Below are 144179 nucleotides of genomic sequence, written 5' to 3'. Positions count from 1 at the left end.
AAAAATGAGTGAGTATCCTTAGACCCTTAGGTCATGAGATCAAACCGCACCAAGACCAAAAAATCATTTATTAAATAACTAATTTTCTCCAATATTTGGTTTCAGTGTATTTGGTTTCTGTAGTGTGATACGTTGCGGAAGTTCTAAAACTCATTGATAATGGATTTCAAGGTCAGCGGAATTCGAACAAGTTTTCTGTGTTTAATCCTTTTTTCTTATTTTTGTAAATTGGAAGATCTACATTGGATAGATTGAGGATAAAAATGTCTTTTAAAGCCTACATAGCGTCGCAATGTATGCGAGGGAGCATTTTATTCGTGTAAATATAAAGGATCATGCAATATAAATCCTGTTTTGTTTCAGTTGTATGTTGTTAGTTTAAAAAGTCTGTTTTTCTTAAATGGTATGTGAGATGTGAAAAATTATGAATATATATGGGATTATTGGGTATCAAGGTGATACATGACAGTTCAGGAAACTGTTAGGCTAAAGATTAGGCAGAAGATGCGTAGCACATGTTCTGGCACGGAACAGCAGGCATCGCATATTATCTTAGATATACATAGTCAAACCTATCTTTGTTTCCCATGTTAGCACATACGTCACACCAATAATTTATCAAAGAACTGATGGATATGGAAAATGCAAAGATGTTGATGTCAAAAGATTGTGAGCATCAATTGTTGCAGGCGCATCGCGCATGCGATTTCACTAGGAGTATGAAATGAGCTTTCTCCACTTGGTGTTGACTTTGACCGTTGGCCGAGTATTGGTTTTGTCCGTAGACTGCTGCACAAGAACAACAAAATTACGGAACAAACTTAACGGCAGGCGCATAGCGCGTACGTGTTATACTAGTAAAGATGAAGTTATGAGTGATTTATTAAAGGAATATTTATAAGTGTTGATGTAACTGTTGCAGTTCGTTATTAGGAAACAAGCCACAAACTGTTTAAAACGTTTCACGGACTTGAGCGCAAATACGTGACTAGAGGCCTTTTCTTAGTCAAGTTTTTGATGTTTCCTTATCTAGGCAAGGTGGCTATTACTCAAAACATATTTGATTACCTTCCTAAGTTTTAGATTTCTTTCCTAAGTTAAATTGTGATTTATTCACATAAATACAACATATGCTAAGGTAAATACTTATTTAATTATTTATGCAAGAATATTGTAACTTAGGAAAGACTCCCAAAATTAGGAGAATCTTGAAAAAGGAAAATAGCTTACCCTTTCTTAGCTTTAGAGCTACCTTGTTCACTATAAATAAAGGGTTTGTGAACACCACATTTTTCATCCCTTAGAAAAATTGGTGTAAGGTTCATAAGGTTGTTTTCCATGTCTTCTGTTTTTCGTGAACACGAGTGGGATAAAAGTCCTTTCCTTGGGGATCGCAAAGCCGAGTTAGTAATAATCTTCGTGATTGTTATGAAACTTGTAATCTAGGTTTTTCACCTCTTGTTTATTCTAAGGTCTTCTCTTCTTATATAAGACCATTCAAGAGTTGTTGATCATAAACCCTAGGTTTTTATAGATTTCAATTTTCGATCGTATACCGATATTAGTTGGTCGAAATCGGAACTAGAAAGAAAACTTCGATCAAGGTATCTCGTAAAAATCCATAAGAAGGTTTAAACAATATATCTCTAGATTTATTATAGTTTTTCTTGTTGTAGAATTATTAGGGTTTTCTTAACTTGGGAATCGCCCAAGTTCACTTACGAAAATCAAGTTCATGGACTCCTTGTGTGTGCGTATACTGATTGTAAGTTGAAACCCAAATCTACAAGTTTTTTTTTATATCTCTAGTTTTATCTGGTAGTTGTTCGAAACAAACACAATATTTCCAAAACCTTGATTCACATCTAAAGGGAAATCAAACTGGTGTTTTTATGAAAGCAAAATATTAGAAAGTGTCAACCATGTTGTTGCATCTTCCAAAGAGAACTAACATTCTTATAGAAGATTTTTTATAGTGCTTCTGAAGAGAACCTTGTCCTTCCATAAGATTTTCGAGATTAAATTCTAAAGAGAACTTGTGTTATGTTAGAAGTTTTATGAGAAGAATTCATAAATAGAATTGGTGTTCTGCTAGGAGTTCTACAAGTGCTTCAATACATCTGAAGAAGGTATTACATCTAGTTTGAATAGGTAGTAGGAAATTGGTGTAACAACTTATAATCAGTGTGTGTTTATTCTGGACTAGGTCCCGGGGTTTTTATGCATTTTCGGTTTCCTCGTTAACAAAATTTCTGGTATTTGTGTTACTTTTTTTTCGCATTATATTGTTTATCTTTATAATTGAAATATCATAGGTGGTGTGTTAATCAATCATCGTTGATAAATCCGACCTTGTTTGTTGGATAAAACTTTGATTGATCGTGGATATTGGTTGTTGGTTCCTTCCAAGCTTCTCTTCAAATAATCAGACTTACGGATTCAATTTCTACATTTGTTTAAGTTTGTGATTATTAAAAGATAAAGAGATATACTGTTTAGTATTATTCTTTGATTGAGTTTTTACTCTCGGAATATTATTAAGGTTTAGCCCACACAGATTGTCGAACGAAAAAATTGGGTGTGGTGTAGTACCCCCGCGTTTTCAATCTCCAACCATGTAAGTGGGGATACAACCTTCGCACTTTATAACAACCTCCATTCTTGATTAAAAATAAAGAAATATACACAAACAATAATGATTTTTTAAACGTTAAGTAAATTAATGTTCGCTCGATCATTAATTTCTTTTTTTCTTCGAAAGTTTCCTCTCTTCTAAAATATTTTTTGTATAAAAAAATAACTTATTCCTTATTTTCATTGTTAAAACCCATTAAAGAAGAAATATTCGCTAAGAAAATACTCACATCATATATATGAAGAGCAAAAGATTAGGGATTTTTCAATACCATACAAACTATTTGGATTATTCAAGAACATAAAAATTATTTAGATTGTTTTAGATAACATAAATCCATAATTAAATGATGATATGGATGATTTACATACTCTAAGTGATCCTCTGAAATAAGAGGATGGGCTAGAGAATGTAGATATATCACATTCTCCCTTCAGGTTCCCATTGGAGATGATTTTTAAAAAAAAGTAGCTTAATCCGCTAAAATAGGGGCATCACAATATCTCATTGGAGATTCTCTTATACTACGAGGTTTATCAAACCATACTCTAGTGACTCCAAACTTTCTGCAGAATTTTGCTAATTCATCAACAGGTTTATTACAATAGGAATAAAATGACAAACACAATATGGGACAGTTTATAAGCAATCAATGGCATCTAACAAAATGGCTTTATTATCCCAAGTTATCACTGGTGCTGAACTGTTAACGTAATCTGCGATCCCTTGCAAATCAGTTTCCAAGACTACTTGAGTATGCTGCAATTTTTTACTCCAGTTGACATCATCGAGATAATCTAGACATTCTCTTTGTTCTGAGTTCTTAACTTCCGCATAGCATTTTGCAGGGCTTCCCCACCACTTTCCTGCAGAATCACGCAAAATAAGTAGAGCAACACCTGTTATGTAATGTCATATGAAGCATCACAATTTATCACAAAAAATGGAAATGCATGTGGTTTCTAATATATTCTTGGTGGTATAGTGTGTTGGACAACCAAACCCAGTGCTTGTTATTTTGAGTTCATGTTATTGATATAGTTAGCAAAGCTAGTTTCTTTCTGTCCACATCCTTTAGATCTGCCTTCTTATTTCGGAAATGAACTTCACACATTTCGTTCCAAATAGTCCATTAGACTATCATGTCTAAGTTTAACCGCCCTGGTTGAGTTGATTGATGTTTGTCTTGCTTTATCCAGTTTTCGAACATTGCAGCAACAACTCTATGAGCTCCAGAAATGGCAATAGATCCTCCATTAATTAACCTCCAGACCTCTCTTGAGAAAGGGCAAGAGAACAATGCATGCATTGTAGTTTCATCAAACTGACTTACATAACTGCACTTCCTAAAAAGCCTTTCTTCCGTAGGTTCCATATATGTCTGGAGGTTCATTGTCAGATAAACACTTCCACCAAACATGTTTAACCTAGGGCTGTCAATGGGTACCCATTACCCGGACCCGGAACCGGACCCGGTATATTTGGGTCCGGTTCCGGGTCCTAAAGTTGGATCCATTAGCTACTTAGGACCCGGCGGGTAATTACCCGATTGGACCCGAATTTAAACGGGTCCAAACGGGTAATACCCGTTGGGTACCCGCGGGTATCGGGTACCCGTTTATTCATTCTTTTATTCATGTTTTTAGCAAAATTACAAGTATTTTTTCTAGTTTTAGCTTTGATATTTTACTCATTTAAATTTTTTCTCTTACATTTAACCTTTATTTAGTACATTAATAAGAAATAATAATAAATTTTTATAAAAATTACTTAAATCCAAGCCAAAAAGAGAAATATATTAAGTTTTTGAGGTTTTTTAAATAGTTTTATTAAGACCCAATGGGTACCCGGAACCGACGGGTACCCGGGTATTTAAACGGGTCCGGTTCTGGGTACACAAGTTTAGGAAACGGACCCGGAACCGTTAGGAACCGGACCCGACCATTATAAGTAGGGTCCGGGTCCGGGTCTAGTGATACCCGGGAGGACCCGGACCCGTTGACACCCCTAGTTTAACCCTTGGCCAAGTCTGAATTCCCCAAAACTCTTTCCAACTTATTTATATATTCTGAATCAACAAAGACAACTGCATATTACCCAGACTGATTTCATGAAGATTATTGTAGTCAAATTTAAGTTTGAAGGCTCAATTCCTTGTTAGATTCCATATGTGTCATGTCGTTATCCGTGATGTTAGGATGTCCCTAGTTAAGGGCTACCCAGTTGGGGCACCCTTTATTTAGCAGAGTTAGCCGGGTCATGAGTACATCCTCTCTTCTTTGTCTTTGGAGTATGTCCTTTATATTCTTGAGTTCGTACCTGATTTCTTTATCCAAATTCAGTAATAAAATTATCCTTCTCTTTTATCATTCTTTCCTTGTAATTCTCTTATATATGGCTTATTTGTCTAATTCTTCTTTATTCTTATTCTAATTATTCAATAACCTCTATCAACCAGAGATTCAGTTTGCTTCCGAGCATCATTTGTAGTGTAGACCACTACAAATTGGTATTAGAGCAGTCGAATCTGAGACTGCTTCCCTTATAGTGAAGGATTTATCACGAAAATTGAATGAAATTGTTAAGATTTAAGATGATTCCATTAACGAAATGGATGAACTCAACGAATTACTAAAATTATCGTCAGAAGGGTACCTTAGAGGTATGAGAGAAATGTTCAATGAGGTGTTGGATAATTATTGTGGTAAAGGTCTAATGTCAGTTGTAGGTTCTTCCCCAACAACAAACTATTCTAACAGACCTGGAGAATCGGAGTCGAAGATGCTCGAGAATAAAATCGATGTCGATTTGAAATCAATTCCACTTGATTCAAGTGAATCTGGTTCGGTAGAAGATTTCTCTCAAAAGTCTTTCACTCTTCCAGCCACAGGTGAAGGTAAATTTCGATCTAAACTACAAATTGATCTCTATTATTGATGGAGCTGCAGATTCGATTCAAGATTATAAGGGACGTGACAATATGAGTTTATCATATGCAGTTGTGGGAATTCTCATATTTAAGATTAGAATTGTTATGTTAGGCTCAAATATATGCTGAACTGAAGGGACATCCCATTGTATGTCCTCTTAAATGAATAAGTCTTTGACCCAGATGCAATCTTCATTATCTTCAATCCCTTGTCTTGGAACTGGAGGTTCACTCAACCCTATCACGCAAATATCTAGCCAAATTTTGATTTTGTTACCCCTTCCTAATCTCCATCGTCTATTTGACTTAATAAATGAGATTTATTTCTGCACCCCATTCCACACCCATGAGCTTCTCGGTTTAGGACTAGCATGGAGCATACTGATATTAGGGAAGTAATCGGTTTGCATGGCTTTTACCCACTGATCATATGAGTTTATACACATTCTCCAGGCAGCTCTAACTAGTAGAGCTTGGTATAAAATCTTTAAGTTTCTGAAGCCTTGACCTCCCAGATTTTTATGCATCCCTAATATTTTCCAAGAAATGATATATGTGCCATTTATATTAGTACAAAGCCACCATAAATCACGTTGCAAAGATTCAATTTGTTTAATAGTGTCAGCTGGCAGTTGAAGATAACTCATTTGTGTATGATGGTATCGTATTGGTAATAGTGTTTATCATTAGAGATTTACAACACTGAGACATTGAATCTCCATCCCATGTTCCCTTAACTCTTTCCACCAGTTTTGAGAAACAATCAATCTTCTTTTTACCTATTAAGAGTGGAGTACCCAAATACCTTTCTTTGGAGTTCATCCTTGGACTTTCAGTCTTCTAGTAAAAATTCTGCAAAACCTCTACAAAATATTGGCGTTGTAATAAACACTTGACTTATTAAAGTTGACAATCTTCCCTGAAGAGGAACCAAAGCCTTCAATAATTTTAAGCAGGTTATTAACATTATAAACATCAGCATTCACGAACAAAATACATTCATCCACAAAAAATAAATGGGAGATTGAGGGTGTAGTTGGAGCAATTTTGTGTCACTCTGTGCCTTTTTTCGGGTTTAGTTCAAATCATTGGGGTTGAAAATTATAAAATTTTCATTTGGTAGTGCTTAAGAATTAGGATGCTTTCACAGGTATGAGTCTTCCCTAATCTAAAATTAGGACTCTTATAGGGGAAACTAGTTTTTTTTAACCAAAACTTGAGTGCCTAAATAGATCACCGTGCGTCTTGGCACGTGTCACGTTATCTTTATACATAGAAACTGAGAAACCGAGAGAAACGGGATTTCATCTATTTTTCCTTCTCTTGTTGGTCTCTCTCCGGGGGATGGTCTCCCTCTGCAATTGAATTGCAGTTTGGTGTTAATTCTTTTGAAAGGTTTTTGTGCGTGAAACTAGAAGAACTAACTCATGACTAGTGATTTTGAGTTCGAGTGATGGCTAGAAATTCTGGTTGTGATTGCCAGTTGAAGAACCTAATGCAGCCATGGATTGTGGGTATTTTCTTCTGGAGTTCAATGAGAAGATTTTGAAGTCTATAAGGAGTTGGATATCATCTTGAGTTTGCTGGTGATTTTGAGTGCTGATAAGCCAGGTTTTGAACAGAGTTTTGGTTTGGTGTTATTGTTGGTTTTAGGTACGCATGTTTTGAACTTTGATTGTTTAGCATCCTGAAATGATGTGGGAACTTGGGTTTGTTTTTAGAAAGTGAATTCGAAGGTATAGAAGCTCTAAGAAGTGCTTAATACAACAAGAAAGATGACACCTATCGACACCAACATAACTGCACATTAAGTGTTTGTGAGAAAGCCTGACAACAAGGTAAAAACTTCAATCCTCCTTGGGATTAATACATGATTAGATTTGTAGTTAACTGATGTCTTGGTATTGGAGGCTTACGTAGATCTCTCAATTAAGTGAGTTATGTACTTGAATGTACTATTACTAAATATTTATGTAACTAGTTGTGGCTATGGGATTGGCCAAATGTAGGTACGTTGATTTGATTTTTCTGACCACCATCTATTTGCATGAGTGGTTTGTGTATTTGAACCCATGGCATTAATTTGGTACATTCAGCGAATTTGAATACTTTATAAATTTGGTATAGTAGATTATAGTCTCACTCTGCATTTTTAGCTCTTGCTTATTAATATCGTCATACCATTGCTTCCATTTTTAGGATGTTATCTCAATATTTTGGATGTCCATCAATACCTGATTCCATTTCTTTTATGATTGTATGTCAAGGATTAAGAGCTTGTTTACTGGACTAGTACCGCAAGCTTGTTAAGTTCCACATCAATATACTGCAACATACATTTCTTTTGAAAAGACTAATGAGAATGGGATGTAATGCTATTTTAATATATCGTATGGTGACTGAAAACGGACAGATGAATACTGTCTTTAATTGAAACGACAATATCAAATATGGGTTCCACATAATACTTGTGGAACTAAAATTGTTTTTCTATTTAGTCTTGACCTCGTAGGACTATTTCCTCAGTAGTGCCAAATTCTAATATGGGTTAAGATACCGTGACGGGAATGTGCTAATTTCATTATGTGTTAGCATGCAGCTACTGTACACATTTGGGGTATACATAGAAAAGAACATTCTGGTCATATTTTGCATCATTAGCCACACTAACTGTAATCATGCGACAATAGAGTTTTTGTTATGACATTTGTGCTTGATGGGCTAATGAAAAATATGTCTCTTTTTGTGTTAGTTTACTGTTAGGACTATTACTAGTCCCATGGCCTATTTTGGTTTCTAAGTTTTAGAAAACATTTCGATACACGCAGGGTGTGGTCGGGGTAATGAGATGGCTTAGTTCCATACAATTCTATTCTATAGTCGGTATACAGTTATATACTCCCAATCGGCAACTCTATAGAGACGTAGTCTTATTGGACCTATTCCCACTCTGTAACTATATTGAGACTGGCATATATATGAATTTTTAGAAAGTAAAATAAAGATCATTTTACCCTATTTGTAGCAAATTTTAGCATTTTTGGTAGTTAATTATTTTGCACTTGCAGCTTAGACCATGTCGAATGGTAAAATCTGTTTGTTGGTTGTTTTTGGATATAACGTATAAAAATCTCCAATATAATGAACCAAGTAAGTGGTTTCAAATGTGCCCAGAAAGTTGTTGGCATGGTGCTGTGTGGTCTTGGGCTCGTCATTTTTAGTAGCCTTTAGATCTTGTGCTTGTGGTTTCTTACAGGCAACTTTAGTTTTGGTAATTTCCATTGATTCCATTGATATATGGGAGTATACATTAAATAAATAGATTCTTATGTACACCATCTAATCTAACTTAAAGTAACATGTTACGCCAAAAGGTTATAGCACTGATACCATTATATGATTTTGTGTGCTTGGGTCGTGCTGAATTATGTGGTTGCTTTTCGTTTTTAGTCTTAGTACCTCGGCTTATTTGGTAACAACTTTGGTTTATCATTTCCATGCGAATGTTGTTCAAGGATTTAGACTGCAACTGTTTAAAAGATGAAAGTATGAAACTTGTTTCCAATACGTTGCTTGTCAAACACCATTCACTTATTTTTAGTATTGGAACTGGTCAATCAATTTTGAAATAGATGGTATGTGGAGTTTTCACTTGAATTAGCATTGCTATTTAGCCTACTTGTCGGCTCAATGTGTTTTATAACAGTGTAGTATAGTTTCCAAATTTGTTTAAATTATCGGCTCATACCGAATTAGTGAATGTGATGTTCTTTTCCCTTGGTTTATACAACTACCTGGTAAGAGTGAGATCGGTCCTTACCAACTTGTTATGGTTAAGGCTACCGTTTAAATTCTTAGATAATTTTATAACTTCAAAATGATTGTTGCTTAAACCAAAAGTAAGAACTATTGTACACTTAAACTATTATGTACACTTGCTATGGATGAGTTTTGTTATTTTCTACAATTAAAGTGGCAGGTACATGCACAAGCACAGACATAAATGTTGACTTCTTGCCATTAATTGAGAGTTGGGGATAGTAGTTCGTAATATCCATTTTTAAGAGATGGTTACTATCTTCATATCATCTAGTAAGGGATAATTGCTACTATTAAAGGTAGTTCATATTATCTAAACAAAAAAAGATGAACTACGATCGTGCTTGATCCCTTCGAGCAACGGAGAGGGTACGTAGGCAGCCGCTATGCGGTTCAGCACAACTCTGTGAGGTTTTTCATATCGTCGGAAAAGAGTTGGTTGTTGCTTGGCAGTCCATACCATCTATTCAGAGATGATTGCAACCTTGACAGTTTATATATATATATATCGTTAGTAAGAAGTAGTTGCAGTACTGGCTGTTCATACTACCTAGCGAAGCGATGATTGTTGCCTCATTGACATAATTCATACCATCTGATAACTATACAGCCAGTGAGACAAGAGATGGTTATTACCGTTTGAGGTAATTCATATCATCTGTTTCGGCTCGTGCGTTAAGCAATGGTTATTATCGTACAAGGTAACTTATACCATCAAGTGAAGGATGGTTACTGCAGCGCATTTCATGCCATCTACTAGGCCATAATTGGCACCCATACTGTAGGTGGATGAACCTTCTGGGACGGTATGATTGTCAGGCCTAAGTGGAAACCCTTGTCAGGCCCACTGGGGCACCCCACCACCTCGGTGGCTACCCGGAAGACCATTGGCACTGGCCGTTGGTGGCTGGTATCCAGAACTACCCTGACATTGGCACTGGCCATCCCCCACCCTTCTGATACGGTGTACGTTGTCAGGCCCACTGGGGCACCCCACCACCTCGGTGGCTACCCGGAAGACCATTGACACTGGCCGTTGGTGGTTGGTATTCAGAACTATCCTGACAATTCTGACATTTAGATGACCCTTAAATGAGATTTTTGTTCAGTAGAATCTCAGTCTTTGAACCTCGGTGTTCGCCTAGAGATGATTGTCACCTGCCAAGGTGCTTCATATCATTTGGTTGGTTAGCAATGATATCTAAAACCGTATAACAGTTTGACGGGTTCAATGACCATTGGAAAGCAGAGTTGCCTGCTCATAAAGCAGTTTAGCATGAATCGGTGAACATTTGCTTGGTAAAATCGAATTGTTCCGAAAATTTTGACTATTCGTCTTTTTAGTGGCGTATCAGAAAGTCGGAGCTTGCCAAGCGGGTCGTAACCCGACCTTATGGAAGCAAAATCATTTTTGGTCCGTCACAAATCTTGATACCTTGTATAATGTTATTTTTCTCAGCATGAAGTAATTGCCTAGAGAAGGCTTCCATAACAATGATGAACATGTAAGATGATAATTAATGGGTCACCTTGCCTTACACCCTTAATTGGATGCATTACAAGGTGCACCATTTAAAAGTATGGAGATTTTTGTAGTATTGACGCACTGCATTATTAAGTTTCACCAATTTTGACTTAATCTCATTTGCAGCATAACATCCATTAGAAAATACCATTCAAACCTATCAAAGGCTTTTAACATGTCCATTTTTAAAGCCAAATGCTTGGACATCTCCTTTTTGTTATTTATTGTATGAATTTCTTGCACCAGATGTATATTATCTGAAATTTGCCTACCTGGTATATAAGCATTTTGAAGAGGAAATATAATTTTCCCCATTATCTTCTTCATTTTAGATGCTAATATCTTAGAGATAATCTTATAAGATGTATTGCAGAGAGCAGTTCGACGTAAATCCGTTAGGAACTGCTTATTCTTAGTTTTTGGAATAAGGGTAGCATTTATGACATTCAAGATTTTGAGGTGTAACCTGTGCGAAAAAATGCTTCACCGTTTCCACCACACCAGTACCGATAATCTCTTAATGAGATCTATAAAATCCAGGCGAGATACCATCTGGACCAGGTGCTTTCCATGGTTTCATATCCTTCAGAGCTTTGAGAATTTCTTTCACTCTCAGGTATTCGCGTTAACTCCAGATTATCTGAAGCAGTAATGACATTTGTTATGCATTGAAGAATAGCATCATTCTTTATGGGAGAAGAGGTGGTATGAAGAGCGCTATAATGTCCAACAAGAAGTTGTTCCAAATCTTCCCTTGTGGTACACCAATTACCATTATCATCTTTTGACGCAATAATATTATTTCTTAAACGTCTTCTATTGGCATTTGTATGATGGTACTTAGTATTCCTACTGCCTAGTTAGGAAATCTTTGTATGATATTAACTATGGTGGCACTTGGTATTAAACTCAAATTAGTATCGATGGTTTACGGTCACATTACCTCAACTTAAAGTGTTAAACCCTAAATGTTTTGGGGGAAATTTTCGTTTGGTCTTCTTTTTAGGTAGTCCCAAAACTGTTTGGTCCAGGGGAAAAAGGTGTTTCCTGTTTAGTCCATAATTATTTGAAAATATAAAATGGACAAAAATATCCATTCGTACTATTTTAGCATTAATTTCCATAACTTTTATATTTCCATAATTATTTGAGTTCAGTTTCTCTGATGAAACTCTAAACTTCCTACTTATTTTTTTTGTAGGTGTTCATTCTGTTTGATGAACTATCAGGTGTTTTGTATTACTTTTTGTAGATTCGAATTCATTCTTAAAAAAATAAACACACAACAAAAATTCATTATTATGAACAAAAATCAGAGTTTATTCTTTTAAATGAACATCCAATCAAAGTTCATTATTATGAAAAAAAATCAGAGTTCATTCGCCAAAACGAACACCTACCAAAAATAAACTAATTCAAACCCAGAACAGAGTTCATTCTTTAAAGTGAAAAAAAGAAAAAAAAAAAAAAAAAAAAAAAACAGAGCTCATTTTTTTTTTCCGATTGAACACCTAATTATTTAAGATCTAAAACAAAATTCATTCTTTAACATGACCACACACCAAAAAACAAAGGTCATTCTTTCGAATAAACACCTAATAACTTAAGATCTAAAACAAAATTCATTCTTTAACATGAGTACACAACAAAAATATATAAAAAAATCAAAGTTCATTCAAGACCTTCAACAGCAGGAGATCAGTTTTCTACAACAACATGAGTTCATCTTCATCATCTTCGTCTGCATCATCATCATCTTTGCTAGGGGTTCATCTTCGATTTCTTAAATCAAATCAAGATCCCCGTAATCAAAAATCAAAATCCATGTAATAGAAAACCATATCGATCTCTGTAACCAAATCACATAGATCTTTAAAAATAAATCTTCATCCTCAATCTTCAACAGTAGCAGAAAAGAAAAGAAAAAAAATAGAGAAAAAATAGATCTGAAAAAGTAGATGAGAGAATTTTTTTTTTAAAAATTATTTTGTTTTCTCTTAATAATTGCGAATATATATATGGTCCCAAAAGGATATTTCTCTCACTATCAAAACATAATTACATTATCCATGACATCATCCCGTGTGACTATTATCCACCCTAGGACCAAATAACAATTTTTAGGACCGAACAATAATATATATATATATATATATATATATATTTTAAAAGGACCAAATTAACAAACAGTTAATTAGGTCAACTCGACCAAACAAACTCTATTATATTATTTCTAGAATTATATAGTGGTTTCACCATTATTATTATTATTATTATTATTATTATTATTATTTTAGTTTTTCTTTTAAATTGTTTTTTAAGATAAAAAGTATTACATTAGCTAGTTGGAAGCCTAACAAGCTAAGCTCCAACAACGTACTACATGAATTGAACAGGATGCCGTGCTAGCCTACCAGCGAGCCTCATGGGTAATGTGGATACAAAAGACCACACACCAAGTAAACATGCGAAATAATGATCATCAAGACAGAGCGAAGACAACCGCGTAAAGCTTATCCAGAATGACGTATCAGATGATGTCAGCTTAATCATGAGTAAAGTGTGAAGAGTCGTGCGATAGTAAAGAAGTCGTGCGGCAATGATAAAATCTATGCGACATTGACGCACGTCAGTTCCGAAATTAGGGGATTTATTAGCTGTCATCCACTATGTAAACTCCTATATAAGGAGCCGAGCGACCTTGTGTAAGGGAGAGATCTTTTTGAGAGCTTAAACAAGATATTTATGAGAGAGAAAGATTATTTGGAGAGCAAGTTAAGGTTTCTTCATCTCTTTATATTCAATTTGAAGATCTTAATGAATGTTCTTGTGATTCTTATGCAGATTACTTAGATCGTTCTACATATTTTATCAAGGGTGTGGTTGTGAGATTTCTCACAACTACATTTTGGCGTTAGGAAACAACTTGGAATGATATACCTTGTTGGTGAATTTACTTGAAAAACAAGCTTCAAATTGTTCATAGTTTTCATTATTATAAGTTTAGATCTAAAAATTTCAATAAAAAGTTACAATCTTAGAAAAATTATCTCCATCGTTTGAGTTTTCAGTTATTCAGAGAACAATTCTTCCTTTATTGTTACAAGAAAGTAAAGATGGTGAGGCAAGAATCTACAACTAAACAGGCAATAACAATCAAAAGGAGCAGAAGGATCGCTGGAAGAAGAAGAAGCAAAATTGCTGAATCCTCAAGGATGGGAGAAAGAAACAATAGAGGAAATCAAGTCCAAACTCAGATCCAACAAGAACCGATGGAGAACAATACCATAGACTATGATAGAGTGAGCGTTCATACCGCAAATACAGATTTAACAGAAGAGGAAGATCAAAGAACTGGAGCTCCAAGATTAATAGAAGGGAATGAAGAGAACATGACAATCGAGGAACTTCGACAAAGATTGGTTGCAGAAAGAAGAAGAAAAGATGAAGAACATGCGAATTTGATGTGCCAGAACATTCGGAGATCTAGAAGCACCACACGTGCAAGCTCAAGGTCAAGGACAAGCAGGAGTTCGTCAAGACATAGACAATCTAGTCGAACAGATACCATACGGGAGCAACCTCTAGACAACATTGCTGAAAACTTTCAGATAGATGACAACTTACAGGGTCAACGCGATGAACAACGCATAGAGCAACAACCAGCTGATGACCGATACGTACAATAATGCGAACATTATCACATTCAAGAAGGTCAAAGAGGCAATAGATGTGAACAAGCAGGCGAACGTCACCGCACAAATCATGACTATGATAGTGAAGAGAATGAAGAACAAGGAAGAATTATATTGCAAGGTAGAGAAATGTTGAGAAATCAATATGACCGCGCAGAGGAAGCTGAAAGGAATAATGCCGCACAGAAGCATGCAAGGGATTATAGAGAAAGACGCAAGAGAAGAAGAGAGGAGGCTGAAGAAAGAGAGATACAAGAGGCTGTGTGTCAAAACAGACATGACAACATAGTAAGACAGGCAAGGTTGAAAAGACCAATGAAGCAAGATGCGGACCAAATCATGAGAGAAGAAATACTCAGTGAATTAGCAGAGATGAGAAAAATGTTGAGAATGCAGAGAGATGGAGGTAGGCGACAATTGGATGAAGCAATAGAAGAAGCGGGGAAAATGCCGTTCGCAAGACAGATACAACTCGCATCAATACCAGCGAAATGCACCTTACATGTATTTACTAACATTTTTGATGGAAGCACATGTGCGATACATCATATAAGAGCGTATATCCGGTCTCTATTACAGTGGGAAGAACACGACGCGGTGTTATGTAAATATTTCCCGGCGACTCTAACAGGAGAATCTTTGCAATGGTTTGAAGGACTACCAGTGGGAATCATTAGATAATTTCATCATTTACTAAACATTTTCCTAGGACAGTACATCATCAATAACATGTTACGCCCAGGGATTGAAAAGGTGTCCAGCTTACGCAGAAGGATCAATGAGAGCTTGCGCAGTTTAACCACGCGTTGGAGGAGCATGTGTAGCGAAATGACCAGACGAGTAGATGAGAGAAACCTTATACTAGCCTTCATCAATGCACTTTTTCCTACAGATTTATTGTATATGTAGATCTTCAGGACAAAAGATACAATAACTATGGCGGAATTACGCGAGTTCCAAGAAGAATACATAGCTTTCGAAGAAAAACAAAGAGAAATGGAGTCTTACCAAGTTGCGATAACAAACGCAAACGAGGGGAATGCAAGCCTACTTCCAAGGACAACAAATGTTGTTGCAAGTACATCCCAAGGGAGTCACGGAAAGAAAGTAATAGAAGAAGGGCAAAAGCTAGTAGCCATAGGTAGTAGAGATCAAGAAGAGTTTGAAAGAGAATACAAAGAAAAGCAGTTCAACAATCGTGGAGGAAATAATAAGATTCAAAGGCTTGATAACCAACCAGAAGGTTATGGAGGGAAAAAACAATATTACAACCAAGGCCCAGGAGGTAGCAAAGTGGTTTGGGAGCAGATAAAGATGCCGCATCTAAACACCGCGACAGACAAAATCTGGGAAGCTGTAATTTTAATGGAAGACATTCCTGAGCCACCAAATGTGGGAAATGAACCACCACCAGGGAGGAGAAGCAGGGAATTCTGTGTCTATCACCGTTTCCACGGTCACACAACAAACAACTGTAGAAATGTGAAGAAAATCATACTAAGAATGATTGATTAGGGAAAACTCAGTCATTTCCTAGTGCAACAACCACAGAATCTACCACCACCACCACCAGAAGGGCATGCACAAGGTATGGAGACAGGAAGGAATACATATTTGATCGAAGTAGGAGCGAAGGCAAAGAATTTATATTGTAATTCAATAATACACTCATTCAAAAGCATAGAAGATTTTCACGATAATGTCATAAGTCGAGTTTATGCAAGAGATAGTTATGAAACAGAGATACTCAACCTTGCGAAGATATCTCCATTGAAAGATTGGCAGAAGCAACCTATTTTATTTAACGCAGAAGAAGTACCGGGAGGAGGAGAACCGGACAAGAGCCCATTAGTGGTAAAGTTAGAAATCAATCCAAAAGCAAAAGCTGATGAAGACGAAGAGGATGATGCGAACACATGGGCTATAAATAGAATACTGATAGATCCTGGGCCCCTGGCAGTTCAGTTCAGTTGATATTCTGCTTTCTCACACATACAAGACTATGGGCGGTAAAGATGAGGAACTTATTCCCTCAACTTACAAAATTTATGGTTTCAACGAAACAACCAACAAGCCAAAGGGAGAGATAACGATGCGAATTCCTTTGAAGAGCATATCAACAGAAATAGTATTTTGCGTCGTTGACGTAGAATCACCCTATAATGCTCTGATAGGAAGACCCTGGTTACATGGTATTCTAGGAGTGGCCTCAAGCTTCCACCAGTACATCAAGTTCACTCTACCTCAAGGTGTTGGAGTAATAAGAGGAGATCCGAATGAAGGAAAAACCTGCCAGGAGATTGATGTTGACAAGTGTGAAGGACGCGCAAGCAAGCAAAGAAATTGGAAAAAGCAGATACAAGAAGGTCAGCGAGGTGCAAGATTAATGGTAGATGATATACACAAGGAGAGTCAAGTACAAAGAGCTTCTGTAAAAGCGGCAACAGATGCACAAGAGAATAAATACAACAAGTGTTCTAGCGAGAACAAATTTCACGAAGGAGAATTGGTGTTGTGGCAGAAACCGCACTATCAGAAAAATGGTAACGGAAGCATGTTTAGAACATATGGGATGGGCCATATCGGGTCAAGAAGGTCGTTGGAAATAGAATGTATGAGTTAGAAGATGAAAAAGAAGAAAAGTTGTCTAATGAACTCTGGAACCAAGTGTATATGAGGAAATATGCTCTGTGCGGCAGTCATAGCACATCAGAAGAAATAGAGTGTATGCGAGCACAAATATTGGAAAACATACGCGAACTCAGTGAAGCATAGAAGGCGAAAGAAATAAACAAGTTATCTCAGATAAAAAGTTCTTTAAGCTGTAGTTATTCTGTAGGAGAATAAATAAAGATAGAAGACATCAGAATTGTATTAATCAAAAGTATGAATGCAAATGAGAAAGTTCTTCTTCTTTATGAAAATCAATTATATCATATCAGAAAAAGGCGACAATAAGACCTTATAATAAGACCTTAATAGAAGGCAACAGAAGTAAAGAATCCAACTAGGGAGGCTAGGCATCCAATCGTGGCGTGCACCCTAGTTCGCATACAACAAGAGGCAATGATAAGACCTAACACATGTCATAATTAGGTAAAACCTGGTTAGCATGACTTGGGGGAAAGCTACACCGATCCTGAAACCTGAGTCATGGATATTTGGGGTGAAATAAAAGCCCATTCAGGAGAGGCACCTAAATCGAAAGATTAAGGTGACAAGGTCTCTCCTAAGGAGTGCAGAAACTAGATCATGGTGCCGGGGTACGCGGTTGAGTCAAGAGTGCCTGGGACGTCTGGAGCGCACCTGACCGCTCTGACAAGTCTTGACTATGATGCACTCGGTCCAAAGAAACCCCACTTAGGGTGTGGTCTTATAACCACAAGTCATACGGCGGAGGGATAAGAGGCCGCGAAAACAACTGATTGTTGCATATTGGATGGGAAGAGCCCACCCCAACCCGGTAGGAGTAAGCTTCCTTGAAGGGGCAGTCAGGGGGAATATAAGGACGACACCCTCCATTAGGGAGATGAATTGTGTCAAAAAGACGCAAATATCATGAGGCTTTTCACTCATGGGGATATTAAGACTTGTTGTTTTTGCGCGCCAATAAAACCTGCAGAGGCAATAATACAAGAAGATGATAAGGCGAGTTCAATGGGTCATTACACGAGAATGTAAAGACTGCCAGCGATTTCATCGCATAGAAAGAAAAATTATGTATTAGGAAAAATAAGACCTTTAATTAGGAAGGCTAAATAAGACCTCACGAGAAAGATAAGATTGAAACTAATATTGTTTTGCATGAAATAATATGATAGGTTCAACAGATAACGCATGAAAAGACAAAGAGTATTTCTCACAGGATATAACTGAGGTAGAATGTATAGACGCTAAATAACAAAGCATAAAATAAAAACACATTCATAGGGCGAGGTAAAAATAAAGGTAGTCCAGACGTAGTATTAAATTATTGAGTTATATAAACAAAATATGTGAATAGATAAGTGATATATTACCGCATGATGAAGTACCCTGTAATACATAGTACTACGTACACACACACGCATACATGATAATTTTGCATATATAATTTTACATACATGATAATTTTCCCATGGATAGGTGAAAATTCATACATAGTACTACAAGATATCTTCCTCATTCAATCATTTTATGACGACTAACAGAGACAAGAATTGGAATGGAAACATATAAAGGAGTGTTACTCGCCCCCATATGATAGATTCACGCACACATTATATACATTATTATTACTACAGAAATAATTCTAACTGTCGAAAAGAACAGTGCTTTGCTTTTCATTTTTTGATAAGTACAGGAGTAACAAGAGGAGAACTTACATTAAAGGAGTATCAAATGCTTAAGAATTCACATTGAAGAAAAAGTCTCAAGATAAGGAAATATTCGATATACAAAGAACTGGAAAAGAATTTACAAGTGCAAAAAGGGAGAAAAGGTCTTCAAAAGGAATAGCTAATTCCCACCCGTATCATATTCATTATCCTCCTTAGTCTCAGAACTTCCGCCCTCTTCATCAGTCTCCTCACCAGTCTCTTCATACTCCTTATATTCTCCCTAACTGTCATATATGTCAGAGTTTTCTTCGTTGGGAGAAACTTCAATGAAGTTGTAATTTGTCAAGGGGATGTCATTATCAATGTATACTTTCTTAATAGCCGCATCACGAACGCGAACAACATCTTTGCTCAAATTAGAAACAGTGACAATCAACTTTTTCTTGAGCCTGTGATATTTAAAGTCACGAGCGGATAAGCTTGCCTCCAAATTCTCAATTTTTTCAAGATACTTCTTCTCATCCTCTGCGAAAGAAAAGGTCAAGGGGGTTAAAGCCGCATAAGAATATCCGTCAAAGAATAACAAATGGACAAGAATAATAAACAACCTTCTTTGTTAGAAAAATTATCCTTAACCAATGCAGCATGATCAGATTCGGGGATAACATTCACAGCTAAATCATTTCTAGCATTGTCTAAGACCTTAGCAACCCACTCAAATTCAGCATCACTTTCTATAAGAAGTCAGGAGCGGATTAAATTCCCTCGATCAACAAGCACGTTCTTTTCGCTTATAGCTAGATCCCGCCTCACTTGAACTTGGAGGATAGTTTCTTGAAACTCCTTTAAAGCCTTCGCACCCCTAAGAATAACTTGGTCCTTCTCAGTAATAAGAGTGTTTACCCTTGCTTCTAAAGACTTAATCCTTTCTTTAGATTCACAAAAGAGGCGTTTAAGGCCATTACTATTAGATAGTGCAATTCTATGGTCACAATTAAGAAGTTGGTACTTCTCCTTTAGCTCCTCCAAGGAAAAAGTTCCTAGGATGTCTTCAAGAATATTATTTAAGGAAGCATTAAGATGCTCAAGAAGAGACTCATCATCAACAAGATGATCAAGAGAGCGAAAGAGAGAAGTTTCCTCGTCAGTTAAGTTGAAAATTTCTGCAAGAATATGCAATTAAAAGGGAGCGAAGAGGACGAACAAACCAAAAGGAAAAATAAATAAAGAATTACGCACCAACTAATTGATCATTCCTCTTGTGAAGATGGACGACATCATTCTTATAAGTTGAGACTTCCGACTTGAGTTTAACATTCTCTGACTCAAAAATGCAAAGTCTTCTTTGATAGTCTGAAGAAACAACATATGAAATGCGGGTCATCTGCGAAGACATAAGATGAATATTATAATTTAAAGTGCAAAGACATTATCAAAGAAAATGTGAAAACATAGAAATTACCAAAGAGCCAAACGAGAATTGAAAACTTGGACTCAATGCTGAGGCAAATCCGCGAAGGGAATCATGATTTAAATAAAGAGCGTCACATATCTTCCCAACCGTCCCACATGTGCGAGTTAACGCCTCGTCCCCAACATCAGACATGGGGTCAGAAAAGAGACTCGACAATTTCCCTATAGAGGATGTGAATGAGGAGTCATTCGAGGGAAGCACTTCATCATCACCAAAACGAGAACTTGAAGAAGAAGGAGAAGGTTCCTTTCGCTTCTTATAAGGATTCTGGGAAGAAGATTTGGAAGCGGTCTTCTTATAGCGAATTTTACCTTTACCCTTAGCACCTACAACTTCCACCTACGCGAATAATGAAAGATAAGAAACAGAGGCAACAATATTGTTAAAAGTAAACAAAGAGTATTTCTTACTTCCTTATCCTGCGAAGGTGATGCTTGAGACGCTTTCTTAGCCTTCTTCTTTAATTTCGCAACCTGAAAATAAAATAAAATAGTTGGTTTAGGATAAAACAGTAAAAAGATAGTAAATAGAAAGGCGTAACTAAAAGTAGCATACCACGTTAAGTTCCTCAGGCCACCTGAACACCCAAGGATCGTAAGCGGGAAAATCCGCAGGAAGCGGAAGAGTTAAACCATTTTCGTCTCTACCAGATATGTAGGGACCAACCAAGACAATAGGATACTCCACCCAGCGGGTATCATTTGAATTACGAGCGGTGTTATTCATAGTGTCATGAAAATCGACATCTCGCATGATTCTTTCATTCTCTGCAATACCATTCTTTCTTGTCAAGCGAATACCCCATTTATATGAATCGTTCTTCATAATGGAAACTTCATAGTTCTTGAAGAAAATCTCAACTGTATAATCGACGTGAATATTTTCTCTATGGGCATGTTCAGGTTTTGTTACTTCTATTGGGTAAATAGATTTCAACCCTGCTGCACGGCGAGCGAACTCCATGACTATCCTGATACAGTCACCACTCAATTGGAATATTCAGCGCGAGAATCTCGTATTAGAAAGAATCTTATAGAAGAGAGGGGTTTGAGGATTATAAAGGGGAACATGAAGACCATCAAGAAGTTGTTCCACTGAAATAATAATTTTTTGGTCATTCCACTCATCGAGTGCAAACCATTCAGGGCCAAGTGAATAAGAAGGTTTTGATCCAGGAGGATTGGATAAGGAGAAGCCTCTCTGACCGAACTCGGTCTTTAATCTTTTAAATTCTTTTTCGTTCTTCCAACCAGCTGGAGGAATTTTTTGGAATAAGAATGGGAATGAGATTAATCAAATATGATCAAATTGATCAGAAGTAAGATGATCAAGATACGAGAAGTAAGAGATAAAGTGCGAAAACAAAGAAAGAAAAGGGAAGAATGATGAAACAGGAAAATATGATAATTACTCGAGGGTTTAATCAAACCAGAAAAACAACGACAAAATAAAATAAGAATTGAAGAGAGAAGAAAGAAGAGTAAAAAGAAGAAAGCGATTGAGAGTAAATAAAAAATTTACTCCCGATTCCCAAGAGATTTACCCCATTAATGCGATGATTAAAAGTGAACGGATAGGAAGAGGCGGTTATATGAGACGTGTCAGACAATGAATGGTTGAAAGAACACCCGTAAGTTATCATGCCTAAATCAGGGGAATATGTCGGCAGAAAAGAATACGAAAAGGTGAACATGTGCGGCAGAATAAACTGAAAATTCTCATACCACTCTCTTATCAAAAGAACGGTATGAGAAGAGGCAAAATTTGGATACAAAAGACCAGACACCAAGTAAACATGCAAAATAATGATCATCAAGACAGAACGAAGACAACCACGTAAAGCTTATCCAGAATGATGTATCAGATGATGTCAGCTTAATCACGAGTAAAGTGTGAAGTTTCGTGCGATAGTAAAGAAGTCGTGCGTCAATGATAAAGTCTACGCGACATTGACACACGTCAGATCCGAAATTAGGGGCTTTATTAGTTGTCATCCACTATGTAAAGTGGAAATTGAATTATTGTCCTTGCTTTTGATGGGCCTCTACAAATATCCTTGAGGAGCTTTATAAATATCCCTGATGACATTATTGAAATTATTTTGGTAAACATATATTTCATTATTCCGTGTTTAGCCTTCCTGTCTCACCTTCTTCTTCTTCCCCTCTAATAACAGAAATAAAACTTATCGCTCCCACCACCACCATCTTCATCGTTCCCACCATCACCACGATTTTTGTCGCCACCACCACTAGCAACGTCATCTCTATCGTCTTATATGTGAAAATTAGATTATACATCAGTAAAGTTTCAGATCTGATTGGAAACCACCTCCACCACCAATACTTCCATCGATCCCAACTCCAATCCAACACCAACTCCAAATTCTGCATCACTTCTTAGTCACTAATCAATTTGCTCCAACACCGACGGTTCATTCAGATATGGAACATTTTGAAATCCAGAACGCTGGTTGAATTTTGATTTCATCCATCTCCATCTCTTTGTAATTTGTAAGTAATTTCATTTAATTAATATGTTCACCATCACGATCTGTTTTTTAACATTTCAATTTTTAGCAATTGAGTTGTTTCTTATAAGTCATTTTGTGAAAATTGTTGATTATAAGGTAGTTGTTTGGAGCATTAGTGTTAGTACTTGTTAGTGGGTGGAGGTGGAACATGTGGAATTGGTAAGTTGGTGGACTACCGTGTAGAGGGTGGAGTTTGGAGATGGAGCGATGATTTATTCTCTTAGGTTTCTTCAGGCGCACATGGTTATGAACCCCAATTGACGATGCAACTAGCAGAGCCTTGGTATACTCAAGCTTTATCAGGTTTCCTCGCTTTCCCTCTCTTACACGCACATGTTCATGAGGGCTGGGATCAATTTCCGTTGTTGATCCATTTATAGGATCAATTTTTGTTGTTGACCCATTTTTATTATGGGATCAACTATGGTTGTTGATCCATTTATGGGATCAATTCCTGTTATTGACCCAATTTTTTATGGGATCAACTACTGTTGTTGATCCTTTCAACTCCTATTGTTGACAATATTTTCTTGAATAAGTATAATCATGCTTGTAGTTTAAATTATGTGAATTTCTTCCAATGTTGAACTGGTGGTGTAATGGCAGCATGACTGACTTCATGTCAGATGATGCGTGTTCGATTCACGCCAAGTTCACTCCATTTACATGGATCAACTTTCATTGTTGATCAAATTTAGGGGATCAACTACCATTGTTGATCCCTTAAATTGGATAAACTTCTACTGTTGATTCTTTTTTTTTTGATCAACTACCATTGTTGATCCCCAAAATTGGATCAACTTCTACTATTGGTTATATTTTTATTTGGATCAACTACTGTTGTTGATAAAAAATATCTGAACCAGTGGTGGCGGCCGCGGCGGCGGAGGACTTGTGGTGGTAGCGGGTACGTACTAGTGATGGTGGAGGAATGGTGGTGGTGTAATGGTGGTGGTGAAGGAGTGATGGTGGCGGTTGGTAGGTGGTGGTTGTTGAACGGTGGTGGTGGAATGGTAGTTGAATGTTGGTGGTGGTGGTGCTATGTTTGTGGTGAAGTGGTAGATGAAGAAATTTGTTTTACTTTGAAATAAATAAAAATATTATATAGGTGAGAGTATCAAGGTAATCTAATATTAAATGGTTAAGATTATTAAAAAGTAGGGACATATTATTGTGGTATAAGGATATATTTATTGGGTTTCAAAAGTAAGGACATATAAATAATGTACTCCTATATAAGGAGCCGAGCGACCTTGTGTAACGGAGAGATCTTTTCCATAGCTTAGACAAGATATTTAGGAGAGAGAAAGATTATTTGGAAAACAAGTTAGGGTTTCTTCATCACTTTGTATTCAATTTGAAGATCTTAATGAATATTCTTGTGATTCTTATGCAGATTACTTAGATTGTTCTACATATTTTATCAAGGGTGTGGTTGTGAGATTTCTCACAACTACAGGTAACCTAGCCAAGGGAGCCGAAGCGGATGAGAGGCTGAGATTGTGTCACAAGGGTTTTTTTTTTTTTTTTTCTTCTTGGATTACCCTCCGGACTCTGTAAATCCTTAGTGGTTAACTGGTTATGTAGATCCGTGAATGACATATTGTTTTTTTAAAGTCTGGTTTTGTTTAGCAATGTTCATTGAATTTCTATATATATTGATTGCATTTTGTTCAAGGTAAACCGTGCTCTGTTTTTCCCATGCCTTCTTCCCGTGATGAAGAATGATGGCCTAAAAATATATCAATCTCTCTTTCCTGTTTTAGGTCAGCCGATGGGATATTGTACACTTTTGTTATAGACTGTACAAGAGTCTAATTAGCCCTCAAAGAACTGAGGAGTCCATTCACTATCTAAGCTCTAAAACAGATTATCACATTGTTGGTTGTTGAATCAAGCTTCTGTACATTTTACAGTTGCATATGAGGACAGTTCACAAAAACTTTGTTTCTCTCTAGAAACAAAAATAAACAAAAGAAGCCGTTCTGCTGAAAGCAGACACTGTACCTAACTAGCTAGTTAGCTTATCCCAAGATTCCCAACACACACTGATCAAAACAATCAAATACGCTTGAGCTCTGACCCTAGGCGGCAGCACAGGTTTGAGTGCTTCGTCTGTTCGTCATGCTTGTAAAAATGTTGTATCACATCTACCTGATCTGACATAACTGCTTATCTCCTAATATCTCACATATATATCAAAAGTTGGAGTGCTCTGACAGGAGTCACGCCTTCAGTTAATTAACAAACCAAAGAAATAACTGGCCATCATAAGCCCGGTCTCCCTCTCTCTTCTAGTGTTTGTTCTAATGCTTGGAGTGACGATTCAATCTGGCACAACACCTTTGTTTATCAATATATATATGATTATGTCTGTCACTTTTTAGTCAAGCTAGCAACTGGCTGCAACAACTTTTCGGCTTGAAATTTTACCACGCATGTCGATGCCAGGATCATTCATATTCCTAATATTACTGATGAAAGAATATTGCGAGTTCTGACTTTTCCGTGGATTGACTTGCTGTTGTTGTTGTTGCTGTTGATGTTGCTGGTGGGATTTTATTTTTTGAGACCACGTCGCCGTTGTAGGCCTGATAAGCTTGGTCTTGTTAGATGACAGATGATTATCAAATTGTACACAGAATAGAGCAGAAACAGGTCTGTGATCTGAGAATCTTGACTCCCCTCTCATATAAAACATCTGTTCCACTCCTTCACCTTTCCACAGTATCCTATCGCACCTGTTCCATTGGAAAAAATTATATTCAGGTAATTATTATTCAATTTTCTCGATTACAACTAATTTTATGAAAAAAAAGAAAAGAAGAAAGAACATGCGTGTAATTTATTACCTAATGATCTACAGCTAATTAACCTCTCCAATAATCTAACTAATTAAACAGTAGTAGCTGTTTATATGCTAAACTAAAGGCTTGAGCATGTGCTCACGACGAACCGAATAATAATCATCAGTGTTTGTGAGACTACTTTAATCAACTTGGACTGATCACGGATGATGTCCAACTAAAGGGGAACTGAAGGAACCTTCCTGGTTCTGTTAGAAAGTTATAAATTAACTAGTTTCCCGACATTAATCAGAGTAGTGCAGAGAGCGTGCGCACTAAAAGCTATACACTAATAATAAACTAATGATACCCAACTGTTTTTTCTTCTTATGGTAATAAAAAATTTCTTGTTCAGTGACATATCCATGTTCCATGTCTAATATTTTGCATCTAGTTGAGATGTCCTTCTGTTTTTTTTTATTATTTTTTTTATGATACTAATTAATAGAAAAATCAAGTTAAGCAAGGATCGAAATTGGCTAGCGATTATGTACCAGGCAGGAGTGCGTCGTTTATCTTTAGATTTGGAGGTAGTACTGTTTTGTGGTAGAACGTAGCGGTCCGAATTGTTTAAGTATTTGTAGGTTGGTGCGAAATGTATCCTTCCTTCTTCCCACCCTTGAAATATTCGTCCTGCTTTTTGCTCAATTCTTAGCTGAACCATAATAAATACCGAATTCAACGAAACTGTTAGCCGATTGATTAAATTTATTTTGGATTTTGTATTCATAAACATACTAATTTGTCTTGTTTCTAACCTGATCTTTTTCTAAAAGAGTTTGCCAGTCATTTTGCTCTAGTGATTCAAGAGTGTCAACGCAACCAGGTGACGAGAGTCGGTAGTTTAAATCCCCAAGCCAAATAATTTTACTGCAAATCCAATATAACGATCATCTCAATCAACACTTGGAATCATATTCGTAATCTCAAAGTTTAATACATAAAAGTAAATACAGTAAGTGCATAAACTAAAGAAAAACTTACTCATGACGCAAGATGTTATCGGGCGAAATTTCGTTTTCAAGTTTACGCGAACTAAGAAATCTCGTCTTCTTTAATATTTCCATAACATCAGAATTTCTTCTAACTTCATCACCTTCTTTTTCACCAGATGTCAAATGGGTGCAAACGAAACAAAACGAGGTCCGATACAGCGTCATACTTATTGAAATTGAACCCTGAATTAAGACGCAGAAAACAAGCAACCGTTCATGCAAAGCGATTGAGACAGTTAATAAAAAGTGTGGTCTTAGACCTAAACAGCGTGGTCTTTACCGTCAAGCAAATGAAATATGTGTGGAATGGTTGCTAAAATTACCTTATTACCGAGATAACCCATGATGCCTCTACCAACACAAGCAACCTTCAAATTACTAGCATGCTGATAAAGATCGGTACGAACCCATACACATAAAAATATCCCAACCATTTGCTTGCTTGCAGCCAAACAATAACGATCACCCATCGAACGATTACTCCCAAACCTAGTCGATAATCCAGCTGGTGGAGTAGGTGAACCTTCAAAACTTGTATTTGAACTTGAAGTAGAATTTGATGAAAAATCATAAGGTTCATAAAATAAGTCGTCAATTTCTAAGTCATGGTCCATGGATAATAAGTCAGAGAAACTGGTTCTGGGTTTAGTCCGCTGATTAGGAGAAGTAGAAGAAGACTGTAGTTGTTGCTTCAGAGTGATCAGTTCTGATGTTTCTTGTTGTTTAGAAGTATCATTATTATAACTTTCTAGAATTTCAGTGTCTTTTTCATCTGTATTGTTCAAAGCTTGACGTATAAGGGATAGCCACTTGGTTGCAGGACCGTTATCTTCTGCACCGAATACATTCCCTGCATTTAATGGGACAATTTCTTGAAACCTGTATGGACAAAGAAAGTAAAAGAATTAGTACTTATTCAGTCAAATTTACAAGGTTTCCTAAATCGATTTTGGGACCGGCTTGGCTACCTAAATCAACAACATTCAGGGTACAAGGTAGGTTTTGGAGATATAATGTATACGTACCCAAGAACATAAATATCAGCCGGAGAATTTGTACACAGCCAATCTTTAATGTTTAATCCTTTATGTGGTGATTTCCCTCCTACGTTCCATGTCCCTACAAACAACCTGTTCACCGAAAGAAAATAAAATAAAATCTGATTAATTTCTACTCCTTTTCTCACGAAAGCACAACTAAAAAGTTTATCAACTTTATGCCAATTAATAAAAATGAAACCTAAATTATCAACAACAAAAATAATTAAGATTGCCATCATTTGGAAAAAAGGTGAGATTTGATGTGTAAAGATGATTGTCATCCAGCTATTGTATTTTAGTTACCTTTGGTTAAGATCATCGGTGGCTGTGGATGTTTCTTGTTCAAATGGTCTTGGTCTTTTTAGACTTTCCGACGATTCGACTTCCCATCCTGACCATAATACAATATGAATACTATCAAACCTCAAAAATACATCAATAATCTAATGTTTGTTAATCAGGTCGAGTAAGCCATTGTGTATACCTTTAGAGATGTCTCTTGGAAACATAACATATTTATCCCCATCTGAACAACTCTTCCTTCTCATTTCGTTTGTACCCGCTGTTGTTCCTGCACAAAATACAATAAACAAAACTGTCAGAAATTTCAGATTGAAAAGATAACAGATTTTGTTAATTAGAGTAACAGAAAAAAAAAATTAACTAACAAGTAATTAGTAACCTTTTGTTGTATAATCAGAATGAAACTCATCGGATCTAGTCTTCATATTCAACCATTTTCTCACAATTGTTTTAGGCCATGAAGATGACTATATTGAAGAAAAGAAAAGAAACCAATACTTGTGTTAGTTCGTATCACTTGAAGATCTGCTACAGCCAAAGAATGAAAATGAAAAGTTACCCCAAAACATTCATATCTACATACCCTTTGATTTGTACCGAATTCTTGCCTCATCTCATCAACTTTGGGAAAGATCACTGAACACATAAAAAAAAAGAAGAGTAAAAGATTAATTCAAGAATCCTAAACAAAATCTTCGTCTCTCCAAATGTAAGCCGATTCTACAGACCTCTGTTAATCACAGAATCAATAATAAAAAAAAAGGACATTTCAATTCGTTTCCAATCAATACAATTATCAAAAAATCAAAATTAGTTCACACAAAGGAAACCCATGAATTAAAGAACAGAGAGACTTGCACAGAGAAAATCCATGAACTTCGGTACACTACCACCACCACCACCAGTTCTATCATTACTGAAAGTATTGTCATTAGCGTAGTTATTTATAGAAGGAAGATCATAAAAAGAAGAAGAGTTCATGAATTGATGATTTGTTGAATTTGAACTTGAACATGAGATATTTGGATATTCAACCAAAATAGTCATCGAATGTGGAGATTTTATTATACTATGATTATCGATTTGAAGATGATCAAAATAGTTTGAGAGATGTAAGATAATAAAAGAAACAGAGGATTTAATTAAGTTCTTGGGTTTTATTATATGAAAATATGTGTTGATTTTGATATGTGAATTGCATATAATGAAGGGTGAGAGCGCAGGTGGTGGTGCTGTAGTGGAGATGAAGTGACATTTACATCGCTAGCTAGGCTTGATCAATCATACCACGGAAATCAAGATTCTAACAACCAGACAAATCACAAAAATCCAACTCAAATATCATTCTTCCCATTCCTTCATGGCACATCTAGCTTAATAAGAATTCAAGTCACAAAAAGTTCACATTTTTTTTCCTGCAAAAAGATAGAAAAGACTTACAGCAGCAGAAGATTGATTTGAGTAGTCGTCTGTGTATAAAGAGAGAGAGATAGTGCTCAAATCGCACAAAAACAGAAATATGAAATTCTGATTCTTTCTTTCTTTTTCTTCTTCTTCTTCTTGTTCTCTCTAGCTAGCTAGCTAGTTATATATAGCTTGTCACTAATGCTGCTCTTGTATGTTGGATTAACGGTTTCATTTATTACCACGTGGCAGCACACTAAAAAGTTACCGGTTCCATGTTATTTACGCATTTTTCTTATTTTTCAATTTTGTTTTGTTTCCAAAATGGAAAATGATGGACGGTTGTGGGTTACTTTACTTTTGCGGATTTTACAAGTGTCAATGCAGGAGCCGTTTAAGTACATTTTGAACGGTATCATATGATTTCACATCTCAGATTGGCTGCGAATGATAGCCGTTAGTTAAAACGTCAGATATCACATCAGGTTCTTCTTTTGAAAATACAGGATTGACCCTATGTTAATTTTCTCTTTTATCCAGCTCGTTGTAATCACTCTTAATCTCAAGATCCTTCTGCCACTTGAAAGCAAACATTTTTCTAACCACTGTAGACGCTCTTAAGGTTGTAGTGGTTTTTTCTTTAATGCTACAGTATTGAGTGCAATCTATTAACATGTTAAATTTTTGTTTCCGGAAAAAAAATACCTTTATTTTTTCATTTTAATCTAAAAATAGGTCAAATTGAAAAATAAATAAAATGAAAGTAATACTTTTCCAGAAACGGAGTGAATATATTGCGTTCGTCATTATTAGACTTGTGGAATTTACAGTCATATATGGCTTAGTATCCTACTCCCTAATGCTAAAAATCTTGTACTAGATTATTATTGATGATAAATATCTTGTTCTGGTGACAAAAACTGCACCTTGACATCTAATGACTAGTCACGAACTTGTCCACAAAGACCGCAGGACAACCAAAACAATGTATGCAGTTATGAGCTACGGACCACCACCACTCATATTTCTCTCTTACAATGGCCCACGGTATATATGCATGAGATTATATAGGCTTGGAATTTTGACGGACGCAAAACCTAATTAAACCCAATCATTGACTTGTGTTGTGAGTCTCTGTGAGATCATCTTGTGTCCTAACTTTTTAAGTACATGTTTATTTTGTGATTATTTTCATGTCCTTTCAGTATCCAAACCGAAGACTCAATCAGATCCACTAAAATATAACTTGGAAAGTTTTGAACTAATATTCGGCACCTGTTATTGTTGTTGAATGGATGGTCCTCTTTCGTCCGTTTGTATGTCTGAAGATGTTGCTGCTTTTTCTTCTGTCCTTGCCTGGTTGTTGGTGGATATGATGCCAGTAGTAAATGAATACCGAATAGCGCCTCTCAATCTGGTATTTGTTAGTGGTTATAGCTAATTCGTGTTTTTTTTTTATTTTTTTTTGGTTTGAAAATGGTTAATTTGCGTTTCGTCTACGGAAGATTACAAGGGAACAAGAGGCACTGCCCACAGAACACATTGTTCATTCCTGTGATTAAGCTTCTCTAAGGCTAAGTTTTATATGGTTTTATGATGACTTTGCAAGTCTCTCTTCTTCTTTTTTTTTGCATAAATATGTAACTTCGCCAGTCTATTAGCCACAAGTGTACGACATTAGACTTTAAGTAAAATATAATAAAATGTGCCAGTTTTATTCTTTTGCAAAAAAGCTCCCTGCATGTGCAAGTCCCAACAGGACTTTGTCTTAAGTTCTACTCTAGCTACTCATGTGTCCGAACGAGCTTGCAAGGGTTTTGCAGGCTTGGCTGAAGCTTCAGAACTATTTCCGCCATTTAAAAAAGACATGCTTTTTTTTAAAGACAGGCTTGCAGTGTTTCAAGACTACTGCTTTGCAATATCGGGGACCACATTGGTTGTTTTTTTATTTTTAACTAAATTAATTATTTATTAATAATATGATTCCGGTGAATTTTCTTTGCCGTGGTTAAGAGGTGAATAAAGCTATCTTCCTAGAACTTCTGGCCCCATCTACAATGTATAGACCAATAGGAATCATTCGTTTTTTTCACACCACCAATCTTGCGTATTTTCGATCCCACTTCTCTTTCTTTATTCTGGATCTTAGGTTTTCCAAAGATTTTTGTTATAGGGAAAGCTGATTTGTTTAGAGGGAAAGCTAAAATTGTTTGACTTCGGTATATTTCTTTTGACTTTGGATCATTAAAGGGAGGAGTAAAAAATTGTCTTTCCCCCTAACAAAACACCAAATTTTACGGTTCTGTCCTCGACTTAATCTAATCCTGTATTTGTGTACAACCTTAAACCTAAACCATTTTCATGATTAAACCTGATCGTTCTTTCCCCCCACAAAGTTTTCACAACAACATGAACCACGAAGATGCCAATTGGAGCGAATATATATCAATCACATAAAAAGAAAATCGATTTTTGTTGCACAGACGACCTTTCAATACCGTCCATATCGAACCTTCTGTCCGATGTTGCTTATCTTCATCCATGGTAATGAGCCTTTTTTTAGATGCTCCTTTCGATCCTAAAATGAATAAGATAAGAGAAACATAGCAGCAGTCATAATTTAATAAGTATCCAAGCAGGAAATGTACAAACATATAACACTAAAAAACAAAAGTATGATTTAATAATAGCACTTCCATATCCATGTTCGCTTAACTTATCAGTAACACTCAGACAACAAACTGAATCAACGTAAAAAAAAAATAGCACTTCCATATCCATGTTCAACATGATAGAATGAAACAATCCATTGACCGAAACGAATAACCACATAGTTCTTTCCCTATGCAGCATCATAACAGTAGACATCCAACCATTTCAGGATCAGTACAATGCATTTGAGTAGTCAAATCCTTAGCGGATGTAGACCAGGTCTTTCCCCAATACGTTCATAGCTATGTATACTGAAATCTCAACAGTACCATGGAGTTTCCTCAGAACAGGTCTTGTCAAAGGGTGCAATTCCGCATAATGACAAGGCATTAGATGAATCAGAACAAACAACGAGCAACTGAAATGCAGTATTCTTAATTTCTTTTGATGGGAAATAACTGCACCCAACAACAACTAAGCAGCTATACTTATTTAAACAAAGAGGGAGAAATTAGATTCATCATTTATGAATCAAACAATCTTCTTCTCAAACTTTAAGGTGGAGGGCGGGTGACTGAATAATGACGGTGAAGACTCCTTTCGAAATGTTTTCCGTTGAGATGCTGCTGCGATGGTGCAGTGGGTGATTTGGCCATATAAAAAGTATCACTTTTTCTGAAACGAAGCGAAAGTATCATTTTTCCTGAAACGGGACTTGAAAGTATCACTTTTTCTGAAACGGAAAATTAGTAGATCCATAAACCAAAATATGGTTATATGATGTGTTATGCATCCTTTATGGTGGTTTGCATAATGGTTATGCATTCAATTTTCGAGAATTGTGCCTGAAATGAAAGTATCATTTTTCTTGAAACGGAGTGAGTACATCGTTTTATTAGTTGCAACGGAAAATTAGTTGATACATAAACCAAAATGTTGCTACATAAAGTATCATGTATCGTTTGTGGTGGTTTGCATAATGGATATACATTTAATTTTCAAAAATTGTGCCTAAAGTGATAAATACCTCCGAATTTTTCGTAAAAACTCTAAATTTGATATTGTTGTTTGTACTTGTTGCGTAGAGTTTTTAAATAACCTTTCGAACGAGATAAAATTTGTAAAATTCCAAAGCACGGATTTTTAAATATGTTATATTAAAGTTTAATTTCCAATTATATTCCTGAAAAGATAGGATGGATAAGGAGTTATACTAATTGGACTAAAAGGGAGGGATTGGTTTTTCGGTCTTAACCATTTCAAATCTTTTTGTGTCAATTAATCACTTAGATTTTACAAAAAAAACTGGTCATATAAATTAGGTCCTCCCTCGCTTCGCTCGGTCGGCCCAACAATACAAGCAAATCTTTTTGGTTAATTGTTTATGTATGGTTCAACTTATGTTTTTTCTCGATAAGAAGGAATTTTTAATGTATACTGGCGAAACCAAATTGTTATGTTATCCTGCAACAATACTAGCAAATATGATTGAATTTTTGCACTGGAAAAGTGTCAAAAATTTAACTGTTTAAGATTAATCTGATTATAAAAACATTTTTGGTAATAAATATGATTGAATTTCTGCATTGTAACAACATGTCTTTTCTGAGGAAAACAATCCTTTAAAATAATATAAGATTCTGATGAAAAAATGCTTCCAGAAAAAAGAAATGTACCCGGCGATTGAGACATGAAAATCATACCATCTGATTCGGATGAGAGTGGAAGTAAAAGAAATTCCTAATCCAAATTAAATTATTAATTATCAGATTCTGCTATTAATTAATTTATTTTAGTTTTGTTGACTACTTTGCTGCCTATTTTGAATCACAAGGTATTCACAAGAACCAGGAAATACTTTTCTCAGCAAAATATCTAGGCTCGTGCAACGCACGGGCGCAAAAACTAGTTTAATAAAAAAGAACTAGATACAATTAGTCAAGAAGATCCTTGTCAGACAAGAAACTTGTCGGAAGCCGAGCAACAAGCTGGGCTCCAACACCTTTTTGTACTACTACACAACCTATGAAATAAGAAATCATCTACTCGAACATTAGCAGTATGGCTGGCCATGTAGTTGCGTAGTCGTTTAATAAATATTATAGTATCGTCTCCAAGCTCGCCGGGAGTTGTAAAGGCCAAAGCGCCAAATCCGTACCCCTGTGATGTGCACTTTTCCAAATATTTGGAATTTTTGCGAGCAACAACATCCTTGATAGCATGACACGACTCCAATGAATGAATTCCACCTCAGTAAAAGGCGAAACAATCGTCATTTGTTTTGAAGGAAAAAGGGGCTCTGAAAAGACCCTAAATTTTATTTATTGACTACCTCATTCAAATTGAGGTTTGAAGGATTACATAGAAGAGATGTTTGATAGACACACCCTCCTGGTTGATCATGATCAATTACATCAAGAAACAGGACAACACAGATAATACATGATTTACATTTGAACCTTAAAGAAACAAGATATGAAAATCGAATTAAACTTCTGCAGCCCGTTGAAGGATTGGATATCCTTATAATAGTTTCAAACCATTTTGTTTCCTGATCATCATGGATATTAGATGCTTCCATAAAAGGGAAGTAATACGCCCAAGTTAATTTCTTCACAAACGATCTCCATATTTGATGAAGTAGATCGTTTTCATACTTGATGATAATGTAAATCCACCAGAAAAACCTAAAAAGACAATAAAAAGACAAATACTGATAGTATTGTGAAACCATCAGACCGATAAGATATCATAAAAATTATTTAAAAACAATTTCTTTTATTGGAAGATAAGTCTATACAAGTAAACAAACTCGATCTTCCCGGCCGATTTGAAAAATCAAAATAAAACCGGGTAGATAAAGGATCTAAAATCTGAAGAAAGTAGTTTTTCTTTTCCCTGGTTTTCTGAGAGAAAAGGGGAGAGAGAGAAAAGGAGAAACAATCGTCACATCCAAGCAAACATCCTGTCCATTATCCCAATTGAGTACAAGAATGTCAGCAGGTCTCAGAGAAGTACCATTGTCCGCAAGAAAACCCAAGTCCACCTCTTTCCTTGCCGGCACTCCAGTACGATAGCACATGTCTGGATAGTATCACGAACAAAGTCGTGGCGAAACTTTAAACCGACCTCATTCGCACAATGCAAGGCATGGTCACCAAACACGTCCATCTCCCTTTTGCAGAAGGGGCACAAACTATCCAACTTAAACATAGGAATTCCAAGTTTATAACATAGAACCGTAATGAACTACCTTGCATCAATTTGCTAATTTAAACCAACAATAGGAATAGCCAATAGGAAGTCTAGAGCATGCTTAATTTGGTTACTCTGCCATAGCACTGAATCACGTGCAGTCATCTCAAAATTGGAAGTCAAGTTCTCCTGTATTACATCAAAATAAACAGTTGCCAGAGATTTCATACAATGGGTGACAGTGCTATCGACGCATATAGGAGAAACGAGACTACACAGAGAGTTGAAAGAAGCTGCAGCTTGCTTGAGATGTGAGGTAAAATCATCAATGCCAGTGTGTCTCAAAAGAATAGACTAAAGTTCTAGGGTCCGCAAACACGATGCTAAATAGCAGTAATGCATAGTGTCCTACATCGAGTATACCCCTAAACCACCCAATCTGAAAGGCAAAGTGGAAATACGCTGTTGTAAGGGACCAAAATCGGGACCATCCCCTATGACCACATGCTGTAAAAACTGGAAAAGCCGAGAATCGAACATAACTTGAGCCTCAGATAGATAGGAAGGTAAGGTGGTGCGCTAGGCAAAGTATAATCGAGAAACTCCAAAAAAAATCCAAAACAAAAGAAGTTCAACTGTGGATCTTCAAGTTTCTCAACCGCGTCAATGAGCTCCACTGTTTTGTACACCATCTTTACTACCAATTCCGTGTTAAATTGGGCATCGAGACTAACAGGGGCGCTTAGCAACTTAAGTCCTTTTACTGGCCTGCCAATGTAATGGAAGCTCTAGGGTCTGGAGAGGGCCAAAACAATTCTGTTTTTTTGATGTTTAAAACCAGCCCCCTATCTACACCTTATTCTTGTATAATCTTAAGAGCCTTTGCAACCATCAAAGTATCACCAATTACTGTACCATCATCTAGGTACCACACCTGCATTTCCAAGTCACATCGTTATGCAATACTCATAACTTGGGGGAGAAGAGTAAGAGAAAATAATAATGGCCCCAAAGGGTCACCTTGCTGCACCCCTGAGATGAAGAAATAACATGCTCCATATAGTACAAACGAGCCGGAGAAGCGTAACAAAATTCAACCCAACGAGATATCGAAGGACATAAGCTACATACCTCAGAAATCATGGAAGTTCTATCTATGAGATTAAAAGCATTGGATAATTCCACCAGTAACATGGAAAGATTATCTTGGTTCTATTTTTCTTCCAAAACACGATTCACGGCATGTAGAATCAACTCTCCACCACACTTATCCCCCACACCAAACTGGAAATCACACAGATTGGAGTTCATCTATTTTCTAACATAAGAAGCATCACACTTGGAGACAAGTCTTCTCCAGATTGTGCCAACTGTAATTGGGTGCAAACCACACCAGGCTTAATAAGTGGGGTGAGAGGTGCACTGGCTACGAATTCTCCCAAGACAGAAGGACATGAGCCCGAAATCCACAAGTTAACCACATCTGTGATGGATGCAATTAGTTCATCTGAAATAACAGTCGCAGGTCAACTTAGAATATCAAGAAGGTGTTGTGCACGAAGTCCATCCCTCCCATAGGATGTCCCTTTGGGAAAACTCTTCAATCTACTAAGAACCAGCTCAGTTGAGGCTATCATAGCACCCTGCGAACGTGGAGTGGATGGGATCGTGGGAAAGGAAGCTGAGAGATGTTTGGGCTGCAGTTCATCCAGGGTGTCTTTATTATTAGGCGCAACTCCATTAGAGGTAAGAGTGTGAATTGCAGCCGCGTATAATCCACTCATGAGGTTGTCCCTACATAACCGTAGATTAGTAGCCTCCTGATCCACATGCTTAGACTTCTTCTTAACCTTCTCAAGTAGCTTCTTCCTCTCTTCATGTTCTTCTAGAACATCTTTAACCAGCATCGCGAAACCATTGGGTTCAAGCCATTGGCGTAGTGCCAGATTAATGGATTTAATCTGCAACTTCCTCTGGGAACTACCTATTTCCTCTTGACTACAAAGAGAAACATGAAGAGTACATACAGGAAAAAGTAGGAGCTGAATCCATGAGGCCAACTAGCTAGGCAAGGCTATCACCTTATGCAGCACAGACCGGAAAGTACGTGCAAAGTGCAGATTGCACTTTGCTGGGATACTTGAGATGGTAGGAATTTGAGGTAGAAACAACGTGTTCAATAGCTCTATCCCCAAAGTCGGCACAACTACATCGGTCTCAACAACAGGAACAATGGCAATATTGCTAACTGGAGTTGCAATGCCATATATTGAAACGGAAGATGGTGCAGGCACTCCCATTTCCTGGTGCGTGCATTTCTTCCCCCATCCATAAATGTGCATATAGACCGTTTCTCTCTCCATTTTTTTTTCATTTAAATATATCTTTTTTTTATCTTTTTTTTTTTATAATCAAAACTTGATTTTATGTATATATTATAACAAAAAGAAATTACAAGTCTGAAGGATTATCCACCGGTAAGAAATTAGTTGGAAGCCTACCAACAAGCTGAGCTCCAACATCTTTTTGGATAGCTACATCCAACCTATAAAAAAGAAATTCTCCAACCCGAACATTAGCATAAGTACTAATATTTCATTCAATAACCACAACCTATTTATAATAAGTGCTTGAACCGACGAATCAGACCTGTATAAGCATTCAAAATTACATGTACATAATCAGTATTGTATTCCAAAATAATAAGATAATCATTAAATCCCTTAGTAAACAACAAGAGTAAGATGTTAATTTTCCAATTCTTATAATTAAATTTATACAGTAATAGATATTTGACATAATTAATTTTTCAAGAATAATCAATAACCTCAATTAGTTTTAGCGTAATCATGATTGAGACATAAAAACATATCCAGGAGAGATGTTTTCATAGATTATGATTATGGATTTTTAAAAGAATGATCATAGGAAAAGAATCAAAACTTTAATTAGATACATCTCATTAGTATTATTGTGGAAATTTTTTAAAGAAATAATTAGAATTTGCATCCTGATCAATACTAATATAATCATGATTCATGATTAAGAAGAAAAAAAATCATCCGAGAAAAATAAAGAATTGTGGATTATTTAGTTTGGGAAAAAATAATAATTAAGGTTTATAATTGATAAATTTATGAGAATACGAAAAGACCAATTACAATATATTTGTACGATAAAAAAAAGTTAGGGTTTAGTTTGATTTTAAAGGCCTTGATAAAATAAGCTCTCACGTCGAACGGTGATGAAACCCTCGATTCTTATTGACCGATATAGGCTCTCTCTAATGTAGAAGCTATGGTGAGGACACTTTGGCATAACTCTAGTGGTCGGGATTAGGGCTGTCAATAGGTACCCGTTACCCGGAACCGGAACCGGAACCGGACCCGAGCGAATAGGGTCCGGTTCCGGGTCCCAAAATTGGACTCATTAACAAGTTAGGACTCGACGGGTAATTACCCGATTGGACCCGAATCTAAACGGGTCCGAACGGGTAATACCCGATGGGTACCCGCGGGTAACGGGTACCCGGTTATTCATTCTTTTATCCCTCTTTTTAGCAAAATTACAAGTATTTTGCTAGCTTGGTTTTGAATTTTTTTCTCATTTTTCATTTTTTCTTACATTTAATCTTTATTTAGTACATTAATAAAGAAATAATACCAAATTTTTATAGAAATAAGTTTGATTCAAGCAAAAAAAAGGTAAAGACATCAAAATTTTGAACTTTTATGTGTGTTTTCTTAATACCCAACGGGTACCCGGAACCGATGGGTACGCGGGATTTTAAACGAGTCCGGTTCTGGGTCCACTAATTTAGGAACCGGACCCGGAACCGCTAGTAACCGGACCCGGAACCGCTAGTAACCGGACCCGACTTTTATAAATAGGGTCCGGGTCCGGATCCATTGATACCCGGGAGAACCCGGACCCGTTGACAGTCCTAGTCGGGATATTAAAAATTTGGTTATACTTTGTTTACATCAAGTATTTAACCGTCCGTTAGTAACATTGTCAACAAAAAAGAAGGTGGACAACACTTCCATGAGAGTTTTAATCTAATTAATTTTCTTACACCGTCTTTACACAAAATATTTAACTATAAGTTAATAACACCGTCTAAGGTGGACAGTACTTCTGTCGAACCACAAAAAAGTTTTTCAATATAATTTTATTCAAAATTTTGTTCCAAATTTTCTTAATTTAATTTAATAGGAAAGGAAACCTTAATATACCGTGTTTGGAATTTTACGGAAGTCCAATCTTAATTTGGAAGTCGAGTCCCTAGTATATTCAGAATTTTTTTTCCAAATTAATATATAAAAGGGAAAAAAACACATATTTTCTGCCAAAATAAAAGGAAAAAAATAGATAAAATCTGTACATATTTCCTATATTTTTCTCCACCTATTTAATGCATCGAGACGGGAAAGGGTGACAACAAATAAAAAATGTATCGTCATGGGGCAAGGTGAAACCCCGCACACAAAAATTTGGTTAAAAGAAAGAAAAAGATGTTGAGCACGTAACACTGCACTAATCTGGTGGTTAGTAAATGTGTGGACTATTTTTAAGAGAAGCCATTATAAGATGACCACTTTTTTATTAACGATAAATCAGGGAAAAAAAACATGTAAAAATGCTCAAATGAGAGTCAATGGGAAGGCAGGTACCCATTACTTTGATTTTCTCCTTCGTTTTGAACTGTGTTTGGGGCATTCATGAAACTTTCTATAAATTGATTATCGTATCCTAGAAATGCTTATAAGGAGTTATCGAAAGCTAGATAAATAGCTTAATTACCCTTTTTCTTTATTATAAATTTCATTTCAATTCTTTTTAATTCATTGTTCTTCATATGTAAAGAATACCAAGGTGTTTGGTTGACAAGTTCTCAATACGTTTTTATTATTACTTACAACACACAAGGTTCGGCGTAGACATAAATATAAAAACAAACAGAACTGAGAAAATAAAAATAAAACTAGTCAAACTCTAATGTTGTTTTTTGTCTACAAACAATTCATGGATAGATTAGGTTTAAATTGAAAACAATTAAGATTTTACGACAGTTATAAAGGGACATTTAACTGATAATTGAGACGAGTTGTCAGACGAACTGCTCACTAATCTTCATTATGAAGGTGTTGATGAACGGTTCTAAAGTTAGAATACTAAACAAACTTGTCACCGAACCTAGGTTCCATTAAATGAAAGGATCTGCATTTGTGACGTTGGTTTAAATCCGCATAGTGCAGAGCAAATGGGAAGACAAAATGCCCCTTCAAGACAAAACATTTTCCCTTTTTGTGAGTACGTACAGTTCCATGCATGTCGTCCACTTGGGTTGCTGATTCTTTTGTTTATGTGTAAATGTTGGCTGATAAAATTTTGTGGCAAGAATTTAGTCTAGGTCTCAGCGGAAAGGAATTCTTTAAATTGACGCACTTCTTTTGAACTTTTATAGCACCTTTTTTTTTTTTTTGATCGAAAGAAAAATTTTATTAAGAGAAGAAGAATGTACATGTAAATCTACCAGAGGTAGAACAGAAAAGGACAAATAAGTAAATTACAAAAAAATAGAGTTCCAATTTTGAATTTGTGAAGACACAAAATCTTGTGTACCTGTTGCTGCTGCCCAAACTAAAATAGAGAATTTGACAGACAAAACCAGATCATCATCTGTTTTGTAAATATATTGTTCCTCAAAACGTCTGCAATTCCTTTCATTCCAAATTGTATTAACAACCGCTGCTGGTATTAGATCCCAAATATAATTCCCTGTACGGGAAAAATGATTATGGTGCCAACTTTCTGCCAAAAATTCTCATGGAACCCGGTAAAACCCAACTCCAACCTGTATTAAGCAGAATGCTCGACCAAATCTTATAAGCAATCTTACAATGTAAGAATAAATGATCCTGAGATTCTACACCAATTCCACACAGAACACAAGAATTATGGAGATCCATACCTTTGTGTTGCAAGATATCAATTGTATTCAGTTTACCGTGAATCAAACACCACATTAAGATATTAATCTTTGGTGGTATTGCCGTCTTCCAAATGAACGAATAAGGAAAGTGATTAACCCCATCTTCTGCCACTAATTTAGCATATGTGATTTCACAGTAAAAACTCCCGTGTGGTTAAGTTTCCATCTACGAGTATCCGTCAGATCATCTTGAGTAGGTGGATTGTCCCCTATAATGGTAAGTAGTGTAGCAAATTCCACCACCTCTGTATTTGAAAGAACACGCATAAAATCAAACTTCCAACCACCTTCCAAAGATATCATTGCAGCAACTGTTATATGTTTGTTCCGGAAAAGCTTATAAAGATTAGGATGTGCTTTTGCTAATGACAAATCTCCACACCAAATGTCATTCCAAAAAGAAATTAAACTACCTGAATGTAAGTATAAGGTAAAATTGGCATTCACAAGATTAGCAGTTTCCGCAATGGCTCGTCAACAAGAAATACCATATGTTGTAGCAATTTTACCGGGATTCCAATAAGAAAATTCTGAGTCATATTTCTCCTCTATTATCTTGTACCATATTATAGCACCTTAAAAGCAGGGAAACAAATGAAGCAAAGAAACTCATTTTAGGAGTTACACTTATCCCTACCTGGATCAACCTTATTCGTGGAGATTTTAATTATTGTTTATCCATACGTTTGATTAGATAGATCCACTTTTCATTATCCAAAATCGATCTATATTCACCTCCTAATCAATTAACCAAATACATCAAACATGCATCACCATAAACAGCTTAAAAGTTGTTTGTAGTTAGTCAAATAGCTTACGGGGGTATGTATACTCTCACAAAAAATTAGGTTTCATTCCATTAAGTTAGTTAGTCAAGTCTCGATATATCAACTCCTAAATTCCCATCTGCACACGAGGCTACCAATACCACCCTTGGATTACAAATTAAGAGACTAGCTTAACTAGGTTGTTAAAAATGAGACAAATTATACCCTATATTTTCCGATCCGTGTCTTAATTACTCCACCAAGTTTCGTGTTTCTGAAAGGAGGAAAAAAAGAAAAAAAAGCTTCTACTATGACCACTTGTATTATTTTTTTTATTTTTTTCGCTTGATTCTTTGTCGTTGTTTTTTTTGTTGGGTACCCGAAGACTATTGATCTCTTATTTTTTTAGTATTTCTTTAAAGAACTTGCATTATATGTTCGTTTCAAAGGAACTAGGATCTGTGACCGTACCTATTGACTAATTTAAGATTAAATCACTCAAGTTCAGATAATGAAAAATATACAGTATCACCAAATTAACTTGATCTCTCCTTAATCATTTCACTGAAGTTCACTTGGAAAACCGGTGGTTCAATCAGACTTCCAGACTTGATGGCGTATTTTGAGCCAAATAAATTTGTCTCTAAAGTGGGGCATATACTTGTTCACTGTTTGGCATACATCACTTCCCAAAAATGAAAGTTCTGTTCATTCTTATCCTGATCTGCTTGAGCATCCTTGTGAGGAAAGAAAAAGACTTCGATACCAGTTTTATTTGCTTGTTTCTAAATCCCAATTTCCGATTGACATAGATTTTGAAAGAACCAGCATTGGAATTTCAGATGTCCAAGGCAAAAATTCTTTCCCAAGTTGTTTATGTTTGGAATGGATTGGCATCCTTTGTTTGTGCGACACGAAACAAACAGTTGATAGCTTCGCGTCATGGCAGATACTGAGATGAGGTGCTTTTTAGTACACATCTCCCACCCCCACATTGTTGTTGAAGTTAACGTCTTAATTACTTTTAAGAAAACTAATTGCATTTTAGCGGGAGACTATGCATATAAAACTAAAATGAGCAAGAAAACAAAACATTAGGGTTCAGAATTATGTGAGACTTGGTGTATAATATGGATTAGCATTTAATCTCCTTTTTGTATGTTTGGGCAGGTGTCAGTACATCTTACTCCTAATCCAAACAAATTAGTCACACAACCATTAAACAATAATCAATCAATTTATCACTAATGTAATCCGGTATTTGACACATGGTCCTTCCTAAGTTTAACCACTAGATTTGCTTACATGTACACGTTAATGAGGTTGGATTAAGCGAAATAAGATTAGATTAGCGTAAAGTGCATTAGTCTTAGTTTGAATACGCCTAATATTTGATTAAATTATCCAAATCCGCAGAACTTTTGTGTTAATGAACCATAATTGGAACTAATTATGGACTGCGTGGAATGTGTGGATTGAACCAATAGATTCTTAAAGATCGTAAATATCTGTAGATATTTAACCTAACCCACATTACAGATAAAAATGATATCAATTAATCTATTAATCAGGATATTAAATCTTTGGATGGTTTCAAATCAGAAGATTTGCTGCCATAATAATATACCAATTTAAGTAAATTTGATAAGCAAAGATCATCAAGGTTTTAACTTTTCACTAAAAAATACTGCTTTTGAAATGATAAGCTCAAAATGGATTTAACACTTTCAGGTGGAATTGAACTGTTTAAATGGTTTGTCACGTATCAGTGTCATCATCAATCATCTAGAAGACTAAAACGACCAAAGAGTGATTGTTGGGAAACTGGTATGTCATTGACAGGTTTAACAAAAAGGCAGATTGGTGTTTAAGAACAGTAAAAGCACAGTCGAATGAAAGAAGTATAATGGGCACGGTCCAAAGTCTACTTCTCAAGTCTCAACTGGTAAAAAACTTACGATGAATCAGCCTCGATAAGTTTTTGATATAGGGTTTTTTTGACGGGGCATGAGAGATAAATGAGGTGTTGACACATTAATTCTAATGAATTTTGTTTTCAAAAATATAAAATATATGTATTTTTGGTTAAAATATTGCCTATTTTAATTGTTTAGATTGTTTGATATATATATATTTTTTTAATAGGAAAGAAATACATTAACAACTTAAATTAAACTAGATTTACATAAGAGGAATATTTTATGAGATCTCCAAACTCGTGAGTGGAGACTCGATCCGCTGACCTTCTATTTGAGAGTCAGGCTCCTGGTCAACTGGGCTAACCCCTGATGGTTGTTGTTTGATATATTTGAAAATAGGATCTGGGAAAACATTTATTATGAATCCTAGTTAGTAATTCGGGATTCGGCAAACATATGGGTATTATTCGGTTTCGTAAAAATCAAATTCGGTCAACGATTCATGATTCGACAGTAATTCGGAACGGCATACGTATGTGTATTTTTCGATTTACAAATGTAAATTCAGCACTGGTAGTTCGGTATATATATAAAATAAATAATTAGAATTTATAAGGTTAAAAGTATTAATATACACAAAAAAAAACGTAAACCTTTAGTACATTCATCTGACACAAGGTCTCGGCACACATTATATCACCGCCTAATGGAGGATTTAATGTTTTTCTGAATCAAACAAACATTTAAAGTTTGCCTTTGATCGGGCAGACATTATATCCACGCCCGATGGGGCATAGTTTATACGTTCGCCTCCCTTGAACGTAACTTATATATGCGCCTCACCGATTTGCGGATGTATAACTTCCGCCTAACCTCAAACGTCACTTATATCTACGCCTAGTATTTAACGAAATTTTTAACTCCGCCTGACCAAATATAGTTTTGTTCCGTATTTCAGACCAAATATAATCTGAGACAGTAAAAAAGATCGACTATACTTAGTTTTAGTCGTCCCACTGCGATTGGTTTCTGGTCCAAAATTATAGTTTTGGTCGTCCATTGTGGACGCTCTTAAGAACATTAAAAGCACAGTCGAATGAAAGAAGTATAATGGGCACGGTCCAAAGTCTACTTCACAAGTCTCAAATGGTTAAAAACTTACATGAATCAGCCTCGATAAGTTTTTGATAGAGGGGTTTTTTGATGGGGCATGGGAGACAAATGAAGTGTTGACACATGTATTTCCTATTAATTAGTTCTAACGAATTTTGTTTCCAAAAATATAAAATATATGTCTTTTTGGTTAACATATTGCCTATCTTAATTGTTTAGATTTTATGTTTGATATATTTGAAAATAGGATTTGGGAAAACATTTAATATGAATGACAGTTGTTAACATCTCATTTGTCCCCAATACCCCGATAAAAAAATGCCCCCATTAAAAATTTATCCCCAATGAACATGTGTTCCGCACTTAGAAATTGAAGGAGAAGTGAATTGCTTGTTTTTCCTCTTGGGCATGAGACATGACGAAAAAGACTTAGAATTGAAAGATATAATATGGACACTAGCATTTTGCATTGGCAGCCACCTCCACCTGGCCTTCCTAAGGTTAACACTGATGTTTCTTCCAAGGATTCTACTATTCTCGCAGGAATGGTAATGCTAAGAAGACAAGCAGATGGCCGCTTCTTGGCAGTTTAACCTATAATAACTAGTTTTATCTCCTCATTAAACTCAATCATGATCACTGTACAAATGGGCTTATCTCCCACCTCTTTGAACTCAGCAACAACAAATCAAGACAAATGGTCCCGCTGCATGAGTATCCATTGTGAAAATTCCCTAGAAGACAAAATGAATTTGGAATGTTGTCCAAATCTTTGAATGTGTCCCTTAACCACATATTTCTGTGTGAAATAGAGTCACTGCTCACAACCTTGCTTTTGGAGGGCAACGAGTGATAAAAGGCCTAATCAATGAAAATAGAGTGGCATGTAAATTGGAATGAAATGGAGAAGTGATTGGAGTCGTACCAATTTGATTAGTCCTAACAATAATCTGCAACCCTACGTTTCACCTTTGTGATCAAAGTCAATAAGTGATGTACCATCATAGGTGTTGATCGATCACCAATAATATGAAAATGCAACACAAATTTTTGAGGTTGCAACATAACCTCGCATGTTATGTTTTCAACCTTAAACAGATTTGAAAGAAACGATAGCAATTGAAACAAGTTAAGTCAGTATTACTTATCTCAAGTGGATAGATGATGTCTTCGTTGTAGTTGGTACGTCTTCACGTAATTCAGGTTTCTAGAGCAATACTTGTATGTCTCAAAATTTCTAGACTTTCTAGTCGAACCTAAACGAAGTTGACTCTATTATTTTTAATCAAGCGACTCTAATTGAGTTTTAATACTAAAATATGACAACCAACCTAGACATACCAACGCTTGGTGAGTTCAACCGAGGTATGCTCTAACAAATGGGAACACTTGCTTTATTATATTCATCAATGTGACATCATTGTCGGTCACTATAGACCAGGGAATTTCATCACCTCGGAAGATTTCCTTCACTTGTTGTTGCGCCAAATGTAACTTGGTTCTTGCACGCCCCTTAGAAAAATGTCATGGTAAACGATGACTTTGTCGACTATGCCCAACAATATTCAATAATGGCATATCGTACTTGTTAGTCTTGTAAGTGAAATCCATTATGTGAAGTGCATGAAAGCATTGAGCAAATTGAACACTTGCCGGATGCGCAAGGAAGAGTTGTGTTATCTCTTCATCTTCACCTACATCCTTTTGACCCGCGTATTTTTTTTCTTGGGCCAAAAGAAAAAATTGTTGCATCACTTTCCTATCGTTCCATTCTCTCTTTTTAATTTTCTCAATTGCATTGTCAGTGGTGGATTTTGCTAACTGGATTTAAGAAATCTTGAATGTTTTCAAGTTTCTTTTCGAAATTTTCAGTCAGAGTTTTTATGAGGCTAGTTTCAACTTCTGTTTTTAGCTCAGTTGTGACGGCAGTTTTAAGTTCAGCAAGATCTTCTTTCGTAGGCGGTATATCTGCCAATGAACTTTCTCAAAGAGAAAACTAAAGATTGTTAAGAAAAGAAATTTAGGGTTTGAGTTGGGGAAGTGGTTTAAGGATCAGATTTTAAATAGGAATCTAAAATCGTTGGCAGTGGTACCAACTAATGTAAAACGATAGGAGAAAATATGCAATACGAAGATTTCTAGGGATGCGAAAAGAAGAAAGAGATGCGAATAAGCGAAATTGAAGAGATAAAAGAAACGATAAAAGAGAATTCGTATGAAATGAATAGTAAGATTGATAATAATGTGATTGATAAAAGATTGTATATAGAGATAAACCTTATACCTGTTTATATAGGCTTCTACTAGATACCTAAATTACTATGATTCTAAATAAAGGAAATACTAAAATAGGAAATAATAATAACTTGTACATTAAGTAAGATGTCATACATAATTATCCTCCTTCACTATGAGGAGCATATTAGGTGGTCAAATACCCATTCCTAATTTTGTCTATCTTATCCATTTCTTGAGAAGTTAGATTTGCGGCCATGAAATTTCTTTTAAGATGTTCGGGACGAGGGTTATTATGACGACCTTCCGTAACCTTGTATAAAAACCATCCACACAATTTTTCTTCTTCTATTAAACACTAGCTTGAATGAGCGATTAGTTTTCTTTGAGAAAGTTTTTTTCTTCCTCCCGGTCTTTCCTTCATACACATATCCCTTCCTCTTGTGACTAGTTTCGACTTTACCATTTCTATCACAAACCATTTCAAAGCGAGTATCGTTTTCTTTTCCATTCATAACTAATATGCACATGTGTTTTTGTGCATGTTCGCTAGACCAACTCTTTACCTCAAGAAGACCTTTGAAGATCTATATTAAGGATATATATAAAGTTACAAAAATATAAACATACTAAGAAATAATTGATTTACTCATAAAATATGAAGTTAACCGACCAAGTCGTTCATATAGTGACAGGATGTATCTTCGTATAATATATCAACGAGAGAAGGTTGACCACTATTTTTAGTGTTCACATTGGACCTAAGAGAAATAACACAACGTCAATTGCAACCACAAACAAATAGTACTACACAATAAAGAATTTTCCTGCGAAAGCTAGAGAACAAGTTAGGAAATACACGAAAAATTAGTGGTTGCTGAATAAAAAGTTCGGCATTCTCCAAATCTAAGAAAATTTTGTAAACATGCCTAACTTGTAGTTTTCTAACTTCTTCAATGAACACCTTACCGAACTTTTTTGATGGGGTTAGATTACAAGTTTTTGAACTGAAAGTTCGGCAAGAAAGGTGGTAGAATCGATTTCACTGAACTTCTGTTTGTATAATATACCATAATAATTCGACTTCATCTTCTGGAAACAGATAGCGGAACTGAGAAAAACCTCCATTAAATGGTAGTTCGCCTACCTCCAACTGCTGAACAAGAGGTGAACTACACTTGCAGAACAATTCGATTACGTGTTCTTCAGAATTCGTAGCCGAACGACATTGGCCTGGCCGAAACTTATTTTTAGGAAATCAATTTTCCCATGCATTTAAGCGAGTTCAATAAAAATTAATTTAATTTAAAGCATTCCTGAGTACCAAGAATTCATCATCTGGTTGTGACCGGTAAAATCCATAATTTTGATCTTGAGATTAAGAGTGGGGAAGGATGTCTTCACCATTTAACAAATAACTCATTTCTGGATCGTTGTGAAGATTAACTAATACATAAGTAGACGAAGGAGATTCTGTCTCGGATAAGGAGGTATCACTAGCATAACTCATTTCATGTGAACCAAATTCAAAATATATACTGTAATTATTTTTGGGGGTTCAAAAACCTTCTTCTTCTATCTCACAATAATTCTTCTTCGACCAAAATCTCTTATTAATAAATTAATAATCACTCGTCACTTCATTAGCTCATCACTGATTATTACCGTCTCTAACATTTTGGAGGCTCGGGGTGAGCATTCAAAAAATGGCCTTTTCATACACATGGAGAAAAACATAAATGATAGATGAATAGATTGACGATCTATTGAACAATCCATTAATGCAATGTCAATGGGACACCAACAACCCAGCACAGGGAAAGCATTCACCATCATATATAAATTTTACTTGTTGTCCTTTAAATATTGAACACATAGCAGTAATATATTTACGAGGCCACGAGGGAATGACTATGTAATGTACGCTTTTATGCAACACTTGAGTCATATATCAGTGACCGAAAACCACGCCCAAATAGACCAAAAAACAAAAGATTTGTTCTTTAAAGTGGACCCATGTTTAGGTTTCAATAATACATAATTAGACATTTGAGACCGGACTCTCATCAGTTTTATCCGGACCATAAACTCTAATTAGGAAATCAAAAAGAGTCCAACAAAATTCAGTGAAAGTGATCATCCGAAATTCTGATCAACCAATATAAAATTTAAAGGGATTAAAATTTGATCTTAAAGGGATTATTTTTCTATCTTATTGAGAGGGGACAATTAAATGTAAAGAGAACAAACCTCAAGTTTGTGCCTACAGTAAAGGTCTAGAACCTATGGAGAATGGATGGGCTTTATTCCTGAGTTTCTCAATTCTACTATGTAATCCACTCTCTATCAATATTTCATTTTTTCTAGCAAAAAAAAAAAGTTTGTTCCCACAGTAAAGGGTTGTCGGTTGTGCTTCCGCTTTTGTTCTTCTAAGTTACATTTGTTATTAGGCTAAAAGATGGGCCTAGGACGATCGACCCTTAAGCCTTATGTCAAAGACGACGATCAATCATTACACTAACTTAATTAATTATCAATCATTACGCTAACTAATTTAATTAGAAAAGGTAAGTTTGATATTAACCGGAATTCTTAGATAAGGGGTGGCTTAGGTTTATTTTATAATAACTTTCTAAAATTGAAATGAATGTCCTTTCGAAAAAGGGCTGTTCCCCGAGAAAATCCTTCTTGAAATAGAAGGAGAAGCGAAATGCTTGTTTTTTCACTTGGGCTTGGGACATGACGAAAAAGACTTAGAATTACTCCACCTGGCTTTCTTAAGGTTAACATTGATGTTTCTTCTAAGGATTCTACTATTCTTGCTGGCATCGTAATGCTAATAATACAATCCGATGGCCGCTTCTTGGCAGTTAAACCTACAATAACTACTAGTTTTATCTCCTCGTTAAGCTCAATCATGATCACTGTACAGTTAGCTGCTAAATGGGCTTATCTCCCACCTCTTTGAACTCACAACCTGGCTTTTGGAGGGCAACAGGAGATAAAAGGCCTAATTGATGAAAATAGAGTGGCCTGTAAATGAAACCTATTTTGAGGCATACTTGATTTTTTTGAGGCATACTAGATAATGCTAAAATAGGGCCACTAAACAAAAAATAACATCACCCCTCATCCACCATTTTTGATAATGGCATAACTACCCTTATATAATTAGTGTAAATGATTATGATTAGAATTGATTAATTATGAATTTTAAGGATTGATTAAACATTAAATTATTAGTGGTGAATTAGTAGAAAAATCAAATTTATGTGAGAGAGTTGGGATTTTTGAGAGGAAGAAGAAGAAGTGAAGAAAAAAACTTGGGTTTTGACTTTTGAGATTTTAGTGATTAGAAGTGACTAAAATGTGTGATTCAAATCAGAGGTAAACTTCTATCGAGGTTTAATTTCCTTTTATAAGTTGAATCTGCCAAAAAATTGAATTTTTAAAACCCAGATCTGCTGACCAGATGAACAGTTCGGCTGATAACTTTTGAGCCGAACCTCTGTTTTTTTGAAATTATAGCTAGGTTCGGCTGATAACATGTCAGCCGAACCTAGGTATAATTTCAAAAAAACAGAGGTTCGGCTCAAAAGTTATCAGCCGAACTTCACTCAGAAACTGAATCATCCACTAGGTTCGGCTTGAAAAATTGAGGTTCGGCTGGAAAATTGAGGTTCGACTGGAAAATTGAGGTTCGGCTGAAAATATTGTAAAGTCGCATTAGCCGAACATAGTGTTTCTTTAAATCATACGCTAAGTTCGGCTCAAAATTGATACTGCAAGATCAGCCGAACTGATCTTCTGAAAACCCTAATTTCATCTTTGAAATCATATTCTACCGATCAAACAAAATAAAATCAATCAAAAACAAGATGGGTTTGTTACGCATACATTCTAAAATACATCTAAGAGCAATTGAGATTTGGATTTCGCATTCCAACATCGCTCACTTCGATTCGTGTTTTCTTTGATTGATTAATTTCTTTATTGAATTGGAGTCCTAGATTAAGTTTAAAGTTTATTTTGATTTTTTTTTTTAGGTTTTTGAGGATAAGGGAACTATGACAAATTGAAATTATTTAGGGATATATAGGTAATTACACTACCTTTAGACACCCTTTATAAACCCACCCTAGATAATATAATGGATGAGTATGCCTCAAAAGAAAATGAATATGCCTCAAAATAGATTTCCTGTAAATTGGAATGGAAATGTAAAAACGTTGGAGTCGTACCAATTTGATTAGTCCTAACAAAAATGTGGAACTCTACACTGTCACCTTTGTGATTAAAGTCAATAAGTGATATGCCATCAAAGATGTCGATCGATCACCAATGGTAGGAAACTGTAACACAAAGTCTTGAGGTTTCAACATAACAAACTAAAGTTTACCAAGAATCAATCAAACAACACTGTAATTGGTCACGGAATGTTTCTTACATTCTTGGACGACTAAGTAACAAATTTTTTGAACTACACTCAAACTTCTTTTATTGGAGAGCAGAATACGTTGAATTTTTACTGAGAATGTTTTAGGCAGGAAAAAATGTATTCTGAAATCGCCTTCCTGCTCCCGGTTCAGTCATGAGAATCAATGACCAGCAAGTTGCTAGTCCATAACATGAATGAGTTCATCCGGTCAATTTTGACGATGAAATGATGCATAACAGAACAAGAAGCAGGTTTGCTCAGGAACAGATAACGCACCCGTCATTTATTTTGTCTGTCTTGCCATGACGTGGTTATACTTTACATATCCATTGCATCATTAACAGAGGTTATACTACACTACCAAAAAAAATGATTAAACAAAAATGTCGCGTGTCTTCGACGGTCTTTTAGTCCCTATAATACTATCTAGCCAGCCTCTGTTCAGAGTTCATTTGCCGGTCAAATTATTTAACCAATGAACGGATACTAAAAGAATACAAAATAACAGTCTGTATTTCATTATTTTTTCTAATTCTTGCAGGATTCATTCAAAGTCAAATTAACGTACGTAGTTAACACACTAATCCATTACCAATTTGGATTAAAGAAAATCTTAATAATTCTCTTTGAATTTCAATATCAGTATCATGCGATACAGTGATTGTTAATTATCTTAATCTCTTAACATCTTCTTTGATAAATACATTTCGGGCGAGTGTAGAGAAAATGAATGGTATCACTAAAATAGTTACGTCTACAACATGCAATACATATGTGTTATTGACTGAAATTTTCAAATTTTGATCCATCTCTTATCACATCGCAACTCAAAACAAAATGTCTATGCAAAAAAAAAGTTGAATTTGACAAAATGAAGACTTACGATTCATAGGAACAAACAACTCCCCTCTTTATTGTAGTGTCTGACTTTTGAGCAAACAAATACTTTGTCGATCAATTCTAAACAAATACACTTGTGTGGCATCGTTATCAAGGTTAGGCCAGATATTTTTATCACAGATTTTACCAGTTCATGCCATTTGATAAACGGATTAGTCAAAATATTGTTACCAGTTGACTGGTCAACTCACGGTCAAACGACCCAAAACAATCAACGAACAAACTTAGGGTCCAAACACTAAAGCGTACAAAAAGTTAGGACCCAAACGTTGATTTACTCTTTTTATTTTGCTATGCTTTAGAGCCGGTTTAGTTGTTAAAATCACATGATGATACAAGACCTTCAAACTAAACTGGCAATACATCCTTTTTGGAAATACAAATGTATTAGTAGGAAAATAAATAAGCCGACAAATAGATTAGCTAAACATGCAAGAGTTTATAATGTTGTTCAAACTTGGAATGAATATTTTCCAAGTTTTATTGTTGGTGCAATATTGGAGGATATGAATCACATTGTTTCAATTACTCAAGTTAATAAAATCCGTTGTTTTGCATCAAAAAAAAAATAGGGCCATGACTTATAAACATGAGCCACAATATTATGGATATATCTTACAAGTTGTTTATTTTTTCTGGTTCAATTGTGAATCTGACTCATTATTTCTTCATTTGTTTCAAAAATTAAATAGTTGAATTATGATTTTTTTTTTTAAATTCGGAAAGGTATGTGCCTAACGTGTCAGTAACCCCGCTTACAAAATAGTAAATTAGTATTGAATCAAATACTTATAAGTCAGATGTATGATCTGAGTCAGACCTCGAGTTAGACATTAGAAAAACGAAAACTCTATGCTTAACTTGGCCGAGGCAAACCTCAAGACAGCTCCAAAGAAACAAGGTGTGATATTCATTTCGGCTGTTTAATTATAATTTTGACTATATATAATATCTGGGTCTCACATTACAACTGAAAACACACAGAAACCCAAACAAATTTTAATTTGTTATCTTCAAGATAACCTTAGGCAAGATAATACCTTGAAGAATGCATGGGTAGTATAGCTATACAGCTGACATTCATTTTGGTCAAATGTACATGCATCATACATATTGATTATAGCACCCTCAATTATGGGCATATATCCAATCTGTTGGTTATAGCCTTTGAAAACAGAGCACAGTCAAGAAGGGAAACTGTGGCACGACAAAAGGAAGTCAACAGTCCACAAAAAATCCCTCTATAAATATGTAAAGTTGGATTGGTATTGCCATAGCGACTGCAGTTGAGAAATAACAATATCTATCTACAAGTCATGTTTACATCTCTTGTGTTGATTGCAGTGAGTGTTATAACTCTTCTGTTCATATTCAAAAAGTTTAGAAGTCATAAGAGGGATGATTCTGCGAAGAATTACCCAAATGGATCTATGGGTTTTCTCCCTGTAATTGGAGAGAGTTTGAGTTTTCTTCAAGCTATGAAAACGAATCTCGGCGAGAAATGGGTTGAAGACAGGGTTGCAAAATATGGTCCGATTTTTAAAACTTCCCTCATGGGTAGTACTACTGTTTTCATAACCGGTCACTCCGGTACGAAGTTTGTCCTTGGTGCTGATACTGAAGTTCTTGCTCCTAGGCAACCTGTTACTATTGCTGCTATCATGGGCAAGCATAATCTCTTTGAAGTGTCAGGATCAAGGTATAAACTTCTTCGAGGTGCGATGATGAGCTTTCTGAAACCGGAAAGTCTTCAAGGGCATATAAAACGTATGGATGGTATGTTGAAGACGCACATCGATGTAGCAACCAGAGGGAAAGAGACCATTCATACAATTAGCTTCATGAAGAAACTAACGTTTCATGTGGCATGTCATATATTGTTCGGGATAACGGATGACGCCACTGAGGAAGCTCTATACGAAGATTTCGGGCATTGCTTTGAAGCTATGTGGTCTGCACCATTCAATTTTCCAGGGACAACGTTTAGAAGAGGAATCTTAGCGAGAGAAAAGATAATCAAAAAGATGACACCAATCATGGAGAAGAGGAAAGAACAACTCAAGAAAGGGACACTTAACCCCAAGAACGACGTATTAACTTGCATGTTGTCATTGGAAACAGAAGCCGAAGAGAATGGCGATCAAGAAGAACCTGTAACGCAACAAGAAGTTATCGATAACTTCATTTCTTTGATGATTGCTGGTCATGATAGTTCAGCTGTTGTCTTGACTTGGATTATTTGGAAATTGGCTAAAGACCCCGAGATCTATCAAAATGTTGTCAAAGGTAAAATAATTATTTAGTACCACCTAAATTTCATTTACCTAAAAATATGCCGAATTGGAAAAATGAAAGTATCACTTTTACATAAAGGGAGGGATTATAACATAAATGATTTTAACACTGACAATTTCTTAATCTTGCAGAGCAAATGAGAATTCTGAACGAGAGAAAACAGCGACAAATTGAAGGTGGAGAAGACGTTGATCAACGGCTTACATGGGGCGAAATTGCGAAAATGAAATACACATGGAGGGTAGCACAAGAAGTGATGAGAGTCATTCCACCCTTTTTTGGAAGCTTTAGGAAAGCAATTAGGGATACTAGTTTTGGTGGTTATGACATCCCCAAGGGGTGGCAGGTAAAACCTGAACTTTTTGATTGGAGAAAGCTTTTGTTTTTCTTAAGGGAATCCAAACTTTATCAAAGTAGCTAGAGTTGTGGTCAAGGTCAAGTGGAAATTTGGAGAGTGAAAGAACCCTGAAATTCAATCTTTGATCAACTTTGCCCAGATACTACGTTTAATATAGGAAAATTGAACTGTTGTAGTCACCTTGACCTTTGACAAACTTCAGTTTAGTCCTTCTTTTTTTGAAATGACACCATTTTTAACTATTAATCCTCATCTTTTTTGGTGTCTAGTATACGAAAATTTGACTTCTAAGGGTACCTTTTGTTCCTTTCTTCGGACCATAGGAAATTTTTGTGGGTTTTAAAGCTATGAGCCACTATCTACGATCACAATGATATGATGGGGCAATATCTAAGAAATTCAAGGTTTTGACTTCGAGAACCTAGTTTACTTCAAAGAAAGGGAAAGGTAGATTTGTATATTACTCAATGATTAAACAGTTGGGTATTGACATCTATGATGTGATTTATAAATTTATCAGTATGAAACAGTTGGGTACTGATATCCACGATCTCATTTATAAATTTATCAGTATTTTGGTCCAATAAAAAATACGTAAAATTGGTTAAAAAGAACAAAATCAATAATTACTCGTTGAAATTGACAGTTAGATTTTGATATTGTTTAAATGGACAAAAATGTAAAAATAGGCAGGATGTAACCAGTTTCATCGTGTCCATTTTCAAATATTTTTTCTTATTTTTAATTTACATAGGATGTATCCAGTTTCAGCCTTGTTATTTTTTAAATTTAAGCTAGGATGAATCCAGTTTCATCCTTGCTATTTATTTTTTTTGGTCATTTCACCCAAACTATTTTTTCCTCGTCCATTTGAACAGTGATTTAAAAATATTTGGACAAATGACCCATTTTCCGTAAAAAATACTTTTATGGCTTTTCTAACTCTTTTTTGTGTGTTTGAAATTTGATGAATTACAGGTATTTTGGGTGTCATATGGAACACACATGAACAAAGACGTATTCAATGACCCGACGAAATTCGATCCATCTCGTTTCGAAACTAAGTCGATCCCTCCTTACGCGTACGTACCATTTGGAGCAGGACACCACACTTGCATTGGACACGAATTCGCAAGAGTTGAAGCATTGACTGTGATACATCATCTAGTAACCAAGTTCGAATGGTCACTTGTGAACCCAGATGAGAAAATAACTCGTCTTGCTCTGCCATATCCTGAGATGGGCCTTCCCATCAACCTCAAACCGAAGTAGTAGTCGCATTAGAATCACATATTTAAATCATCTCAAAATGTAAAATGCACATCTCTGGTAATTTCTTTGCTTACATTTTTTCCTTTTCTTTAAATAATGTATCAGTAACTAGATAAATAAAATGTGTTTGTATCAACTATCAACTTTAATGGCTATTAATTCTGATTAACAATGAGTAACTAAAAAGGATTCCATTTATTATTACGACGACGTGAATTAGTGTACACATCATAGAAATACCAATGGGCCAAGAAGAGCCACAGCCCATAGAGTAGATATGCTTTAGGTAGGAACGATTATTGTTGGGTACCATGCCTTTTTTCTTTTTTTTTTGACCATGGTGTGCTTAGGCTAGCTTTCCTAGGCTTATAAGGGGTGTCCTAAAATTAGGAAATGACTAACTTACTCTTAATACTCCTCTGTTTCAAAAAGACCGTCCTCTATTCCATTTTGGTCTGTTTCAAAATTATGTCCAGCTTCTGTTTATAGTCATATTTTTCCAATGAATTCTCTAATATACCCTTAAGTTTTTTATATTTATAAAATCTTTTTTAATGGGAGCCAATCTAAAATATAAATGAAATTTGTGTAATTAAGAAAACAAATATATCCTTCATTCCTTTTGGTATTTCCTATTTACAATCCCGTAACAATTTTTGGTAGTTTTTATTACTAATAGTCAAAGCGGACTATCTTTTTGAAACGGAGGGAGTACTTGTTTAAATTATGACAAACCTAATAATTTCCTCTTCCTAAACCTACTGACTTAATTAAAATTCTAATTCATAAACACGGAACGTACAATTTTTTTCACTAACCAAATTTCATTTTAAACTCTTTTGTCATCCTTTTGTTTTCTTTTCTATTTTCATAATCGTTTTGAATTCGGATTTTAGAAAATTTGTATATTAGAGGTACATTTTAACTAACCAATGTCTTTTTTCTACACTTGTGATTGACAAATTGAGGGAATAGTAATCACAAAATTGAAGTTGTAGAAAGAAGGTTGGGTAGGAGTTTTGTGAAAAAACTTCGTCGAACTAGCCGAACCTACTGGAAATGAAGAACAGTTTGGTTAGAAACAGTTGCACTTTAATTATTTAAAGATCCATGGGATGTTTCAAGCCCAACTGGATAAAGGCCCATAATGCTTAATTTCGTTGGAATCGTTTTTTGGGCACCACCCCATTTTCACGGGATCATTATTTGAATCTTTGGTGGTTATTAAGAAGTAAACCTAGGTCACCTCTAATATAAGTATTTATGTTAATACCAAACTTATCATCATAATTAAGTTAGTTATTGATTAGTTAGTGTAATGATTAATTAGTGATTAATTAATAATTAACCTGTGATTAGTTAATGATTAAGAAGAATTATTTAGAGAGTCTGAAGAAGAATAAGAGAGTTGGAACCCAATATTTTTTATTTTGAGATGGATGAATATTAAATGACTGATTCCTGTGATGATAACTTCTCCTCCGAATCAGAATTTCCTTCATCATCTAGAGTATTATTCAATCTTCACAAAGATCTGGAAATGAGTTATTTCGGCAAGGTAGTCGAACTCTTATGTTAGAGCATACAAAGTAAAGTTCGGTTTAGTTAAGTTTATTACTTTTCTTGCCGAAATTTCAGTGAGAGAAGAGTTCGGTTAAGATTTTTTTTTTTTTGCGATTGAACCGAACTCAACATTTGCCTATGAAGAATGAGTTCGGTTAGAAAAAATTGTTTGCGAAACAACCAAACTCTAGAGTATGTTTAGGAAAAAATTTTCTCACTTAACCGAACTTCCTTCTGTAACTCCCATTTTCAACATATTTTGATGATTACAACCCAATTCTTTCAACCAAAAACGATTTCAAAGTAATGTATGTGAGAAAATACCTGTGAATCTACATATTTTTAGAATTGAGATCCTTATATTGGTTAGTTAAAATTTTAATTAGAAGAAAGAAGGAAAAAGAGTAAAAAAAACAAAAAAAAAACTCTCTCACAATTTCCGCTAGGGTAGGATTAGGTTAGGTAATTGTTTAGATTAATTATAATCTTAACTAGGATAAAGGGTAAATTAATCATTTCCACACATTAGGACACCCCTTATAACTATATGGTAGACATTTCTATCACATGATGATGGTCCCTCATCAAAAAGGGTGGTGTCCGAAAAACCGTTCTTTCTTTGTTCCTGCTTATTCAACAGGCCACAATGCTTGTGAGTATTACTACTACTCCAACCAAGCTCATAATTACAATGTTGTTTATGGATTAGTGTTTATGTTTTTGGATCTCAGACTTGTCGCCGTTGGGTCTTTGATATCTTGATTCTAAACGACACAGCAAATTAAACTCAAAAAAACCTCAAATGATTTTTGGAGTCATAATTCCCTTTTTTTTGTGGAAAAATCTCAGTTGGATTCGGGTAATTTCTAAAACTAACCTCATCTTATCGAGATCTAACAGATAGCTTTACCAAGGAATATTTATGAAAACGGGAATTTGGTGAGAATATTGGCCCACATAATCAAGATTATCTGCCTTTTTTATGCGAAAGTTATTTCATGAAGGAATTTATTAGGATGTGACACCAAACTGGAAAGTGATTTTAACCTCATTTGTATAAAAAATCTCAAGTTTGATATCCGCATGCGACCCAGCATTTAAATGATTTGGACTCATTGGATGCGGATGATATAATGTTCTCTAGATGTATTATGTATTTTTATGATCCAATATTATAAATAAATAGAAAAAACTAAAAAATTATTTGGATTCGCACAAATAATTAGTTTCATGGAAAACACTAAATCTATAAATATTAGAATTCATAACTGTAATATTCTATAATACGAAACAACATGGAGTTTTGAGTTATGGACGGATAACATTTTGAGACACAAACATTACATCCTACCATCCAACTCTCATTCCAGGCATAGATATCAGATGGATGTAAGAGTTGTAACTTATATTTGTTATGTATATACTTTGACAGGGTTTTCTCATAATTAAAATCATAAATAAAAATTACATTAAATGTGAATAGAATAGAATATTAAGACCATTAGTTTTAATTATCTCATAATTTGATTTTGTTTACATTATATTCTCAATCTATAAATAAATAAACTACCAAAAAATATTCAAATCAATAATCCCAAATTTTAAGTTCAATCCAGATAATTAAAATAAGTTATTCTCTAGATACTGATGAACTGGAACCAATTGTATTTTTATTTAAATCATACATCAAGAAGCAAATTAAATAATAAAAAATGATACCACAATGATACAAAACATTTATGAATAAAAAAATCCTATAAATGCCTATATTAAACTAATCGAAGTAATTTTTATTTTTTTGGAAATTACCTTGGTGTTATGAAGATGTATGGTGCAAATAATCACAACAATCATTTTCACTGCTATGAATAAACCATATTCAATTGGTAAACATCTGCAAAGAATCACAATTACATGATCCTTTTGCATGTTTTCAGTAGACATGAGATGGTAAATCAAGAATGGATTTCCATTCGATCTTCGTCACTTGATAATTTCTGAACGCTTCCATTAACCTATGTGGAGTGAAAATCAAAGACGCGGCAGGGATCGATTAAAACATGAGGGAAGTTGTTAGTTTTGAGAAAGTCAATAATTTTAGAAGAACAGAAATAAAGGCTCAACTAAATTTTAGGCTGAAATCTCGTCAAAATGTTTATTTGTTTTAGTAGCTCTTACAAAAGACAATTTTTTCACTCTAATATTTCATATTTTAATTTTGAACGATGGGAAAAGTTGATGTATGGGTAATGTCATACACATGTACGGATCGGAATTAATCCTAAAAAATTATTAAGAACTAATAAAAAAAAGTGGGATTCTACTTAACCATAGGTTATATTAGAGGTAAAATATATTGACACTAGATGCCATAATTAAATTAGACAATTAAATGTTACGTAACCATTTTCTCGATTTATGAAAAAATATTAGAACACGATGTTGTTGGTTATTTTAGTTGGATTTAGAGTTCGTCATGTTATTTGTAACACACTACTTACTTATATGTTATGGATTAGGATGCCCTTAAGAAATTTTGGTTTAAATAAAAAATAATCTAGGTTAATAAAATACATACACTTTAAGTTAGTATTTGGAATTAGGTTTTTCAACTCGATTAAAAGAAGAAAAAAACATGCAGCACCAAGATTTGATTTCTAGGGAAGAAGGAGGTAGTTCAGTTGCAAGAAGAGAAAATTCTAGGGATTTAATCTCAAGTTTGAGGCAAGTTTATTCTTGATTTATCATTTAAGTTTGAATCGTTGATCTCCTTGAAAACCTAGGTTAAAAAGTTGAATTTCTAGGGTAAATTTCGAGTTAGGGTTTTTCTGTCACCTAACAGAATGAGTAGTTTGAATCATAAATTAAAATATAACAATTATATTTTTTGAGATGTTAAATATGTTATACATTATATTTCATATAAACGCGCACCAAATATCAGGATAACCGGACTTGGAGTCATCACAGAAACACTTTCAGAGAACTTATATGCAGAATTTATAAATCTGGACAATTTTTAAAACCTAAGTTTATATAGTTCTACTATTAAGAATTAACTATAATTTTAATATGAGTAACCCATTTAGGTCATGAGTATGCTGTAAAAATTTAAAGACAAACCGAGTTGGGGAGGTACCCAAAATATAGATGTTTTGTAGCTACACCTGTAAAATTCAGATGGGTTGAGCTAATAAAACATATCACAAGTCGAAATTAAACTGTTAGTTTTCTTTGAAATTCGTATAAAATGTCCTTGAGATTGTTATGATCGTGTGCTGAAAATTTCGTCGTGATCCGATTAGTATACGTGGTGTATTTGATAGGTACAACATAGTTATACATATGTGCTTGCATAATAAATTATTGAATTGATCTACTATGTGGGTGAAGTTTTAATTGAGTTATGTGTATGCATTTCAAGCTTACTATGTGATGAATTTCAAGATGATTTAAATGGTATTGTATGTGTGGGAGAGTCGTTAAGATATAAATCCTTATTTGGTGGATCACAATACTTGGATACTAATGATGTCATTTATCTACTTGCTAAGAGGTCGGGTCCGCAAAGCTATCAATCTTGTGTGAACCAGTTAGCGGTAGAGTTGTATGTTGATATGAAATGTATTTAAATTTTACGATCATAATAATTATATCGCTTATGAGTATTGGTGTGTCCATAATATATAATTATCATGCTTGCGAGCATGCACCAGATAAGGGGATGTTATCAGATTTGTCGAGTTCAGGAACATCATTATTCAACTAATGTGTATCGCGGTGGGAAGTATATTAAATTTTTGATGTGTATGTGTGTGTGATTTTGATTAGTGAACGACTAATGATTAGCATTATATTATTCAATTTTGAAACTTAGATTCCCGGTCTTGCTATTGTCATGGTTAATATGTTTATTATCACTTGATACCTTTGTGCTTACATGAGTATCCGTGTATATGATGGAGTAAGAGTGAACTTGTGATTCAAGGCTCTGACTTTTTATTGATTTTTTTCCCTTTCAGGCAGCAGAATAAGTAAATGGGGTAGTCGTTGGGTTCTCTTTAGTTTCCGCTACAATATTTGGGACAAAAATGAAACCTCTTCCTTGATGTAGTTTTCTGTTGATTGGTTTTCTCCTAATCTGAACAAGGTTATCACATTGTTATCTACTTCGACTGTTTGATTATTTCAATTTTTGGATCATAACCATTTAAATTATTTTGGTAAATATTATTTATCCATTAGTATATGGCTCAGATACTAGCATGAAAGGGGCTGACCAAAGCCTCAACTTAAATCCGAAATACTCACCTCTAGCTTGAAAAAAGTTTCATTTAAAAACACCAATTATGAAAACTGTTGATCTATAACAATTCAAAGGTCCATGAAAATGTTGGAAGGTCAGTCAGATAAAGACCCAGGGTGCTCAATTTATTAACCTTGTTTTAGGACATAGAGGAAAATTTTGAGGTATATCATTGATTTAGGGCATTGATGAAAATCGAATTAGTCGAACTATTCATCAACACCTTCAAAATGATAAAAATTACCAGCTTGGCTGGTAATATTCATTTCATTTACGAACCAAATTGGCGTAACTGCCAAAAGATTCCATTTTTTTTATTTGAACCTATCCTATTGCAAATATAAGAAAATAAAAAATCAGTTTGTAAAAAATACTTTAAATTGTATATTTTCTTGTAACGAGAATTTGGTTCTCACCCTATAACTTCTCTCAATTTGATTTCTGCTTCAACTATTTCTTTTTTTGCATTACTAATTCACAGATTTAAAAGGACGATCAAGGGAAGATAGAAGAGAACAAAAAACTAAAGTAAAAAATAAAAATAAATAAATAAATGAATAAATTAGTAAATTAATATATTAATCGGTGGTAATTACGTACCAATTCTAGGAAACCCTTATCACCGGAGCCTAGTTAGTTTAGTCCTTCTGGATGCCGCATATTTTTTAAAGATGCCTTAAAATAAAATAGGTTGGAATTAATTTCTTCATTCCAATTTAGACACACAAGACTGTTGTTACTACTGCTGTTCCAACCAAACTCTCGAGTACGAAGTTGGCTGAGGAGCAGTGCAGTTGTTTTTGAATCTCGAACTTATGTTATGTCAGGTATTTGACGTCTAGTTATTGTCATCCAACGACTGATATTATAGAGTTAGTCACAATCCAACATACGTCTTGATCTTTAACACTAGATGTTGTTGGATTGAGAAATTATAACCGTTGGGCTCAACTGGAGTCATGGGTTAGTGTTGCCCGAGCGGCTAATCTATGGCTGCTCAGTGGTCATAACTTGACTGTTCTGGCATCAGTGTGCCCATGTGGTAACTTTAGACCTGTTGTAAAAGGTACTCTGGGAGATTGCCTAGGCGAGCTGGCGCCCAAGGCCCCAAATCATGTACATTTTTGTTGTTTTTAAACTTTTCCTCGGCACGCCTAAGCACTAGGCAAGGCGACATAGCTTTAGACCATGATAATTGGATTATGAAATTTTCCATTCTGGTTTTTACCAAATTGCTCGCTCCACAATGACTTAATAGTTGCCAAATCTGTGTTTTTAACAACGTCGCTGTATGACTTTCCCCTACAAAAAAAAAAAAAAAGGAAAAGGAAAAGGAAATTGGGAAACAGCACACGCTATGCTCATCTGGGAAAAAAAGATACAGTGGAAACAGCACACGCTATGCTCATTTGGGAAAAAGTGATGATACATTCATAATAGCATGAATCACGTTCGTTAGAGGTGTAAATTGGGACGGGCCAACACGTTTAAGACACGGCACAACACATCACGTTAAAATTCGAGCACAGCACTGCACAACACGTGACCGGCCCAGAAAAAAATCATTGTTTTAGCCAATTTATGAGCACGGGCACATCACGTTTGTTTAATGTGTTGTGTTGTGCCAGACAAATAGACACACCGGCACAGCACAACACGCGGCACGTGTTAGCACGCGGCACAGCACAACACAGCACGCGAAGAAAGCACGCCACATCATGCTTAAAATACTACACAATACATCACATTTGATGCATATTTCACAAAAAAATCATTGTTTTAGCTAATATATGACATTTTATTTTCGTTATACTAATTCATTTTAATAATACATGTACTAACTAAAATATTTCAAAATTATTTATTTTGGAGAACATAAAATAAGTGTGCTACCACAGCCCAGCACGGCACATCACGTTTATTTTTCTGGCACAGCACGCCATTTAGCACAACACAGCACATCATGTCTGAATCTCTGACACAGCCCAGCACAACACGCAGCACGCTAAGCACGTGACTTCGTGGGCCGGGCTGTGCCGGGCCGGCACGTTTTACACCTCTAACCATCGTGGTAAGTTTGTAAATCTTTCTGTTTGAAAAAGAAAAAACCAGTTCTGAAATTTATGCATAAACATACTGCTCACGATCTCAATGTTTTTTTGATTGTCTTATTCGTTTCATCCTGGACCATCTTTTGTTGATATAACTAACAGCAACAACATAGCATGCACATTTTGGATCACGCCGAGCAGGTAGTAAAGTACACATTAGATATACTCGAAAACAAATCAGCAATAGATAAGAGATACTGCTGCAACTGCCACTTCTAAAGTTACATTATATACGAAATCTAAGATTTTGTTTGGCTTTAATTCCTAAACTGGATCACGCACAAAATCTACTGCATGTCACATTGGACATGTAGAGTGAGTGAAAATAAGTCTGTCATGCGGTTGTGAGATAATTTCATTTCCAAAAATATATAGGTGGTTATTTTCACGTGGGATGAACCACGTGGGTTCAAACTCCATGTCGAATTTGGAAGCTATTGGTTTGCTTGGTCTCGTTTTTTGAGTTTGTTTTTGACTCTTGTCTGTTGTAGTGGTTGCTGCTGAAAATGGAGGGTTTTGACTGTTAATTATTCTCTGTTTTGATTTTACTTGTATTATCGTACAGAGTCAATGCAAGAGCTTCAACTTTGTCCAACCAAAACTAAGTCAAGTACATGTATGACGTATTATTATGTGGTAGTTAACACTCACCAAGTCTAGTTTTAAGGTCAAAAAGGAAGAAAACAGTACTCTTGTTGATGAGCATGGGGGTAGTGTTAAAACAACAAGCTAAGGGACGTGGTAAGCGTATATATGGTTGGGTTTGATCATGCACTTATCATAGATAACGATTGAATTCCTTGTTTTATGAGATAAGCATATCCACAGGTAAACTAACCGTTGTATGTAAATTTATGGGTCTAAAAGATAAGTAAAGTTTGATACTGATTTAATATCTTTCTTTGAATTTAAAAACTAGATTTGTGTTGGTGCGGGTATTTTTTTCTTCTTTAAACCGTATTTTTGGTGTAGAAAATGCCATATAGTCCTAGAAAAATAAATTATACAGTAGTGACGTTGGTTCTGTTGACTCGGTCAAATGTCAGGTTGGTCAAGTACCCACACGGGATGACGTCATAGATAATGTAATTGTATTCTTGTAATGGTAGAAATACCCATTTGGACCATATATATACTCAATCATTAAGAACGAAAGAATCAGTTTCAGATTTATTTTCTCTCTCTTTTTTTTTTCTTTCTTCAGATCTACATTCTCTCTCATTGTTTCTTCATTTTAGCTTATGAAGATGAAGATGATGACGAAGATGATTTGATTATGAAAATTTTGATTTGATTACAAAGATTGAAGATGATGAAGATTTATTTTACGGAGATCGATTTGAGTTGATTAAAGAGATCGATTTGATTTTGATTACAGATTTCGATTTGATTATATATCGAGATTGAAGATGAACTCATGTGGAAGATGAAGACGATGACAAAGACGAACTCATGTTATTGTTGAAGATTCATCTACTGTTGTCGAAGATTTAATTAGGTTTTTTTCTTTTTTCTCTGTTGATGTTGAAGATTCGAGTTTGAATTAGGTTTTGTTGTATATTCATTCTTTAAGAATGAACTATGTTTTTCAATTAGGTGTTCATATGAAATAATGAACTATGTTTTATAAATTGATTTAATTTTGTTTTATTAGGTGTTCATTTGAAATAATGAACTCTGATTTTTGTTCATAATAATGAATTTCGATTGGGTGTTCATTTGAAAGAATGAACTAGGTTTTTTGTTCATAATTATGAACTTTGATTGTGTGTTCATCTGAAAGAAAAAACTCGGATTTTTGATTGGGTGTTCATTTGAAAGAATGAACTCTGATTTTGGTTCATAATAAAGAATTTTTTTGTGTGTTCATATTTAAGAATGAACTCGAATCTATTTTTTTTTTACCAAACACCTGATAGTTCATCAAACATAATGAACTTCTATAAGAAAATAAGTAGGAAGTTTAGAGTTCATCAGAGAGCATGAACTTAAATAATTATCGAAATACGTACGAATGTTACGGAAATTAATGCTAAATAGTACTGAGGAGTATTTTCATCCATTTTATATTTTCAAATAATTACGGGACAGACGGAAAGCCTTTTCCCGCTGGACCAAACAGACTTGGACCACCTAAAAAAAAGACCAAACAATAATTTCCCCATTTTTGATTTGGTGTGCGTGGGCTTCGCCCCATCCGTCTCGATGCATTAAATAGGTAGACAAAATATATGAAATATGTGCAGATTTTGTTTTATTTTATTCTCTTATTTTCGTAAAAAATATGTGTGAATTATGTGTTTTTTTCTTTCTTTTCTTTATGTATTAATTTGGAAAAAAAAGTCATACGATGATAGGTACTCGCCTTCCGAATTGAATTTGTCACTAGTGGAAAATGGGTGTTTTACCACCCACATCAGAGACCCTCAATGACGGTAGCCGGACCGCTGACTACAAAGAGCGGTCTCTCATTTAAAAAAAATTCGGAATCTGTTAAAAGCCGTCTCTGAATATTTACTATTTTATCCTCATTCAGGGACCCATTCCGCTACCCATGATTAGTGATGTATCTGTTGTTAGATGAACGGCTGAGAAACGTTTGAGATATGAGCCATTGATCTATATGAATGGACGGCTCGATCTGGAAGTAGAGACTTCGTTATTATCGATGCTGTCTGTACTCATCTCAATCTCTTTATCTTCCATTATCTTTATTCTCTCATACATCTCACAGCAGAACTCCTCTCCATCTCCAGCTCTTCTTTTTTCTATCTCCGTAAGTGTAAACGTTAATTTTCTCTCGATCGACCTCCATCATCTTCTTCTTCTACACTGGATCCAGATCCGGAAGGTGAAATAGAAGTTAATACCCTGAAACAAATAATTGATTTCAGTGATAAAATCCTTCTTACGATTCATTGGGGTAATCATCTATGACTCAATTTTATACATCATTTTCAATTACAAAAATTTAATTTTTATTATTAGGGTTAGGGTGAATTTTCAAGGTCTGATTTTCCTGGTAATAGTTTGGATTGAAGTGTTCTTTGATTTCTTCGATCTATTCAGAACTAGCTTTGATTTCTTCGATCTATTCAGATTTAGCTTTTCATATATTTTTTAAGGTTTTTAGTTTTTACTTCTCGTTCTTCAATCTGAGAAGATTTAAATTCTAAGATTTCAATCCTTGAGTTAGATTGATTCATAACTATATTGTATTACATAAGTACATGATTATTGATTCCTCATGTTAATAATCGTTACATTGATTCATGACTCTTGGATTTAACCCCATCATAGTTTGGTATTTATTTCATGATTCTCATGGTGTTTCTTTAGTTAACAGTGTTCTCTTGATTTCAGGATTCTAAGATTTGTTTGTGTTTGATGTTGTTGTTGTTTGTATGTAGGTGGGTTTATGTTTTTGAGTAATGGGTTCTCGTAATTTTTAGGTAAGGTATAGAATCATCCTCATTACCCACCTTAAAAGGAAATGTTCAATATGCCATGAAAGTTATTTGTTCATATTTTTCTGGATTTTCGTCAATCCTTCAAGAAATTTCCCAACTTGCAGTTTAAGCATTTTCTTGGGACATTGGTGGGGAAGCCATCAAATTGGGAAGTTATACATAGGGTGAATCACTAAAAACTAAAAAGTTCGTCTGCACATTAAGCATGATGCATTTTATAAAATTTTAGTTTGATTCATTTCCATGTAGTTTGTCATTGGCCATGTAATAAACTTGCAATCAAAATTTAGTGTTGATGAACATTTGCTCCATGATTTTCTTATGAAGATGCTAGAAATTGAACATCCAGGTGATTAGGTAAGATTGATACATTAGGAGTGTGTATATTTTTTATTATTTGGGGTTGTTTCGAAGGATTAATGTGAATTTTAGTTCGAGGTATATGCAAATGGTACCACTAGATGTTGATTGTAGTGTCCCTTCAGTTTATCGTACATTTATTAAGGAAGCTCCTTATGTCAGCGAGGTATAATTACAGGCTTTAGGAAGTGGCTATTCTGCGTAGAGGTGGTTTGGCTGAAGCTCTCATGGTGGACCACTCATTTGATCCTGCAAGTTATTACGTCCAAGTGTATCGAGCTGGTACTGAAGGCGATGGCCGCTTCTCTCCCTTACTCATACCAGCTGCTGCAACCAAGTTTAATGGAAATATGGCACTATTATCCTCGCAGGCTGGTCAGTCTCCTCAAGAGGTATGCACTTAATACATGTTACAGCTTGATGTTTATAAACCTGAACGCAAAGGTGCGTAGTTCTTCCAACTTATCTTGTTGGGTATCTTAAAGAACCAAAAGCTCCAGATGGGACACTGTCATTGATCAAGGTTGTGCAAATGATAAGTCAATTTCTTGATCTTATCAAAGCCGAAACTCATATAGCTACAGAATCCTTCCAGTGTCAGAACCAGAGTCGTCATTCACTCATTTGGATGACAACTACCTTTTGAAGGTTAAACTCGTGTTCAGTGTTCATGTATACTATGGACTGCTGGTTTATGAATTTTTGACGTTTTCTCTTTAGCAATACAAGGGGATTCTGATCCATGTAGCTATCACCCATGTCTAGCCTAATGTTATGTGCACATATTACCCATGCGATATTAGGGTAACACAGGTGACAAGTACAAGTCTAAGGTGTGTGCACTTTTGATTTTGGGAATGATCTGCACTGTAAGCTCATTATACATGACATGTATGTTCTCCAAGAAATTTTAGCGGAGTGTTAACTATATCAGATTCTGTCGCTCTGGTAATGGAATTTGCTACTCTATTGGGTGTGCTTGGTTCTGTCTACACATGGTCTGGGAAGGAGACTCACACCATTATTTTATACTGGTAGTTTGTATCTTTTGGTTTCCTATAGATATTCACATGTGTGTGTGTGTGTGTGTGTTTTATGTACTCAAATGTCTATGTTCTGTTATATGGTCACTGGCCAAACTAGTCAGTAGAGAGCACAGGAGTTCCTAAGCATATATGCCTAGCTCATTCAGTTTTTTTTCTCTCATGACCTTAAAAAATTAAGAGTAGAGAGTTCTGTTTCTACACTTTTAGTCGTGTATAACTCTGTAACTAGTTCATGCTTTAAAAAATATGCCTCCTACATCTGTTGTTTCTTGGCCCACCAGTATGTTATGATGTAATGTTAATTTAATTTTTTTACATTATCTCCTTGAAAAGGATTTATACTGTTTTCTTTTTTATGTTTTCCGTTATAGCTGCATACTTCTATTTATAATCATTTGTTAAATGTTTATTATATAAATTCCTGATTTTTTTGTATAAATATGTCTGATTGCAGAGTGGGGACTCTCTGATTCAATTTACAAATCCATCACCTCATGTGAGCCAAGCTACTTATGTTAGCGAGATATAATTACAGGCTTTAGGAAGTGGATATTTTGCGTAGAGGTGGTTTGCTGAAGCTCTCATGGTGGACCACACAGCTCGACGAGAAGATGAGTGTAACAGAAAGCAAGGTAGTGTACGGTTTATAGAGGGTGGAGATTCACAGAGGTAGTCGGAGGGTTCATGGTATCTTTATGTTTAAGGAAGCATTGAAGATATCCATCTAAGGGAATAGGTATGTATTGTGTTTTGTTGTATTGTGTTTCTGATGATCGTAACATGAGGGTTATGTTAGTGATTAATCACATCTCTGAGTGTTTTTCCTGGAAACAGCTCGAGCTTCAGTATCAACATGAGTACAGCAGCATCAGTACTAGCATTGGCTTGACAGCAAACCCCATGGTCAATTTCTCTGGGTTGTAGGAACACCCCTTCTTTCTCTTGGTACTGATATTTCTTACGACACTGCATCCGGTAACATCACCAAATGGAATGCTGGAGTGAGCTTCACAAATGCTGACATGATTGGTGTTGTCACTTTGTGAGTATTTTCTTTTGAGCTCTTTCACATGGATGACTGACTCTTTGTTTTTAGTTGAGTGTTTTTCTTTTTTTGATTGCCAGGCTCCTTGTTTTCTTTTGTCGATGTGTGTGTTATTTTCAATGCTTCTTACTGGCACATTGACAGTCCCTTGACCTATACAGATGTTGGTGCCAAGCTTTCCCATAGTTTCAGTACAAATGAGAACACCTTGACCATCGGTACCAAGAAAGCTTTGGACCAATTGACTTATGTCAAGGCTAGGATCAACAACCATGGTAAGGCAAGCGCTCTTATCCGGCACGAGTGGAGGAAAAAGTCCCTCTTTAGCGTCTTAATTAACCAACTGACGATGAATTAGAGTAGCCGATAATCTTATACTAAGATTTTATTAACCAATTTAGTCTTTGTTATAGAGAAGCTCAGATAATAATACTGGTTTCTTGTATGATTGTTTTACATTTTACACATGTGTTTTACTGTCACATTTAGGAACTAAGAATGTGATGCTTAATATGTAATTTCTAAAATGAATTCTTCAGGTATTATCATAGCTGCAGTTGGGTTAACCGTCTATTAAAATCTTTAGCAGTCGCACTGGCTCTCGTTTTCCTTACTAGGTATTCATACTTTCCCTAAAGCTAACTAGGCTCAAACTTTATTCTCAAACTTTATGTTCAAATGATGGAATTCAATTTAGACTGTTGGATTATATATTTTAGAATTACGAAGTGCATAATTTCACTCTTGTGATAACATGAATGTTCCCTTGTTATTCTTTCAATTTATTTGCTTCTTAATAGTCTTACATATGTCCTTTTTGTTTAAACATTAAGCCCCCACCCACAGTTAGTATCATCAAGTGTTGGTCATTTTTAAGCATTGGGCGTCTATTCTTTTAGCCTACTGCACTTGTGTACAATAATTATTGTGTAGTGGATGCTTACTTGAACATTTGATTGAGGTATGGTCGTATTATTGTTAAAACCGGATGTTTTAAATTTGTCTACGGAACTGCTATTGGAAATAGTGGTAACAGGAACTAAATTTATACCTAACTTATCTTCTAAATTTCTAGTCCCTGATCTTGTAGAAAAACTCAAACTGGGTGGCCCTAATAAAATTTTTGCGTACAAATGCATGATTTTGTTCTTTTGGCTTTGATAAGTTCTCTAATTGTTAGTACCATTACATTTTCTTTCATTTATTTCTTTGATTGATAAAGACTATAAAGTGGAGGCATGAACAATGGTTTTGTTTGTATGATTAATATCCATAACATATCAGTTAGATGCATAAGTATAATTTTTGGTGTTCTTTTCTTGTTGTCTCTTCTCTTGGTGTTTACCTTGTGCTTGTACCATCCAATTTCTCGACTAATCAATGTATCATCTGCTGTAGGCATGGTTTTAAGTCTAATTTGAAGGAAGTGACCATACCCATCACTTATTTACTGGTAAGTCATACTCATCATATCTAATTTCTTTGGCTATGCACATTTATGTCCCTTTACTTCTACTATTTTTCAGAATTATAACTTACTTTTGCTACAAATACACAGATACACCATTATGAAGTATCTGCTCAGTTGGGGAGTTGGGAATTTTAACATTTTGTTGTTTAGTCAATTGTCTATTAGTTAATCATGTTGTTTAATCTTAGAACTTACTAGCTAGCTCGAACATATGTATTGCTCCGAACTCAGGATTTCCATCCTTTTTTGTAATTTTAAACCCAATAGATAAAATGAATGAATGTTGAATTTTCAGTTTGAGTTTGCATTTGAGTTTAAGATTTGGTTCCATTTGAATTTAATTTGAGTTCCATTTGACTTGACTTTATCTTGAGTTCCATTTGACCTGACTTGACTTTGATACAGTCAGATTATTTCAGATTTAGCCATTCAGGCATTTCAGCAAATTTGAATCTCTTATTTTTTTTTATATTATAATTTAAATCTGAGACCCACGAGTAAGAGTCTGTACACCGTTACCCTTAAAATCGGTCGTTGTTTTGAGACCCAAGGATAAGGGTCGTACAAAACAGCAACGCTTTATCAGAGACCTCAACAGAGACGGTTAAATCCGGTCGTTTAACTCGTATAAATGACTTGTCCTGACGGTCGCCGAACTTCTGTTTTCCACTAGTGTGTACTACCATAAAATTCCAAACACTGTAAGTTAAGTTTTCCTTTTGAGTTTGTAATTTTTAAACCAATCATATGTTGCAAAGTGTCCTAATCAAAAGTATCATTTCACAAAAACCACAAAAGCTATTTCGCTCAATAGGAAGGGAGGTTTTTCCCAGTTCAAAGTGGGATGGAATTTTATCTATCTAGGCCTTGGAAACTTTATTTATCTACGCCTTTATGTCTTTACATGTGGTTTTAATATCAACTGACTAAAATACCCCTGTCTCTCATTAGATTTTTATTATTATATTATCATCAATCGGCTCGAACTTTTCTCGTTTTTGAATTTTTCTTCATGTATCTCGCACACCTCAAAACAGTTATTGTTTGCACTCCACCATTCTACGTCTCTAGTGTTTTCCTTGTTTCATTGTTGTTGTTCTAAAAATAATCACACGAATTTGAAAGAAAATTAGATGAAAAAAGATGACGTGATTAAGAATCAATCCAACAATCGAACAAATCAAGGTGGAAAGATGCATATTGGCGAAGGAGGGTTCAGTAAAAATCTAATGATACGGTAGAGGTTGGTTTGATTGTGTTTACATAGGTATTGTTAAGATTAAAAACACAAATGATAACCGTGATCTTTGGCGAAGATTTTTGATGATAAGAAATGGTGTGTCACTTTTAAAAACCACAAGATGCTCACAATTACAAAGAAAATTGGAAGATCAAACATACTATTTTTGACTGGCTATACCTCCTAACTTAAATAGTTCATGATCGACTGGGAGAGAGTGGTTTTCCAACCACCCTGAAGTGATATGCGTGTGTGATTTAGAATTTTTCTATTTGGCAACATGTTGGTTGCTGCAATTTTCAGTCTTTTTCTTTTTGGAGTGAATTTTATATCAATTCGTAGTTGGAAATTTGTAACTTGTATCTTTTTTTTTTAATAGAAAAACTTAAGTCAAAAGCACCTTAAGGGATCATTACAACTTCATCAACACCATTACAGGGACCATTACAGAGAAAGTGTATGCAACAGAAATTACAAGGATAATATGAGCAACAACACTTACAAATATGATGTAGGAAACTTGAGCAGATTTGACTAATATGGACACTAAGAACTCTAAAGACATAGCAAAGAGAATCACCCAATAATACAACTAATTGAATCCTTCTTATGAAGTTTAGATGGTATTATTTGGAAAGAACTAATTTCTTCCAAATCAATTAACAATTTTGCACAAGGTAAAATTGTTAGGATCCAAAAAAAGATCCATCCATCTCTCAGGGTTTTGGGTGTGTGGAGATGAACAACCACACATAGCACTCCTTTCCTGGTCACGAACAGGAGAGGCAGGATCATACAATGATCCACTTTTTTGTAACATAGTAACTGAAAGGAACCCAATACAGGGTTATTGATTACTGATAAGATCTTGCTACTTCTTCTCTTTGAATCAGATGTTATGTTGATTGATCTTAGAGTTGAGTATGTGATCTTTTCTGCTATTTATGTGATTCTTCTTGTTGATTCTGTGATTGTTATTGCTGTTGTAGTTGAAACTCTTGTGATTGTTGCTGCTATTTTTGAAACAAGTGATTCTGTTGCTGCTATTGATCCTGATTTAAGAGATGTTGAAGAAGTATTGAAAACAGAAATTTTCCTCCGCAAAGAGAGAAAACCCATCAATCCTAATAACGAATCTACACAAACCAGAGAAGAACTACTCTACACCGATCTAAAACTTAAAGGATGAAAACCCAACTAGATTTATCAAAGAAATCAATCAGATTTAAACCATAAACTAACCTAAAAAGATGAAATCAAAGCAATAAAAGATGAAAAGGCAAAGGGAGAAGATGGTTTGAGTTTCTCTTACTTAGATCCGCTCTAATAGAGCAAGATCCGAGCAAGAAAAGACTCAAACGGCGCTAGGGTTTCGTTGGGAGGATTTTTTTTCGGAGAGAGAAAGTTTTATATGGCACACATGATACAACAATCGATTTTTTTTTTGAGAGAGAAAGTTTTATATGGCACACATGATACAGCAATGGATTTTTTTTGTAACTTGTATCTACGTGCAGTTATTTGTATTCTTTTTTATAAAACCCTTATCTACCGATTAAAAACAAAAAGAAAGAGAAAGTAATTGGGTATTACAATTAAACTACCCAGTCAGAACAGAGAGTAAGCAAGGCATGCGATTTAATTTCCCTCTCATCGACTTCATCATTTTTAATGACTTTTTTACGTAAATTCTTAATTTTTAGGGTGAAGGCATTATATACTTGGTAGGCTCTTTTGGAAAGAGACGGGTTTCGTAGCTTTTCATAGTAGAAAACTCCATTATCAAGGTTTTTCTTTATGTCATTTACAATGGCATAAAGAGATGATTACGAAAGTGAATCTCTTGGGAGTGGTTAAACATCCTAATCTTGTCTAATTAGTGGGATATTTGATTAGGCATCTGTAGTATCTAAGTTAATGCTTTGGTAGTGTATAATGTATTGCTGGTGATAATTACCACTATGCCTTAGATCAATAGTGATTTTGGTAGTGGTTAAACATCCTTACATGCATTATGCAGTAATAAAGTGACATTCAGTTTCCATTATGTATAGGTATGATTTTAGTAGTGTATGATGTATTGCAGGTGATTATTAGGATAAATCAAGATTTATCTACGAGATACACAAGATGTACCTGAGTGGATATTCTGATAGAAAAATATTTCTGGGTTAGGTTGTACCCAAATGCATAATGTGTATTTTTCTCGATCTTTTGTTGGTTGTTTTTTATTTCTTCTTTAATACTGGTTTAACTTTTACTTTTAAAGGATGTATGTGATAATAATGGTGGCGTGGCGGATTTATTTCTCGAGATCATGAACTAGTGATTTTGGCTGTATGTGATATATTATAAGCGATTACTAGAACAAACCTCTGTTACCAAAAAAAGAAAAAACGATTAGTAAGATAAATAAAGAATCATCCACGAAGTACATACAATGCACCTGAGTGCATAATGCATATTCTTATAACAAATAAGTTTTTTCCTGGTTGCAACGGAGTGGACAATGCATATGCATATTTTTATTGGAAATTTATTTTAGCCAGGTTGCACCTGGGTGCATAATGCATATTCTTACATGAAATAAATTTTGGGGTACGTAATTCAAATTGGTTATCTTTTTCCGAATTTCATATCAACTATGAATTTTTTTTATTTTTTTCTTGTAGTTTTGTCTTTTCCAAAATTGTAAATTATTCCGGAAATTAAAACATTTTTCGCGATAAAAGGTAAAGTTAAAGGTAAAAAATATATTTAACTGAGTTAAGTTTTATTACATCTTTTTTAGCCATCGGTCAATTGCATACTTTATAGTATTTGGGCATATGACCCATTTTCATTTTTCATATAAATATCCGACCAAAGAGTACTCATATGCCTTTATCACATTCAATCTCCAACACCAAACTTGGAGACACTGCTTTGGTATAAGTTTCAATTTTAGCCAAAAAAAATAATATTTAACGCCCGATTTGACATACTTTTAATCAGAAAAGGAAAAAGCAGTTCTGAAATATAGATTTTGTGCTCCAAATTTGAGTGCTATAATTGCCTTATATGCGCTTTGAAGTTTGATCTCATTAACAGCAATAACGTCAAATATACACCAGAACTTATAACTGAAATAAGAACATATTAAATACTCCAAAACAAATCTGCAGCAGATTTCCAAGATACTGCGGCGCTGCAACTGGCACTGCCTAATGATACTGTTGGCTTGCTGGTAGTAATATAATCATATACTATACAGTATCTATGATTCTGTTTGCTGAATTTGATCATGCTCAGCAGAATCACAAAATATATCACAGTTGGACATACATGTGAGATCCCGGTTGGTAGAAGTGAGTGACATTTCCCAATATATACCACCAAATCTATAAGTAGTAAAAAAAAAAAGGTTTGTATAGGTGGTTATCGCGTGGGATGACCCACGTGTGTTCAACACCATGATCAAATTCGGCAGTATATATTGGCTGGCTAGTAGAATTTGACTGTAATTGCTTGTTGCAGTAGTTGCTGATGATATAGTTGGGTTTGACTGTTAATTGTTCCTTGGATGTTACTTGTAAAAGTTCAACTTTGTCCAACCAAAACGAAAGACAAGTACATGCATGACATAATATGTTGCAAATGTTAAATTTGTACTCACAGTGCACATGGAACCTGGATAAAGATAATTTCAATGCCACCATTGTTGCTAGCTAGCTAGATGCCAAGTTTATAGTCACTCAGCGACGCGCGTGCAAAAATAAAAAAACATGATGCTAGCTAACAATATAATTACAACCCTTTCAACTAATTTTCAAGTTTAAACTTTCTTATGGATGTTAAATTCAAGTTTCAACTTTCCATCCATGTCGGTTTGAATTGGAGGTTACCTTTTATGATTTACTTGATTCAATGTAAAACAGTGGTTGATCACCAAAGGGATCTCTTCATCTGATGGCTCAGATTTCTTTACATCATATGGTTGGATGTGGAAAACATAGTTTAGCTTTCATTTCAAGCATTTGCTTGATACACAACTTGAAAATTGGATTTAGGAAACTAATCTTCGAATTGAATTCTGAAAATTAGATGACTATAAGAATTAAACTTACGAAATCGAGGGCTAGGTAACATTTAGTCCCACTTTTTACATATAGTATTCTCTTCTTTCACTCTTTTTTTTTTCTTTACAGTAGAAAAAACCATAAGGTGTATTCATGAAACCAAAAATGGAATTAACGGTACCTAACACTCTCACCAGGGTTAGTTTTAATGGTATTTCGAAAAGAATGGGACGGTACTCTTGTGATATTGCATGTGGGTATATTAATGCAACAAGCTAGTGGACTGTACGTGATCACATGCACTTGCTCATAACCTGTATTAAATTAATTCATGTTAGATTCCAGTGATCATATGAAAGGTATATGCTCTGGTTTGGTTGATTTGGTTATTACTTATTACTTACAGAAAATATATAATAATGTCAGTGTAAAAATAGGAAATTCTAGAGATGGAGATTGCATGATCATGGACTTACTTATCAAGGAAAACGAATACTTGATCTTTTGTCAGATAAAAAGCCGACCCAAGTACTTATATGCCACTGTCACATGACGTGATGGGCATAAATATATGAAAACTTCCAAAGATCAACATGGAAACACTTTCGTACATATATTTTTGTATAGTATCTCATGCAAAATTTATATAGTCCACAGGGTGGGAAGAAGAAGTATTAAACAGTATCTCCAAATTTAATGTACCTAACATTATTGCAAAATTCTCCCCAACTACAGTAGTGCAAGAGTTAGTGCAATGTACACATTGGTAAATCATTTCAATGCAGATTCTCCAAACCCACGGATTTCATGCTGCAAACACCAGAACATAATAAAAGTTCTCCCATTCATTCCAACATGGCATGAGACAAAGGGTACTCTCTCGATTGATCACATCCCCACCATATCATCAGCATATCTCCATCCCTCGACTCCCACCTATCATCTGGATTTTACATTAAAAAAGAATGAAGAGTCATTCACAGATGATCTCTTTGCCAGAATGATTTCCTTGTCATAGTAATGAACAAACGATCTAAAATGACTAGTTGAATCAAATCAACTGTTTCGAAAGATGGGTGCGAAACCCTAAGACTTTTGCAAATAAAACATCTAACAGTCTAACCCTTTAATTAACAATGAGCAAAACTTTGGATCTCATTGGTTGCATATGGGACATGATTTTTTGAATTTAATAAATAATTGAAGAGCAGAAAGAAACTGCGGAACAGGGTCATGTAATAGTTCTCTAAACGGTAAGTAGCATATTTTGAGGTGGATAAATTACATTAGAATGTTGGTTAATTTTGAAATCAGATAGTCAGTTTAACCATCGCATTGTAACTACAAGTTCAAAACACAATGCTACACGTTACCGTGTTAAAGTACCAGAATAAATCGAAATAGTATTTTTGGAAGATTTTTTTTCCTGACAAGATTGTCACGAAATTACCAAAGTTTGTGACAAAATTCTAGATTTCCTTAAAAAAAAAACTAGAACTAGTCTATTTAGATCTCAATAATTTCTGATTAAAGAAATTATAATCATGCGAAATGCTTTAACTTTTGTTTAGTTTCTAACCTCTATGCCAAATGCCAAGCAAATAACACAACAAAACAAAACAAGACCACTACGTACTAATCACCCACAAGGCACAAACCACAAACATAAGACATATATCTTTGTATTCTCACGTGAAGTCCGTGTAAGTAAATTCCTCACAACCAAACACGACCAAACTCTCTCCCCATTCAAATACTCACCATTCAACAATAGCCCATCTCTAAAGGGTATATAAGACCCCATTCCTCAAGTAACACAACTTAGGGATCACAACTGATTCCAATTCTTGACATATCAGAGAAGGATACTCGATCATAAACATACTAGCTATTTGCTTATAGATTCTACTAGATAGTACTAAAGGTCGATCAGGAAGCATCACAAGAATCTGCAACTACTAGCACCAACTAGGAGATCATTTTGGTTATCATCATGAAGAACAATACTAGTACCTTGGTCTCATCTACTTTCTTGCCTTTAAGATGGGGTAGTGCTCCCGATATAGCTGTCTCTGGAATCAGTGCACTTTTCCTGACTTCCACCTTCCCAACCACGGCGCTTCTACTACTAGTATCCGTTTTTGCATTTTTCATCCAAATCCAATCCAAAAGCAAAACAAAATCTAGCTCTCTTACACTACCACCGGGACCAGCTGCTTCGTGGCCGATTGTTGGTAATCTTCCCGACTTGTTTCACAAAAAGCCGGCTTTCCGATGGATAGAGAGACTCATGAAGGAGATGAATACCGACATCTTAAGTGTTCGTCTTGGAAATACCCATATAATTCCAGTGACTTCACCTGAGATTGCTAGAGAGTTTTTGAGAAAACAAGATGCTAACTTTGCGTCAAGGCCCATCACAATGGGTACTGAATATTCAAGCCGTGGGTTCTTATCAGTTGCTGTTGCGCCATTAGGAGATCAATGGAAGAAGATGAGAAGAGTGGTGGCTTCTGAACTTATGTCTCCTTTGAGACTCAGATGGCTTCTTGAAAAGAGATCCGAAGAAGCCGACAACCTTGTTCGATATATCTACAACCAATGCATTGATAACGCCATTACTACTAATGATGTTGGTGGAGTTGTGAACGTAAGGAAAGTTTCAAGAATGTATAGTGGAAATGTCATTAGAAAACTGATGTTCAATATTAGGTATTTTGGTAAAGGAAGAAAAGATGGAGGTCCTGGTGTTGAGGAAGAGGAACACGTCCAATCACTTTTCAATGTTCTATCTCTGCTCTACGCATTCAGTGTAGCAGATTTTATGCCTAGTTTGAGATGGTTAGATTTAGATGGTCATGAAAAGCTCATGAAGAAAGCTTCAAAGATCGTTAACAGTTACCATGATCCTATTATTGATGACAGAATCAGACAATGGAGATCAGCTGATGGTAGTAGATTTATCAACAAGAAAGAACCACAGGATCTCCTTGACGTTCTCATTTCTCTCAAGGATGCTGAGGGGAACCCCATCCTATCGACCGATGAAATTAAAGCTCAATCAGCGGTAAGATCCTTCATCCTAGTATATGAATTGACGTACGCTTATGCATGGATCATATCTAAATTTATCTCTGTCTATATGCATATATATATATGACCGCCACTTGATTAAGTACAATTTATAAAACATATGGTCATGATTCTTAAGGCCATGCAAACACGTACATAGGGAAGATTCAAACATGAAGGCTTGCTTTGACCATTCCACTATGAGTTGACTTGGTTGACCAAAACTTGTTGAAACATTTTCATTCTTTAACAATTTTACAGAATTCATATATTTGTTGATTAATTATTAATAAAGTATCAAATATATCGTTTTATTGATTATTTTTTTAATTAATTATGGTGTCTCTTTTGTGTGTGTAGGATTTGATATATGCATCAGTAGACAATCCATCAAATGCAGTTGAATGGGCACTGGCGGAGTTGATCAACCAACCTGAACTGCTCCAAAAAGCCGTAGAAGAAATCGACAGGGTCGTCGGAAAAGACAGACTCGTACAAGAATCAGATTTCCCACGTCTAAATTTTGTCAAGTCATGCGCCAGAGAAGCATTCCGTCTCCACCCAATTGCACCGTTCAACCTACCACACGTTGCGATAAACGATGCAGTTGTGGCCGGATATTTCATCCCAAAGGGAAGTCAGGTAATTCTAAGCCGCACAGGACTTGGCCGTAATCCTAAAGTGTGGGATGAACCGCTCAAGTTCAAACCCGAGAGGCATTTGGATGGATCCGGTGAACAGGTGGTGGAGTTAGTCGAGAACGATCTTCGTTTCATTTCTTTTAGCACTGGACGGCGTGGATGCATGGGTATCCCACTTGGGACGTCAATGACAGTGATGCTGTTGGCTAGGCTTCTTCAAGGTTTCAGCTGGAGTGCACCACCAGGCGAGACCATCGGACTCAGTGAGTCCAGCCATGATCTGTTCTTGGCCAAACCACTTTGTGCTCTTGCCAAGCCACGGCTGCCCATCCACCTTTACCCAACTGTTTGATAGTTTTCTTCTTATTCTGATCAGTTTCGTGCACCTTGAGCTATATTATTAATTATCTTACATAAATGATTGATTATATATAAGATGTAATGAGTTTTTATTTACTTTTTTCCTTTTCAATTTATTTAATTTTCAAAAAAATTGAAGATCATGTCAAAAAAATGATAATTTATCTTATTCTTTATTTTCACTTAATTTTTTTTTCAATTGTTGCATTTTCTTGATCAAAAGAACGATCAAGATGCATTATAATGGTTGATTGAGGTATGGAGAAATAAAAAACCAATAAATTCTTGAAGATTGAACTTTGTCATTTCGATCTTCTTTGATTATTATATTTTGGTTTTGGACCTTTGAGAATGGAGGTAAGTAAGTTAATGAGAGAAAGCAATGTACCATGCATGATGCACGTGGTATTCGCAGTCTAGACTCTAGATGGGGTTTGAAAAGTTTAAAATCTTTAATAAAAGAAAAAAGAAGTGTAATTAGAGGAGGAAAAAACTACGGCCTAACTACAATCCAAGATTGCAATTGCATCACAACTGAAAATCAAATTTCCTAAGGTAATAAATGGGAACCAATTTTGTAGAGAGCCCCATTTATAGATGATCCACTCCCAATATCAACCGGATTTTGTAGAGAGCTCCATTTATAAAACATCAACAATATTGGTAGGTTGGTCCACTCCTAATATCAACTGGATTAAGATTAACAGAGATGGAGCAGTCAGAGGACATCCGGGATTTGTAGGAGCTGGATTCATCTGTAGAGACTCTGATGCACGAACATTAATAGCTATGGCTCAACCACTAGGAATTACGACAGCACTAACTTCAAGAACAACATCGGAGAGACAATGGACTAGAATCCTATTTGAAACAGATTCAGAAAACCTCATGAGGTTCATCACATCAACTACGTCGCCACCTTGGCGCATAGCAGGAATGATCGAAGAAATAAAAATGAGACTTAGGAAAATCCCGCATGTCGCTATACAACACAACTACAGGGAAGGAAATCAAGCAGCGGACGGATTGGCAAACCATGCAGTGGATGTAAGCCAGGAAGGAAATTTTTCAACCATAATTTGGGACCAGGCAATCCCATCCTTTATCAGTCACATTTTATTTCAAGACTCTGTGGATACCATATACCCACGACAAGTTGTAAACTAAATTTATTATAATAAATTGTATGCTTCAAAAAAAAAAATAGATGATCTGCTTTTTGTTTTTATTTCTTTTCCTAATATTGTCGATAAACGGCTAAATAATTATGATTAGATTAAATTTTTCATGAGGTAAAATTAGGTTCGATTAAAATTTTCATTTTATTCTTAGTTTTCTTTTTGATTTTCCTTTTTACCTTCTTTTTCTGAGTTGTTCATATGTAAACTTGGCTATGAAGTGCTTTAAATTTGCTAGTTGTGATCACCTTTGTGGCTGGGAAATGCTGAACTTCTGGTCGTAATTGGTTTAATCTAATATTTTGTCGTAAAAATTATAGTTACAAATCGTTTTTGCTAGTCGCTTCAAGAAATAAATGTTGACAGCTAGAGTTTTAAACATTACAACGGGACGCATATATGTTTGCAGTTTTCTTAAAATCATATCACTAATTTGATACAGAATCTTCACCGTAAAAAACGTTTACCGTTAAATTTAGATGTGTCAGTAGGGCACATCAAATACGACCTAGTTATCGACTGATTTGAAGGCCCAATTATCTTTGCTAAATACTTCCTCCGTCCCACTATTAAGTGACATAGTTTAAGTTTGCACAATTTTTAAGGCAAGCAACGAAAAAGAGTATATTTAAGCATTTTTTTACAATTATACCCTTATAGATAATAACTAGTGAAATTTTGAAATAATTTATCTCTCAAATTGCACCATGGATGTTCGCAAACTTCATACCATCAAAAAGCATTTTAAAACACCTATGTAACGAATATAAACATGCCTATTAAATTATGCATATTTCTTATATTTCTTATAATCAATTAAAAGGATAATTTTAGAAATATCTCTTGTTTAGTGATATAGATCACTTAATGGTGGGACAAAATCTAAAAATAAATAGGTCATTTAATGGTGAGACGGAGGGAATAAAATATAAAATAAATAAAAGGAAAGGTAGAATGGTAATATCCAATATTGAAGGCGATAAACGTAACCCCATTTTGCACAATAGAATCCTTCAAACAAACAAAAAAAATGGCCCATTAAAATAGTTTTAGAGTATAACTTCTCTAAATTAATCCCATCAAGTTAATAATTTATCTAAAATAATATTTTTTGTAATTCCTAATTAGGGATAATGTCTTTAATTACTAATGTCGCCATATTAATAAGATAATACATAGAGGATTTAAGTTTTCAATAGAACTCAACTAGTATTGTCATTACAATTTAGTGTCTTATTGGCTACTAGAACACCGATTCCACGGTGTTGAGGGTCGGTCCAAAATAAAAATGAAACACCGTTGATTGCATAATATATTATACATCCTTTTTCGCTAAAATCCTACTTTTGAGGCATATGCTTCGTTTTAATGGTTACATAACCTTATTACTGGATGCATCACCAAAATAGAAACGCATGAGTAGTTATGTATCCTTTATGGTGGCTTCATAAATCGTTATGCATCTTTTTTTTGTTGGAATGATATTTTTTGGCACGTACTACCTCTCTTTCAGAAAAATAGGTACTTTTCGTTGTTTCGTTTTTGCCACCAATAGGCCAAATAGAAAAGGTGAAAGTATAACTTTTCATGAAACGGATTGAAAGTGTCACTTTTGCTGATAGTGAAGTACCACTTTTCATGACGCGCACGGATTGAAAGTATCAATTTCCTGACATGAGGAGAAACCATCACTTTACTTGACACACACGAACTGAAAGTATTACTTTTCCTGACACGGGGTGAGAGTATCACTTTTCCTGACACAGGACGAAAGTATCACTTTTCCTAACACGGGGGAAGTATCACTTTCACTTTTCCCAACACGGGGCGAAACATGGGGCGAAAATATGATTTTTCTAAAGAAGGAGTGAAAGTATCACTTTTCCAGAGATGCATGGAGTGCAAGTATCACTTTTCCTAACATGGAGTGAAAGTATCACTTTTCTTGACACATGGCGAAAGTATCACTTTTCCTGACACAGGGTGAAATATCATTTTTCCAGACACGCACAGAGTGAAAGTATCACTTTTTGTGACCCGGGGTGAAAGTATCACTTTTCTTGACACGAAGTGAAGGTATCACTTCAGTTTCCTGATACGCGGCGAAAGTATAGCTATCCCTAACATGCATGAAGTGAAAATATCATTTTTCCTGAAACAGAGGTAGTACATCATTTTATTAGTTACAACAAATTATTTGTTGATGCATAAACCAAAGTATGGATACATAATATGTTATGTACCATTTGTGGTGGTTTGCTTAATGGTCATGCTTTAAATTTTTAAAAAATTGTTCATAAAAGGATAAACACTTCCGAATTTTTTGTAAAAGCTCTAAATTTGATATTGTTGTTTTATTCATTGTGTAGATCTCTTTAAAATCTTTCCAACGTGATAAAATTAATAAAATTCCAAGACACAAATTATTAAATGTGTTATATTCTAGTTCGCTTGGCAATTACACCCCTAAAAAGATATGATACATAAAATATTGTAGAAATTGAACTAAAAGGGAAGGACAGTTTTGTCCAATAAAAAAGTGACCAAATTTCCAATCTTTTATCAAACTCAAAAAATTTACGTTACATATCATTTAACAAAATAGTGGACATATAAGGGTTTCCCTTCCTTCGGGCCCTCCGGTCGGTCCAAAAATAGGAATACAAAGTTTTTATTTTTTGTTAACATTTACTCCCTTCTTTCCTGACAGGGTTATTTTTTGTCTTTTTAATTTAGCATATTTTTAGGCTAAAATAAAAAAGTGACATTACCTCTTTTTTAAGAACGGATGTAATATAAGATATTAAATTATCATCTATAAAAAAAGAAATTAGTTTCTTGATAAATTTTGGGGTGGTTTTTTGATATTCTTCTTCTTACATTAAACTGTTAACCCAAATTAACAGAGGATAATTTAACCACTATAAAATATACTGACATAGTGTACCAAAAATTTTAAAAAGAAAATCCAAAGACTTAAAAGACCTAGATAAATAAAGCTCTCACGTTGAACGGTGAGGAAACACTCACTTTTTATTGGCCGAAATATACCTACTTTGAGTTTTTTGAAACGAGCGTTGGTGAGGACACTTGGCAACGTATAATAAGTGTAAAAAGAATAGGAAAAAGGTTAAAAAAATTGATTTGGAATTCATGACATGACAATATTTAGGTCATGACATTTGGCAATATATGATTGGTTTAAAAATTACATACTCAAAAGTAAAACCTAACTTATCGTGTTTGGAATTTTATGGAAGTCAAAATTCAATTTGGAAATCGAGTATCTACCGGATTAGAACTTTTTTTTTCCAAATTGATATAAAAATGGAAATAGATTCCACATATTTGTAGCTCAGCTGGTTTCATGCACTCCAGGAGGGTTCGAGCCCCAGATGGCGCAATATTACAGAGTTGGACATGGACGGTAGAGTTAGTTTGACCCCTTTGCGACGACCATAGCCACACTATCTGCTTCGGATCCCTCGGCTTACCCCCCTTGCGAAGACCGTAGACACACTACCTGTTTCGACTCCCTCGGCTTGGTTTTTCATAAGGCTCGCTGGTAGGCTAGCACGACAATCTGTTCGACTAATATAGTAGTACGCTGCTTGGAGCTTAGATTGTTAGGCTTCCAACTAGTTAAAATATGTAATAAATAAATAGAAACCTTTTAAAAGAAAAAGAAAAAAATAAGTAAAATCTGCACATATTCTCCACTTATTTAATGTATTTGTCCGACCACACCAATCAAAAATACATCGGGTCGGGCGGGTCGAAGCCCCGCACACACCAAATCAAAAACGCATTGTCACGGGGTGAGGCGAATCCCGTGCACACCAAATAAAAAATGCATCACCACGTGGCGGGGTGAAGCTCCACACACGAAAAAAAAATGCACTGTGGGTAGCATGAGCACAAATCTAGTAATAATAATGACATAAGGAGTTATTGAGTTTGCTATATACAGTAGAACTTCGTTAAATTAATCCGCCATAAATTAATAACTTCGCTAAAATAATATTTTTAGCCAGTCCCGGCTTGGGCCAGTGTGCTAAAAAATAACCCCGATAAGTTTATAAGATAACAAAAAATTTAAGCTTACAATAAGGCCCAACTAATATATAAATTAATAATCAGTGTAGTAGCACCATATGTTATGGTGCTTTATTATAATAAGAATCCAAAGTTGTTTGTTTCTTGTTCACATTTACAAATATTGGACCTTATATCTAATTTTTTGTAGTCAAATGAGAAGTTCCACGGTGATTTAGTTGTGTTGTTCTTTTTATTGTTTTAATTTAACATTAAAATTTATATATTTACACACATAATATGCAATATATTATCATATATTATGTCATAGAATAATTTGATTTGAAAATAAAATCTCTAAATACTTGTTATTGTAGGAAAATTGTTCTTCACACTTGATTTTTCAATCTTGTTATGATATTGTAGCGCCCCCTAAGCTAGTAGCTGACTAATCCAAAAGATTAAGTGTAAACTGAGACAGTAAGGATTTAAAACATCTAATTAAACATTAAGAAAGAAGTTTTAAACAAAGATTAACCCGAAAATAAACCCTCTCTGAAATAAATACAAGAATTCCTTTCAAATGACACATATTCAATAGTGGGCTGGTTTACAAATAGAATATAAACACAAAATAAACATACAGGAAGCTAACCAACTAACGAAATCAACTCCTCGAAGCTTTCATTTCCACGTGCACAACTTGATCTGTCTCTGGAACTGAAAGTGAGAATATAGTGAGCACATCATCCCTAGAAGGGGTGCCCAGTAGAAATAATAACTAACTTTCAAGTAATCACTAGAATGATTTAAAGACAATGCATGTTTTGCTGAAAATCATAAAACACGGAAAACAGATAAAGCATAAATAAAATAATAAGTTATACTGAAAATAATAGTTGAACTGAAATATAAAGATCAACCAACCAATCTTGCGACACATTCACAACAGTAATAATAGTTAAGCGACGTAATCCTTCGGAGTAGCAAGGCATGACTGTTGCGGATTCTTCGATGATCATTAAAGCCCCCCTGAAGTTTCCGGCCTCGAAGTCATAAACGATATGTACCTTACCAGTATCTCATTCTACGCGCACTATGCATATCAAGTGTCCAAAGAAACTAATGGTAACAACATTATTTCCAATAGAAGTGCTTACACAGTGGAGTGCCCAACCTTCCCACGCGTAAATCCAACATCATATATAAGATTCTCAACACCATTCTCTCCAAATACCAAAACATAATATAATAGTTTTTGAAAGTAATTTAAAAGAAACAATAAACATCCATGTATGAGACATGCGTTGCCCATGCAAAAATAGGGAAAATAATATTTAGTGACACGAGTACACACCTATTAGTTTATTAATGGCACCAATTTTTCTCTCCTTTAGCGCAAAAATATAGATATAACTTTTGGGGCACACATCTCACACCAATCAAAATGAAACCTTCTCCCTTTCATGCTAACAATAAATAAAAAATGTAACAACTTTCTAGTCAATGGAAAGAATCACTTTTTGAAAATAAGTAAATACTCCCAAAACACAGATATTAGTTGTTTCTAAAGATCCAATCCCATCCCAAAATGTAAAAGAAAACTAGTTTGTATTATACACATCTAATACATGCATACACTATCATATAGTAACAGAGATATGGATGGATTTCAGAAAAGATAGATTTGTAAAACAATAATGAATACAAGACTGTTCGTTATCGATTCGCACCTCTTTTGATGACAAGTCTCGCCTACCTCGAGATCCATAATCCGCTGGTTCATCCGTTGAATCGATCGTTGTTAATTAAGATTAACTGTTAAACACACAAGCGCTCTAAGATATTAGCCAAAAGTCTCATACAAGGCTCATATCATAATCTCATACAATTCTCTATTTATAGGCTAAGTGAACTATCTAATGGTTCTAAGCCCATTTATGGTTCTGCATCTTTTCATTATTTATCTTTAGCACAAATAAAGGTTTACTAATTCAATTAGGTTGGTATATAGTCCACCTTATAGGTCTAAAGAATATCTACAACTTTGTAGAAGAAACTAAAGGTCAATTCGGACCGTAAAGGTCCAAGTCACCAAACTAAGAAAAACTAACTTTAAGCCCAAGTTCATGGGTCTGATCTAGAACGGCCCACTAAACTAGCCCATTACACAAGGCCTGGTCCATCTGAGTCTACTAACGGTCACTAACAGTCAAATGGTCAACTAACAGTCCAGGTCCATGGTCAGGTCAACACTCAAGGTCAAAGTCCAAATGAAAGGTCAAGTCTAGTCAAACGAGTCAACTCGTCAAGGTTCACTGAGTCAGACAAAGTAAATCAGTCAGACATCTAACTGGAACCAGGGTTCAGATACAGGCAAATACACAAGCAAACATACAAAAACGCAATCAAGGTGCAACACAAAAACATAGCAAGACTACAGCCGATAGCCTAACTCTACCTCATACAACAAAGTCTTCTTCTTAATCATCCTAATGGAAATTCATTCTACAACTATAATTTTCATCACAACACTAACATGATTGCTTCAATTAAACTTCAATCACAACCATTGTCTTTACCATGGCAGCATCAACATCCATAGCAAAACCAAACATCCACATCACTGCCAGTGATACAATCCTCCAATAATAACACAGACCTCATCTTCATTAACTCCATCTCCACCCTCATATTCCTCCACCAGCTCCATTTGTCACAGTTGTATCTTATCACACACACATACAATTCAACTCATCCATTTCAGGCCCACTATCTTCATGTATGAATCTCCACTTCAACCACAACATCCCATACATTTAATTAACTCCATCTTTTCTCAGAAATCACCACCAGTTACAATTCACTACCACAATTCCCTAAATATCATCATATTAGCACAACCACCATAATATATTTCATCTCCATATGTAGTAATAGCTTAGCTTCAACTCTACATCTTTGTTATTCCAGTTCTGCCACCATTGCAACAACCCATTTGTAACACTAACAATTTATCCTCTATTCTGAGGTCATTATCTTCTCTTCCTTGTGAAACATATGTAGCTCAACTACACCCTTATTGCATTAAAACCACCATCACAACCAACTGAGCAGCATCACCACAACTACTAACTCATTCATAGACAAATATCATCACTTGCAATTCCATTCCAAGGAAACCACCACCACTAAGTTCAGCTCCAACAATCAACCCAATTGAGTTCCTGAAAAATCAATAGATTCATCTGCAACTCAATTAAACTATTAATCATACACATCCATCTAACTGCATCATTTTCGTATTATACTTGCACCAGTCCAACACATACCATTTACTACAATCCTACAATCAGATTCATCTCCACAGTTCATCACTGCAAATTCATACCACCAACAGACCACCATCAACTCAAGCAATTCCACAAATACAACATCGCAATACTTCCACCAATTCAGCTTAACTATTTCAGCATCACTATCTCCATATATGCATAACTTTACTTCATATTCTCAACATCCGCCCTGCATATTGAACACCAACAACTTCTTTATTTCTTTACCAAGAATTTGGATTACAAAAGCAACTCCATCACCTCTTACTCAAATACATCCATTTATCTATCACCTATGAAAAAGCGGGGGTCTAACAACACCACCCAATATTTCTCTTAGCAATCTGTATGGACTAACTCCGAAATACTTTGCTAGAGAATCAACTAGACAGTCATACTCAATCTAGATAAAAAGTATCTCAAGGATTTATTATCTCAATCTCTCGATTTGATTTCTACTCAAGCTAAAATCAATAGCGAGTCTTTATCAAAGAGAGATAACTTGGACGGCACCAAAGACCAATGTCCAAGGATCAATCAACTACAATCAACAACCAAAAGTTGGATTAAAGAAGTTGATGATCACGAATGCGGAAAAGAAATAACACAGACACCGGAAGTTTTGTTAACGAGGAAACCGCAAATGCAGAAAACCCCCGGGACCTAGTCCAAATTTAATACACACTGTATTAAGCCGCTACAGACACTAGCCTACTCCAAGCTAACTTCGAAATGATATATAGTTGAATCCCTACCAATCTCCCACTGATACAAGGTACAGTTGTACTCATACGCCTCTGATCCCAGCAGGACACTACGTACTTGATTCCCTTTGTTGATCTCACCCACAACAAAGAGTTTCTGCAACCCAAAATCACAGACTTTATAATAAACGAATCTGTCTCACACAGAAAAGTCTATCGAAAGGATAAATCTGTCTCCCACAGATAAACCCTAGGTTTTGTTCCGTCTTTAGATATAAAATCAAGGTAACAGGAACCAATTGATAATCTGGACTTATATTCCCGAAGAACAGCCTAGATTAATCAATCACCTCTCTACAATCCTTCCTGAATACACAAGCGGATTGTCGAGGAATCACAAACAGTGAGACGAAGATGTTTGTGACTTCTTTATCTTGCCTATCGGAGAACTCTCACGATCTCAAGCCAATCAATCGATTGTACTCGTACGATATAAGTTGCAAGATCAGATCACACAACTATGATAAAAGTAATATCGGTCTGGCTTCACAATCCCAATGAAGTCTTTAAGTCGTTAACTCGAGTTTAGAGAAGAAACTCAAGATTTAATGGAGATCGACTCTAGCCAGAGCATTAATAGCACACAGACGTGTGGGGATTAGGTTTTCTCAATGCTAGATGTCTCCTTTATATAGCCTTCAAATCAGGGTTTTGCCTTAGGTACAAAGCAAAACTCTATTCACCGTTAGATGAAAACCTGATTTAGATTCAAGCCAATATCTCTCAACCGTTAGATCGAAATACATAGCTTGTCACACACACTTGGGTACACGTTTACTGGGTTTGAGAAAACCATTCCCAAACGAGTACACGTATGTTGGTTCAACATGATAACCCAAAAGGTCAACCATATGAGCATCTCATATTAATCATGTTCTTCTTCACCATAACTAGTTCAATTGACTCAAAACAACTAGTTAAGATTTGTTCAATTTCTATGAGATCTTATGTAACTACACAAGACACAATTGAAACAAATATGATTCGATTCGATTAAAATCGGCTCATGAACATTATAGCCATGGTTTGCATAAAGCATTCCTTAATAATTAATGTTTCATCTTCAGGGCACATCTTTAGATCATAATTGTTAAGCTCACATACAAGTTTGCGGACTTAAGCTAATCGGTTGAGTTTTCCAAACTCAGCAGAAATTCTCGGGTGGAGAACTTCCGTCAGTTCGCGGACTGAGTTCGCGGACTTAGCACACAAACGAGTTTTGAAAATCCCAGCAGAAATTTTCGGTCGAGAACTTCCGTCAGTTCGCGGACTGAATCTGCGGACTGGGTTCGCGGAATTGGCAAGATAATTCCACAATCCTACCGATTTCTCTTGATCAACAAAGTTCGAAAACTTCGGTTCAAGGAATACATGGTTATATAATCTAAACTCTCATTTCAATCATTGAAACATTCTCAGAAGGCGATATTCAGTCGTGAAGAACAAGAGACATTTCTCGTCAGAGCAATTTCCAAAGTGATTGAAACTTTCATGACTTTCGTCACAAGGTGAAGATAAACCTGATCAAAGCGAAACGCTTTGCCAACACATGTTTTCGAGTAAAAGATAAGCAATGAATACTCAGCTCGAAATATCAAGTGTATATGATCTAGTCTATATAGCATACGACTTTTGTCTCATAAGAAGTAGGAGAAGAATAGATAGACTTTCGAGTGATAGATAAGTTCAAGTCTTCACATATCTTTTTGTTGATGAAGTTCCACGGTTCCTTGGTGTAGATCTTTGTCGTTGTCGTTGAATCACCATGAAGTCCTTGAGCTCAACTACACTTTTTCTATCCTAGTCCAAGACTTAGCTAATAGGCTAGAAATCAAGACTTTATAGTTTTGATCACTAACATTGACAAACATGCTTGATATAGCAACGCATGCGAGGTTGACCGAGCTATGCTCTAAGAACCTACACATTCAAACTATAACCAGCGCCGTCTCTAAAATTTTAGAGGCTTGGGGCGAGATTTTAAAAAAGGGCCTTTCCAACTGTCAAGTAAAATGAAACTCAAATCTACCAAAGCTGATGTTCACTATGACGCAATCTAGCAAAAACTTGAGGGTAATCAAGTCCCTTCCTAATTGTGAAACTATATTCCATAACATAGACGATAAGTAGCCACTGTACATGGAAGACATGGAATTTACATTTGCTGCAAAATCATATCTCCAAATGAACGGGGGATGCAAACAACCCCAGCAGGGTAAGCATTCACCATGACATTAATGAATTTTACATGTCCTTCAAATATTGGATACATAGAAGTAATACTTATGAGGCCCCGAGGGATAAATATATATCTACGCCTTTATGCAACACTTAAATCAAATATCAGAGACTGAAAACCACACCAAATAAACCAGAAAACAAGTATAAACTTGTGCTTTTAAATTGGACCCTTGTTTAGGTTTCAATAATACATAATTATTCAATTAGGCATTTGGAACTCTTATCAGTCCTATACGGACCAGAAACTCTAATTTGAAAACCAAAAGGAGACAAACAAATTCAATCAAAGTGGTCGTTTAGAATTTTGATCAACCAATATCAATACATGAAAGAAATACTAAATGAATAACCGGTTCACAATTTGATGTTAAAGGATTATACACAATACATGCATATGGTGTTTTCTATGTTAGTTTTTGTTACTTATTTACCATCTATTGTTAACAAAGAGAGAACGATTGAATTTAAAGAGAAAAAACCTCAAGTTTGTGCCCTAACAGAGACGAGTTGTTGGTTACGCTTCCTCTTTTGTTGTAGTTTAAACAAGGTATTTGGGTAGAATATCTTCCACATAGAACTTGTGGAGATGGGTTTATTGTTTATATGGAAGAGACAAACTATTATTGTTACATAGTTGTTACACATATGAACATAATATAAACCCTAAACAACGAGATATTAGCTAACTAAAAGAACGAGTTAGAAGCCTGCATAGCTGTGCAATTATAGTCTTTGTCTGACCGACTCAAATGGATAGTCTTCAGGAGGGACTGTTGTTCTATGCTTAACAGTTAGTTGTTCAAGTCATATTTCTTACTAGGTTAAAGATCAAGATCGGTGCATACATATGTATATACGTAGTGGGAAAAATATTGGGCCCCTATGATTTTTGGGCCTAGGGGGTCGACCCTTAGGCCCTATGTCAAAGACCGCCCTGACTACAATTGCTGCAACCTTTCTCTACCAGATCCATTAGATATAATAATAACTCAACACAAAACCTCCATTACCCTGAACTGAAATCTCAGAATCACCATAACCACAATCAGCTCATGTTACTAACTTTATCCTTTCAAATTCATTACTTAAAGCAAAATTGAAGAAGGAGTTATTACACTGCAAGCATTGTGGATATGGAGATCACGAATACAAACATTGTCCACAGAGAATCAGTTCATGCTCAAAACCCGGTTGCAGGACTTTTATGCATTTGCGGACTTCTTCTGAAGGAGACACATATGGAAGGCATTTCTGGGAATGTCCCAGGTGTTATTTGGTGGAGTGAGATGATTGAAGTTGTAGGACAAATCGATTCACTATGGTATTATGTTCGGCTTCACCGTTGAGTTTATTTTGGTGATTCTCCATTAGTTGGGCGACGAACTCCAATACATTCATACTAATTACACTAAAACGATGGTGCAATCCATGAGAAGCACGCCCATGGATGTTCCGAGTTTCAGCGGTGAACATTCTGAAAACTTTCTCCCAGAAAGTCAACGTCGAATCGGCTACATTACGCATGACAGCATCTTGTGTGTGAAAAACAAAGGCTCTACAAATAGCTAAATCCTCTTGTTGAGTGAATCTAACAGCACGAACTCTTGGAGGAATTTTTGTAGATGATTTGAGAGAGAAGAATGTGTAGAATGTGTGAATTTAGAGTTGAAATGAGGAGTATTTATAGAATTAGAAAAATGTAGCCGTTGGATCACCAGATTATTCAGCCGTTCAGATGGAGTCGTTGGCGCCATTGAGCCAGACGCTGGCGTTTATGAAGATGTCGCCGACGCTTTACATTAGAAGGCGCGTTTTGTTTGAAAACTCGGGCGTCAGCCTTGCTGTCGCCAGCGCAATTAGAAATGTCGCGCGTCCTTCCAATAGACGCGTGTCTGATGGTGCGACTCGATTTTCAAATGAACAGATCTGTTCATTTGAACATCCGTTTTCTTGGTTTGTTCATCCCATGGGAACTGCTCTTATGGTAGTGAACAAAAATAAAAATTTGTTGAGCAATGTGGATGAACAAACTGCATTCTCCACTATGGGAAACAAGAAAAAATGAACAAATCTGATATTTTAGGATCCCACTATTGATTTTATTAACATAAATTAATAAGAGTTGGGTCCCACTAATGATTTTATTTATATAAACTAATAAGAGTTGGGTCCCACGGATTATTTAACTAATAAAATAAATAATAAAAAATAAACCATAATTATAATAATCAGGTTTTGGAGAGAGAATATGTGAGGGGCGACATTGCCTCAGACGCTGGCGTCATTGACGCGGACGCGGGCGACACAAGCTAAAACGCGCGTTCAAAGTTCGAACGCTGGCGTCTTTCTTTCGAGCGCCAGCATTAGTAGGGATGGCGCGCGCCACTACAATAGACGCGCGTCTGTTGTTCTGACTCGATGTTCAAATGAACAGATTTGTTCATCTGAACATCTATTTTCTTGATTTGTTCATTCCATAGTGGGAGCAAAATGAACGAACTCTAAGTTTGTTCATCGGTAGGAATTGCTCTTAGGTGTTCACAAAGCTGGTGATGGAGGTTCAAATACGTAGGAAACGGTGTTTCCAAAATCAAATGATAAGTGGTAACCAATTTCTCAAACCGTAGGATGAACTTTCCCAAAACTCAAACTCACTTTTCCCCACCGTTCAAGCTTAATTTCTCAACGTAGATATAATTTCAACCAAAATCAAGCTTAATCTCCCAACCGGACTAACTCGATTCCAAACCGTAGCCTACCTTGTGTTTGTATACGGTAATCTCCCAACCGTACTAACTCGATTCCAAACCGTAGCCTACCTGTGTTTGTATACGGTTGGATTTTTTTTTTATTTCCCACCATATGTTATTCTACGGTTTATTTTTCTTACCGTAGATGGGACTTATAAAAAGAAAAATTGATCCCAATCGCATTTTTTGAACTTTAATTTTGGATTTTCAAACACTGATAATAAATCAAACTATTAATTTAATTTAATCACTCGTATCACTTAGTTTAGTTAATCTAATGTTTCACACTAATTAATCGAGGGTGTTCTAACCATTAATAAAAATGACAAGATAAGGGGTTTTGTTGATTACTATTTCACAACCTAATTTTATCCTCTTGTGAGTCCTCCTCAACACCAAAAACTTAGAGCCCCTATAGATTGCAAGATGCATGGTTACAGCCTTATAGATTTATTGTTAAATCTCCTCTTCCACACTGGTTTTGTAAATGGTGAGTTCAGACTCCTACTGTAACTCATATAAAACAACACTTCCGGAATAATAAAGAAGAAAAAGAAGGTGGGTGTAGATAGAGATCTTCCCAAGACAGGAGCTGATTAACGTTTCTCACAACAGCTAATAAAGATGCTAAATTATGGGTTACGTTAGTCAGATTCTGGCTTAGAGGATGAGGACGACTCCAACAAAAAAATTGTGTATAAGAGGCGACACCCAGATTAATTGAATATATTTACAGGCTAAAAAAAGAAACTTCCAAGACTCACAATGAATCATTTTTTTGCTGGATCAAGCATGTCATCCCCTTTATCAGCGCCTTTCTCTCGCTCAGGAACCTCAAAAGCAATGGAGGCATCCTGATCATCATGTGGCGGTTGTTCATCACTCTCACCGACATTAGCTTCCTGTGGCAATGCAGCATTAGAGTTTGGGCTGCTGATTTGAAGCTGCTGCTGCTCATGCACCAAGCTCCTTAGCCCATTTTGCTTCAGGTAGGTCTCCAATGGAAGACTTGCCTCCTGGAGCAGACTGACCATGCTCACACGTTCGGACATGACTGCTGCTGTTGCAGCTACAGCTTGCAACTCTTCTGAGCGGTGAACAGGATCAGAGTTCAAGTCAAGCTGACCACCCTTTACATTTTCCGTCAAGTCTTTCTCAATGTAGGTTCTACTCTCGCTTGCTGACTCCGATTCAATTGCTTGGCAGGCTTCAGAATTCTCTGAAACACCAACAGGAAAAACTATGCCTCTCGTTGCACTTTCCACTTCTATTTCATCCCTAGAACTTTCCACATTGCACTTATTTCTCTGTGCAATTTCGGCTTCCTTCTCTGACTGCCGTTTCTTTTTCCGCAACATGAGAGTTTTAAACCGACGCTTCACGGTCATACAAACGTTGCATGTGCAAGTAGGTTTGTGCTTGGGTCCCTTCCCGCTTGGCGGCTGGATGCAAACAATGCATGTGCATCCAGGACGATGTCTTGGGTGTCTAGTGGTGGTCGCGACAGATGGTGCAACTGTACTGTCATCACCATTCTTATTTCCAAAAAACGCGGCAGTAGCTAAGGTGTCTAAGCCAGAAGGCTCATGTTCTTGACGTTCCTTATCACTTGTTGACATTCTCTGCATCTTAAACTCTGTAGGACATTCAGTGAGGGAGAGTAACATAAGTTGAGATTCGTTACCAAAGTTACTATACAACCAAAAGATAATACGTGATAAGAAGAAACTTGTAACAGATACAAAGATTCACCCACCCGCGGTAGGTAAATGCCTTGATACACATCCCAGATCCAGATGTATTCCAGACAACTGACTAAATGATTTGTCAACACTTAGCTACTAGTGGTTTTACTCCAGCAAAGCAGACATAAAAGTATCCTTGCAGACAATCACTGACTCACAGTGTGTATAAAGCTTTATCCTAATGCTTAACGTAAGTAAGTTATTCCTAAAGGCGAGCATATGTGTTTCATCTTAACCGGTACTTCCAGTAGTTAGTGAGATGCATTTATCCAACTATAGTCGATCCCTAGTCTTATATCTACATTATAGATTCTGCACTAAAAGCAACACTAAACGACAAAAAACGAAAAATATTTCTAAATCTCATACAATAGATTACCATTTCTTATAAAAAGAAGAAAGATGCATCATACCCATATCAAGTCTGAGAAGATGTTCCAATTCCCTGGGAGTTAACTCATCTGGTCCAGAACATGTACACCTGCAAGCATGGAATTCCAATTAAAAGCTTGTTTGAGTTGGTTCCCAGATAACAATCCCGTTACTAAGCTACTAAACCCAACGATAAACTTTGTAGAAAATAGGGTAGTATACCGTCACTGACCTTTTAGTATCCCAAACATTATCTGCACATGTCCACTTTGGAGGGACAAGAACATCTATAGGCAACCTTCGCCATTTACTGCAATTGTCACACTGAGCCCACTGAGCCTGTACCCTGTAATAAAAATTTCATGTCATGCAGTCTTAGGAGGATAAATATACATCAATCCTTAAAAATAAAATGATGTGCCATGAGAAATTCTCAGGCTTCTACAAGCAGAGAATGACTAGAATCAAGAGGAACAGAACTGTCCCTATATGTCCGTCTGTGGTACAATGTTGCTCCTACACAAGGGTCAAGAATGTCACCAATAAAATGTCAAAGGTCAAAAACTACCAGGTCAAAATGACCTTGGCCAACTGTCTGTCTATTTATATAGAAATGGTACCATTTAAGCGGGTCGCATTTTGTCCAAAAATCCTGATGCACCAAATATAAAAAATGATTGCTGACATTATTGCTTTCTATGATGTACATGATATAGTCAAAAGCTACTATTTTGAATTAAGAGCTCCTCGACATGCTAAGACAATTGACTAAGACCAAATTCTCATCTTAACGTACATAAGAGCCTACGAAACTACCACACATATCATTGTAATTCAAACACTATTGCTCATTTATAGAAATTCTTACCCAGCTGCCCCAGATGTGAAAATAGTCCTCTTTCCAAAAACTGGGGGCTCCTGCATTACAAAATATAAAGAATAATAATTTAGAAGTGACACGCAGATTATCTTATAACAGCATATTGGAGTTTAAATAAACAAAGACAACAAATAATTTACAAAAAACTTCGAAAATGTCTTACTTCATACTCTTCAAACTCGTGATCCTCGATAATGACAATACTAGGCTTGATGCTAGGAGGTGGACGGAGCAAATCCTGTGCATCTTCCCATGTAAGCTTCAGTTCCAGTGCAGATTCACTATCTATAAGCAGCCTCTTGCTCTTAGACCCAATATTACGACTCCTTTTTTTCTCTGGAAGCAGCAGATGCTGAAGCTGCATTCCCTCATTTGTTCGTTTCCCCTGCTTCTCAGTTTTATGCCAGCTAAAATCGCCACCAATACGAATATGTTCGGACATGGCATTTAAGTGGGGATCTGTGCTCCCTTTCAGTGACTGGAGGAGGCCAGCGTAACCACTTGCTACTGGTAGGTTCTCGATAACATCCGGAAAGAAAGAGGCATTGGAAACTGCACCACTAGCAATTGCAGCAATTTGACTATCCTGTTTAGTCCATAGTTAGATGTTAATTCCATAAGTTAGTGTAGAGCGTAAACCAAAAAAAATGACTAACTCACTTAAGTGTATGGTCACGGAAATTACCTGTAGATTCACAGAGTTTGATGCCTTACGGAACCCCATAACAAGTTTTCCTTCAGGATCTATGCGGCTAAATGTTACTGCGGATTAGAAGGTTTAAATTAGAAAAAACAGGAGCATTCGTTGTTGTTTTTTCTTTCAAATACCAATGATAAGAAAATGAGAAAGTAAAATACCAGTATCACCGGCTTGCAATTGCATGGACTGTATGCAAGGTGTCACCCCCTCTAAGACGTACATCCTGCTGTTATTGTTAGGCCAAAATCTGAACTGAAACAGCCAATCTTTTCCCTTTGCATCTTGAATCCTTATAGGAACTCCTTCTGGTTGAGAAATAGGAGGAAAATACGCCTGGATATAGTTGAGTTTGACAGATTTATAACCAAACAAAATCCTGAAAGGTTTGTCTAAAAAGATAAAATACAATATGGAGATCAAGGATAGCAAGCTCCAAAAAAGGAAGTTTGGGTACTGCTCACCTCTGCACATGCTTTTGGGAGAACTAAGCGACCAATTCGACCCGCATCACTAGCACTTAGAATTTTCTCAAACAAAGGCACAATTGTGGAATTCGAACTTAAACATATCAGTCAAGGGAACCAAACTGTTCAATAAATGGGTAATACGAAGAGCTCATAAATTAAATTGACATGAGATCATATTAAATGGTAATAAACACAATAGAGGATACTCTCCAGATATCTGCTGCAATTCTTCTTCAGTAATTCTCGGCCAATAACGTGGAAGCAATTGGTTTCTTCCCCGTCCTTCAACAGGTGGTCTTGCAACACGTACTTGTGGAACCGCATCCTTTGTACCCTCTGAACCTATGGCTAGTCCCACCCTTGGGGGCCTGGGAAGGAGATTACGGGATCTTTGTCCATGCGGATAAGAAGATGGGAATGTGCTAAGATCCCTTCCTTCGACAGCCGAACCAGAAAGGGTAAGTGCTAGATTTGTGTTTCCTAAAGAAGCACCGACATTAATACTCAAGCAAGTCTGAGATAATGACTCGTCCAGGTTCTTGACACCCAACATTTCTTTACCGTTGACTTGTTTGATAATTTCACATGAACCAACGGGCACTTGATTTAAATTTGAAAATACTGTGGACCAGCCTTCCCCTAAAGGAACTTGCTCTCTTTTAATTTGCCCATTTGAGCCATTCCTCAGTTTTTCAAGCAGGCTGATTTGGCCCTCAACCTCAATATTCTTTCCCATTTGCAGTAGTTTTCCCATATTAATGCTAGGACCGTCCACTCTATCTTCTGTGGAGGCAGATCTGATTTCTCCCGCATTGTTTATTAGTGTCGTAGCAAACCCATTCTGATTTTCATGACTTTGCATCTGCACAAGTCACCAAGAAAAAACCGAGGTATGAGAGCGAGATCAATAAATAAGCACAGTCATTGGAAAAGTGATGTAACAACAACATTCTCCGTGTTTCAACATGCGCAATGTAATTTTTTGGGTGAAATTCAACTTACAGAAGAATATTTCAAATTCTTTGTGCAGCTAATACACTCTACACCCCCATCATCAAGCAATTCAAACAAAGATTTCGACGCAATACATCCACAATGAAGACGCTGCAACATTTAACGTTCACTTAGGTGCATCACATAAAAGTTGAGAAAGAACAAAATAAAATAAATAACAACAGCTTATGAGACTACGAACTCACCTTACCACATGAAATGCACTCCCTCCAACCAGATTCTTTAGTGTGGAATGCCTCACAGTAAACTGATTGTTCATACGCAAACCTGAAAATAGATCATGAAGACAATCAACATGAAAAACGTTAATTCAGTCCCCAACTACAAATCTTGCATTTCACCCGTCAAACTTAACAGTTCCACATTCCCCCTATCAATAAAAGCACTATCACATCACAGTGTTCAACATTATCATCCTAGCCTCATATCTGACCACAAAAACTCTAATTCTACGACAGACTCCTTGAATTCTCAATCCAACCAAACAGGTCAGTGCCCATGGAACAACTGGGAGCTGCAAGCAGTGCACTACACAATCAAAAATCACCAACACCGGAGCAATTTGTGCGGAATCTTCATCATTTAGCATCTCAAAAACCTTTAAAAAATGGAAATTGCAGCTGAGGAATTGCTCAAGGACAGTCCTATTACAATTCGGATAATAATTAAAGACACAAAATAGTGATTCAAAAGACATATCCGTAGGGGGGCATTGAGCCCCCACCCCTACACAACCTACAGACAGGATCTATGAGTGAATTAAAAATGTCAAATTTGACTCTAAATCAATCAATCACCAAATGTGGTATTTTTACTGAAATCTAAAAATAGGAAATGTGGGTTTGATTCATAAATCTCAAAAAAGGGTCCAATTATAAACAATCAATTCAACCAAATCGAAATCAAAAAGAGGAACTGGATTTAATTGGATTAATACCCGCAATTGTGGCAGAGAACGGCGGAGCCACCAGATCGCAAATCCCATCCTTTTCTCCACTCGGTCGTGGATGTAGAAGATGTAGATGTATCATTTCTATTGCGGCTACTACTCGTACATGAAACATTCGCACAGACTTTCATTGACTCCATTTCCTCTTCAAATCTCAAAATTCTTTCTCAAATCAAGCTGAAAAAACATCAAAATCTGCGCCATTCTTGATGCGCTTTCCAGTCAGCACAACCCACCGGCGGCATCGTATTCCTGCTGCTGCTGCTCCTCATGCAGCACAGAAATTGTTGGGGATTGATTAACGAATGAATGAATGAGAGAATTGATAACGTCGTATTCAGCAACCATACTCTGATGGGTACACTACGCCCACCATTTTTTTATTACAGAGAAGGGGGAGAGAGAAAAAGTTTATCCCACGTTTGGGAAGGAAAAAGGTCGTGTGCGGTTGGATGAGTGGCTGCTTTGCTTGTGTTCGGACGGACCAACAACTCCCATTTCCATCCAAACATATATGACTACAGAACCAACTGCCCTTGTGCTTACGTTATGTCTGCTCACTGAGCTCTTTTTATCGACCTTACTAGAGGTGGTACGAAGGTGGGAGATGATGTGGCACAACCTAATTGGTGGAGAGGAGCCCGACTCTATCACTTGGATAAGAGCCTCTCCAATGGAATATGTGTGAAGAAAAAAGTCATAATATACGTAGGATCCACAACCATATTTATAAAAAAATTATCTCCAACCTATTGATGTGAAGATGACGTGGCAAAAAAAAGTTAAACATCCTCTAGACGAACCTCTAATTTTAGACATTCGCTTAGAGGATGTATTCCCATCCTAGTCACACTATTATTAATAAAAATCATTGAAAAATAAAAATGGAAAGAATTTTAACCAATTGTATGCATAAATATAAGTGAAAAAATAATAGAAAACTTTATGGATTGGAGATAAAACTTGATTTTTCCTTATATTTAGGATTTTATACTCAAATGATGTTTTAAAAATGATGCCACATATGAAACATCCACATTCACCATTGAAGAAGCTCTAAGTAGTTAACGAATTTTGTGCGTCTATTTTCAGATTTAGGGTTTGGATAAATTACCCCTACCATTAGAGTTTTCGTTCTTTAACAAGAAAACAGAAAAATAACTGCTACTCAATATCCGAAATATAACCAGACAACACATTAATAAGAACATTATTACTAGAATTTTGAAACCTTTATGGTTTAAATTTCCTAAGGTGTTTGTAATAGAAAAAAGATTGGGTAAATTTGTTGCACTTGTGTTCCAATGATATTGCACCTTGACCGGATTGCTTAGAAATTAGATTGGCTAAATTTGTTGCAGTTGTATTCCGATGACATGACACCTTGACAGTGGCGGATCTATAGCTAGACTTGGGCTGGCTTAAGCCACCACCAAACTTTGAATTTTTTTAAAAATAGGTAGTGTAACTTAGAAAATTCACATGCAAATTCAGCTAAAATTGTTACAAGCCACCCCTAGAATGCATAAACTTTTTCCAATCTACCCCTAGTTTCAAATCCTAGTTCCGCCCCTGCACCTTGACGGGATTGCCTAGCACAAAAGTAACATCCTCAATATTTCTATTATTCTTCTGCATAACTTAAGTCACACTGCCTGTACGTCCCACCTGTAAGCTTCTCTGATACCCTCTAGAGGCTTTTTTTTCTTTTCTTTTTTCGTTTTTTTGATAGAAAATGTTAAGATTTTATTGATGATGCTGAAAAGAGAAAAAGGAATACAAGATAAAGTGTGTAAGCGTGTCTCGCGGGAAGACTATAGACAACACCAAAAACAAAAAAGAAAACCAAATAGAGGGCATAAGCCAGCTCCAAGACTAATCAGCAGCAGAAAGAGTAAAGCATACAATTGATGAAAAATATAACAAGAAAAACTAGCACAGCTTACCAACGCTTTCTAGCGGCAGATCTATGGCTTCCACTCAATTTATACTTTTGTTCCATTTTAGTCTTGAGAATTCTTTCTCTGTTTTCTTCTCAGATTGCTTGTAAGTTTTGTCCTCACAAGACCTGAGATGAGCTTCCTTGTCAGAAACTACATTAGGGAGGCCTTCACTATCATCCTCACAATCTTCAATGGTTACCCTATCGTTGTCAAGTGCAGACTCATTACTCAACATGCTGAAAAAAAACTATTGGTAGTTACATTAACAATTCCACTCATTGCAACACTGCTCTTTCTTTTAACAGTATCGTCACCATCTGAAATATTTTTCATGGTATCCTTAATTGCATTAACGCCAGACTGTAGATTCAATTTATCAATTTGGTATCGGCTTTTGGATTGGTATGGGAAATTACTAATCATTATGAAAGGGTTATGCTTAAGTTCTTTCACTAAAGTTTTCACCACCACTTGCTCAGAAGTTGGACTAATACAAGAAACTCTCTCTGGAGGTTTTGTTGCATTATATTATTACGAGATATATCCAGATATATTATGTAGATGCACAATCTGTTATGCAGATGCATAATCTGTTATGCAGATGTACCATATCTGTTATGCAGATGCATAATCTGTTATGCAGATGTACCATATTTGTTATGCAGATGCATAATCTGTTATGCAGATGTACCATATTTATTATTCTAGCATATCTGTTATATTTGTACATTACTTGGCTTGTACACCAAGTTATTTCCTTCCTGTTTTATCTCTGGTTCTTGTATATAAGACCAGGCACATGTATATTCGTTTTGTACCTTTTACCTTAATCCAATATACCATGACAAATTCTGTCATGGTATCAGAGCAGGTTAAGATCTAAATCAAACCGTGTTTCCGCTGCAACAAACAAACGATAACCAGTAACCAGTATCAGAATCATAAAAACTCAAAACCCTAGTGTCATATCTTCTTCATCACAGCCCAACATGTCACGTGAAGATTATCAACCCATTACTGTGAAGTTTGATGGAACAAACTACAATCATTGGTCTTTCTTAATGAGAAGTTTCCTCAAGGGAAAAGCCATGTGGAAATATATTGACGGCAAAGCTAAGAAGCCTGCAAACGGAGTCGTTATCACTGACAAAGGAAAAGATACGGGAGAAGAAACTGCAGAGAGCTGGGAGATCAATAATCACAAAATATTAACCTGGATAAGCAACACAGTAGTAACATCTATAAGCATGCAACTTACAAGCTTTGAGACTTCCAAAGATGCATGGGAGTTTCTCTCAAAAAGGTATACCCAGATAAACTTTGCTCAACGTTATAAGTTAGAACAGGATATTCGATCTATGAAACAACAGATGGGACAATCTATCTCACATTTTCACTCTGAGATGTCAATCATATGGAACCAGTTAGCACTAATGGAACCGAACTGGACAGCTGATATAGAGTTATGGAAAAATTACAGAGAAGAGTCTCGATTAGTTCAGCTCTTAATGGCATTAAGAGATGACTTTGAGACTGTGAGATCCTCAATCCTCCATCGATCACCTCTTCCGTCTGTCGAAGCCGCATTGTCAGAACTCATCACTGAAGAAACTCGGAAAAGAATCAAACCAGACATACCAGCAGTGTTTGCAGTCAATTCATGTGCAAACTTTAACACTCATCTCAACTCTCAGAAAACTCATCGTGATTTCTCACAAATCCAGTGCTACAACTGTAAGAAACCAGGCCACCTAGCCAAGAACTGCATCGTGCCATCAGTGCAAAGTGGATCACAAAGCTCAAACACACAAACAATCCAGCAAGGATCAAGCTTCCCAATCCAGTACAACTACTGCAAGGAACCAGGCCATACAGTAGGAAACTGTACATCCCCTACTTCCAGAAATATGAGAGAACGAAGAAAGTTCAATGGAACTAGATACACATCTGCACCATCCAGTTATGCAGCTGCATCCACACCAAACAATCTAGCTGACATACAAGAGATGCTCAAGCAAGCACTCTCAATGGGTAACAATAATTCTACAGCAACATCTGCACTATCTACTTCCACAAGTAGCTTTTCAAATGGTTGGTTTCTTGACTCAGGTGCCTCTAACCATATGACTTTTGATTCTAGCATATTTGAGCAAAAAAGTCCTATTACTATACCTACAATCCAAACTGCAGATGGATCTGAACTGGCTTCCAGTCACATTGGTCAGATTAAAATCTCTGATAAGATACATATTTCTGATGTGTTGCTTGTTCCAAAAATAAGAATGAACCTTATATCAATTGGACAATTATGTAATCAGGGATTTAACATTCACTTCTTCTATTCTGGCTGTGTGATACAGGATCCCAAGACAGAGAAGCTTGTTGGGATAGGCCGTAGAGTAGGAAGATTGTATCTTCTCGAAAGACTGATTTCTCCTAGGCTGTCAAAGAGTGAGCTTGCCGTAACTTCAAATTCCTTTTCTCAGTCCGTGTCTCATTTTATGTCATGGCATTCTAAGTTAGGACATGTGTCCTTCTCTCGTCTCACTCATATGATAAATAGTGGATTATTAGGAACTATTCAGGTTGATAAAGAACCTTATTGCATCTCTTGCAAATTAGGAAAACAAACTTCTCTTCCTTTCATTAATAGTATAACTCATTCTGTCAAACCTTTTGATCTCATTCACTCAGATGTATGGGGAAAATCTCCTATTATCTCTAAGGGAGGAGCACTATATTATGTTACTTTCATTGATGATTTCTCTCGTTTTATCTGGATATATCTCGTAATATATATGAAGATCACTATTTGCAGTCTTGTCCTGATTCCGGTTCTTGGAGCTAATCTGAACCTCTGGAGACTTGTAACTTTGGAGAGCAAGATATGGAATGGTAGCTTTCATCTTCTCACTTATGTCCATATTCTTAGTTCTGCTAGCCCCATTGGACTTGAAGTTGGAGCTTTTTGTGGCGGGCACAGTGGCATCCTTCTCACTTCTGTCCAAATTTTTATCTCCATTGAGATCGTAATTTGGGCTAGTATTCAAATTCTCATCATCTTTATCTATAACTTCTTTCTCGCTAATCATGTCTCCATCTTTTGCAGTGTCCTTTCTCTCATTTTTCACTGGTTCTTCAACCATTAATGGTTTGAGAGGCTTCTTTGGGTTCCATCTTGTCTTCAACTTCTTGGAGCATGTCTTAGAGGAGTGCCCAAACACCATAAAAAGTTCACACTCCGCTGGCTTCCATTGGTATTCTACTGGAAGTTATAGTGCAATTTATATCAATTTCAACATAAACCTTGGCATATGCTAATCTATCTTGATTTATGGTGCAGTCATCTGCGTATAATGGTTTTCCTCAATAGCTAGCAGTCAAGCCTAAACCATCGTTATACCACATATGTATTGGAACCCCATCGATCATAACCCAAAGAGGGACTGGTTTTATCATAGAAATTGAATTTGCCAACCGTTGAGTCCATGGTCTCACTTTGAAGAGTTTTCCTGATATTAATATAAAACATGTATCTAAAACAAGCCTTCTATCCTCTTCATCTACGAAATCAAAAATAAATGCAGCATTGTTTTAGAGTTTGATCCTTACCTCTTGTTTAAGATTTTTCTCACAACAATTTGGACTGATTCAAAAGAGAGGTGTTTTCTCACAAAAAAACTACTACCTTATTTTCATACTTCTTCTTCGTACCTGCTGAGAGATCCTCAGAATGAACATCCACATGAAGTTTTCCATTTACGTCAGTTGGAGGAGTAAATTTCAAAGGGGTTATAGAAGATACTGCTCATGGTTTAGGAAACAATCCTCTCCATTCTTGTTTTTTTTTTTTTTGCAATTCATCATCTTTCTGCTAAGAAGATGAAGAGTGATTAACCATATCCTTTTCTTTATCTTCAACTGATATTTCAGGGGTGTTGATCAATCGCAGAGATCTTCCAGCATCTACATCTCCAGATTCACATCTAGGGTTACCTTTCACTTCTCCTTTCACACCGTTAGTTTCTCCAAGAGATGTAAAATCAAGTGAAACTAGGTTAGACTCATTGTTTCCAAAATCTTTAGATGAAGGAAATAGAAATAGCCGCCATGAAGAAAAATTTCAGATCTGAAACCGCTTGAAATTCGCCTCCACATCAGCGCTCATTCTCTCTCTAGAGTATTTTTTTTTGATACCCTCTAGAGTTGCAGCATCTTCTGTTTGGAATTTTATATTGGCTCTTTGTAACTCTTTGGCCCAACTAATAGCGTGCTAAATCAGCTTTTTTGGAAGCATATTCTCATCTTCATCTAGGTTTTGTGAAGCTTCTTTCACTCACACAACTTCCTGAGAAGTTCATAGCAATTAACGGCCTTTCATGGGGCGCATTTAAGACTTACTCGAACTATGACTCAAAAAAAGTGAGAGATCTAATTTCGGCTCATTGGGTATGGGAAATTTATTGAATCAGTGTTACCTTCCATAATTAGAGAAAACTCCATACAGCTAAATGCTAATAATTATGCCAAATTTTTCCTTATGAGTTTTAAAGATTCTTTCAATATTTTCAGGATTGTTTCTTTAATAATAAAGAATGTTGGCAAAGGGAGGTAAGCTTGCTCTTTTGAAGTGCATTTTATCCTGTGTTCCTACTTATTAATTTTCTCTTTTTAAGGCCCCAATCTCAGTCATCAAGATTCTTGAAAAAAAAAGATGTGAAACTTTCTATGGGAATACAAAGAAGGAGCAAAAACATCTCATTTAGTTAACTGGGACATAGTCCGTACAACTAAAGAAAGAGGTGGCTTAGGTGTTTGAAGCCTCAAACTTATGAATTTAGCTTTGTTGGATAAATGGTGTTGTCGATATGGTGTAGAAAAGACCAAGCTTTGGTATAAAATTGTAGAAGACAAGTACGGAAAAGAGTTCTTCAAATGGATTCCGGGAAAAGTCAATCAATCCTATGGGGTATCTTGCTGGAGGGAAATTGTGGAGTCTGCAGGTTTCATCAATGAACACTCGACATTTTTCCTCCATTCTGGTACAACCATTGCTTTCTGAAATGACCGCTGGTGTAGGAAGCAACCTCTATCTATTACATTTCATAACCTGTTCAAGTTATTCAGGAACAAAAACACTAGCGTTACTGATATGATTTCTATTGAAGAAAATTAGAAATCCGATTTCAGGCGAGTACTTACATATGCAGAAGCTCAAGGATATGCAGTGCCCACTAAAACCATTGGTGGCGTACCCCCTTCTCGTGATGGTCTGACAGATACAAGGAGGTGGAAATTACATCCCTTCGGTGTACTTTCTGTCAAGGCATTGTATTCACAGTTGGAGGCGAAACATGGAGTGACTAACTTTCCTTGTCATTTCATCTGGCAGCAGGTAGTCCCTCCAAAAATCAGTAACCTAATGTGGTGTTTAGTTCATGACAAGTTTAATGCTATAGATATGCTTCAACGGAAAGGTATGAATCTACATAATGATTTTTCTTTGTGTGGTGGGGGAGAGGAGACACACGACCATCTTTTCCTGCACTGTAAGATTGCATACAAGATTTGGTTTAACTTAAAACCTTCTACAAGTTGGACTTGGGTATTCCTGGGTTCAATGATAGCATTAGCGGAATCATGCGTACAACGCAATTCTCTGAATCTGACAACTACATTTGGAGATTTATCCCAGCATCAATCATTAATGCATTTTGGAAAGAGAGGAATTGTAGAAAATTTGAAGCAAACTACCTATTCAAAACAGATGATGATTTCATCTTTGAAGCCAAGTCTTCGGTTCTAACTTGTGCAACGGCTGCAAGTCACGGAGTACATCTAAAATTCTCCAATACTGTGATGTCTAATTGGCAGGCAATCTTTTTGTAATCTTTTGTTAGTTTTTCACTTTTTTTCTTTTGCTTCATCTACCTCTGGTAGAATTGCTCGTACATTCCTTCTTCTTTTAATAAATCTTTCTTTTCGATCAAAAAAAACCTTAACCCAACTTTTGAGAGAATAACAAGAATTGAAAGTTTAAAATTTCATGACATTACATCATCGATATAGTTGTCCAAACTTGCTGGTTGTGGATCACAAAATCTATGAACATTTTGCTAACCTACAAAAAGCTTTGATGTGTTGGTAAAGAAAAATAAATAATAATAATAATAATAATATATTGTAACTTCCTAAATTAGTGTGCCTATCATTTTATAGAAGTTATATGGTAATGCGGCTTGCAAGTATCCTGGACGAGTAACAAATATTTATATGTTGCTGCAATTTAGTATTAGTCGGAGATGCTGCATCTTCATACATATAATTTGATGAACATGAATATTGTGGCAGGCAACTTGCAAGTATCCTATTATGAAGTGTTGTGGAATCCCATTCAGAGATGTAGTTTGTGGGAGTCGTGGGACATTTGATAAATAAATACTGGTATTTAAATGTAAGGGAATGTTGCAGAAAATGGGGGCCGAAAAGCTTGTTGCTTAACATTACCGTAACACACACTTGCTGGCTCAACTTATGTTTTACGTCCTTGTTTCTCTCTTTTTTTTTAATCCAAATTAAAATAGACTCCAAGCCATGAACCTTGGCAGATCAGGAATTGTATGATCCGAAGAACCATTGTCGTTTCTTATGGGAATCCCATCGCATGTTGAAACAACAGGGAATCATCCTTTGATTCATATCCGTTTATAAAAAAAATGATTTATATCTCGCGGGTTGTCCCAAGCGAGAAAAGTGAAAGAAGGCGGGACCCATACTAAACCCAACCCCTGCTAAACCACCGGCCCTCTTAACCCAACTCCTGCTAAACCACCGGCCCAAGAGGGGATCAAACCCTCACTCTTACTCGGTACACCCGCGGTGTGTCTATCACTTCCGATTTCTTCTCTAGCAGAAAGTAGGAATTGAATGTAATACATATTCTAAACAAGTGTGTGCATATGTGTAAATACTTGGACATTGTGAAAATTCGGGATTTTCTTTATAAGCAAAAGAATTTATTTTTTAAGCAAAAGAATTTATTCATTTATTTAGAAATAGAGAGGGGATATAAAACCAAAACTTCCTGAAGAAAGAAGCACAATAGAGATAAAAATAAAAGAATCGGTGAAGCGAAACGATTACATCAACAACCTCACTAAAAGTGTTTCATCTGAAAAGTGTTTTCGGGAGCTTTCATGTATGAAAATTCAGGATTTGAATGGCTAGATGAAGCAAGTTTGAACATAATAGTTGTCATCTACAAATGATACTCTAAAAATGATAAATAAAACCAATCATCCATCAAGCAGTGAACCTAACCCTTATATATATTCATGCAAGTAAATCTTTGATGCAATCAGCTAACTTCTTCCTTCCTCAACTCATGCCTCGTGGGTCATTTTTTATTTCTCAGCCGCTACACTCAAAGCTTCACTACAAGAAACCTTTATTGCGATGATACAAGTATCATTTACGATATATCCTTCATCAGAGTCATGAAGATAACTAAGAGGCATGAACTTTTTCCAACCACTGTTGTCGGCACCTATTTCAAATTTATGAACCTGTTCTGGGAATTTCATTTCATAAGTTTTGAATAACTAACATAGATTAATTACTTTAATAAAAAAGCAAACAGATATATATACAAAGCAATAATACTTCAAAAAAAAAAGCAATGAGAGTCTAACAGATAATTTCGGTAATACCTTCTGTAAATGTGTTCTGGTAATTGGTTTGATTAACCACGATCTACAAAGGGGATACCAGTCCTACTAAGTGTTAATACCATTTCATCGATCCAACGACCAGAATCGGTGGAATTTTTTTGTCCTATATAAAACGGTATCAACACTTAGTAGAACTGGTATCCCTTTATAAATCATGTGATTAACAACCGAAAAACCGTATTCTGTGTACACTGATTTTGTCAAGTCGACAGGGCATACGAAGAGTGACAAGTGATCATATACTTCATCATATCCCTTCGAATAAACTTTTGCTCTCTTAAAAGTCAAAACAAAGCAAAAGTGCAACTTTGTGCACCCATGGGTGCACCTTCCTCCTTCTTTCATTGGCTAGAGTTAACGGGGTTATAGTAAAATCAATTTTTTATTTTGGAAAAAAAAAAAACACGATTGCCAAAGTTCGTTATTTCTCTTCTTCTCTCTTGTTCTTTCCTCTTCCTGCGCCCTAATATCTTTTCTCTCCAACACACAAACAACCCATGCATTGTTTGATATCAAATAATCATAGTCAAATAAAATTAAAAGTAAATCTAAAGCCAGACTAAACAAGAACAAACTTCGTTCAGTTGTTCGAATACAAAAAAATCAGTAAATCCAATTTCTTCATCAAATTTCTTTATTCCCCGTTCATAACAGCACTCTTTTACTTTAATCTCATATACTTTCCTTTTTGACAATGATGATCACACAATTTGGTCAAAATAAAATTTAGTTAAGAACAGAAAAAGCATGAACCTGAAATCAATTTTAACAGTATCATGTATTTTATCAATACAAACAAAAATCTAGAATTTACGTACTAATCGACAAAACCTTCTTGTTATGGTTCTTATTTGTAGTCATCATAAACCAATTGAATGTATATCCCTTTATTCACTTGTTTACAGAAGACAAGAAATTGATTGATCCTTTCTTTGATCATGGAACTTTGAATTTGTATTCGATGGAGTATTAAATTTGAAAGATTAACAAATAATTATTTTACATAGGGAGGTAGTGGTGGAGGTACTAATCCAGTAAGTAGTAATTGGTGGAGAAGAAATCAGGCTTCAAGGTAGAGATGCAGATGGGTTAAGGAAACAACTGTCTTCATATACTAATCTAAAAGGAGGAGATGAGCAGAGAAAGTGCTAAATTGATCTTGGTGATAAAAGAAAAGGAAAATTACAGGGTCCGATTACAACTTATGTTTTCGTTTCCATCTTTCGGTATACAAGATTGACAGAGAAAGTGTGTAAGAACTACGATTTAATAGCACGGGAACTTGTGCTTGATTTGTAGTTGCAAGAAATCCTACAATCACATCCCTTATGAATATAGACAAGATTCTAAGTAATCATAATGGAAATCTTTTATTGGTTACAAGATAAGATAATACAATGACTTTACTTGCTCTCCAAATAAACTTTCTCTCCCCTAGTTTCTTGTCTAACACATACTGAAGATCCCTCTCAATACACAGATTTCTTCCCCTTATATAGGGTACTACATAGTGGATGACAGCTAATAGATCTCATATTTTCGGAATCACTGTGCGTTACAATCGCTCATGTACATTCACTCAACTTCGCACACTTTACACCTTCGCACAGATCAGCACACTTTACTTGTGACTATGCTGACATCATTAAACATGTCATCCTAATTTTAACATGTACGATGGTTGTAGTTGTAAGATACACTCCACAATAACTGATTCAATCTCTAGGTGATCATTATGAACTCTTGTTTTATTAACCAAAGATTAAGAATGTTTACAAGAATGATTCAAGTATTACAACAATTCTACTTGAAACCTAAGCTCACTTTCTCTCTCTTCCTATTTCTTTTTCAAGACTTGTCCTAGAATCCTCCAAGAAACAATGACTCTCTCCTTTATATAGGATTTTACATAATGGATGACAGCTAAGAATCCCATTATTTTCGGGATCACTATGCGACATATTCGCTCATATACAATCGTTCATCTTCGCATAGCATACTTCTTCGCATAATTCTTCACACTTTACTCGTGACTTTGCTGATATCATCTGGTGCGTCATCTCAACTTTGCTATGTGCGATGCTCTTCGCTCAGGTTGTATTCTTTACTTCGCGTAGTTATTAATGTGTGCAATATTTAACTCATACATTTGCCTCTTCTCATGTTGCTTATTCTTCAGAGTGAGCGATATGAGAAATTATCCTCTTGCAAATCGCACATGCTTGTCTTTTTTTTATTTTACTTTTCCGACAATTTTCCGTATTTCAAGCTCTCCTTATGTACGCGTGTCCTTTTAACCACTCATCTTTCGACACGTCCTTTTTAACCGTTCATTTCTTCGCATTAATGAGAATAAATCTTGAAAAATGGGTCGCTCTTTCCTATATATTCTCTTCTATCTTACTCCTTTTATTTCTTTCGTTCTTCTTCACCTTCTCTGCAAATTTATATTCTTCATTCCCATTCTTTAATGGCTCATGCTGGTAAAAAGATGGAAATCGAATTTAACAAAGTGAAAACTGACTTCAATCAGAGGGGTTATAAACTCTCTCTTCCACCTTCATGTAATTTCGCATCTAAGCTTAATCTTGATCTAATTAAATCTGAGCAATGGAATAACCGAAAAATCATCGTTTCGTTAGGTCAACTTCAATTTCTATCAATTCCCTTATATAATCCTGAGATTCCTCTTTTCTATAGAATTCTTGCTGATGAAAGATTTGCACGAGGAATATTTCAGTTGAGTGGTGATGCTATCAGGATACCATTAGAGTATGCTCGTCGCGCAGCTGGTCTTGGAAATTCTTATCCTGATGAAGTGCGAAAAGAGGATCATCGTGATAAAATTATAGATCCTGCTGAGTATACTCTTGATAATTTCTTTAAGAATTATTACATCGCTATTATGAAAAGTAACGTGACTAAGTGGGCTGTTCGCATAAGAAGGGTGGATGGTATCACTGAAGATGAAAAAATTATGCGAGATGTTGATTGGAATTCAAACTCTAATTGTGCTGCTCGCAGATCCAATGATTCTAGTTGGCTTAATTGCCCTGTCATCTTGGAAGGATCCTTTGTATCTGGTAAAGCTGCGGATGGTTCTGACAATCCTCTGCCCGTAGATTTTCCTACTTTACCAGCCTTGGGAATTTAAATTATTTGAAAATGAGGAAAAGAAAGTAGCGGTATGTAATCCTCTTAATTCAATTTGTAAATTCTCGTAAGTTTCCTTCTTATATCTTATTTCTTCTCTTTCGCAGGATGCCAAAAAGGTCAGTACTCGCGCAAAGTATCATCTTCGCAGAATAAGGAAGTAAGAAACACACTTTCTATTTTTTAACAATATTGTTGCCTCTGTTTCTTATCTTGATTATTCGCGTAGGTGAATCCTTTGAACGACAAAATTTTAGGCAAAAGCAAGAGCACTCCTAAGAAACGCGCATCAAAATCTGAATCCAAGAAAACCTTGTTAAAAGATGATATCTCTAGAAAGCGTGCGAGGTATGATTCTTCTTCAAGTTCAGAATCTTCAGATAAAGATACTTTTGTTTCTGAGGAAGAGGTATCGATTGATTCGTATCGAAAGAAGTTGTCTGATCTTTTTTTCTGGAGATGCTCTTGCTACTCTTGGGGATGATGAAATAGATCGTGCTTTCAAGATGGTCTCAAGAATCTGTACTGCTTCTGATTGGGGGGATCGATCTCTTCGTGGAGTTGCCTCTGTGATAAACCCAGATTTTCAATTTGCGATGAATGGCTTGGTAATATTCTGCAACATTTGCCTTTTATCCTTATTATTCCTTCTTTTACTTATGATGCTTTTATTTTCGCAGAGTGCCCGCATATCTTATGCGATTTCTTTAGACAATGAAAGAAAACTTCGCAGGTTGCAGGATGAGAATACCAAACTGAAACACGAGAAATCTATTCTCTCGGATATGAATGCGAATCTTACAGGAGAGAATACAAAACTTAGAAATGAGAATTTAATTAATTCTCAATTGGTTTTTCGAACTCGAGAAAGAAACAAGGAACTCATTGGTATGCAACTTATATTTTCGTACTCCTTTTCTTTTATGCGATCGTTCGCACTTCTTACTTAATTATCTTCACAGACCTGTATGACCTTTCAGATGAAGCGGCTAATCTTCCCGATGTTGAAATTCTTTTAGAGCATCTCAACTCCTCTTTAAATAATTATCCTACTCGAGGATTTAAAAACCTCAGCTTAGAAGAGTTAAGATTAAAATATAATTCTCTTAGAGAACGCCATAAAAGTGCATTATCCACTGCCAATAATTTTAAACGACATTTTTATGAGGAGAGAGAAACAATTCAGGTATTGAAGGTGAAGAAAAACAAACTTATTATTGAAAAAGAAAAGATCACTCTTAGGGGTGCGAAAACACTAGAAAAATTTCAAGAATCCCTTATTGAGGTTAAGGTAGAACGTGATTCAGCTTGTCGTGAGAGGGACATTCTTATTGAGGAAAGAAATTTAATTCGATCTCAACTCCTTTTAGAAAGTGAAGCTGAGTTTAACTGGGCTGCTAGGTTCTGAGCAATGCTAGAAATAATCTAGGTGTAAATGTTAGCCTTCACACTGAACATTCTACACTGGTCGCGGACATTATTTCCAATTATGAAGGTAATTTGTTGTTATTTGATCTTCATTCATATTCTTTAGGAATAATTGTCTGTTATCTTAACTCTTTTGTTGATGCTTCGCAGAGAAAGAGAAGGAATATCGAAAGAGAGTTGCAGAGATAGAAACTCGTTTGGCTGCTAAAGAAGAAGAATCATCTTAACGTAACTCAAAGTATCAGTAATTGAAGGAAAATTGGTTTAATTTAGTCCAAAACAATAGTAACGATGCTAATCGTTCTCGTGAGGCTGCTGTTAAAAGAGTTTGTCTTGAGAATGGTATTCCTTTGTCGAAATACAACTTTCCAGCGATTCCTAAAAATGTACCCATTCCTGATATCCAAGTTACTGATGGAGAAGAAGATTCTGAAGAAGAAATTAGTGATTCTGAACGAAATGAAGAAGATGAAAGTTGATTGTTTATTCTTGTTGTAATATACTTGTAGATTCTTGTAAATTCAGTTTTCATCTTTTTAATATGATTCTTCTTTCCTTCGCTTCATATTTACGACTTCTTCATATGTATGTAAGACTTATCAAAATGGGGCAAATAACACTTCCTTTGCATTCCCATTCTTGCCTCTTGTTATTTGGAAAATTTTGATAAACCAAATATGATTTGTATACTTTATCATGAACTTCCCTTGGTGCGAGCATATTTTAAACATTATGAATAATTTACTTATTTGTATTATCTATGAGGTCTTATTTTTGCCTTCCTATGTAAAGGTCTTATGTTACCTTTGTTTATGTGCGACGAAATCGCAGGCAGTCTTTACATCATAGTGTATTGACCCATTGATCTCGTCTTATCATTTTCTTGTATTATTTCCTCTTCAGGTTAGTTCGCGTAAATACCACAAGTCTTAATACTCGTATGAGTTAAAAGTCTTTTGATATTTACGACTTTTGACACAATTCAGCTCCTTAATGGAGGGTGTCGTCCTTATCTTCCCCCTGTCTTCCCCTTCAAGGAAGCTTACCTCTATCGTGTTAAGATTATGGCTCTTCCCATCCGGCTTTTGACGCAAACTTATTGTCACGAGAGGGTGTTTGTGTCTTGAATACTGGTACAGTCCCTCCGTGGAAATGGAACCGTGGGTTTTAAAGAAGAATAAGGAGGACAATAGTAGTAGTAGTAGTTACCACAGGAATGAGCAATGCTACTTCAAGTCTTGGAGTTGGAGTAGAGAGTTCATATCATCAGTTGCTAATAGGTATGATATACTCTTCCTTCTAAAGAACGGTGAAATTTTATTGAACGATGATCGCGAAGTCCTTCGTTGTACCTCTAACCAAGGACAACTATCATCCACAAAGATTATGGAGCATAATAACATGTTAGATTATTGGGATCCTTCACACATCAATAGCTTTGTTTCTTTGGACGCCTTGGGAGAAAGAAATGTACAGAAATTCCAAGCACAAAGGAGCGCCAAGATAATTCAAGAATCTTTAGACGTCGATAGACAAGGATCTCTTGCAGGCCTGAGGAAAACAAAGCTACGTCGTAAAAGGCGAACTAATCGAAAATATAGGTAAGTCTCTAGGTGATGATACCATATTTAAGCTAAAGCGCATTAAGATAGGAAAAACAGGATATATAGTAGTAAGTCTCTGGGTGATGATACTTTGTTTCTTGGAGTATTTAATATTGATGTTTATTTTAATCTTTTTTAATTGGAGTATTTAATAGTTTTATTATTAGTGTTTTCTCTGGATTAAGAAAAACAATTATATTCATTGCTAAAAATTAATCGAAAAGAGTAAACATAAACATCATATAATTTTCAATGTGCTTGACCTTGTGTTACCTTCGTAAAAATAATGTAGAATTTGCATATAACATAATATATGGAAAAGAGAGAAATATATGATTACATTGTTTACCAATTTTGATACACTTTTCATTAATCAAAAACAGACTTAAATAGGCATTACATAAACGTTGGACTTTTAACCACTAACCATTATTCCTATTTTGTAGGCACAATTATCCCACGTCTAAATCCACAAATACATATTAAAACTCCCTAACTTTTAGCCATTAATTCACTAACATAAATTCCTAATTACTAGGACTTAATCCCTTATTTCTAACAAACACATAATACTAGGTCATATCACACGTTTTGTACACAGCAAATCAATTAACGAATAACTCAAACACTTCTGAACATTAAACTGTGTTTGGATTACTAATTTCAACACCTTCCCTTAATTCAAACACGTTTAACTCCTTGTTGTCTTTACCATTGCAACCATTAACTTCATACATCTGCAAAACGTCATCATCATATATATCAGCAACAGTTGATTTGTTGTCGCCATCATCATCATCATAGTCGTCATCACGATCATCATCATCATACATCAACATAAAATCATCGTCGTCACGATCTTCATTATCATCATTGCTAGTCGATCGACATCCCACATCATCTCAACTATCCTAACATATTATGCAAATCATTTTTACATGTTCATCACAATCATCATCATCAGTGTTAGAAACCATTTTATTTCCAACTGTTCATCTTCATAGCTAGAAACCCATGTTTTCTAACCCAAAACCGTTTTTCTATGGAAACCTTGTTTTCCAAATACACCAAAATCATTTTTCTATTTCATCAAGTCAACCAAACATTTCTTTTTTTCGAAAGAAAACTCTTAAACCATTTTTCAAAACATCACTTTTCTCACGTAACAAATCAAAACTTTTTTTTATTAACAAAATTTCTCAAAACATTTTTTCTTATCCCATAAAAAAACAAACATTTTTTCGCCATCTCCCGAGGATCACCTGGCTCTTGATTCCAAATGTAGAATTTGAATAGAACATAATATATGGAGAAGAGAGAAATATATGACTACATTGTTTACCAACTCTGATACACTTTTCATTAATCAAAAACAGACTTAAATAGGCATTACATGAACGTTGGACTTTTAACCACTAACCATTACTCCCATTTTGTAGGCACAATTATCCCACGTCTAAATCCACAAATACATATTAAAACTCCCTAACTTTTAACCATTAATTCACTAACATAAATTCCTAATTACTAGGACTTAATCCCTTATTTCTAACAAACACATAATACTAGGTCATATCACACGTCTTGTACACAACAAATCAATTAAAGAATAACTCAAACACTTTTGAACATTAAACTGTGTTTGGATTACTAATTCCAACAAATAATTGGCAACCCGCATGTTTATCAATCCTTTGTTTCTGAAAGTCTTAATCATCAATTCGTGCCATTTCAAACATGACACATGAAGAACCTCAGTTCATGGCATGCATCTTGACAGGTAACCAGTGATAATATGTAATTACGATCAACTAGTGATAATATGTAACCAGTGGTAACCAGTGATAATATGAAATTATTTGCTGTAGAGTACGAGAGTTCAAATACTAATATTTGAAAACAACAAGAGCCAACTAATGCAATTAATTTTTGGATATTTCTTCTGAACCCGAGTTGGTGACTCGGTTCCTTAGTGATTCTAACTCCAACTCCAAATGAAAACATTTTTTCTTTTCTTGATGCAATTCAAAGCTCAATTTTCTAACCATGTCATGCAATTTCTCTTCACGTCTCATTTGATATTCGTCCTCACCAACAACAGCATCCAAAGATTCCGGTGACGATCTCGTTCTTATCTGATTCAATAAATTAGAAACCATTTTTCTTTCAATATCAAGACTATCCATTAAAGTCTCAAGGTTTGGTATTAATGGTGCAACATCCACCATTGTGATCGTAGTCGAAGACGATTTTGTTGAATACTCATGATCACTCATAGATAATTGTTTCACCAAAACATTTTCATCCTCAACAGCTACAGCACTTGTTTCCTGTATTTTTCTGTTTTCCTCTGTTTCCACCTGTTTTTCTCCTTTTTCATCGTCACTTTGGATTGTAATCTCTGAAGACGAAGACGAGGATGAGGTTGACGATGAAAGTTCTCGAGGAGTATCAGTAGGAAAAACAGGATATAACTCTAAAACATTTTCATTGAAGTTCCACCCACTAATCCTTCTATGTTTAACCACCGAAGAATCATCCTCATCATCTGTATGTTCGTGTTGTTGATCGGTTACACGCGGTTCTTCATTGATCTCTACAGATGGTATCGGGCGACGAAACCTCACACTTTCTTCTCGGTACCTTTCTTCAACAGTTGGTAAACCTTGTAACATATTCTTAACGAGAAAATCAACACTTTTAGTACAGTTCTTGAAGAAAGGATGTTTAAGCAACTTTTCGGCTGTAGGTCTCTTATATGGATCTTGAGCTAAACAAGAAGCAACCATATCTCTGAAATTCTTCGAAAACTTCTTCTTAATCTTATTGTTATTTACCATGTTGTTGGGTTCGTTATAATCCGATAACCGTAACCCGTTTGTAATCCTCATGAACAAAGATTTCCATGGCGGAAGATGAGATAATGGAGGTCTACCATGAGCAAGTTCTAATGCAGTAATTCCAAACGACCATATATCGGCTTTAAAACTATACCCAACATGAGAATGAATCACTTCTGGTGCCATCCAATAAGGTGTACCGGCAACTTCATTAAACATCAAATTCGAAGAAGACGAAGAATGAGATGCATAGGAAGAATTCGGTTCATAAATTGAAGCAGAAACACCAAAATCTGCGAGTTTAACAGAACCATCGGAATCGACTAATATGTTACCGGCTTTAATATCTCTATGTAGATGACCTTGATCATGTAAGTACAGAAGCGCGTTTAACGTCTCTTTAAGAACAACGGCGATCGCAGCTTCGTTAAGTCCATCAGGAAAAGAAGATGAGATAATAGAGTGAAGAGAACCAGCTGACATAAATGGCATAACAACCCAAAGATGATGATTAACTGTAAACGAACAATGAGCTTTAAGTATGTTTGGATGAGATAGAAGTGTCATAGCTTTAGCTTCACGTCGAACGTCGTCGAAATTTGCTCGAGAACGTTCAAGATCTATAGCTTTTATTGCTACAACTGATGAGTTTATAGGAAGACATGCCGCTTTGTAGACTGTTGCACTTACGCCGGTTCCAATCACTTGAAGAAGCTTATACGATGTTTGGTCAAGTGGGTATGATGAAAGTTTTCGGTTTTCTTGTTCATCTTGTTGATGATGATGATGATGATAAGATACTGCCATATGAAAGTTTTCGATTTCTTTGATGGGAGATGCTAATCTTTGCAGAACAGTTCCGTGTTATAGTATTGTTGTTGGTGTTGGAGTTCATGTGAATAGCTAGGGGCAGTTGAGAATGTGATTCGTGTTCATTAATGTCTATCACTTGCATCTTGTGATCAACTCTTGTACGTATGTTTGTAAGGTGCAGAAGAGTGTATACCCTTTGGATTGTTGGCCTTATAGCAACCTCAATGGATGTCATACAAACATGTTATGGAACCCTTTTTGATTCGACCTCTTTCCCCATTTTACTTCTCTGGATCAAAATTAACTCCAACTTTTTTTACCAATTACTTTTCCAATGATTTTTCATGAGATATTACTGTTATGGTAATAAGTACATTATATAGTCGATAAGACCAAATATATAGTCATTAATTTTATAGTAGAAATTATAGGTGAAACAGAGAAAGATAAGGTGAAGAAGATGAACAATCTTATTAGGAGGTTTCAGTAGAAGCATTACATATTTTCCTTTATATACAACTCTAGGAATCTAATTGGACCGCATAACACTCCCCCTTGTGCGGTTCAATAACAAAACAAAACTTTATACATAGTTCTTCACATATAGTTCTTCAAATGTCGTCCTCTCCTTGATGACTTGTGCCGAAATCAATTGCCTCATTAAAACTTTGACAAGGAAAAACCCAGTGAGACGAAATCTTGGTACAGCTATTCACATGTAGTACTTCACATGTTGTCTCGTATTTTACATGTATTTCATCACATGCAATACGATCTTCAAAGATCGACGAGTCTAAGTTAATTGCCTCGTTAAAACTTCGTCAGGGAAACCCAAAGCGACAAAACCTGAACTAAAGAAAAAGAGTACAATATTATGTAAACGTAGAACATAGTTAGACTTGAATATGTTGCCTCATTAAAACCTTGACAAGGAAAAACCCAGTGGGACGAAACCTTCATACAGCTATTCACATGTAGTACTTCACATGTTGTCTCGTATTTTACATGGATTTCATCACATGGAATACGATCTTCAAAGATCGACGAGTCTAAGTTAATTGCCTCGTTAAAACTTCGTCAGGGAAACCCAAAGGGACAAAACCTGAACTAAAGAAAAAGAGTGCAATATTACGTAAACGTAGAACATAGTTAGACTTGAATATGTTGCCTCATTAAAACCTTGGAAAAGAAAACCCAGTGGGATAAAATCTTGAGGAAGGGAAAAGAGTACAACCAGACAGATGCAAGTAAAGGTGATCCATTGCAGATGATCACTTTGCTTCGTTGAAGTTGACTAGTTGTTTCACAACTTCTATGGCAGAAAATCCTCGTGGGAAAGACAATACCCTTATCTGGGAAATTACATTCCCGGTGTTTGTTGTTGTCTCATTAAAAACCTTGCCGAGTAACAAAACCCTATAGGAAAAAGTAACCTCGGTATAAGGAAAATAGTTCAACACACCATTAAATGCCCCCCCTGTTGTCAGACAATTTTCATTAGTCTAATGCAGTCAAAAGGAGTTTATCACACTTTACTTTGGTGACTTGAAATGTCTATAAGACCATGTTGTTGATTCTGGAAGTTATGTTGCTTAACATACTATCAGGTTTCATTTCTTTGATTCAGATATTTTCAGTAATATCCACGCGATCTTTATGTCTTCAACTTTCAACATACTTGATGTTTTTAGTGTTGTCTCGCTAAAAACCTTGTCGAGTAACAAAACCCTTTGGGAAAAACTATTCTCGATCGAAGGGAAAAAGAGTACAACATAACTTCAATTTCGAAGTAAAATATGTCGACATCATATCCTTGGATCCTCCTCCTGATATCGGCATCTCCCCCTGATTACTTTCAGAGTTATTCCAGACAGTTCCTTTAGTCATGTACTTTTCGAAACTGAATATCAGTAATGACTTAGAAAATAGTCTACCATATATCTCCCCCTGATTACTTTCGTTGGAGAAGAGATTATTGTTCTTTCATAATAAACAACCTTTGGATTGCACTTTCGTTAGCATTCATTTTTATGTCTTTGCAGGGATAATACGAGTTTATGTCAATGGTTACTTTTAGGTACATGATTACATTCACTATACCATTCCAATGACGTTGCGTTGGAACTGAGCTATATCTAGCTAACAAGTTCACTGAAGATGTAACATTTGGTCGAGTATATTATGTTAAGGGCGTCTATTATACTTAGATAAGCAAAGTTCATCTTCCGACACAACTTCGTCATCTTTCTTTAGAAGAATTGGTCATTTATGTACATTTGAAACTCGACTAATCATGGGAGTGCTAGAAGGATGCATATCCTTGTTAAATTGCCTGACAATAGAATATGCAAACTGGTGGAATAATATACCACAAGCTCGGTCTTCTAGTACAGAACATAGATAAGATCGAGATTTCCCAGGATTTTCATCTCAAACTCAGATTTTAAATACCTTGTAAGATCTATTATTCCATTAAGAGTACTTATCATGTCCATATTGTCGACACAGATAGCTATAATTATGAATCAGGAACTTATTTAATACGCATGGCACAAAAAACCTTTCTTGTTTATCCCTTCCCAATCAGATAATCACTTAAACGGGTATACTACATCCACATAATTGTTTAAATGAATAAGTGAGTGTTCCAGTTTAACTGAAAACACACTCTGTGGTTTAGAGTCATTCGACTTGGGAAGCAAAAGGCCATCATGCACTTTTTCAAATATCTTCTATCTCTTGGTTCTTTCAGAGATACGTAACAACCACATAAATATGCTGCATTTCAAGTCTTTTTGAAATTACCAAGCTAACTAAGTAGCAGAATACTATAAAGTTCATTACAAGAGAACAATTCCAGGGCTTTGTGAGAAACCTCGCGCCACAAGGCGAGTCTTTATACTTTAAGGCTGCTTTCTTCTCGTTATGCTTTGTGACAAATTAATCATGTATGTCCCACAGGATTTATACTAGGTTGGTTAGCACTACCACACCAAATACATGTATATTTGTCAAAGAACTAAGTTCTACCTAGATTGCATAGGCCAAATACGCTATTTATTTGAAATTAATCAAAATAAAGCGTGGTTCGATCTCATTGTGTTCTACTTCTTGAGCAACTATTTATGGATTATATCATCACTGTGCACGCATGATCCTTCCATTGACTCATGTGCATTCTCATAATCCATTAGGATTTCATTTTTCTCTAGAATCATTTAAAACTTCGGAGTGTCTTCCAGTTTGATTCATGGACATAGTCATAGACCAACTTATGAGATGATTTATGATGAAATAAATAAGTTGTACCTTACTCACCTATTTCCTTTCTAGGTGAGGATTGATCGAACTTGGTGGTCTCTCCATCTTCCTTTATGGAGCCACGGCCTCAACTACACTTCCACCAAGTGTAGTTGAAACACCTAAGTTTATAATGTACCCCATACTGAGGATTTCTAACCTAGCAGGAATATTTTCAACTGGTATGTGTGATCTTGTCACTTTATCGACATCAGTGTACATTCAGAAAATCGATTATTTTTCGTCACTTCACATTTACATTTGTGGGGTACAAGAATCAATATGAGACACAGTGGGAACAAACCACGACAATTGTTGTCGTACCCTTAGAAAATACGTTTTCTTATCGACCCCTAATGACGGGAAGACTGTCTCATTAAAATGACAACCCGCAAATCTAGCGGTAAGAGATATCCTGCCAAGGTTTTAAAAATGCGTATAATTTTTGGGAACTCGTTTCCTACATAACTACTTAACAGTTTTGAAGACCCATCATAGTACGATGTGGAATCGTAATGGCACATGTATAGTGCAACCAAAAATGCGTAAGAACACAAATGTCAGGCTTAAATCCAGTTACCAACTGGTACGTAAAAAAAGGTTGACTAATATTGGGGGCCTAAAAACTATTTAAGTAAAGATGCGCGTAATATTGCATATCCCCAAAGCAATAAAAGGAAGGTTAGTACGCATAACCTATTCCTTAGACATCATTTGTAACATTTGATGATAGTCTGTGCGAGACCAATGGGTATAATGTGCTTTACATTGATCCTATTAAACATGCAATATTCATCAAATCCTTTTGATGTACACTCGCTAGCATTTACAATAGGTGGTGAGCCCTTACATGTATTTTAAGTGCTAGTAGTTTTCCATACGCAAAATTTCTTGGAAACTACAACTAGTCCAAAAATGTCAAAACATCCACGAGATTCATAAGTCACTTTAATGGTCTGCATTCTGTATGTATATTTTCTAAATATCATATTGTTTTCCTTGTAATATGGATTGTTTACCATTTGCATCTTAGGATGGTCTCGATCCTGTTTAACTGAAGGCTTTATAAAATGAGTGATATGCTTTCAAAAATACTTATTGAGAGATATGCCGTCACTTTGCATTCCGTCAATCTGTTTCCCATTTTCATTCACTCAAATAAAGTGATATTTGTATGAGTTCTTACAAAACAATCATCATGTCACAACCAAAGTTGCTTTATGGTTATGCCCAAAGCCTGTATGAGTCAGTTCCTAACATTTCATCGTCGGAGTCAATATGGATTCAATAATCCAAATATAATAGTGAATTACATTTCACTAAGTTAACTCATTAGTTTCTCTAAAATATATTTCCTTCCAAATATATTAGAGACTATGAAAGATGCAATCAATTACATTCTCATCATTGTGATATTCCATATGATATCCATTTGCATGGGTTACTTGAGAATTTAACAAGGTGTGATTATCTCTTGGTACATATAGAGATTTTGCGACGTCTTTGTTCTATCTTGAAAACAAATTTTTGAGCAATGCTGCGCTCGATGATCCAATCGTCTCACATTGTAAGGAGATAGTTCAACAACTAGTTTAAATTCCTTCAATTAGTGGAAGAAAAACAACTATCAGGTAGACATTTGGGTCTTGAGAGTTTTAATAAGTTGTGTCGCCTTATTACGTAATAAAAGTGGGATTCAACTCAAAGTACTTTAGAGTGAATATATATTACGTTTCACCCAATATATGTAAGTGCTTTAGAGAATTTATGTCTCGTGTTTTCATTCCATAAGTGCACACATTGGAACTAGTTCAACTCAATAAGATAGTCAATTGGTCCGGAAGAGTTCTTATTGCCATTAAAGTTGAGGTGAAAATTGGTTGTTACTATGATACACACATTACATTGTATATACCAGTACTTATGACCAGGTGCATTTTCAACTCTTTCATTTATGATGGGAGCTACAATTACGTTTTAGCTAATCCCATACTCGGTTGATACTTGTGTATTGGTGTTATTAATACCGAAGACAAAAGTAAATCTTTGTCTCATGATACGTATGTCCCATTTCACATGCTTTATATGATTCGATACGTCTAACCCTCATTACTTCGGGGTTCTTTCCATTTTTAATTTTGCTACATTTAGCTTAATTTGAGAAATTTCTTTATCTCAACAGGCCAAGAGAATCTCATTTTGAATGTCAACCATTTACTTTAGGTTGAATAGCTTACTAAATATAGTGAATCTCTTGTTGATACTTTAATATATACTGGTTCATTAGTTTTGATGAAATAGAAAAAATGGAAGAGGGGGAAAAACTCTGACTCATGTCACTTTTTGTGAGTTCTTCCACAAAAATTGGGATGCATGTGTAGACATAAAGTTGTACGAAGGAATAAATTCCTTTTTCTTTTCGAAAGAAATTATTTCCACCTCAAATACACAATAATCATGCTCAAGTACTTCTGAGTCCAAAATGTCATTTTTGAGTCGAGTTGGGTCCAACTGGAAAAAACCTTACTAAAAGAAAACTATAACCCGATTAACGGCCAAATTACGATGATTCAGTTAGTAGTGTTAACTCGTTAAGGTCATAACGTATTCAGGGCCCATGAAGAGTTACATGCCCATTTTAAAAAAAAAAAGGTAGTAGTGCAGTTTAATGTTTTGGTTTCACAGGAAATAAAACAAACAATTAAATGACACCATTTTTAAATAAGTGTGATATTTATACGATATAATAATTATTATTATTCTAATTGTATATGTGAATGAATGTATTTGTGGAAACTAAATTGACTTGCATGAATATATTTTAATTATTACTGTTTTGAGTGTATTTGCATGTGCATGAATGTATTTTTGGAAACTAAAAGTTATCTCTATATTTAACTTTGCATGAATGCGTGAAAATATTTTAATTATTTTTATTTTAATTGTAATTGCATGTGCATGAATGTATTTGTGGAAACTAAATTGACTTGCATAAATGCATCAATATATTTTAATTATTATGTTAATTATATTTGCATGTGCATGAATGTATTTAACTAAATATTTATGAGTGGAAGGTAATTATGGTTATTATATATTAGTTACCATTATGGTTATTATATATTAGTTACCATTAATTAATTCATTTATTTATTTATTTTCACAAAAAAAAATTCTTAGCAGCAGGGTTAGAGCTTGTGCTGATAACGTTTTGTAGTAGAAATTATAAGTGAAACAGAGAAAGATAAGGGGAAGAAGAAGAACAATCTTATTAGGAGGTTTTAGTAGAGGCGTTACATATTTTTCTTTATATACAACCCTAAGAATCTAATTGGACCGCACATCCATGGATCGTAGGCCCTGTAACAATTAATGAATTATTATTCATAGAATATATTTTCATAAATGCCTGGGGTGCATACACGTAACCCTTATCAAAGGATCAATCCTTGTAATTATTATACTATTAATTACCGTCAAATCTGAAACAATTGAAAAAATTAATGATGTTTATTCTTTTCCTTTAGGGTCAAACACAATATATAATATATACATGAATGAATTTGTGTCATACACAAAAACAACCTACTACAAACAATGGCTCGTTTCTTCACTAAAGGTGAACTCTTTCTTGTTGTTTTAACGATATTATTTTGGTTTTCATCGGTAACAGATGGCCTTGGATTGTATTGGGAGAAAACAGAAGTAGTCATTAAGAATGACATATCTCCAAATACAACGCTTACCTTTCATTGCAAATCTGGAGATGAGGATCTTGGTGAACAAAGTCTGGCTTCTAAAGACTCTTGGAGTTTTAGGTTTTTTATCAATTTTTTTGATACAACACTTTACTGGTGTAATTTTAGGTGGGTCGATGAAAATGGTAAGCAAAGACAGCAAGGATTTCAAATTTTCAAAACTAAAAGGGATCACCCTAGATGTGGATACTGCTGCCGATTTGATTTTCGATCGGATCGTATATATGGTTTCAGTAAAAGTGGGGAGGCTGATTTGGTGTATAAATGGCCAGTGTCATGATCAGGCAAATATATGTGCTCTAATTTATAAGAAACATATGATCAAATAAAAGAATTTTCTTTGCTAATTATTAAGAGCTCAATTATTAATAGCGTCTGATGGATAATAGCAGACCATCTATATTTTTATTTATACATCCATGTTATTTTACTTGTTGAATAAAACTTGCAACTGTGACAAATTGAATATATAGACTATGGAATGTCATGCTCATAGAGAACCATCAAGTGGCCATCTCATGATCCCTCCTTGGAAGAGGTAGGGGCTCAATCCCTAGACCTTGTAATTGCTTATACTATTTTCGGGCCACTTAAAAGAAAAAAGTCATGCACATTAGAAGGCCAGATATTAACCTGACTACAGTATCCTTTGTTTTGGAGGACATAGATTACTAGATTACCGACTCGATGCATCTAGCTTTTATTCAAGGGTTTCAAATTTTCCCTTGTCTATCAAGAAGTTACAAAACTAAGAAGTTCCCTAGTTAAGCGTCCTAATCCTATGGAGTTCACTACAAAAACAGGTCCTATTAGTGAGGTTCAAAAACCGTCACAAATAGTAAATAAACCGTCACAAATACACGTTTGTGAGGGTTGACCAGCAGTCGCGACTACCGGCGTCACAAATGTTATTGGTGACGGTTTGTCTCTTTTTGTGACTGTTTGGTCAACCGTCACTAATAGATTGTCACCGCCGGCTAAAACTTTCCGGCAACGTCTCCTAAATCCGGTTTTCGTATTTGTGACGGTTTACAAACCCTCACTAATACTTTCTGCCGCCGTCAACCGGTCACCGGAGCCGGATTTTAGAGCCAAAGAATTCTCAGAGTTCTTAGAATTTTCAGAACATAAATCTTATCTTAGATAGAAACCTGCATTCATATATCGAAGTTTTATAAAGTTTTCCATTGAACTTCTATTCACATATAACAAAGTTTTTCAAAGCTTTGAAACTTACATGTATGTACAGAAACTTACATATTTTACTGTTTTAGAATGCTTAACAGGATGTAAGAAAAACGTAAATAACAAAATCTGAAGATATCTCAACAAATGGCCTTCACTCTTTCACCCGCTGGTAACTTTGTGCGAGTCCATCCTTTGCATTTCATCAAATAAGCTATCACAATAGCTGGTGACCTGTTAGGAAGACCATGTAACCACAATTAGTAACACAAATTAAAAAAATTAAGTCTCAATTCACCGAACATATTGCTTTTGCATGACATCCTGTACACGAGAACACGAGTTTTGTCCTTCTCACATAGTTCAGAAAATACGACGAAAAATATTAATTTGTAAGCTCTAAATATGGTCTATAGAAGAAAAATTTTCTGCCTTATTTCAGTATATAAGCTTTTCCACCATCTGCAGTACTATTCCTTGCTACTACAGGTCACATTTTATACCACATCCACCCATGCATACTACTGCAAACCTAGGCCTCCACCATCTCCAGTACCAGCTCTATATAAACTACAAAAAGTAACCACCATCACTATCTTCCACACCGTGCATCCTTATCGAAGATTTTTTTACAGAAAACCAGTGTCCATAGTTAAGTTGATCTATCACCTGGATATGAGGTGCCTGAAACATTTCTTGTATGGCTGCTTCCACTTCAGCCATTCCAACATGGTTCTTACCTGCAAAGTAGTTACTTCCCAAATGAGTAAAACCCCCTACACAGAGCAAACACAGGATACTGCACCACTTTTTCTAACTACTTGGGGGTTCGTTAATGAGTAGGTATACTTCATATAAGAAGTTAGGAAACTTATACAAGACCTTGTATATACCTGCAGATGAGAAGTTCAGGGTGGATGATGATCTTTTTATTTTATAATCTGCAATTTCAGCTGCTTGAAATTGCTGCCACCTGGAACACACGCAGTTTAGTGGGTGTGAAATCTGAATGTCTGGATTCCAGAGGAACAAACAAACATATGTCATGATTGGACTGCAAGAAATAGAAAGGATGGCCATGTATAACACAAAATTTGGTTCCTTGTTACTAGAAGATCAAGCTCATCGACCAATAAAACACAGGGTTGACTGTTACGGACTTTATTATCGTTTGAAAATCTCTCATTCAGCAAGGAAAGATCTTTTTTCCAACTGACCCTGTGCTCACTTACCTTTACTGAGACAAGCTCCCCAAATTGCAAACTTTGGAGCGTAAGTTGGATTAGCGCGTCTCATCGTCAGTTGGTTAAACCATTTCTCGAGCTAATATCAGAATCATATGGAAAACAAACACCGAAGTCAGTAATGGAATTATTCAAAGAAGAAACACTATGCTACATAAGACAAGTTTACCTTCAAAAATGGCTATTCCAGTTGGGGCCATCTTTCTTTTCTTTAAGCAGAGTGCACTGTAGGTACATCGGAAAATAATACTGTGTTACTCGCTTCAGAATTACTAGGTTGAATTGTAAACAAAATTGCTCAAAAGCACAAGACTCATGTATGAATCTACTTTAGTAAAAGAAGAAGTAACAAAAGCCGAGGAAAATCACCTATTACATATAGAATATGGCCTGATTCCTTTATTTTCTATGCAACGAGCGCACATACATTTCTTGTTTGCTCTCACTTCTTCGATTTCTGGCAACATACAGTTTGACAAAGCTACATCAATCAGTAAACTGACGTAGTAAAATTAACAAACACCGTATGCTCACAACAACACATCCTGAATGAATGATAACAAAATTTAACCCATCAAATACCATAGGATTTAACTTCATAATCTCTACTTGTAGCCTACAAATGAGAGGAGATTAGTATCCAAAAGGAGTAGATCTATTACCTAGAACTACTACCCTTAAGTTGATGAACATGGGCACCAATCTTTTTGAAATATGCACACTGTTGACTCCTGTAACCAAATAAGCCAGTAATCAAAATTAAAAGAAGTCAAACCAAACCCAGAAAGAAGAAATCAAAGATACTTACTGAGTTGTGGCTAATTCATTGAGAAGTTTCTCAGAATCCTCAAAGAAATGAGAAACAACTTCAAACACAATATCTGGTTTACTCACATCTTGTAGCTGTTGTAGCTGAGTAAACTGATCATCCAGAAATCCCTAAAACAACAACACCAGCCCCATCATTAATACCCTAAACACAAAATCAAATAAACAAAAACGAAAAATATACAAGCCTATCTTTAAAAACTAACTTCATGAAATATAATAACAGCTTAATCAATTAGTCTTGTTTGCATACGACCCACATCCAATCTTTCTCTGCTGCTGCTGCTGCTACTGCTTCTATTTCTCTATAGAACTAAAATACTTAGATTTGGGTATTATAGAACAAAATCCAAACCCTAAAAAGAATACCTGAATCTAACCAACAAAGTTGAGCAAACTGAATTGATTTATAGATTATGAACAAACCTAAAATCCTAATACCTGAATCAAAATCGTAATACAGATGATGAACAATCCCTAAAATCCTAAATCGACTTATAAAGACTTACAAAAGTAAATCGAAACTGCAATCATAAGCCATTAATGGTAACAGAGAAGAATTGAACAAGATGGTAACAGAGAAGAGGGGAGAGCAAACCTCAGTTCTTCAGCGGAGAAAAAATGGGAGAAGGAAGATGGGGTGAAATAAAACCAGATGAGTTCAGCAGATAAGGTTGAGGAAAACAAATAAAAAAAGATTTTTCTTTCATAAAAAAAAGGGTGTTCCCTTATATACCCCTAAAAACACTGACGGTACCTCTTTATCTTCCTACCCCTAATCCAATCTTCCTACCCCGTCAAAAACATTTGCTTTCTTGTACCCCGAATATATATCACCGACATATACTTCCTCTGAAACAGAACTACATTATTCACTGATATAGCAACCCGTGATGAGGAATCCTGCTAATGATCCTCCCTATCGTGATCGTAATGCTAAGAAGATGTATAAACCACAACGAGATGTTCGTGAATCCAAGAATCAAGGGCGGAATAATTCTGTCAATTGCAACTTCAAGCGCGAACAAGATAACCCTAGTTCAACTAATGAATATAATTCTGAGATGTCTTTTGCTTCTCTATTCGGGAAACGAAGAAATGTTGTTTCTAAAATCAATGTTACTGATTTTGGATGAACCTCCAACTGTGAATCGTCTAGGTGATATTGTGATTAAACTATCCAGAGCTTGTTGTGATAGAGTTAAATTGGAAATTCAGTGTTATTGGTAGACTTTTGGACTGATTTTCTATGAGTTTAAGAATGATCTTCTGGATCAATGGAAGGTCGATCCGTGCTAGTTCATCCCTTCGAGTAAAGGCTATTTTATTATCAAGCTATCTATAATGAAGAAAACTGGAAAAGAGTGTGTTATGATGGTCCTTGGCTTCTCAACAAGGACGCGTTGATAATCAAACCTCGCGTGTTCAATCTTGGACTCTTAGGTTTGATCCGGAAAAACAAATCCAGAGCTTTAATCTGGTGCATAATACCGGGACTGACATCGAATATTGGGATGAAGAAGTACATACTCTGTCATGATTTGGGAACAAGCCGTAGAAATTTTTACTGTAAACTTCAATAAATACAAATACAAAATGTTGCTAGTGTAGAGATTATAGATGAAATATAATATAGATATTTTATCTGTACTACACTAGTTATCCTACGAACAGTTAGGAAGCACGAAGATGTGTTGTTTCATTCATTTTTCCGATTTTTTATGGTCATACAATGAAACTTTAGGGAGGGGTATGGATATAAAAATTCAAACAATTTAAAGATTTTCTTATTAACCAATTTTAACTAACTTAACTAACGGGTAGGGGTACCGTTAGTGTTTTCAGGGGTATATAAAGGAACACCCAAAAAAAATTAGTGAAATTTTGGTCAAAATACTAGTGTGACCGCTCATACAACTCTACCGGAAAATAATTTACTCTGTCGGAAGCGCGGAACCGACAAAAGAAAACTACCCATTTGACTAATCCTAGCATTTCCTATGCTTGGTCAACACACCCTTACAAATAGTCACTATTTGTGACGCCCTTAAAAAAAAAACCTCACCAATAGGACCTGTCTGAGTGTCCAATGGATTTGATAGTATTTGTCGGCGTCCATCTCGATAGAGGGAAAGACTTGCAAGAGCGATAGCCTGTGCTTTTACGTAGGTAACACTCTGATCCATCAATGCAAGTTCAAATTTTAGCCTTTTACTTCACTTTTGGGACCGGTATTGATGTAGCCAGGTAAAAGTGCGATAAATTTCAATGTTTGCTAGGTCCTTGTTCTCTTTACGATATGACACGTGTCAATTCCATCTATGTTTTTTTTATGTTGGATGTCCAATCCTGAGCCAAGACAGTTAAGGTATTGAAGATTTTTTTTATTTTATTTTTTTATTTTTAAATGGAATAAATAAAAGTGTGAAAATATGTGAGAGACCCAAATTTGCACTCTCTTTTTCATAAACCCATCAATAATATGACATATATGTCTAGCCCAAAATATAAAATGTACGGTTAGGATTAATAGTCTTAGATTGAATCTCGATTTCTGAATATTCACTAGGACTAATTTAACCTTTTTCCACTGATGATGAAAGATTTTATTTTTTAAGTCATTAAGGATGGTCAAATAACTATGGCGTGTTTATGGGCGTTATCGACGGCCCTCATAGTTACCAGTTCGGTTAGGATCATAGTATGTTTACTCACCGATTAATTTGGGTTGGATAAGGATATTTAGATTTGTCATATCATGCGACGTATATGCATGCATTAACGTTAATCACAAATTCTGCTTTCATTTCAAAAAGACTATCCGGTTTGATTTTGTCAAGATATTAAGGAGACCGTGGTAATTTATATTCCTACCCTTAGTTACTTGCCTAATTTATTTCAATAAATATGTTAGTGATAAAAACTTCCGAAAATGGTGTTTGGACAAAAAAATGAAAAGATTATAGAGATAAAGATGTATACTATGGAGTATAATCTTTATAAGGATTTTTAATTTGGAATCATAGATAATGTTTCCTTAATTATACAGATTTCATTAATATTTTAGATTGAACCCCATTAAAAAAGAACTTATAAATATAGAAAAGAACTTATAAATATAAATTCGAAAGTTTATTGGAAAAATATGACTATAAACAGAAGCTTGGCCCATTTTTTGAAACAGACCAAAATGGAATAGAGGATGGTCTTTTTGAAACAGAGGGAGTGTATGTTACGTGTTGTCTTTGTACCGTACTTTCGTTGAGTATCGAGGTTCTAGTAGTATATCTTTCTTGTTTTTTTGTTTTCTATTTTCTCTCCCTTTGTTGTCCAAAATAAAAAAGATAAATAAAATATTAATAATTATTCTTTTTCAACTCGATATTATTAGCGAAGAATACAATTTTCACTAGACATTGTTAAAGGCGATAATTGTGAATATCAATAGGTAAGTATTAGAATTTTCATTCAAAATTATAATTTTCACCCATCAAAACATACTATTTGGAATAAAAATTATATTTTTGGAGAAACCTAGAATTTTCACCAAATATAACTAGTGTGAAAACGAAAAATTTCACCAAACAATGCCTTGTGAAAACTGGAATTTTCCTAAATCTTCACCGATGATAATTGGGTTTTGTTTGGTCGGTTGCAATATAAGAAATAATTATGGGGACAAACAAATAAACGGAATAAAATGAAATATTAGTTAAGCTTTTTTAGGAGAGAAAACGTCTTTTAGGGAGATATGTTTAGGAGGGAATTACTTTAAAAAGTCAAAAAAATTATTTATGGAGCTCTTTTAGGAATTAATTTGTTAATATCTTTAAAAATATATATACTTAATAAAATATTTTTTATGTAATCAACTCTTATCTATAAATAAATATGATTTCTTCATATATAGAATTTTATTGTTGGGTTTCAAATGTAATAGAAAAAAATTCCCCAAAGAAAAATTGAGCATTGATACGTTCATAGTCATTTAGTATAATGAATAAGATGAAATAAAAGCTGAAAATACGGTCATTATTTTCAGGTTAAACTTGTTGATTCAAGGAATAGGCTCCAGATCCTCTGTTACGAAATTCCTTTATTCCTCTGTCCCAGTTGATCTCCAATAGCCATATGTCTCCAATTCTAACTATATCTGTTAACAAATTTAGACGTTATTACTTGACAAATTTGGGAACTCTCTCTGACTACCATGAGAGTTATCATGAGAATTATGAAGGTGTTTTAACCGTGTGCATCTCTCTTTTTTTTAATTAAACTTTAAGGGCATTCATGGAACCCAGAATTATCTTCCCTCCAGGCTTTGACAAAATAAATTCTCACATTGTGATGAAATTTTGGCTTCTTATTGAGCGAAATAGGTCTTTTCTAATGCAGAAGTCATCGTGAGGACATTTGATATAACCCTATTGGTCAAGATATTAAAAATTGGGTTACACTTTCAAGCATTTAACCATTGATTAGTAAGGCCGTCAACAAAACGGAAGGTGGGAAACACTTCCATGAGAGTTTTAAACTAATTAATTTCCTTACACCATGCTTATACCAAATACTTAATTGTACGTCAGTAACACCTTCTAAGGTTTGTATTTGTTCCGTCAAACCACAAAAAAAAAATTCCAATACAAAATTTTGTTGTGACGAAATTTTATCCCATACAAATTTTTTCTTGATCTTAATTTAATTTAATGGAACAAGAAAACTTAGCTTACCGTGTTTAGTATTTTGTGGAAGTCCAAACCCAATTTGGAAGTCGAGTACAGTCGAACCTCGATAAATGAGTAACCTCGCCAAATGAATAATTTTCTCCGGTCCATCACATAAATAATTGTATCAAGTAATTTTTTAAAGTGACCATCGCTTGAAAAGCATCTTTCGATGACAAATTTGGTATGACGGTACTATCATCTGGTTTAGAATCATTCTCATTATTCATTACCGGCTCAATAATTTCTCCGTTTGTTGGAGACTTCATAACTGCATCATTCTCGTTAGGATAGTTGAAAAGATGTTTGACGTCCATCACATTTTTATAACGTAAGTTAGAAACGACACCAGTTAGTTCAAAAGAAAATGAATGTTAATTGAATTATTGATAAGAAGTTTGACCAACATTTCCTAGGTATACTACATTTTCTCCTATACAATTTAACTTCTTAATTTAAGAAATATTATCTAAATGAATAAATATTCGTTCATCGATAAATGAATATTTTACTCATTTATCGATACATAAATAACCCTCCTAAACGAATATTTTTTCTTGGTCCCGAGAGCATTTATTTATCGAGGTTCGACTGTACCTAATATATTAGGATTTTATTTTTCCAAATTAATACACAAACGACAAAAAAAAATCATATGTTTTACACATATTTTCTGAGAAAATACAAAGGAAAAAATAAATAAATTTTCTATCTTTTCTCCATATATTCAATGCATTCCCCTGCGCCACTAAATTAAAAATGCATCGCCTCGGGACTGGTGAAGCCCCCTAGCACACGAAATCAAAAATATGATTAAAACAAAACAAAAAAATAATACCAGGTGGGTAGCACGTGCATAAATATATGTATTAAATATAACCTCCAATGTTATGATTTCAATCTTAAACGACTTGAAAGTAATTATAAAAATGGAAACAAGTCAAGTCAATATCACTAACCTTAGGTGGAATGACAATGTCTTTATTGTATAAATTGATACGTCTTCACGTTCTTCAGATATTCAAGATAATACTTATAAAAACCCACATGATATATAGCTTCGTTACTAGAATTATTTTCTTTTAATCTTGCCATGACCGGTGAAAACTTCACTTCTGATAGGAGCCAAAACTTTGTTCCAAGGCCTTGGTCTCCTCTATAGACAGGTAAGAGACCTCGATGAGGTCTCTCCACAAGTTATACCTTGTCCATATATTTTCTATTTTTTCTCCATATATTTTTTTATGTATGAAGTAGAGAAAAAATCAAAACATAAATTAAACCTTTGATAAATTAATAGACCGTAAAAACCTATTGGTTTATCTAAGTATTAAAATAAGGACTCTATTATTAGGCTTTTAAGTCGAGGGTTCTTTGGAGCTTGATTGAGTTCTAACATCCTAATATGGGTAGGGGGAAACCTAATTAATAGTAAAAGTCAAATATACCCTTACCTATAAAGACATTATAATTTAATTATTATAAAAAAATAAAAATTAATCTTCTTCTTTTTCTTCTTCTCTTCTTCTTCATTTCATCATGATTTCATCGTAACGAAAAATGATGATCATAATTTCATCATGATAATATCATGACTATTAAAAATACTTAAACATATAATTCTTCTTTCTCTCTTCTTCTCCTCCTCCGTCACATCGCGATTCTTCATCGCATCGTGATGCAGATGATGATCATAACATAAACTAAAATCGATCATTTTTCTTCCTTTCTTCTTTTTCGTCTTCTCCATCGCATAGAGATGATAAAAAAAAACTAAAACTATAAAAAAAACCCACCATTTATTTTTACTTTTGGTTGACTTTAAAATTCAATTCGATTAATTTGAGAGAAAAAAAGTTTCTGAAACAGTATAATGGCTGGGAGTTCACACTTTCCCAATTGTGAATCATGTATTACAGTTGAGAAAATACATGTTTCCCAACCGTGAATTCTGAACTTATCTGTACGGTTGGGAAAGTAAGAACTCCCAACCGTAAAAGAGTGTCCGTGGCTATATTTTCCTAGCCGTAATCTATTCTGATAATTTTGGTTAGGTTTTTCTCGTCGAAAATGCTTACTTTCGACTAGGTTCCGCAGCCGTAACTTGAATTTTCGGCTTGGAAAACCTAGCCGTAAATATTTCTGCTACTTATAAAAAATAGAAAAAAAAACAATCGGTTGAGGATTCTTGTCGACCCAGCCGTGAAAGTAATTTACAGTCGAGACATCTTCAATTCCGAACCGTAAATTATTAATCACGGTTGGGTCGACAAGATTCCCAACCGTAACTACAAAAAAAAAACATATTTTTTTGATTTTTATCAGTATTGAATCAACAAAATTATTATTGGGAATCATGTATAAGGTTCCCTCAGTGTTTTAAAAAGATTTCAAAAAAGTTTAATTTTGTTTTTCAAAATCATCTTCTTTGATCAAAACAAGAAAGTAAAAGAAAAAAATTGATGAAAAAAATTAATTGTATGATTAATCTTAATTTATACACTAATCCCTATTCATTTGATTAATCATCATAATTAACACTAATCAAATTGGGAGCATTTTAGACATATCGAAAACAATAGGATAAAAGGTTATAGAATTACTTCTAATGACCAAAAAAAGCTCCAAAAGACTGTTGATTTCTAAGCCCCAATAAATAATAGAGTTCTAAAATAATGATAAGTTAATATGTCTTTTGGATTTCAAAACTGCTTGGGACAGTAGGTTTTACTTCAATTTTCTGGATACTTGATTTGATGGTGTAATTTTTGGTAGAACGGAAATGGTAAACATAGACAAGATGGTGTTGGACTCGCTTATAAGCCTTATTCTGATAATGAACGATTTTTTGGGGACCATGGTTTTTTTGGGGGACCATGGTTTTATTTTGGGTAAAGGCATTAGAAGTAATTTTAGGTCACCCCATATCTATTTATTTATTTAATACCTAATTTACCCTCTTAATTAATTTTAGGTTATGATTAGTGAATGATTCAGTTAAAAACAATTACTGAGATTAAATTAAAAGATGGGTTTATTATTAGTTGAGTAGAATTATTGAGAGAGTAGAGTTAGAGAAGATGAAGGAGAAAAACATGGAAAATAATTTTTTTTCCAATTCACTAAGTTTGAGTATTCAAATGATGAAACTCATCTGATTATTCATCTCCATCCTCTCCTAAAATATTTGTTAATCTTCAAAATGATCCGGATTTGAACTGGATTTTGAACAGTTCGGTTACTTTATATGAAGAACAAGTAACCGAACTCATCTGAAGCTGTAGTTTGGTTGCCCCGTGAGATGAATAAGTAACCGAACTCATCTGAAAGTGTAGTTCGGTTACTTGTTCCAAACACGCAGGTTACCGAACTCTCAAATAATAGAATTTCTAGGAGTTACAGCGTTATGTTCGGTTGGTTCGCAAACTGCATGCACTTTTGATCTAACCGAACTTTACGTAATATAAGAGTATATAAGTTTACAAAGTTCGGTTCTTTCGCAAACTTGAACCTAACAGCTAACCAACCGAACTCTGAGTTCAGTTTCCGCGATAAAATTGTGAAGTTACCGAACTTAACAAACAAAAAAAATGTGAAGTTCCAGCGTCTATTGTCTAAGTTCGGTTACTTTGTAGTTTTAAAAGTTTTTGTGAACAAACCGAACTCTATTGGCTAAGTTCGATTATTTTGTAACTCAACATAGTGGTCACAACAACAAAGTTCGGTTAGACTGGATTTGTTTTTTTTCGGTTCTAAGGGTGGATTTCGGTTACTTTGTAGTTTTAAAATTTTTTGCGAAACAACCGAACAGAGAGTTCAGTGACTTAGTTTTAAATCCAATAGAACCGAACTGTTCTTTCTGTTCTTCATTTTCAAGAAGTTCGGTTAGTAAACTAGGGTTTTTTGGAAAATCAGCCTAACCGAACATGGCTCTGTAACTCCTATTAAAACCCTATTTTAATGATTTATATTCGATTGAAGCAATAAAAATCAAATTAAAGTGAAGGGTTTGTTGGAAAATACCTCCGGAGTGGTCCCATGGCAGAATCAGGTTGCGGCTGGCGTCTTTTATACTCGATAAAATTATTATGTAACCGAACTTAATTGTGATTGCATTGCTGTTGTTACATTTCTTAAATAGGCGGTGGCGTTGGTGGTGGAAGGAGGTGGTGGTGGTAATTGGTGGTTGGTGGTGGTGATAATCGGAGATGGTGGTGGTGGTAATCGGCGGTGGTGGGCGGTGGTGGTGGGAGGAGGTGGTGATTATATATATAGGTGGTTATTAGGTTGGTTTTAAATTAAATTAGGTTAAGAGTAGATTAGTCATATCAACGTTTTAAGACACCCCTTATCACTATAGGAAAGATGGCCTAATAAAACCATGATCCCCACAAAAAAAACCATGGTTCCTAAAAAATCATTCCTCATGGTCTCCAAAGCACATAAAGCCCATTTCATTTTTACCATCTCGTGCCTATCCTAATTTTCTTTTGCCTTTCCGTAGCTACTAGCTAGATTCCTAGCTCTGCCCAGATGATCATTGTGTAACAAACATATGTTCTCCGATTATAAGAAACAGATGATCTAATGAAAGATTATTTTTTTCTACTTTCGTGAGCGTAGTAATGATCCATCATTGGGCTGGATGTGGTGACATAGTTAATGGGCTTTATAGTAAGTTTGAAAAGCCCATAACCACCTGTTACCTATGCTTTTTTTGTTATATGGAAGGAGGTGGTGGTGGTAACTGGAAGGAGGTGGTGGTGGTAATTGGTGGTTGGTAATTGGCAAGTTGATGTTGTCAGTGATCCGTTCACAGAATCACAGTTCACACACTGTGTAGGCCTAAGAGAGCGTATGGACGCTGTTAGGCATAACAGAACAATTCCCTGCACATATAATATAAACAAGAGAAACAAGTTACAGAACTAATATGAATTATGAAGTTATAGACTGAACTGAGCTCGTAATGGGCTAGGACCGTCAACTAGTTTCATAGTTCACATCCAAAAGCTAAACTGATAGTTGTCCCGTTGAGGTAACAATGTGGCATGCATCATCATCAGTTGGACGATTGTTTGTGTTCGTTTCAACCATTACATCGAAATTGTTAGATTTTGTTTGCTCAAACAGATTCACTGAAGCAATTCCAGCTAGGTGCATTGTCTCCAACAAAAATTATTTTAGCTACGAATAGAGTAAAGCAAAGGCGGACACCATACTGTAAGACTTACTAGATGATTTGCCTCTTCAGAGAGTGTTTTATCCATTTGACCAAGAATAGCACTCCATCTTGCTCGATGCATATGTGATTGTTGAGATTATTAGTCCAACATTGTCTGGGCATCTAAGATTCTTCGGTTTATAATTCTATGGGCCACTCCACTCATTGCCAATTGATTTTGAGTTGGATGCCCGTATTCTAACATGGTATCAGAGCAGACTATTTGTGACGAATCATTGACCGCGCCTTTACTCCGCGTCATCCGATTTATTGTCCACCTGTTAGACCCAAAAAGGCTACACGTGAGGGGGCGTGTTGAGATTATTAGTCCCACATTGTCTGGGCATCTAAGATCCTGCTGTTTATAATCCTATGGGCCACTCCACTCATTGCCAATTGGTTTTGAGTTGGATGCTCGTATTCTAACAGTGATGACGGGTCATTTTCTTCATTGGATGAGAACTCTCTTGAGAACAGGAAAGGAAATTCGGTCTTCACTTCAGCCTAAACTCTCTCTTTTTTTTTTTTCTTTTTTTTTTTGGTCAATCAACAATTTCGATTTATGCATATCAAAATCGTGATTACATGATCGCTTACAATAATAACAAAAACATCAAAATACAAGATAATCAATACCCTATTACAAATATAGATATCTATTACATGTAAATCGCGAAGAGAAAGAGCCATAAACTGCAACGATATCCAATTTCTGTATATGTAGTAGGGAAGAATGATGATATTACCCGGATTCGATTCCGACCATTTAATATAATTTTCTTCTTCTTCAACAAGAGATGCTCCTAAAAGAAAGGAGTAATTTGCCCATATATAGTCTTGTAGATCCAAACGTACCCGGATCCCGTAAATCCCTTTAATTGAATATGGATCCAAAGTAATATCGTGTTGAATCAACGATGTTTTTGAATTGAGAATAGCAAGCCACAAACCAACAATCGAGGTTTGAATAAATCGCTCTCAAAGCGAAAAGAAAATCGCCCCAAATGGCGAAAAAAATTCGCTCTAAATAGCGAAGAAAAATGTCGAATGACATAAAAAACAAAAGAAAAATAAGTTTTATTGAAAAGCTAACTACTAAAACTTTGAAAGAAATAAATTCTTGCTCAGATCTGGTCCAAAAAGGACCAAATCTGAGCAAGATGGTGATGGAAACTAGAGTTTTTCTTTTCCTAAAGAGAAGAAGAGAGAGAGAAAAATGAAACATACAGCCAAAACTCTCTTCTTACTTTGCCAATGATTTTTCATAACATTATGATAGTGATAAATGCATTAGCCCTGGAGAACGCTGTTTATAAAGCCTTTGGATACCAGAATTATATAAGAAATTGTTTTTTTTTAGTTATTAGCTTTTGGGAGTAACTTTTTCCCCCAAACTCTCTTCTCTGTTTTTAACTTTTAGAAATCCAAATGTTACTTCATAATATGTATCAAGACTCGCTACTATTCTAGACTCTAGGGGCTAATCAATAAGACCAAATATATAGTCATTAACGAATTATTATTCATAGAATATATTTTCATAAATGCCTGGGTTATATACCTGTAACCCTTATCAAAGATCAATCCTTGTAATTATTATGATATTATCCGCATATATTAATTACTGTTCAATCTGCCACATTTGAAAAAAAAATACTATATTTTCCTTTATGGGTTAAACACCAAAACACACTATATATACAGGAATGAATTTCTTTGCAGAAGAAAACCAACCAACAACAAACAATGGCTTGTTTCTTTCTTGATGGTAAATTCTTTCTTGTTGTTTTAACAATATTTGTTGGGTTTTCATCGGTAGCGGATGGCCTCGGATGGTATAATAGGATGACGAAAGTAACCGTGTCGAATGACATATCTCCAAATACAAAGCTTACCTGCATTGCGAATCTGGAGATGAGGATCTTGGTGAGCTTAGTCTGGCTTCTAAAGGCTCTTGGCATTGGGAGTTTTATATCAATTTTTTCGACACAACACTTTACCGGTGTAATTTTTGGTGGGTGGATGAAAATGGTAAGCAAAGACAGGAAGGATTTCAAATTTTCAAAACTAAAAGAGATCACCAAAGATGCGGATAAGATTGCCGATATGATGTTCGATCTGATAGTATATACGGTTTCAGTGGAGGGGAGGAGGCTGATTTGATTTATAAATGGCCAGTGTCATCATGATCAGACAAATATACGTTCTCTAATTTATAGAAAACATATGCAAATTATAAGAAACATATGGTCAAATAAAAGAATTTATTTTGCTAATAATTAATAGCATCTGATGGACAATAACAGATCATCTATATTTTGATTTATAAATCCATGCTCTTTTACTTGTTAAGTCAACGACGGTACCAGGAATTTGAGTTTGGGTGGGCTAAAAAAAAATCACACATCCGATTGCAATAATACAAAAGGCACAAAAATGTATAAGTGGGAAAGACGCCACAAGTTATTTTTGGTTTCCTGTATAATCAAATTCTACTTAATGACGGTATTTTAACTGGAGTTGATAAATATGTGCAGTAAAATTTCGAAGTAATGGCGGCCGAAGGGCGCCATAAT

At 35.4% G+C, this 144179-nt stretch overlaps 5 protein-coding genes, 2 long non-coding RNA genes and 1 pseudogene across 11 annotated transcripts; 4 read left to right on the top strand and 4 right to left on the bottom strand.

Annotated features, from left to right (window-relative positions):
* The first annotated feature begins 22550 nt into the window (after positions 1–22550).
* Positions 22551–24673, top strand: LOC113283676. Of its 2 annotated transcripts, none has more exons than XR_003327575.1 (3): positions 22551–22909; positions 23026–23232; positions 24326–24673. It is a non-coding gene; the product is annotated as an uncharacterized LOC113283676 (long non-coding RNA). The 2 variants fall into 2 exon arrangements; XR_003327576.1 differs by lacking the exon at positions 24326–24673 and adding an exon at positions 23796–23860.
* Positions 24674–24814: 141 nt separating this feature from the next.
* On the bottom strand, positions 24815–29693 carry LOC113283675 (type I inositol polyphosphate 5-phosphatase 8-like). 2 transcript variants are annotated; one of them, XM_026533002.1, is made up of 11 exons: positions 29554–29693; positions 28697–28749; positions 28493–28580; positions 28295–28381; positions 28114–28201; positions 27796–27900; positions 27094–27649; positions 26760–26953; positions 26534–26645; positions 26270–26430; positions 24815–25670 (listed from the first exon to the last, which is right to left on the bottom strand). In XM_026533002.1, exons 2-11 carry the CDS (start codon positions 28724–28726, stop codon positions 25322–25324), a joined length of 1770 nt encoding a protein of 589 aa, XP_026388787.1. In that variant the 5' UTR covers positions 28727–28749; positions 29554–29693; the 3' UTR covers positions 24815–25321. The 2 variants fall into 2 exon arrangements, with proteins under 2 accessions (XP_026388787.1, XP_026388788.1); XM_026533003.1 differs by lacking the exon at positions 28493–28580 and having other exon boundaries at positions 29554–29649.
* A 24326-nt stretch (positions 29694–54019) lies between these two features.
* LOC113283673 (cytochrome P450 716A1-like) lies at positions 54020–56799 on the top strand. Its single transcript, XM_026533001.1, has 3 exons — positions 54020–55017; positions 55158–55372; positions 56363–56799. The coding sequence occupies exons 1-3, from the start codon at positions 54048–54050 to the stop codon at positions 56654–56656; spliced, it is 1479 nt and encodes a 492-aa protein (XP_026388786.1). The 5' UTR covers positions 54020–54047; the 3' UTR covers positions 56657–56799.
* Positions 56800–68693: 11894 nt separating this feature from the next.
* On the top strand, positions 68694–79298 carry LOC113280081 (annotated as a pseudogene).
* LOC113283672 (phenylalanine N-monooxygenase-like) lies at positions 79135–81586 on the top strand. Its single transcript, XM_026533000.1, has 2 exons — positions 79135–80393; positions 80759–81586. The coding sequence occupies exons 1-2, from the start codon at positions 79320–79322 to the stop codon at positions 81389–81391; spliced, it is 1707 nt and encodes a 568-aa protein (XP_026388785.1). The 5' UTR covers positions 79135–79319; the 3' UTR covers positions 81392–81586.
* A 14654-nt stretch (positions 81587–96240) lies between these two features.
* Positions 96241–102320, bottom strand: LOC113283671 (B3 domain-containing protein Os07g0679700-like). Its single transcript, XM_026532999.1, has 12 exons — positions 101818–102320; positions 101066–101147; positions 100869–100970; positions 100073–100728; positions 99861–99957; positions 99558–99732; positions 99385–99461; positions 98863–99285; positions 98688–98737; positions 98052–98165; positions 97861–97928; positions 96241–97338 (listed from the first exon to the last, which is right to left on the bottom strand). Exons 1-12 carry the CDS (start codon positions 101967–101969, stop codon positions 96473–96475), a joined length of 2862 nt encoding a protein of 953 aa, XP_026388784.1. The 5' UTR covers positions 101970–102320; the 3' UTR covers positions 96241–96472.
* Positions 102321–119024: 16704 nt separating this feature from the next.
* LOC113283670 (serine/threonine-protein kinase BLUS1) lies at positions 119025–121356 on the bottom strand. Its single transcript, XM_026532998.1, has one exon. The coding sequence runs from the start codon at positions 121332–121334 to the stop codon at positions 119610–119612; it is 1725 nt and encodes a 574-aa protein (XP_026388783.1). The 5' UTR covers positions 121335–121356; the 3' UTR covers positions 119025–119609.
* Positions 121357–129557: 8201 nt separating this feature from the next.
* Positions 129558–132340, bottom strand: LOC113283669. Of its 3 annotated transcripts, XR_003327573.1 has the most exons (9): positions 132254–132340; positions 131636–131766; positions 131490–131558; positions 131197–131284; positions 130997–131052; positions 130816–130906; positions 130477–130556; positions 130253–130323; positions 129558–129817 (listed from the first exon to the last, which is right to left on the bottom strand). It is a non-coding gene; the product is annotated as an uncharacterized LOC113283669 (long non-coding RNA). The 3 variants fall into 3 exon arrangements; XR_003327572.1 differs by having other exon boundaries at positions 129558–130323; positions 130477–130596; XR_003327571.1 differs by having other exon boundaries at positions 129558–130323.
* Between the last annotated feature and the right edge of the window lie 11839 nt (positions 132341–144179).

This window comes from Papaver somniferum, chromosome 5 (genome assembly GCF_003573695.1).
Source record: "Papaver somniferum cultivar HN1 chromosome 5, ASM357369v1, whole genome shotgun sequence".
Taxonomy (NCBI): domain Eukaryota; kingdom Viridiplantae; phylum Streptophyta; class Magnoliopsida; order Ranunculales; family Papaveraceae; genus Papaver; species Papaver somniferum.
Note: the sequence above shows the minus strand (reverse complement) of the source record. Positions and strands in the feature narration are given on the sequence as shown.

Excerpts from the sequence above, each read along its gene's own strand:
- LOC113283670 (XM_026532998.1), bottom strand. The coding sequence starts at position 121,334 with ATGGCAGTATCTTATCATCATCATCATCATCAACAAGATGAACAAGAA.
- LOC113283671 (XM_026532999.1), bottom strand. The coding sequence starts at position 101,969 with ATGGAGTCAATGAAAGTCTGTGCGAATGTTTCATGTACGAGTAGTAGC. Across the intron at positions 98,738-98,862 it reads ACGAGTTTGAAGAGTATGAA|GAGCCCCCAGTTTTTGGAAA; the intron begins GTAAGACATTTT and ends TTTGTAATGCAG. Across the intron at positions 97,339-97,860 it reads TCTTCTCAGACTTGATATGG|AGTTTAAGATGCAGAGAATG; the intron begins GTATGATGCATC and ends AATGTCCTACAG.
- LOC113283672 (XM_026533000.1), top strand. The coding sequence starts at position 79,320 with ATGAAGAACAATACTAGTACCTTGGTCTCATCTACTTTCTTGCCTTTA. Across the intron at positions 80,394-80,758 it reads AAATTAAAGCTCAATCAGCG|GATTTGATATATGCATCAGT; the intron begins GTAAGATCCTTC and ends TTGTGTGTGTAG.
- LOC113283673 (XM_026533001.1), top strand. The coding sequence starts at position 54,048 with ATGTTTACATCTCTTGTGTTGATTGCAGTGAGTGTTATAACTCTTCTG. Across the intron at positions 55,018-55,157 it reads CTATCAAAATGTTGTCAAAG|AGCAAATGAGAATTCTGAAC; the intron begins GTAAAATAATTA and ends TTAATCTTGCAG. Across the intron at positions 55,373-56,362 it reads ACATCCCCAAGGGGTGGCAG|GTATTTTGGGTGTCATATGG; the intron begins GTAAAACCTGAA and ends GATGAATTACAG.
- LOC113283675 (XM_026533002.1), bottom strand. The coding sequence starts at position 28,726 with ATGAGGCAAGAATTCGGTACAAATCAAAGG. Across the intron at positions 28,202-28,294 it reads TCCAAGAGACATCTCTAAAG|GATGGGAAGTCGAATCGTCG; the intron begins GTATACACAATG and ends TATTATGGTCAG. Across the intron at positions 26,646-26,759 it reads GATAACATCTTGCGTCATGA|TAAAATTATTTGGCTTGGGG; the intron begins GTAAGTTTTTCT and ends TTGGATTTGCAG.